The following is a 144,179-nucleotide window of genomic DNA, read 5'->3' as shown; positions in this document are numbered from 1 at the left end:
ACCTAAGTATTCTGTTGTCATGGAAATCTCTTCTCTGAAGCCCTTGAAGACCAGCTCTCTTGCTTCAATTCTGTTTCAGATTTTCTGCATCAACTAATTTTAATTCTTACTCCAAGTTTTTCATACATTCTCTTGCCACATCTAAATGACACAGTCTTACAATTTCTTGGGTCGAAATCTTACCCTGTCCATCTGTAAGAATACAAGCTTCACTTCAAATAAGTGTACTAAGTCTACTACAATGACATTTGCTGACTAAAATGAAACCAGATTTTTAAATCTTTCACTGAAGGAGCATCCGCGTTGATAGATGTTTAGCAGCTCAACAAACAAGCAAGAAATTATAGAAGAAGGATATAGCTATAATGAAATTCAAATAGACTTGTTTGAATAATCACAGTTTATGTCTTGGCTATGCCTTTCTTTTTGCATTGGTGGGGGGAGTTTCACATTCTGTCCTGAAAGCTGGAATACTTGATTAAGGACAAAAATTAATCACATCAGCTGTCCTTCCATGTGAAAACCAACCTACCAGTCTCTTGCTTCTCATCGGCTGCAGCCAAAGTGTGTTCAAGTGTCTTCAGTGATCACAGATAAAAATATTGAAGAGATTTGTCAAGGTCAGGTTATGACCTTCATGATTAGTAAGCACGTTATTCCATGGAATATTACTGAAAGCTTGGGAATAGTGTCTTTCACAGACAAAACATGTGCTTTATGTGCCTGTGAGAGAGACTGCTGAATGAAGAAGCAGGCCACCAAACTAACAAGCTTTTGTTTTTGGAAGGATTTTAGGAATTGATTCACACCAAGTTCATCATACGGTCAATGGAAGTTCTGCATCAAAAAGAAATAATCTTAGTCTCTAAGCACCAGAGAAAAGGTACTCCTGCAGGAAAAATGTTTAAGAAGCTGCTACGGTCAACCTTGTAGGCAATGACCTTAGTCAGCTAAGGGCAAATATACATCCTGGATGAAAGATGCAAAAATATATCTACCTTAATGTCCAGTTGCTTCAGCAGTTAGCTCACACAATGTCATCTTGATTTTGAGCCAAATTGTGTTTATTTGTGTTACAGCTCCTGCAGAAAGAGAACAATGTAATCTTCTTTCATCAGGATTTGGAAATGCAGATATAAAGCTGTGTATTATCTGCATGCTGAAGCAGGACCTGCCTGCTTATTTTTTTCCTACAACCTCCCATATGTGCATACTACTTGATTAATTAATGACCAAAGTATAAGGTAGTTTCACTCGCCATAGTTTTTTTTATTATAAAATCTATAAGGCAGGCTTTGGTCTCTTAACTGCTGTCATAGCTTTCCCATCCACCTGATCTGATCCACTAGATTAGGCTAAAAGTCAGAATTCTCTCTCTTAATTACTTTGTTCCTTTACTGTAGAATTCTAGCTGCTGCAGATGAAGTCAGTGCAATGGTAGTAGATACTTAATTTTGTTTCCGTAATTAAAAAAAAAATCGTCATAATGAAATTTGATTCAAGATTGTGAGTCTCTATATTCTAAATTTGAAGCTATTATCATACCAGAACACTAGCAAATCAGTCTAAATTATTGTATTTATGAAGTTGTACTTAGTTTTCCAGTTTTAAACACTGTACTCCTCTATTACATGTATTTTACAGGCTGCCATCAATTTGCTTACCCTATTGCATCAAATTCTTACTCATATTACCTTTTCTAGCTTTCAATGATTACATATGCATTTTAGTATTACTTCTTTTGGAAGAGTATTAGGACCTTAAGAATAAAAAGATAAATTCTCAAATATGCCATTCCTGACCTAATTTGGTCATTTATAATTAATGCTGAATGTCAAATAACTAATACTACACATTAAGAACTTAGTCCTAAATACTGCCATTCTGACTATCCAAAACCATGAAGTTATTTCCTCCTTTCTGTTATCAATGCATGGAATTGTCTGAAATACTATTAAGCCTGAAACTCATTTTTGTTCCCACTTGAACATCCTTATTGCATGAAGAAATCATGTGTTCATACTTCCATGTTCTTCTCAACAACTGTAACAGATAGAAACCTTCATTTTAAATAAGTTAAAGACAAAATTGATCTGAGTATAAAGATGTTGCTGGAAGAGTGTCATGACTTGTATGATACAGTTTAATGGGAAAACAAAATGTGCTTTCTACTTTTGAGATTTGAGAGATGCAGTTTGTTAGCACCTATGAATGTTTATATTACCACAAGATATGGAAAAGAGAAGCAATTGCCCAGTCACAGGCTATGTTATTGTGCATGGAAATCCTAGTTATTCTTCACACAGTGTTGAGGTCATTGAATTGCATGCGCAAGGTACAGTTAGAGGTGGTGCTGAAGAAAATCGATTTATTGCCAAGAGTTAGCTTGGGAGATCCAATAAAAGTAGACTTCCCTCACTGTTTCTTGTTTTGAGGGTCACTAAAAAGAAGCTTTGTAGGCACCATTCTCTATCAGTTACATGGTTTAGATCAGCTCCCCCAACTCCAGATTCACTTCTCTTTTGGTGTAAGAATCAAACTTGATCCCAAATTGCCAGTTTTAACTCTTAGGCCTCCTTTGCTCTTGGAAATACCAGGGCTTGATTATCTCAGATTCGCACCACTTCATATGAGGTATGTCTTTATAGCAGTCACACTGAAAAAGTCCATCTGCATTTTCCAGCATGAGAATATTGGGGTTGAGGGACCAGATTATACCTCAATGGGTTTGCTTTTCTTCAACCCAATTCCTTTTTAATTATTATAGAGGCAGATTTGTGCAGTAAATGATTTGTTGTGTCAATTGAGTGACCAACCTAGATTAGTTCCAGCAAAATAAGGGCGTATATAAACTCAAGAAATGCATAGGATCCATGACAATCATTTCCAGATGTGACACAGACCCTGGTAGGAGCAAGGATCAGGAAGCCAGGAAACCACAGGAAAACTTAGAAAACCAGAGCTAGGAAAGGACTACAGCAGTTTCCAATTCCTGAAATCATGTTTAAAGGTTATGTTAACAATCTAATTCCCCAATAAGAATTATTCAAGAAGAATTAATTCTTTACCACTTTGAACATGTAGCGCAAAAGCAGATAGCCTTAGCTACTGATAACTTTCCAACATTTCTATGCCATACTATTCCCAGCTTTAAAGGGAAGCTAATGTGGAAGGGGAATCCCTAATTTCAGGTTCAGTCTGGTTTTGAAGTACCTCAGCAACAGAGGCAGACCATGAAGACAGTTCACTTCTGTTGGACTTCCCTCCCACTAAAGTTAAAGTTACGGGTAACCTTTTCCCTGTTTGTAACAAGTAGTTCTTAGCAGGACTTGGTCCATGCAGCTAGGGCTACTGTAGGGTATAGTGAAAAATATTACCTGTTTTATTAGCATAAAAGTTAACATTTGTTAACTTTATGGTATTCCTTTTTCATTTGAGCCTGAGGGCACGATTAGTCATCACATCTCCTTGTCATATGAAGTTCTGTCACAAAGGTAACCACCAGTCTCTAGAAAAGCAAGTATATCTCCATAAAGCAAAGTTTGGGACTTGTTCTGAATACCACTCAACAAAGATTGTTTTAGGAATGATAATTATATAAAGAAAATACTGCCACTCACTTACTAGGGTTGACCAGATCTAAATTATCTACTGTATATGACTTTTTCTTTTAAATGGAGAGAGGTTACAACTGAACTTTTGAATCAGAAATTAAATTACAGGTTTGTGTTCTTTAAAATCTGTTAGAACATTTCATCTTCTCAATCCTGCTTTAACAGGAGAAACAGAAGGACAGGTTACAGAATAAATAACTTTTTAAATGGCATATATGCAAATTTAATACTGTTATGGCACAAACTGATAGACAAAATGGACACAAATTGACAGACAGAATGGAATCAGAAATGGAGATTGAAAGCTACTATTATGGCCATGGCAAGTAAGGTCAGGAAATGGGGAAGAAATTGATTCCACAAAGTCAAAGGTCTATGCAGCAAATATTGCCAGGAACTGTGCCAAAGTCTAGAAAAGCAAAGATTAGATGGGGAGATCAGGGCAAGCACCAGGCAACAGAATTGCACAAGACATAAATTTAGCTAGGGAACAAGTTTTATAAGCAGCAGAAACCTGTGTAATAGGCTTGAAAATCTGGCAAGTTTGTGGTAAACCAGCAATCAGGCTCTCATATCTATCTTCAGCTGCCAGGATTTATCGAGCCCTCATTCTCCTGTGGTACGGACTGACTGGCAAGAATAAAAAGGCTGTTGGCCACACAGATCCTGATGTATTGACAAAGATGATCAGCAAACCAGTAGAAGAAGAGACCATGAGCTCATATTGGCTATATAACACTATACCTTTTAAAATCACGAGAATGACTTCTAAGTATAACTCTACTACAGTGCCTACCCTGACACTCATACCTCAGTCGGCAATAGGGCTGGGGAATAGCTGGCACCATTCTGTACCATATAGAGCTCACAGTACCATTTCTTGTATTCTGATTATTAAACCATTAGAAAACAAGAGCTATAATGTTAAGAAGAAAGTTAGGAATCCATGGATAGGTGCAAACATCTAGTTAACTTAGACACCTAACACGAGAGAAAACAATTTTAGTAATTAATTCCTATATTAGGATTTATAAATCAAAACAGTGGCTTTATATAATATACATAATTGGCAGGCTATATTTTATAAGTTGGCATTATCAGAAGTTCCTGATGTTTTCTTCTTTGACCTCTTTTTTGTATTATAGTATTCTAAAATTCTTATGTTAGTGTTCTAACTATGTTCAATCTTCACTTGGAAGAAACACTATTGGTATTTTTATGACAGCTGACTGATAGGTATGGAACTTTGCCAATGACAGTAAAGCATGACAGAATATGCTGGAAGGGCTTTTTTTTTTTTTTGCTTGGCATTTTTTACTCACATTCAGGGAGACATGTTCTCAGTAGACTTTCATACTGTGATTACAACAGAGGAAACATGAAGCATCATCTGCCATAGTTCTCTCATTAGACTGAAATCACCAAACCAGAAAATCACAGGGAAAATAGTCTAGACTAGGCAACACCAAAAATGCAGTGGTTGAACAGAAGTGTGCTCGCCGATATCATTGCCTGAATATCAAACACTAGTAAAGTAGCCAGTATAAATTCTGAGATTTTTACATGAGTATCAAATAGTGCTTTCTATCTCAGAAAACTTCTAGCCCTTCAGCTACTTCCAACCAGTTGATGACATTCATCTACTAATTAGCCTTCTTCCAATGCACAGCTTTAACCACATATTTCACAATTCAATTGTATCTTAGGTGGCAGATTGTGGCTATATTTCACTAATAACTAAAATATATCAGGTACCTGGATTCGTGACCTTGAGAAACAGTTTTAAAAAATTAGAACTCTAGCTCAAAGTAATTCCATCTCAAAAAGACTGCAACATTTCAAAAATGTATGAGACAGACAACAGATCTTAAGAAATAGCATGAAATTTATTGTTTGTTGTTTAGCAAGATTGTCAAACATAAAAGCACAGGTGTCAGAATACTGCTTGAGGGGGAAGTTCTGATGCTATCTCCTGAAGGGAAGACCTAATAGTGTCCATCAATTACCAAGCCAGAGATCCATACCAGACTTTCCAGTCAGTTCAGTGAAGGCAATATGAACTCTTTGAAAACTTATTTGACACTAAGAACAGATTCACTATGTGTTTCTTTAAAATATACCTCTGTGCCACAGAAACATACAGCATAAGCTAAGTCCATGAATATAAATCACTATCCAGCAAGAAAAATCTTCATTACCATTATATCTAATTACCTCCTAAGAGTTAAAAAATAATAGGAAAAAACCTCAGAAGCTCCATATAAAAGGAGAGATTTCCTTTTAAACAGCATCTTTCTATGGGAATAAATTCTTTAACAGTTAATACAGCTAATAAAAATACAGGTGTTATTGGTTCTATATCATGAAAGACATTCAGTGAAATTTTTTATCTTCATATTAATCTTACAGTCCCCAAGATTAACTGCATCTGTGATTTTTAAAAAAAGATATGCATGCAGATTTTTATTTTTAGCCTTAAGTTGTATAGAGCTGTCACTGAAAAGGGAGCTGTAAAACCCCTTTGGTTTCAGTGCTCAAATGCTGTTTTAGGCATTTTACGTAGTACTAAGAAAAAGCAGCATAGATATTAATCTCAACTTAGCTTTGGTGACAGACAGTGTGTTGCCATAACTGCCTGCAACATGCTGAGTCAAATTCAGAACGTCATTATAACTGTGCTTTATCATGTAATTTTGAAGAAATTGAATTCTGGAATAAGTGTAAAAGTTTAACAACCCATGAAGTCACATATACTGTAATGCACAACAGAGAATGCAGTAAAACCTTCATTTATGTCAGATGTATCAGTAATAGGTATTGGAATTACAAGTCATTTTAGGTTTAATGCATTGGGAAATTACATCTTTGTAACAATAATACCAAATCACCAAAATCATTGCTTTTTTGCCCTCTGAATATTACTTTTCACCTGGATTACTCACTGTCAAGAACATTTTTATCTATATACTAGAAGTAAACAGATACCTTACTTATATTTGCATACCTTACTAATTAAGCCGCCAACGCACTTGCAACAAATGTGGGTAGAGCCCTTCCCAAATCTTTATTCACAAAGCCCAGCCATGAATGAATGAAAGTCCCCTGACTTACAGAATAATCATCTAACAGTGCTACAGGTTCAATTAGCAGATATTTCCAATTTCTTTAGTGAACACTTACAAGTCTTATCTACTGTGTTTGCTTGTCTGTAAAATGAAGCTAATTTGAGCGTAAGCAGAAAAAGACTTATAAATTCTTATTGGAACATTCCTGTTGGATGTTTTTGAATGTATAGAGAGCTACATAAGACAAAAAAAGGTTGTTAGGCTTCTGAAGCACAGCACAGAGGATATGTCACAAAATGACAGCAAAACAAAGTCAGTTATACTGTTTCAAAATAAATTTCTTTTAACACTGTTTTGTTATTCAAATCATGCAATAAAAAACAATTATTTGTTTCATATGAAAGCACAAGCCCTTCTGATTCAAGTAGATCAATGAGCTTGCCTAAACTCTGCGAGTTTTGACTCAGTGTTGAGAAAAAAATTAAACCAAAGTGAAGCCATCATTTTTACTTTTAGTACTCTGGCTCAGGCCAAACAAAAAGAAAATGAATGAAAGCAACTTGTCATATTGAAAATACATCTTGGATGGAAAACATGGTCCAGCTGCTTACTGCCATAGAGAAAATTTTAAGGCATTTCTATTAACTTGAATATTTTTGATGTATCCAGAAGATAGCACAAAGCCCATCATAATATCCATGCATTCATTTATTCTGTCTTTGGAGAAAGAATACTATTTTTTTTTTTTTGCCTCAAAGAAAAATAATTTTCCACAGGGACCCCGGGGTGTAAATGAAAAAATCCACCTGCAAGGAGCTTTGAACAGTGCCGAGGAGTGGAAATTCTGAATTGTGAAGTAGGATTGATTATGTTCCTGCATATCAGTACACAGGAGTGACATCAAATATAAACAGCACAAATGGATAAGTCTGTCACAGTATGGAATAGTGGTCAATAAAGGAAAATCAAAATAAAAGCAGAGACATCTGCACGCAAGGCAGCAATATCCAAATTCCTTCTCTGTCAATGAGCTGAAACTCTACCTAATTTCAGGTGTGACTATCTGCCAGAATGTATGCACATTTCAAATGCAAGTGCAGATACACCAGTTTCATTTGCAGCTCTGTTCATGGAATAGGTAATTTGATATGATGCCACTGCTTCAAGGACTTAAGCTATTTTTTTTTAGTGCAAGAAATACACTCTTTAAAGTTTATAGAATCATTAGTTTATAGAATATAGAATTATATTAATTAGTTTATAGAATAGTTTGAGTTGGAGGGGACTTTTTAAAGGTCATCTGGTCCACCCCTCCTGCACTGAGCAGGTGCATATCAACTAGATCAGGTTGCTCAGCATGCTGTCCAACCTAACCCTGGCTGTTTCCAGGCATGGGGAATCTACCACCTCTCTGGGCAACCTGTTCCTGTTTTTCACCACCCTCATTGTAAAAAAGATTTCTTTCTTATGTCTAATCTAAATCAACACTCATTCAGCTTAAAAACAAAACATCATGTCCTATCCCAAGAGGACCTGCTAAGAAGTTTGTCCCTATCTTTCTTGTAGGCACCCTTGAAGTACTGAAAGGCCGCTCTCCAGAGCCTTCTCTTCTCCAGGCTGAACAATCCCAATTCTTGCAGCCTTTGTAGGAGATATGTTCCATCCCTCTATCATCTTGGTGGCCTCCTCTGGACTTGCTCCAACAGGTTACAGTGTCCTTCCCGTGCTGGAGACCCCAAAGCTGGATGCAGTACTTCAGGTGGAGTTTCCCAAGAGTGAAGTAGAGGGGCAGAATCACCTCCCTTGACCTGCTGGCCACACTGCTTTTGATGCAGGCCAGGATATGATTGGCCATCTGGGCTTTGAGTGCACATTGCCAGCTTTTGTCCACCCTTTCATCCACTAGCATCCCCAAGTTCTTCTCTGCAGTGTTGCTCTCAAACCCGTTAATCCCCCAGCCTGTATCAATACTGGGGGTTGCTCCAACCTTGCACTTAGCTTTGTTAAACCTTGTGGGGCTCCCAAGGGCCCATTCCTCGAGCTTGTCGAGGTCCCTCTGGATCACATTCCATCCTTCAGATACGTCAACTGCACACTCAGCTTGGTGTCGTCAGCAAATTTGCTGAGGTCACAATAATCCCACTGTCTAAGTCATTGATGAAGACATCAGATACCAGTGGTCCCAAAGACCCCTGGGGAACACCATTTGTCACCAATGTCCATCAGGATACTATGCCGTTGGACATGACCATGACCCTGTGGATGTGACTGTCCCACCAACTCCTCATCCACCAAACAGTCTGACTCAACAAATCCATCTCTCTCTAATGTATAGAGAAGGATGGTGTGGGGGACCATGTCAAAGGCTTTACAGAAGTCCAGATAGATGGCATCTGTAGCTCTTCTTTTGTTCACTGATGTAGTTACGCCGTCATTGAAGACCTCTAGGTTGGTTGCACTGAATTTTCCCTTACACAATAATATTGAAGATGGAGTAAAATTAAGACGTCAAACAGTATGTTCTATTCTGTTAGCATATTTATATACACTATTATGCATTACTTAGTGCATTTTTATTAGATATATAAGGTATATGCTGCTAAATTCATAGTCCTAAATCAGATTAAATTACACATCTGCCTAGAAGTTTTGCTTGAGAAGGGACTTCCCCCTACTATGGCTTTGTAGAAGTGCCTTGGTGAGTAGTAGTTTTAAGGGTAGTTCATATGTTTCAGAGGCTGACTTGTATGATCACAACATCCTTAGCCAAAATCGAAGCTTTTTTAGTGTGAGTATAATATGGGAAAATAGATCAACTTTAAGCAAATATCATGTAAGAAGTCAACAATTTTCAACTGCTGTCCTTGTACAGTAGTTGTCTAGAAATTTGTCAAGAATTTTACCCAACCTGTCTATTAATATAGAATAGGAAATTCCTGGGAAATTCTGAAAATGGAGTACTGAACTTAATTACCTAAGGCACATGAAGAATTTTTAATAGTAACCTCTACAGCATAAACTATAGCCATAGGGAATATAATTTCTTAAGCATTTTGTTATTTATTTCTTCTCTGATATCAGGAAGGTTTCTGCGGGTAACTAACAGTGTTTATGTGACCTCAGAACTCAAATCACTCTTCTCTGTAAGAAAGACTCTTCAGATAAAATGAAAAAAAGGCTCGTTTCACATGGCAGTACAGCAGAGCTCAGCTGTTGACCAACTAGGCTTTAACGTCAAAGACATGTCTAGCAATCAGCACTTGAACTTACTGATATCAACTGTTAAGGTTGTATACTTCAGGCATTCACATCTGAAAGCTGGGATTTATGTCTAGAATCTATTAAGAACAGAAAAAAAATTTGTTCCAATTCTTCAGTCCCTCCCCAGTCCTTATTCCCATTCTGTCTCACTTGTCTCCATGTTGTCTGTGAAATTTGAAGTTTAATAGCCAATGTAGCAGAATTAAAAAACAAACCTGCCTGGGGACATAATTGTGGCACTCTTTGACAGCTCAAAGTTATAATTTTCTTGTTAATCTTGCACTTGATAATATTTTTTGCATGTTTTAAAGCAAAAAATACAGAAAATAAACATTTCTGTGCTACACATTTTTAAAAGAAAAAAAAACTTGAGATGAAGGTTATGTACTTCACCTTTGGCTGAGTCACAGAAGGTTAGGTAGCTGTGCTACACAGATGAAAAGCCCAGCGTGCATACACTGCCTTAGCTGAAAGCTGGGAGAGATGGGGAGGCACATTTGGATGATTGTGTCAGGCAGCTGGAAGGAAGAGTCTACAGGTGTGCTTCACAAAAAGAAATTAAATCTCAGTTTTTTGGTGGAACATGAGGTAGAGTGGTTTATGAAAGAAAAGCAGAGCTCTTATCCAAAGGGGAAAGGGTCACTGATGAAGTCATAGGCCTTTTTTATGTGTAAATACTCTTCAGTGGATTATAATTCTGTGGTTATGCCAACAGATACAAGTACTGTAATAAAGAAATAAAACTTACAACACAGTGAAAAATTAAGATATCATTTTATGGTTAAACTTCCATTCTACCCTGCTTACAACTTTGGTGATAAATTCCCCTCTGGAATTGTGTTAGAACCTTACTGTAAGCAGTTTTTAAATACTCATTTTTATTTTATTTAACAAATGAAGGCGTTAATGTCAAAATAAATTGTCCTTTACCATAAATATCAAGGATAATACAGGATTTTCTAAGAATGAGCATTGTGACACCACGCCACAATGAAAGGGTTCCACAACTGCAGACAGGGAATATTTTTGCAGCTTTAAGGATGTCACTGATGGTGTCCATCTCCATAATCTATAAGAAGCTCAAAATGAAAAATAGAGGGCTGGATTAGGTTATGTTTACCCTTTTCATTACATCATGAGGATTTTTTCCTTGAAAAGTTATGAACTTACAAAAATAAGAAATTAGCTATCAAGTTTTTTACAATGCCTGTTTCAGTTCTATATTGCTCTAGTTGTCATAACTGTAACATTTTGCAACCAAGTTATAATTCAGTGATTTTCAGTGGGTTGGAGTTGGGGGAAAGACTTCTTGGCCAGTGCTAACAAGTTTCCTTCAGATTGTAAGTTCATGTTAAGAGTTAACATAGTTTTGTAAAGCATAAATCCAAAAGATGAAAGTATATAGTATAATATCATTTAACCAAAATTCTCTTGTAGTAATATTTTAGGCCAGCTGTCAAAGTGAAGTTTTTTTCCTGAAACCTAGATGAATAATTATGACACACTGCTTCATCCCTAATGATTGTTATTATTAGAGCTATAGTGCAAAGAGTGTTTCTAAAAACTGTCATTAAAACCTTCTTTATTGTAAATATGTAGTAATACCGTATGCTTAAAATGTCTTTTTATCTTTTCACTTGGAGAGCATCTGGATATTTTTTGTTCATGCATTTGCTTTACATACCGTCTTCTTTTGCTTGTTTTTGCTCCTTAGAGCTGTGGCTTCCCTAAATTTATATCTTTCTTTTTTTTTTTTTCTCATTTTTGGAGGTTTATAAGACTGTAAATTGATTTTGGAAAGCTGTGTAGTTCTGATTCACGATTAATGTAAGGGTCTAAGAGTCTTCCTATTTAGAATGTGAGTAGTAGTCTTAGGTAGACACCTTTCACAAGACTCAGCTCAAACTCAAGGGAGCACATCAACTTAGTAAATCAGCACTCAAAGGCATCCAGCAGCTCTTGCTGAGGATTTCTATATATTTCAGAGTGTCTGAAGGGAACCATTTGGAATGGAATCATTCAGAATAAGAGTAAGGCGCTTTTTTTTCCCCATAATTAAGAAAGGGCCATCATGGGAATGGTCAAGAGTCCAGTGTTCCATTTAGTTGTCCTTTTTGCTGACATCCAAGAAGCTTAGAACAGAACAGTAAAAGTTAGGAACTTCCAAAGATAATCTTGTACGTTTAATTTAATGATTCTTATTAATCTGAAAAACATATTTCTATTGCTTTGCAACAGAAAAGTTGCATCATGACTACAGTGCACCACTTAATATCTTCCTCTTGAAGGACTCTGGTATTTTGTATAAAATTTTTTAATAGGAAATCTAATGCCAATCTGTATGTTAAAATAAATAGCAAACATTGCAATATGGATCGCAGTTATTGGTGGATGTGACATATGTATGCAGGGCAAATGTATAAACCAGCTATATACTAATGCTATATAATCATATAAAATAAATTGATATTTTGATAAAATAGTCTACAGAGAAATACAGAATCTAAATGACCTTGAAAAGATCAGACTAACTGGGACATCCTGTAGGACAAAGAGAACCATTTAACATGGATCCTGTACCTCACTGACAGTAAGAATTACTAAGATGGCTGTACATCTTCAGCTCCTTTGGAGACACAAAATATACCCCGAAATGGAATAAAACAGTAAACTATCAATAAAGCAATTAGTAGACAGTTAGAAACTCCCTAGCTATATTAGCAGTGTTAACTGAGTTGAAAGAACTTGATCTCTTGATATTGATAAATACAACAATGAAGTTAATGATAATTTAAAAAAATCTATTATGAAAAAGCAGGAAAATAAGAAAATAAATCCAAATAAATCCATGTACATTGAAATGCTAAAGTTGTTGTACTGTTAGGTAATTTTGTGTAATGGACTCACAGAAGAAAATTGATCATTGAATAAAGTTAGTTAATGAGTTAATAAAGAGTCAGCAGAGGGTTGCAGAAGCACAGTGTTGATACTGTCCTCTGTTAAACAACAGACTAGTTGACTGAATTGAATAGTTAATGAAGAGCTATAAAAATTAAGGGCAAAAAGACCATTTTGTTCATCTTAGCTTTTAAGACAGCGTACAGCAATGTCTGCCAGGCACACCCATTTCAAACTGATCCTGAAGTGTGCCAAAACACTAAGAACCTAAAAATCATACTGGGTGCACTCCCTATACATTATAATCTGCTATCTGATTAGTCAAGGGCTTCCCTCCTAGCCCAGGCAATTTAATACCAACCAAAAAAAGTCTGTCCTTCAACTCCAGCATCTTTTTTTTAAATTTCAATCTATATAGAGATGGAATCATCAGCCAACAAATAAACATTTGAATTACACTTATGATCTTTTATGTATTAGAATAGGAATTTATTTTTTATAGTACTTTTAAAGGCTCAAATTGCCTTCAAGTCACAGATCCAAGCCTACATCCTGATCAGGATAAAATTATGGTAATTTAAGACCTGTCCCTTCAGTTAGACGTAAATTAAAACCTTGGTTCAATGCAATCACCACGCTAGAAAAGTTGGTTTATGCTGTAAGGTTATAAGTTTCAGCCCTTTCTAAATTCAGGTGAGTGGATGAGATGAGAGGATGACCTACAGACCAACAATCAAAGATAACTAAAAGCAAAACTATACTATAGAAAGAATGCAGAAAACCATGTAAACAATAACTGAGTTAGAGTAGCTGTCTGGAAGTACAAAGCAGCCAAGATAGTTTAATATGCAAAAATTTCATTTGACTAAATGAAAGAGATGAGGAGAGACAAGTTGATTCATTCAGTAGAAAGCAAATAATCCTGAAAAAAAAGTTAATTTACAAATATTAAGAGGAAAAGAATAAAAGCTTTAGAACCCTAACATACCAAAAGAAATATTTATAGAAAAAAACAATCCCTGGGTTTAGCAACATGAAAGTGCACCTTGCAACAGCTGCTACTGAAGAATTTAATCATCCTGCAAAGATGAGCACCTCCTAAAACAGTGGAGTTGAGTTTTTATCCATGCAAGAGAGAGAAGGGAATGCTAAACTTTTGGCAGTTGCAGTACTCTACTCTCGCAAAAGGGGGCAAGCTATTATTACATGCCAACTTTCTAGCCCGTCTTCACACAACGCCATTATTGTACAAAACGTTGACTGAAAATATGGAATATTCGTTCCAACTTGCAGATATTCAAGCTGGTATATAACTAAGAGAATTGTCTGAATCACTGAAAATTCGTTACTTTTCTGTAATCAGTAATGAAAATGATGCACAGTTACAAAAGTGTCAAAAGTTATTGTTTTCTCCATGAATAGATTAGGAGTGTTTCTGTAGAACTTAACTGCAAATATAGCTTACCTTTATTCATCTGAGCTACCTTTCTAACCACATGTTGTATGTGCTTTAGATAACTCCTTTGGTAATTATGGTACAAAGTTTACTTCAACACTGTGGCTTTAGTAACTGGGCCAGTAATGTTTTGTACGTATTGAAATACTTCACGAAACATTCTTAGCAGTATTTGTGATAAAAGATAACTTCTGAACTGCTTCACACTGCTTGTAATGTTATAGGTTTTCCTATATTTAATGATCACAATAAATTCAATGCTCTTGAATATTCATCATTTTGTAATAGTTTACCAGTCTTGTGCAAGTGGAAATAGTGTTGTGGAGAAAAGAAAGTGTTCTAGAAGGGTTTCTACTGATTACAAGCTGTCCACCAAAATAAGTAGCTCCATTAACCTCCTAAAGAAAATTCAGTACTTTCAAAAATTGTTAGATCCGTGTAATACTGTTTCTGCTGAATGGTGTTATGCAAGTGGGTAAAGGTCCCAGTCGTCCTTAGTGGAGAGAAAAAGCACAGAGAATGGAGGTGCAAATTAATATCTTTGTTTTTTTCATATAGATAGCTCACAAGCTCTACCTCTTGAAGTCATAATACTTCTTAAAGCATGACAAAATTTATATCTAATGACTTTTCTTCATTAGATATATTTATATATTTATATATATATATATTTTAGATATATATATTTTCTTAGCAAGGTTAATCAGTGCAAGTTTAAAATCCCCTCTCCTTTTTCTCGTGAAAGATGTGGGTAAGTCCTTATTTATCAAATCTTCTTAGGAAAAAAATGCAGTTATGTCTAACTCTTTAACCCACTTGCCTGAGAAGGTATCTCATGTACATGGCCACCTCCATGACCCTGTACTGTAGCTGGAAGTGGTAAACCCTATTAAATCTACCAGTCCAGACCCTACAGACCACATTTGAATATCTTGGCTATAAAAATCGGCGTGAATAAGAACCAGGACATTCCTGTCGGAATAAACTTGTGCTAAAGCAGTAGAATTTGCTCATATGTGGAAATTCAAGATAAGTATTGTCTGCTTTCAAAGTACACAAACATATATTATTAACATTCACTCAAATAAAAAATGTTTTTCCTTAATAGAACAAAAATCTAAAAGAATCACAGCTGCTGCTGAAATGTTATTAGAAGAGGTTACTGTGCTAATATCATAAGTGTAGATCTTTCTGCCAGCTAAAAGCTTTGTTAAAGGAGGATAAGAATAAATGGATTAAAATGAAATCTCCAATCTTAAACACTTTCTTGTTCTAGTGAATTTTAAATCCTACTGCAGAACATAATAAATTACATTTTTCATTAATAATATCTATATTTAGTGTGTTGAAACAGTATCTGGCAAAATCTAATTAGAGTTAGGATCACAGTAATTTTAGTGCCCATTTTTCATTCTCCTCTTACATAGTCTATGCAATTTAATTTTTTTTAAATTTTGTTCCAATAAAATAGTGCTTCTGTAGTCTTGTGATCTACTTCTTTACCATAGAAAATTGTCCATTATCTTTAATTATGAATTACATTCTGAAAGCTGAAGTTCTTACCAGTGTCTAGAAAATCACTCATTTGAGCACAAATTAACAGACAAAATTTGAAATAGATTACAAGAACTATTAAATTAAAAGTATGTTAGAAAATGCTATGAACAGATTTCTTTGGATAACTGAGTAGCTTCCGTCTTGGGCAGGGTTCTGTTAACTACATTAAAACCACCTATTTTTCCCCTCAGTTTATCTAATAATCCAGTGGTCTAATTATTACTATTGCTTGTTTTAAACTGAACTCATAAATGCAACTGAAGATTATTAAGGTGAAGGACAAAATAAAAATGAATATTTGTTTGAAATGCTTGGACTGAAAGATCCAACCCTATTTTCCTGATGGTGACTCTACACGTGCATAATAAAGACAGTCTTTATGCAAAAATATTTCTACTCTTTAGTATCATGGCTGCTAATATAAATGTATATGCAATTCCTAGACCGTGGATTGAAATCCTGACCTCTGTTTTTGTAGGCAAATATTTAATAGCAGTTGTTTGCAGACACCATATCTTCAAACTTCATGTCTGTTGGCTTCTTGCAGCAGTGTGCCTTGACATCAGTGATAGAAGTGGAGAGTTACTCACTGTATTAGTTGTTTATTGCTTGAGCATACGTTATGATTTCTTTTGAATCCCCCCTGTTGATGATGGTCAGAACATTCACAGTAAACACATGGGTTTAAGTCCTCTCTGGGAAGGAGGAAAAGGAATTCAGTCCCTGCTTCCTGAGTACATGCTCTACCTAGTATGCAATTACTGAAAAGGTCATCTTCTCCCCTAACATTTTAAAATGAAAAGTTAACACTGATTAAGTGCTACAAAATACTTGTAGATACATATACTCATGACATATTGCAGATACTGCCCTTACTTGGCTGGAGTTATTTTTACAAGCAATATAGAAATCCAAGGCTCAAATTTTACTTCAGGCTCATTTATACACAGTTACTGTAGCTTAACTCACAGAAATCCTGAACCATTTTTTAGCTGGAGGACTTCCATGGCTACAGCAATCATTTATATTGACATATTTGAAAGAGTCAAGATGCATGATTTCAGAAGGGGGTCAACCCACTGAATCAATAGCAAAACAGTGAGCCACATCTTTATTTTGGGGCATGGCTTTCCCTGAAATAATTGGGAGAGAAGGGCAGGTGTCTTTTGTGAGTCTACAGTTTTAAAAAAAGAGAGCAATGACTAACATGTCAGTATCTGTATCATTATCAAATGTACCATGTTTTCACTTTTACCCTCATGTTCCTTCTTTCCAGCTCATTACAGCTTCTTTCCAGCTTGCCATCACTTCAGCTCTGATCGTGATGCTGTTTCTGCAGACACAGCACTTCTATATTAAGTTTTGTTGATTTCAACAGATTTCTCATTCAGAGCAAAATGTTCACTTTTGCCATTAAGACTCTAGTTTGTAGTCTTTTTCTCTCCTATTATGCAGTAAATAAATCCAATAAAACTATAATGTCTTATTCTAAGCTCTGATTTCTTGATAATATTTCAATGAATATAGACAGCACCATGAATTACAGATTAGTTTAGAAAAAACACGAAACAAATCTCAATTGATATGACATTTGAAATATTAGATGAAAAGGCATTGGTTCTTCCTCTGATGTTTTTTGACATTATTCATTCCTTCTTCTCTATACTCTTCTCAGAGACAAATCATAGAATCATAGAATGATAGAATGGTTTGGGTTGAAACGGACCTTAAATATCACCTAGTTCCCACCCCTTTGCTGTAGGCAGGGACATCTTTCACTACACCAGGTCACTCAGAGCCTGATCCAACGTGGGCTTGAACACTTCCAGAGATAGAGCATCTACAACTTCTCTGGGAAACCTGTTCCAGTGCCTCCCCACCCTCACAATAAAGAATTTCTTCCTAATATAATTTATATAAAGTTAGGGTGATGCTTAGATATGTAAGCAAGTTAAATTACTTGTTTGTTTATTTAGTTATCAAAAGGACTGTATTTGTATTAAACAAAAAAGAAATACCTACAGCCTACAACCAAAATCACATTAAAATGGATGGAGACAATGCTGGCAATACTAGCTTTTGCTGATCCAGGTTAAAGTTGTCAGAAACATCTTCTCAGCATGTGACACACTTCTGTGCCCTGTTACATCATGGAAGTAAGTACTGCAGAAAGATTTGCCTTCACCTGCTTTCTGTTCCATCAGGCCACCATGAACTGCAGCTTAGCAATGCCTGGCAATTTTCCCCAACAGAGAAGAAGACAAGTCCCAATACCAAGCTTCAAACCCACGAGATACAAACATTATTTGTGAGGAAATTAGTAGTGCAGCACTCGGTGCATGAGGTTTGAGAGCTCTATCATTAATCCTAGCTTCTGCTTGGTTCTGCAGCTCTTTTGTGTTGCATTTCTGATGAAAAAAAAAAAGAGCCACACTGAATATATTTGGGGAAAAACAATTTGTCTTCTTATGTAAAGAAAACATGCCTGGAAATATCTTCAATCCTTTTACTATGGCATAGCTAGTATCTATTTGGGGTGAGTCATAAATACATATTCTGTAATGTGTGTGCTCTTCATCATACAGAATATAATTTTTTGTCTCTTAGTCCCATGTAAGACACCTTCCATATCCCACTGATAAATATCAAGAGAAGTTTTTTAAGACTTCTAATTTATAGTTTAATGGCATTTAAAATTTTGTTGTTTACATACTTCATGCAGAAACGTATTTAATTTTATCTGCAACCTAAAGGAAAATTTTTAAATTATACGCTAGTCAGTTCTGATTTATAGTATATGCCACGCATCTCATCACTATCAATAAGAGATGGATTTCTAAAAATTAATAGAAATAATTCTCACCTGAGTGTCAGATGATAATAATCAGCAAAAACCATTTGGAGACCAACTAGCTGCACTAATACTAGTGCAGAATTTGATTGAAAAAACCTTTTTTACTTTTATTACTATGAGATTTATTTAATAAAAAACTCTGTTTGTTGAATTCAGCCTACTTGCTGCAGATACACTACTTTATTTTCTGGATTAATTTTATTTCTTATTTCTCAAGAAATACTTGGTGCTGAAGGTCAACATGCAAGTAAAACTAGTAAAACACTGTACTAATTCTTAATTTCCTGGGTTTTTTTCTTCTCCCCAATTGTTACTGTTTACAGCCACCTCATTGTCTAAAACAAGATAACATTAAACGTCATTCACACATGAAATTTCTAGTTTTAGCTAGAAGCTAAAGAAACTAGATAGCATGAAGAAATTGGCACAGTTTTGACCTAACATACCTGAAGGTAATATAACTTTACTGCTAATGCAATCTATAATAAATGTTCTATAATAAATGTTTTATAATAAATACTTATGAATAAATATCGCATCTCAGACATCAGTATTTTAGAGATAAATTCATTTTACAGATTTCTTTCAATTCAACTTGAGAAAACAAATAGTTATTTTGTTTTGAGAGCTGCAGGACTAGAAGAGTCTAGACTTCTATAGTGCCTCTCTCATAAGCTGTACGCACTTTGTGCTACATAAATATGTAGCATTTAATGGTATACAAGGAAAGCTGAAGTTATTCTGCTATGACAGAAGATTTAACTGCTGTTCGATATCCTATCTGGAATTCCCAAAGCCAAAAGACAGAAGAGACTCCTTTTCACACTTAGAAAGCCTACAGCTTTTGCTTTGCTCTGTTTCAGTTTCCCTCTTTTTGTCTTTTAGTTGCTTAGGGAGGTTAGCAAAACTAGCCCAGAGCCCATCCTGCAGTGCTTCAGAGTGCTCTCTGTTCTTAGCCATGTAGCCAAATTGACTTTAGCAATAATGTCTACTTTCTACATGTTCTGATCCTATATAGCCTCCAAATTTATGATTCAATTTGACTTTATTTGGCTCCAGTTCCTGAAAGGACCATAAATTTGCCATTAATCTTTGATTGTATTCCATCTGTTCTCAAGGTGACTTCTGTTGCATCAGTACATACTACGGAGCTACCTGCCAAACAATCTTTCTGCTGCTAGGCTACATGTTTTCCAGGAATAGTTGTATCTGTAGTTTCATCCTTGTTTCAAAAGCTGATTACCAATAGCAGTGGATCATAACATTCAATTAATTTGAAGCATTATATTTCTGCTTTGGCAATTACCTTCAACTTCCCCTTTCCTTTCAGACTGACTTGGCTCAGTATCCAATGTTACTATCACTGAAGAAAATTTAAGTATTCCCCAGTATAGTTGACTTCTGGTCTCTGGCATAGACATTTTCCTGAGTTTCTGTTAGCTACTGCACAGTAGCTTGCTCTGTGTATGCTCATTCATACACACCAGAAGGCACATTGAGGTGTGGGTGAAACTGCCTGCTGTTGTAATCCAAACCCCAACCTTGACAATTGCATTCCAAAACATTCCACTCAGGCAAGTGACACAGCACCAACTATGGGCGAAAAAAGCACTGACGCTGAGGGGTAACATTTTCTGCTTTGCTAATGGGGAATGAAGTAAAATTCAGTAGTTAGTAAACAGACTCTCTAAACCTAAACCCTTCACATCAAATTCTTTATCCTTCCATATTGGCTTCCATAGCTTGCCATTTAAGCAAAGTACTAATGGTTGTCTAAAAAGTGAAGATAATATATTTGAACGAATTGGCAGAAGTTTTTGTTTGTTTAATTTTTAAAGTATGAACTTATTTCAATACAATAATCTGGAACCCACTCCTAACACTATATACTTACTCTTTCAGGTAAGCAAGTACACTGAAAATTGAAAGGAAGCTTCTCCTGGACACAGTATTAAAGTCACCACTGAATTTACATGTAGAGGTAAGCCTAACTTTCTGAAATTTTAGGTGGAAAGAAACTTTGACTTCAGCCACAATGAGAGTTCCAGCTTTCTAGACAGGCAAGACTCTCAGGATTTGTGCATTAAGAAATGAAATGGCTCATATGAACCAGCTCTGGCCCACCATTTGCCTCTTTGAGCTTGACAGTTGCCAAAGAGAATTTCTACATGGACCACATTCTGTGTAAACAAAACACTTAAAGTATTACTGGACTCATTCATAGAAAGAGGTCTCTGAACACCTTGAAAGCTGAGAATAAGGATTTTTTTTATTACCGTCTTAACATTCGTATGCCTGGCCTACTTAAACTCCTATCGAAATCACAGCTCCTAGTCTCCAGGATTTTAACCCCAACTATAATCCTAAATAATAGCTTCCAGATGGGTAGAAAACCTATGACTAGGAGAAAATTAATGGGAAGTGAGTCACAGCTGCAGGTAACAACTCCCAAATTATATATTCCAACCCATCTGAATTTAATAAATTCGTTTTAGCAACTACATTAGCTCTGCAGAAGAAATTCTCTATAACTATACTCCAGCCATAATCTTATTCCTCAAAAAGAGAAGGCTGCCTTCAACTCCTTGAAATTTCAGATAAAGCTGTTCACAGTAATTGGGAATAACCTGTCTTTAAAATCTGTGTTGGCATGTGGCTTTGCAGACCCTTTCTGAAACTTCATTATACTTCAGCAAGATATCCAACATGTCACAGAGGTTGGGAAAGCGATCTTGTGTAACCTACTATTTGCTTCTGGCATTATCATTGTTTAACAATTGATGTGGCTCTCTGCTATAAACCTAGACATTCAGATAAGGATGTTAATCAGGAATGGATGAAAACATAGGAAAAATGAATTTCCAAAGACAGAGAGCAGCTATGGTTGGATCAGAGCTGGCGAGGAGAATGGGCGTCAGATACAGCCCTGGGCCTCGGGCACTGCCCTGGAGAGAGGAACAGGCCAGGCTGGGGGGCTGTGCAGGGCCTGGCTCAGTCGGGTTCCTGACTGTGGGGGGTGGAGACCAGCCCTGCTGCAAGCTCCACTGAGGACTGACAGACCCAGGAGAAGAGCTGAAATGGGGTCCTGGACAGTGTGGGGGAGATCCAGGGGGGCTGGCACAGTCAGGGTGGGCAGTGCCCTCAAGGTCTGGACACCCAGTTACCTAAACACCAAGATATATTCAGTCTTGTATTTGCCATCAGGCAGCAGGATGCTCATAAACATCACTGACATCGGCATTACAAAAATTCCTGACTGTGATAGTAATGATCTTGTCTTTATCCAGTGGATACTTGGAAGCCATTTGCAGACTGATAGGCTGTCCCTCCATTCCTTCTGTCTTCTATAGCTGATCTAAATTTATATAAATGTAAATTATATAACCTATCTAAATTCAGCCATCCTTAGGTCAAATTGCATCATTTGTTCAAGTGTCTAATCCAAGGCCCGTTTTATTTTGCGCATAGTTTTCCCAGGATAGGGTCCATCCGTAAAGAAAGAGTTAATCCAAGATATCGCTTGGCCATGCCCTCAAAGAGCTTGAAGTGTCACAGTCTTTGGTGGCTGTGAGTGTTCAGAACAACAGTTTTAATTCCCTCCCAAAGGGCAGTACCTCTTACCAAATGATGTTCTTGAACTTCAGCTTTGACCAGGCAGATCAAAGAGAAAAAATAACTATATTTGACCATATTCAAATCCAGAACCAGCTGGATGTTCCAGTGTAATTTCTCATCCACACCTCAACCCAGATTCATTTATTTAACTGTGTATTTAACTCTTACTGTAACATTATCTTTTTGTCCCTGAGAACACTAGTTATGTATAAATCCTCCTGGAAAGGTGTATGCAATGTAAATTTTTTGTTGAATTAAAATACAGAATCACTTGCTGATTAAAAGATAAGATTCTTTCTGAATAGAAGATAGTTGTAATTACATTTGTCTTTTTTTATATATATAGTTAAGGTCTATGCCATACCCACAGATATAACAGAAGTGGTTTCCTTAGCAACAATTAGATTCTGAAGAAAAAAAGGAAATTCAGTATTTCTGAGTAACAACAACAGAGAAAACCAATTAATTCCAGAATATTAATTTCCATCTATCTTAAAATTATTAGAAAACTATTCCAAACTGAATTTCAGTACACATTATTATCCTTCAGAGAATAAATCTCTCCAAATTAGTTTAGTACATTTTCCAAACTAGTTCATAAAATTAAATGACAATTATTGGCATATAGTTAGTAGTAAACAGCTTTCCACTTTCCATCTACTTGTTGCAACATTATAAATTTCAGTTAATATTTTAAACATAATTAAAATCAATTAATGATAACCAAATCATTTGTGTATTGTTAAAGCAGAATTTGCCAGTGTTTTGCTCACAAAGAACCAAAGCAGACAACAAGCTGGTTTATAACCTCAGTTTGCCTTTGTTGAATCCACTAACTTGAATTTTCAAAAATTCAAAATAACACTGCTGATTACCATCTAGCTTAAGATAAACTTTAAAATGGGAATTGAATGTGTCATTCATAATGAGATTTTCCTAAATGTGCAAACAGGATGAAACAATAACTGTTCTAAACTCTCTCAGTTCATTTTAACCCGCTTCTGACTTTGAAGTGACTAATAACAGATTTTGTTAACTCTTTGTTTACTGAAGACTTGTGTAATCTGAGGAGTTTACTACATTTAGTCAGCACTTATTCAGTTTCATATCAGGTAAAGGGAATTACAGAAATTTTTGTTTACTCTGAGAAGTGCAGGATGCAGACATTGATATTCTTTTCTCAGCATTTTGAGTTGCTTAATTTAGAAATAAAAAAAAAGTTGTTCTGCACCAAGCCTCCTGTGGAGACTAATCATGAACATCATGAAAGGCTTTGCTGATTTTTTATCATTCATAACCCTCATTTACCAAATCTCTTTTGTAATACCCTATAACTAATCCAACACATTTCCTCCACCCCTGCATTATAATCAAGTCATTATACCTCACTTTGTGATTCTCGGAAAAAACTTTCCAGTCCTCAGCATGGCCTGAGCTGGTGTCATGCTCAAGGTCTTGGCTTCTACTATCTTGGGCATACCTTCATGAAATCAGGCCAGTTTGCTGATGGGGCTTTGCTGACCAAGTGGGAAACAGTGTCCTGGGCAACAAGCTGGCTGGACTTAAGCAGACCTTTAAAACTAGATTTAGCAGGGGGAAGGAGATGGAGTTCTAAGCACTTGCGAAGAGCCAGGGGCTGCTAAAGCATTGGGAAGCAACAGGGAAAGACCTGTGAATTGCCTAAAAGGAATTAGGGCAAACTCCTAAAACTCTGAAAAGGAGATGTGGCCCATAGCCCAGCTGAAGTGCCTCCATACCAATCCACACAGCATGGAAAACAAAGAGGAGCTGCTAGGCACTGCCCAGATAGAAAAATATGACCTGATTGCTATCACAGAGACTTAGTGGGATGAATTATGAATGGAGTGATGTAATTAATGACTATAAAGTATTCAGTAGGGACAAGCAAGGAAGGAGAGTTGAGGGAGTTTCCCCCTATTGAAAAAATGGGATTGATATCATAAATCAGGTCAAATGTTTATGGGTGAAAATTGGAGATCAAACCAAGAAGGGAAGCTTTGTGGTCAGTGTGTACTACAGGCCACCTGATGAAGAAGAGGATGATGAATAGTTCTTTCTTCAACTTTAGGGAGCATCATGCTTACAGGCCCTGACTCTGATAGGGATCAACAACACAGATATCTGCTGGAAGAGCAGCATAGGGAAATGCAGGTAGTCCAGAAATCTACTGGATTGCTTTGAGGACAACTTCCTGGTACAGATGATGTAGAGACCAACCCAAAGAGAGTCATGGCTGGACCTGTTGATAACTAATGCAAGACTTCTCAGAGAGATCAAGAGTGGAGGTAACCTGGGCTACGGCAGTCATGCCCTGGTAGAATTCTCAATCTTGCAGGGTATAGTATGGATATAGAGTCAGAACCCTCAGTCTCAGAAAGGCAAATTTTTGGCTGTTTAGGATGCTAGTGTCTGTGATTATTTGTGAACCTGCCTTCAGAGATAAAGGACCAATTTTTTCAAACTTTTTTTAAGACTTCATTCGGACAATCACAGAACACAGAGTGGGCAAAATGTAATTTATATTAGTAAAAATTTCTAATCTCATAACGAAAAGAAGATACTGGAAAAAAAGACAGAACTAGGTCATTCTTCACAAGGGTGCAGTAAAATGTGATGATGTGTATGCTAACTGGTGTAGAACTGGGAAAATAAGGTTAGTGGCTATTTTTGCTGCACCTGGTTACATATATCATTTAATACATGTGTAGTTCACAAAAACTCATTATATTTCTGGCAGCAATAAAGTAGTATAACATTCTAAAATATTTTGTGTAAAATAATGGATTGAGCTGTTCCCACTCATAGGCGAGATATTTCAGCAGATCTGTACATTTTCCCCAAGGTACCAGGACTCCATGAAAGAACTAATGCAATAGCTGTAATTAATTTTCCTTTGTTCAAAACCAAATTAAATAGTGCTTAATCAGTGAATGCCAGAATATAAACCCTCAAAGAACTCTGATACCATACAAATACTTAAAAATTACATAGGAGCAGACAGAAACCTTTCTTTGTAGAATAAAATGAAGTAAAATGAATTATATGAGGACTGAAATGAAATTGACCCAAATGTTAATTTCTGCCCCCAGACAATTGCAATGAGGTATCAAGTCAGATCTCTGTTCATCCTTTCAATTGCAGAAAAATAGTTTTGGAATCTCTCCTTTCTTGTGCTTTGATATTACTGACTACAGTTTTTCAGAAAAAAAAAAAAAGTTATATTCAACAGAAATAATTCTACTTGTCATATTTTCTGCAGAAAATATCAACACTTTGCCTATTTTTTAATGAAAAAAGTGAGAGTTTTTATAGTTTTTGGTAAAATATAGCTGTTTTCTTGAGAAAGATGCACTTTCCAAAAAAATTGTTTCTTTAAAATCAGCTATGTTGTAATTGATTGTTAAAGAAGAAAAGAGTTAGAGAGAGGCATATCTCTATTGTTGTACAGGGTGGATGGCCCAGTTTTCAGACTATTAGAAAATCTAAATGCACTGCTAATTACTTTGGACACTTTATGTACAGAGTTTAATAGTCACAACACTCAAACTTTGTGTACCTTGTCATATTCCAAAATGTGCACCCACTGAATGAATTCAGTCTGTTGTTTATTGTGAGAACCAGCAGTAGGTATCTCCTAGAACTGAGTAATACCTGACAATCAGAAACAAACATCTGTCTTTTCAGAGTTACCTAATTGACAGAAATAGCACAGTGAAGTGAGAGAGGATACACAGGACCAAGTTAGAAACGTATGAGTTGGGAAGAGACTCTTGGCAACAACAGCAATGATATGTTCATTCACACACAGAAAAGCTAAATCATCTCAGTATCTCAGAAAGGGACAAGGATTCATCCTTTTTTGCAATTAAAATTTAACAGCTGGAAGTAGCAGTTGGAAGTAAAAGTCAACATTGGACATGACCCATAAACCAGAAGAACAAAACTCAACATTTTATATCAGCCGTAACCTTCACATTTGTGATTCTTTGCAGGCACACTGAAGTAGTCTCCTAACCACAGCTAATGGAATCTGTTTTCCCATAGATCATGCCTCCTGTTTGATTGTTTCTTTCATAGATGAGGTATGTATAATACTCATTTTCCCATGAAGACTCTCTTAGTGGCTGATGGGATTTTGTGGCTCATCTTTAGCTTTTCCCTCACTGAAAGCCATTTGTGCATCTCCTTTACAGTCCAGAAAACTCTTTTTATGAAATATGCGTGTTTTTAGAACTTTAGTCCTTTGCCATATTTGGTTGAAATTGGTAAGCAGATTGAAATTGGTCAGCAGATAGATATAGAACTAATGTGTAAGCTTTACTTCTTTGGGCATTACTACAAATATTTACACTGACAGTGGCTGTTTCTCAAGAACTCGAAAACACCCAGAACTTTCAACTCCTTTGTTATCATTATGATGCCTTCCAGAGCTGCCAAACATGCAGGGAAAAAAAGGAATTTTTTGTAAAACCCCTAAAAACCATTTCAGTAACAACCGGCTCTGAGTATTATTGATTATTTGAAGTAGCAAATCTACCCAAGTTTCCAGGTCTAGTTTTAGCATAAAGGATTGCATAAGCATTTTTGCTTTCAAAGATTTTGTTTCACTTTTAACTTAGAATAAATGGGAAATAAATGGAGGTTTTCAAAATTATCAGATTTTAAATCTATTTGTGTAAAATCCTAAGTAAATTTGTTAATTTTTCTGCAGTGTATGAGAATCTTAAGTATCAAGTGACAACAAAATATCAAGACTTAAGGACGCTAGTAAAGGAAAACAAAAGGATCAGTGAAAAACTGTTGTTTGTGCTGTGTTCACAGCCCATTCATCCACTAGAATAAGTGTGTCAATTTATCCACCTCAGTTAATGTTCCTGGATTACAAGCAGAAGAAAACTGATATAGCAGTATAAAATGTAAACTTCACATTCCAGAGCAGATATGGCCTCCCAGCCGAAAGCTATTCTTCAGGGTCATGACACCTTAAAATTTTTATATACTAATATGACAAATATAGGTCAGGAGGAGCTCAGAACTTGTCTATGAAAGAGAATTGTCATTAAGTGTACTTCTCAATACCTGAAATTGCAGCTATAGTAAATGAGTCTCTCAGGGACTTATTCTGATGCTGAGCAGAAAAGACTGACAGATTCCTTCACATATCTCCTATATCTCCTTTAATTAATATTTGATAACTGAAAGACATATCCGCATTCTCACAAGATCACTATCATTATTTTGTTTAGTGAATAATATTTCACTCTTTTAAAATTTTCTTTGTTTTTTTCCTTTATTTTGCCATATCAGATAAATTATTTCAGAAGCAGATGTTCTTTTACTCTAGAACAGGCATGGACCAAGAGAGGCCAGCTTATGGAAATGTAACATCTATTTTTCCTGCGTTTTGATCATGCATAAGTGAGCCCCATTAGGCTGCCGGGTTAAAATTACTTCCTGCAGTGCAGGGCAGAAGTTAATAATTTGCCTTAAGATGACTCACAAAGAAAAAAATAAAGGAATAAAAATATACAATGCAAAAAAAATTGTTTTGTTTGTCTGCTTACTGCAATAATGCAAAAGGGCAAGAATGCTATTTACTTTACAAGCCATTAATTCAGTACTGTTTGTCTACAATGGCACTTTGGGAAAGATTCATTTTATGATGCTGTTTAATTTTAGTGTTTAGTACTAGAAAAGAAATAATTAATCAGCAGTTAAAGAACAAAGAATAATATTTTTGAAAGTATACAGAAAATGAAAAGGAATTGTACAGAAGTTTGCTAGAGATTTAGGTAAGGTTGAAAAGAAATTGAGTATTTCTCTGCAGCAAGCAGTTTTGGCTAAAAGACTTGAACTAACGCAAGATTCTAGACCCTATTAAGCCATTACCTGAAACAGTGGGTATCACTCTAGTCACCTTCATACGGGAAAGATGAACAGGATGAAGGCTATCATTATATCTATTGTCTACAAACTGTTTGGGGGATAAAAATATGAAAGAAGGAGCTAAACTTGAGGTCAGGGATAAAGCTGGCACAGGAACACAAGAGTGTGAATTACACATTAGTAAATTGATGGTGAAATAAGAAGACACTGAAATTATCGAATTTGCTGAAGAAGAAATTTGCCAAAACAGAAATTTGCCTTTATATAGGCAAAGATTGTTAGCCTTTTGACAATAAACAGAATTATGGAATAAAGTTACATATGAGAGCCAATAGATGCGCAGAGCTAATTCCTTTACATGTTTCCTGTGATCTTCAGAGAATCACAGAATAACAGGATATGCTGAGTTGGAAGGGACTGACAAGGGTCATTGAGTCTAGCTCCTGGCCCTGCACAGGACCATCCCCCAACGTCAAACCATCTGCCAATACTCTCATATTGTCCAAACACTCTGTCAGGCTTGATGTTGTGACCACTTCTCTAAGGAGTCTGTTCCAGCACCCAACCACCCTCTGGGTGAAGAATCTTTTTCTAATATTCAACTTAAACCTCCCCTGACACAACTTCAGACCATTCCACAGGTCCTGTGTCTGGTGATCACAGAGAAGAGATCAGTGCCTGTCCCTCCTCTTCCCCTCACAAGGAAGTTGTAGCTGCAATGAGATGTCCCCTCAGTCTCCTCCAGGCTGAACAGACCAAGTGCCCTCAGCTGCTCCTCATATGGCTTCCCCTCAAGGCCCTTCACCATCTTTGTTGCCCTCCTTTGGACACTCTCTAATGGCTTAATATATTTCTTATTTTGCAGTGAACCAAAACTGCACTAAATATTTGTATAATAAGCAATTTCAGTTCAATGACATCCATACACAAATGCAACATTGTATATCACTGCTCCATACTCTATTTCCCAATGGATTCAGTTTATTAACTTGTACTTATAAATATTTATAAGACGTATGACATGACTGGCTTGACAAGAACAAAACCGATGGAGCATATCGAATTGTAAATATAAAGAGTGAGACAGTGAAATCATTAAACTCAACAGCACTTTGCCATTGAATTCAGGCTGAAGTGAGGGCAAGGATCAGACTTCAAAGCCTGGCAGCAGTAGAAGAGCTGCATTTGTCTTTGTAATAGTTCTCACCTATTTTAAAAGCCCTATCAAAATGCAGAAAAGCAACAGTATTGCAATGCTTTCAAAGGTCTGAGGTTCTGCCGGCAGTTGGCCAGCTATTATGGTGGTGACAGAGCTACACTAAGTGCCACCTTCTTGGTCTGATACATAATCTTTGCTATCTGGGAGCCCACATGTGTCTAGTTTATTGCCAAGATCTGAGAGGAATCACTCCCATCTTTTTACATAGATAGATATAGTGCATCTGAGATGGAGTTAATTTTCTTCACAGCAGTGGTGTGGTGCTCTGTTATGGATTTGCAGGTAAAACCGTTGAACATACAGCATTATCTCAGCTACTACTGAGCAGTGCTGAAGCAGGTAAGTATTTTTCTCCTCTTCGCATTCTGTCTCTGCTCCCAGCAACTGAACTGAGGTTGGGCAAGGAGCTGGGTGTGGACACAGCTAGGACAGCTGAGCTGGATTGAACAAAGGCGTATTCCATACCATATGATGTTGTGCTCTGCCATAAAAGCTGAGGAAAGAACAAGGAAGGAGGAATATTTGTGGTTATGGCATTTGTCTTTTTAAGTTATCATTACGCACAGTGAGGCTCTGCTTGCCAGGAAGTGTCTGGACATTTGCCTGCCCATGGGAAGTAGTGAATAAATTCCTTCATCTGCTTTGCTTGTGCATGCAGCTTTTGTTTCACTTATTAAACTGTCACATAAGTCTTCTTGCCTTCTTCCTACTTTCTCCGCAGGCCACAGGGGAGGGAGGGAGTGAGTGTCTGTGCAGGTGCTTGACTGCTGGCCAGTGTCAACCCATCACAGAAGAACACAGCTTATAAGGCTGTTCAAGCTAGAACAAAAGTAGTTGATGTCTGTGTCAGAGAATCCTCTATGAGGTTGAATTACTCTGCTAAATCTCACACTTTAAATACTTATTATACAGAAGTAAACTGAATTTTTTTTAAATTATTTTTATGCAGAATAATGTGATTGTTCCCTTCAGCCCTGTGGTCCAGTTCCACACTCACATACTTTCTACTAAACCTGCTTTATAACTCTACTGCAGGAAACAGAGGATACTGTTCAAAAGATTACAGAAAGGGTTGCAAAGTGTAACGCATGCCACGTGTCTGTTCAGGAGAGATGATTAAGTAATATTCTACACTTGATTATCCTTACTCTAATAGGCCTTTCAAGCACATTTGGTGGGCCACACACTTATAATTTTCTTCATTTTCTTATTAGATAACAAGAAAAGGCCAAAGGTCATAATAGCTGATGTTGCAGGCCACCACAGCTAAACTTAGATGTGCCCCATCCCTGTGCTCAGTATTTTCCCCTGATACTTACCATAGGTTTCTTGAGCCATGTGAGCACCAGATAGGATGGATATCAACTAATTGCAGAGGTATTAAAACAAGACTGTGATGGCTGTGTGATATAGGAGTCTTCTGTCTGGCATTAAAATCTGTGAGTTTGCGGCTACGTGGCAGAAAGTCAGCAAAAGCATCTGTACATTTACTTTGTAAAGTAAGGTCGGTATCTGTTTAGGAAAAATTTTTAGAATATCTTATAAGCATGCATCCTATTCACAACAACCTTTACAACCTTTTGATTTTAGCATCCTTATTGTCTACATTTTCTGATCTAACCTTACTAAACATATCTTTAATTCCGTTAAAAGCCTTAGCTTCAAGTTCTGCATGAAACATCAATATTATTGATTCATGCTTTTTGTCTCCTCAGGGCATGGTTTAATTTCACATCAATTTGTATAATGAAAAAATGAGTGAATCTGCCAGAAACGAATGCTAAGAGAAAATGCTAAAAATCAATTAAAATGCCTTATCAGCTACAAAGATAGTCATATCCTTTTACTAATGAAGGAAGATATATTGCAACAAAGGAAATCAGAGCTAATCTGATACCTGTTTCCACTAGCAGATTTTGTCCTTCAATTGGCTACAATGATTTTATGCTGATCTCTTAGAATTTAATTAGCCCAGTATTAACATTAAATTAATGGGAGATTAAGTAGACAACTAACTTCAATGGAATGAAAATTGAATTATAAAATTAAATAATAAAAAATATTTTTATTCTTTTATATTTTGTTAGATATTTATTTTTGTTTCATCAGCATAAACCATTTGTACCATATGACTTCTACTCACAGCCAGGAAAATCAAATATATACAAAAAATACATGTAGTTTAGATACTCCAGAATCCATTTTAAAAGTAGTATGTACTTTTTGTCTCAGAATGAAATCTTGCTCTTGAATAATCATTGAAAGATTTGCCATTGAATTCAGTAGTGACTGGAGCTTACCCCATGAAGTATGCATAAAATATATTCATCTTGTAGAACCATAGAGATGTTGGCTGGAAGAAATTTGTAGCCCAACTTTCCACCTGATGTAGTGCCACTTGTCTAGGCAAGTCTTGAACACTTCCGAGGTTGCCATTTTTGCAGTCTCCCAGGCTAACTGTTAAGAGTGCTGCTGGATCAAAGTGATGCAGTTTAAAGTCTGACATCCAAAACCCTTAGCACTGGGAATTTACATGAAGTTAAAAACACCTTCTCAAACCCACATCCTTCTTGTCCTCAGAGAGTTAAGTTTTGTGGTTTTCAGTTTCATTCTCTCTGTTTCTTTAACATGGGGTTTACTGCTATGATTGGAACATATTTTGTGATCATAAAGGATATGTCAACCTTTTGGTAACATGGCCCAGCACCAGGACCCACTGTATTGCCAAATATCAGCACCACAAATGGAAATTAGTATTTTTTTATGGTCTAGAAAGAGAATTTGTGTTGGCTATTACGCCTCCACCAACCTCTGTTACCTAGATGATGGATAGCTGGGATCTGAAATTATATTCTGTCAGCTGAGATCTTGACAGAATTTTGTTATTAAGAATGAGTTTCCATATGGAAAGCTTTCTGTATAATTCAAAAAGGTAATTTTCATCTCTTATATAATGCGATGTGTCTTAAGCTGTCATTGAATTTTACCCCAGTAGTAGTTAAAATATACTAAGTGGGATAGGATCCCTAAGTATATGTGAAGTTCTGATTGTTTGGCTATGTAAGGCCGTATTTCAGAATAAAATGTGATTTTATTAAGTCAATAACCAAAGCCTTTGAGAACTTGCTTTTGCTTGCTTTTAAAAATAAACGTTGAAGTTCTTATTCCATTGTACTGCAGTCATTATGAACACTAACTCTTGAAACCTTTATTCTTTTAAATATAAGCTGCTAGTGTATCACAGTGGAGGCCAACAGTGCACAAAAAGATAAGCCTTTATAGTGGCAATTCCAGAATTCTATTAAGTAAAATTATTAAGGATTTTAAAATAAATGGGCAATTTATCTTAGGCTAGGAGTGTTGTGCCAATCTCATTAAGCAAGAAATATACTTGGTAGTCCGTACTTAGAGTTGCCATAAAATGTTGCATTTTCAAATTTCTTTAAAACCTTTGAAGGTGCATTTGCCTGTGATATTTTCAAAATTACTGTAACAGATTTGACATATGGTGTTTTTGAAAATTACAGCAGAAACTGCCTACAACTGTTGAATATCTAATCTCAACAGCCTGTCTACCTAACATACTACAGCAGTGAACTGTCACTGAATAACAAAAGCATATGCATGCCTTTTGTCCCTTACTATGTCTTTGTACCTTCCATTCATTCCCCTAGGTGATCTACAAGCCAAACATCATCCTAAACCCAAAGTTTAGCAGTAAATCACGAATACAAATATCTTTCAGTGTAAGAAAGACAAACACAGAATTTAAAGCTAGACTTCTTTCTTTTTTCCTCCTTCCTTTTCCAAATGGTTTAGATTCTTAGAGTTTAAAATCAGAAGAAACTTTTACAAATATTTTTAGTGATTTTTGTATAACATAGTTCCTGTTTCTCCAATGGTATCTCAAAGGAAGATGGTAGTTTTCTGTCAAATGGTTTTGAGTTTGGTTTTCCTCTTTGTTATAAAGGAATCAGTTTGTTCAAATCTGTCCTGGAGATAATATTCAGAAATACAGTTAGTATAGAATACAGACATTAGTAAATTGGGTTTATGGCCCTAAGAAGTTGGCCGTGAAGGCATGTAAGTTGAAGTCTAGAATAAAAAAAATAAGAAATAGTAGAATTGGGTTTTATGATGTATCTTCCTGCTTCTTATGTCATGGATATTAATGTGATCCTTCTTCTCGAGGGCATTTATAATTAGATAATAAAATCATCATTGGTATCTGTATTCAGGATGTTCAGACTCGTAACCAGGACTCAAAACCCTATTTTGATTCCTGCATCTCTAGGTTTGATAGTGAGTTAGAAACTGTATGTGATTATATCTTCTTCTGTAATTTTTGTGCACAAAGTTGAAATTATTTTGATGATAATCTGAATGCATCTGGTATATCCTTGACAAAGCACTTCCAATGAGTTCACCAGGAAGTTTTTATGGGACAGACCATGACAATCCTTAAAAGACCGTATTTTTAAAAAGGGCTTGTTGAATAAGATCACAGTCTTTGATAGTTCTTTATGTTTCCCACTTTACAAACAAGAGAACCCAAGCAAGGGAACAGTATATTACAAAATACCATAGACTATACATTGCTCTTTTTTAGATGTTTTGACCTAAAGCCTAGATTTGAACCTCCAGATTTATTCGAGCTCTTTATCTCTATTTGCTTCCAAAGTTTCCACTGACTAGGAAGACCTGATTTGTAACTTATGAACCAGTATTTGTCAATTTGTCGATTTGACAGTTTGAGACTACTGAAAAGCAGAATGATTCAGTTTAATAATATATGGACAGAAGTCATTATGAAATAAGTCTCTAAAACGCTGAGAAAATATATTAGGGTACATATGTATGCAAGTATAGGTGCCATTTTTATATAAATTATATATGTTTTCAAACAGCTAGAAGTTGGAGGTTAATATAGAGGAAACTAAGCTCAGAGATTAGTTGTAAATTTACATGATTAAAACCAGCAACAAACAAGTAAGCTTGATAAGATGTTTCTACTAGAAGCAGTTGATTCAGTAAAGACTAAGTGTCTTTCACAAGCAGTCTAAATTCACTGAAGAAAAACACTAGGAATTTTCTGGATGAGATTTTGCTGATGTATCTGGTAACATCTCAGAAAAGAAAACCTTGCAGACAAAGGAGTTGCTCAGTTTGTAGGCTTCTTGGCATCATATTGACACCAAGACAGTTCCCCATGTGGGCATTACCAGAACCAGAGTGCCTCTTCCTTAGCATTTTCGCGTTTTCAATAAAACAGAGTAAGTTTTCCTGGTGTTCTTCTAAGTTACATGGTTAGCCAGAAGTTAGGCTCAGGGATTCAAGTGGCAAAATCCTCTTGCATATACTGTGTCTGAGTCCAAGTTGATGTAAGTATTGACTATTGCCTAAATAAATAAGAAAAACGGAAAATAATGGAAAAAAAGGTGAAAGCAATAAATACAATACTAGAGTTACAATGAAGCAAAGTCTTTGAATGTCTCCACATTTTAGGATTATATTCAGTATGTTCAATTTCAGGAATAGTTTTGACTATTTTCATATAAAAAACACTGCTGAGACCTAAAAGTATGCTGAAATTAAATTTATCCAGTGTTGACTTGGTTCTAATTTCCACCAAAATCCTTGAGAAATATAATACTAGTTTTAATGAGAGATAAACAGGAGTTACTCGTGTGATCCAAATAGCCTTAGTTTATGCTATTTGATTATTTACAAGTATTTAATCAACTGGTGCTTTCACATCTTTTTGTTAAAAACAATGTAACTAACAGAAGACACTATATTTACATTATAATATAACTAAAGTCTTATGTCATAAATATGTAGGTCTTAAAGTGGGAGGGTTTAACTTATGACAAAACCAAGAGAGAATGAAAAGGGCTACTCAGAGATACCTGTAGGATACCCACATGGCTTGGAGACAGAGACTCAGAAAGTGATATAAAATGGACTGCTATTCAGCATACAGTATTAAAAAATGATCAAATTCAGCTTACTTAGCAGGTACTTGCTTCCAATTAGCCAAAATCTCTCTAAAATTCCATCTTCTGCATAGTACATTCAGCACTGCAGAGAAATGTATCAATTTAGTCAAGGTCCACATACTGTAACCTGCAAGGTCAATAGCCTGCTTTCTTTGGAAAAGCCAGGAATGAGTTATTTTTCAAATGTAGGTTTGTACAGTGAACATGAACCATGTACTAAGGAAGTAGGAAGCTCATGTTTCCATCCTCTGCCTGAGGAGATTAAAACCCCTGTCTACTGTTTCCTGAAAGAATACTCAGACTCTCAAACCATAGAGCTTTTCTGTGCTTTTTACTGAGACTGTGCCAAAGGAAGGAAAACAAAAGATTCATTAAGCACAGATGAGAACCTTCTCGTACCATTAAGCTGCAGCATTTTTCACCTTGAAGAATAGATCCTCCTGTTCTGGTTTCTGAATGAAAAGCAGTTTGTGTAATTTAAAGAATCTCTAACCATTAACTATTAAATAAAGAAGGCTTTGGAAGATTAGATGGCAGGTCAGTGGTGTTTTTTAGCACTTCAGGATTGAATTAAGGCAAAGTACCAAGTCTCCCTCCTTGTGTCTTCTGACAGGTGATACCAGCATAATACAAGATGACTAATGATTCACATATGGTTCTTCTATTTTCTCATGCCACAACAATCTATTAGTGTATTAAAAAAGATCTATTGAGCTGGTTCCTTAGCAGGTATATATATTAATTTAAATATGAATTAATTGTTGCCTTATTTCATACTGTAATAATGTAAACTGAACTGGTTTCCCCATTTACTAGCAACTTAAATGGATGTACCTAATTAAATTACAATATGATTAATAGATACTTGAATATAGACATAAGAAGCTTACAAATATTGCCTGTTTTCTTCTTTATTAAAATATGGCATGTTTTTGGCATCACTTCATTTCAGTTTTAATGACCAAGGCTTAGGAAGTGTTCTGCTGAAAGTGATTAAGAATGGAGGCTTGAGGTTTCTTCCTGAATTAAATTAAGAGAGTTTCAGTGTCCTTTTCAGGGTCCAGAATTCACTTCAAGATCAACTGTTCTACAATAACATAACTTACAGACTTCTGCTCCTTGCAACTGTCCAAAGTTTCTCTCGGTTCTGTCTTTTAGTCTCAGAAACAAAAATGTCTTTCATTAATTTCAAGTCTTGCAAAACTCTTAATCAGCATTATAAATAAATAATTCATCCACACTTTAAAACAAAGGATATATTAATGCTTTAAAAGAAAGAAAAACAAAACAGCAAAAAACAGACACACTTCCCTCAAGAGCAGACAAATCCTAACTGCTGAAAACTCAGTTTTAGCAGCAGCTGGTTTTTGGGTGTCTGACAGTGCAAGTTATAAGGTAGATATCTAGAGACAGAAAAAGACTAAATTAAATATGTCCTCTTCCAGCAGTTGTGGGATTTAAAGTGTCAGGCATTACATTTGTTTTTTACCAAAATTTCCATGCTGCAGCAAATTCTCTTTATCAGTCATTTAGGTGCTATGGGAATTAACTTCATGGAAGTGTAAGAGTCAAGAGACTGTAGATATCAATATACTGTCATTTCACAGTATGTATGCATTACACACTGATATTTGGCTGTGTCTCCAGAGTACTTCCCAATGAACATTGAAATGCTGTGTTAATAACAGATGTGACATTATTCAAAAGATAAAAAATGCATATAAGTATGACACCAATGATATACTGATAGAAAACAGTGAGGAAACTGATATCTGGGGTCTTAAGCATATCCTGCTCCTAATGGAACAGCTAGAGCATCTGTATAGTTCAGTGCAGGTCTGATATCCCAGAAAACTCACAGAACATTTAATAGATAATTAAATTTCATGCTTTACCACTTGCATTCTCTTTGTGTAGTCCCAGCTACAGAAAAAAACAGTTACAGGGGAAATTACCATTTATTTTGAGATATCATAGAAGCATAAGTATTTTCTTCAACATCCTAACATTTTCATTCCATTTGTAGGACTGATAGTTATGAAACAGTTTGCGTAGGATTTAATAGACACATACTAAAAATGCAAAAAATAGTTAGTAAAGATTTTACCCTAATCAAAATAAGAAAATAAGATTACAGTAGCTTTCATATGTTCATTAATCTTATTCAAGAAAAACATGCCAGTATAGTTTGTTTACCTCTTATTGTTTTACACAACTATAAAATATTCTGCAAGAGGCTAGATGATAGTCTAGTTGCTACAAATCAACCACACACCATTGAATAATTTAATTCAAATTCGTGGTGGTATGTGCCTACTGAGGTTCTCGCTCTCTAATAGTGGTTTTTTCATATACAAGGTTCCCAGTTTTGCAGTAAGAGGGATCCAAAGGGCAGCACAAATTAACATCTCACTGGGGACTGTGGGGATTTGTAGTGTGTGAGCTATTTCTAATTTGAGCTCTCTAAGAAATTTTCCTTTTTGGTTTATGTCACTAATGATAAATGAGTCAGTTGGCTGTTGAGCATTGCCAATCCATTACAAACAGATAAAATTATGGCTTTGTAATAGTGAAAATTGATTGCAAATTTTAGCTTGGTAAAGTTAATACCTCAGACAGAAAGAATCACTATCAGTCATTCTACTCTATTCTAAAATGAAAGCTCTTATTCCTGTTGATATAAAATGTTGTCCAGGTCAACAAGATTCCCAGCAGAAGGTCCAACAAACAGTTCACTCACTCTGCTATATGGCAGATTTCCAGCATATATGCATTGTCTGATATGTGTGACAAAAGCAGATATTTCTGGTACCATTTCTTACAGATCAGGACAGAAGAGGTCTTTGAGTGGTCCCATCCTAGAACTCCCCATCTTTCTCTACTAATGGAGCCTTTTCTACTTTGTCTCTGTTTCAAGTGATGATTTATTGTAACAAGCAAAACTGAGAGTGTTTATGAGGCCTCTTAACTCTCATACTGCCTCTCAGTGTGAGACTTGAACATCTTCTTTCCCCTACCTCTTTCCCTCCACTCCAGCTGTACAGCACAGTCACTGTGAAGCAAAGGGGATTGCCTCCCAGCATGAGCTGCACCCAGTGCATAAAGCCTGAGAGCACGGACAGTGGGTAATGCTAAGCTGAAGGCAGCACTGTACCTCCCCCTGGGTCCACGCGTTCCCATGGGATAGTGGAAAAAATACTCCTCCAGTCGTTGCAATCCTGCTGCTACCTGTTGGCAAGGACACTCATGACCAACATTGGAAACCCAGGAAACCTGCCTCTTGCATAATATAGCTCCGTGTCTGAATGCAGTGAAATACCTGTTGACAGTCCCCTGTGCATGAGGGATGACTTCTTCAATGAGGAATGACTTCTTCAATGAGGAATGACTTCTTCAATGAGGAATGCACCTGCAGAGTGACTTCTGGACAAGTATGCTCTGGGAGGAACATTTTATCCTCCTATGCAGATATATCCTGGCTTCCCCTTTAGCAACTAAACACAGATAAACCTATTATTCCTCACATCATTTCCAATGACTAAGAAGAGTATCTTTACTCCTGTCAGATTTCGTTAGGCTAGGTGCTCCTGCAAAACATGCCAATGATTTCTAATTAAACTAGCAGGGGAAAAAAATGCTTGATGTGGTAGCTAGTGCAGAAACTGTCCTATCACCTCGCTACTCAAATTTCGCATTTTAAAAATCTTGACATGTCTGTAAATCAATGAGCTATTTTTATTTGTTTACCTGATCGTAAGCTGGTCAAACTTCAAATATATTTATAAATGCTGATATATCCTGTATTAAGAACTGCAAGTTCAATATAAAGCACACCTGAGCCCACTGAATTTTGTCAGATATTTATGTCATCTCATTATCTATTTTTTCAGACTACTTCACCTCCGTTTCAGTTTCTTAATGAAAAACAGTCATTTCTCCTGCTGTTTTGATTTAGTATTTTTCCGAATTTCATACTTACTTGTGTAAGATAAATTCCCTATTCTGTTACATCTCCTGTCTATTCTTTAGAGTATTATTGTCAAAAGGTTATGCCAATTCTGCTGTCTATATAGCTGAATAATTTAACAATTGGTGGACCTGAACTAGGACATCAAGTTGATGCTTCCTTATATTTTGAACATATGAAGATGCAGTGGAAATTTTGATCCAAACTATCCAAAACAAAACATAGATTTGTGTAATAATTATTTCATTTTATGTTATTGTTTCTCTTAGATATGTGTAAGCAAAGTCACAACAATGCATAGTCAGAAAAGTTATTACTGAGAAATCATCACAATTCCTATATTCTAATTTTATTTTCAAGAAATAAACGAGTGTTTAGGCATGATTTTATACAGCAGCCAGTTGTTCATTCTGGTGAAGACTTAAGCCTGGGAGAATGACTAAAACTAGACAACAGCTTTCCCTTGGCATTGCCAAATTATTTGAGTTACTCAGCAGAGCAGGAAAGTGCTGAATTGCTTCAGTTGCTTGTTGCTGGTGGAAGATCACTTGGATGCAAGACAGGGTGTGTAGTTGGTTCAGAGGCTCCATGTCAATTTAGAGTAAAATTCCAGTCTGGTTTGTGTTCTTTCAGGAAAGCGTGGCAAAGGTAAAGACAGTTTGCAAGTAGGGCTGTGCACTCCTTTTAAAGATCTGTTTTTCGGGATCAGCTTTTTCGTCTCTTTGATGGCACATGCACACATAGTCCCCTCAAACACTGACAGACACACATGTAAACATGCACATGTGTTCATGTGGCAGAACTTCCTAAAGACAATGTTGAACTGCCGCATATCTAAATATGAAGATACGGAGGAGAGCAATTTCATTTCTTGATCTGGGTTAAGTCACTGCTCAAAGCATTATTTTTATTAATTCTTTAAAAGCCTGGAATAACTCCAAGCCCTGTGTCCCACAAGCTTTGAGGCTTTCTCTACCTTACATTAGTTTCCTTCTATAAAAATGGAATCTGCCAGCGTCCAACTACAGCATGTTGTAAGTAGTTCTCAGTTCTTCCTTCTGCAAGATTCCCGCAGCTGTCAGCTTCTCTGCATCCTGTTTTGAACTATATTCCAGCCAGCCCACGCTGCACCCAGCATGTCATAAGCTATTGCAGCAGTCCTCTTGTTTTTCTCCTGTAAAAATTCTTCACCTTTTCTGCTTTCTGACAATTTGCCCTTGTTCTGACTCCTACCTTCTCATAGTATGGTGTCACAGTCTGCCAAAGATGGTGTGCCAAGAAAGAGGAACACATCTGCTTATACATCTTGGCTAGGTCAGCAGAAAGAGAACTGATTTAATAACTTTTATTTTTGGAGATTCTACCTTTCCAGCATCCAATATAACCAAATCAACCAGTGAAATAATCCCTAAACTGCCTATTTTGCCTTCTGTGTTGTAACCATAGCACAACATCTCGGTTCTTCCAGGCGTGTTAAAATAACATTAACTAAAAAAATCTAAGGCATTTTGGAATTGAATTAATTTTATCTCAACCAATTAAAAACCTACATTTGGATTCTGAGAAGGTAAGTTGGATCTTTAGTTAGGAATAAGACCTAACTAATGTACCTACAGTCATGAGTGTTTGAAAGGGAAGATTTCACCAAAGTAGTCTTTTAATTCCACCAGCAGAGTTAGACTAGCTCCTAATACTCTAGAAAATGCCATCCTTTGCCTTTGTAAAGTAACAAAGACTTCATGGTTTCTTTATATGGAGTTTGTATCAACTGAGTAAGAGGCAGATAAGGTTTGTATGGTAATAAGAGTTCGAATTCATTGCCGGGGTAGGCAAATGAACACAATAAATTATAAAACCAAATAAAATTGTCAAGATGCATTTTTGAAAACTCAGTGATTTTTCAAAAAGATTTTCTGTGCCTTTCACAGTGATTAGATGTGACTAAACAACTGGCAGAAAATGAAAGTGTTAATTGTGAGTGTCTGGGCAGCTACAAAAATTAACAATAAATTTGTGTTCACTGAATATGAGATAAATACAGACTGTCCTGATGGGAGAATGAAGTCTCACTGCACAGTACAAAACTACAGGTTAGGGACAGTGTTCCAAGAGTTAGAGGAAAAAGCTTGTTTAAGCACCAGCAGAGACAAACGCTGAAAAACCATCGCCAAACTTTATATTTGACCCTCATATTTTAGCTAGTTTTTATTCTGATTACTTATGAGTTTTTTAAGCACTATCAGTACTTATATTAAAGTAATCACCATGGTAACAGAACTTTTACAGCCTGTCATATCTCCATTTTTTTTGGAGTGATCCCATTGAGTAGGAAGACTCACAGTACTACTGTTAATTTATTTCTCCTGCACCTGTGCTCTTACACTGTCTCAGAAAGTCTGATAACCCTAATCTGAGTCATGTTCGTCCTCAAAGGCCTCTAAGATGAGGTAAGCAGGGAATGTTCAAGAAACTGGTGCCCAAATATGAGGAAACTGATTCAAAGGATGCATTCCCTGCTACCTGCATCATGGGATTGGGTTGCATCTGCTGAAGCACATGGTTGGCTTCACATGCAGCAGCCAGCCATTCGACTTGAAATGACTGCACACCGTTTTATAGCACAGAATTTAATCCGATATAGCACAAAGATTTTTGCCTTTACTATATTTTAAGTTGATGACTACTGTGCCTTAATCCACCCGATACCCAATATCTTGACTATTGATAGCAACGAGATCAGTGGCATCTCTTGAGATAGGGCTCCAGGATAGTGAAGAATCATGTAAAATTTCTTAGGAATTATTTTCCGCTGAGCTCTCACAGAGAGAGTATATAAGCCAGTCTCTAACTAATGAGGATTTTGACACTGTTCTTCTTGCAGGTATTCTAAACACATACCAAACATTTTTTTTATTCCATTGACTGAAGCAGTTGCTGATTTCTGGGATACTCAGTCATGTGGTTTTGCTGCACCTAGACCCATTGGCTATGTGACCGATCCCTCACCAAACAATTTTCAGGGGCAGAAACAAATTGACAGCGGAACTACTTAAGTAGAGTAAAATTGCTTTGGGTACATTTTTGAGGATGAATTTTGGAGTGGATCCACTCCTTCACATAAAAGATTTCTGCCACTAAGGTTTAAGATGGCTTTAAGGTGGCCTTAAAGCAAGCATATAGACAGTTGAAATGGGTAGGATATACTATGTATGGAAATGCAAAGTACATAACAAAAGGACCTGGGCTTAAGGTGTTTATTCTAGAGTCCATAGAGACATGCTCTTAGAGCTCATGGGTTGATACCCACATGTAAGAAGCATTAAATAGCCCTTTGTGACTAATACAGGGATGAGGATCATAGGTAAATTCATAAAACACAGACCACAGTTTTCCTAGTTATTTCTAGGAATTTAAATATGCTTCTTAAATTCAGATCCTCATTGACAGAGTCTCTTTTTCTAACCAGTGGAAACCAACTGAGAAAGATCTGGCCATAGAAGGGTCAAATCATCTTCTGGAGATACTTGATTCGCTTTTCACTGGAGATGTCTTATTTTGTCAATTATATAAGAAGTCTAGAGCAACTAGGGTCCTGGAAACCTCAATTAAATACCTAAAATTTTTCAAAGTAAAATGGCCCCAGGAAAATGGTTCCAAAAACTTCAAATGCACCAGGCTCTGATGTAATTCAGTTAACGGACTTTCAAATTAGTCAGAAAATGTGATCAAAGCATCACATTAAGGCACTATTAAGAGGAATACACTTTGATCATGACTAATGAGGTGCAAAAGCAGAAAAAAAAGACAAAACTTTTGTGGAATAAAAAGATAATTAAATGTAAGAACTAATCTGCCTTATTGACAGGGCAGAGGTTAATATCAGTGCATAGTTAGGTATACGTTATTATCTAATTCTCTAACCATTTTTTTTCGTGAAAGCTGAGACTACTTGTCCTGACAGTAAAAAAGATCTTATATAAAACTACGATGTTATAAATGGGTGGCTCTAATTTATTTTTTCCGTACAATTTCAGGACTCAAGTGTCAAGTCTAAATTTTAGGGTTTGGAAAAACTGATGAGGCTTTACTAATTCACCACAGAACTAGAACTAACCAAATAATGAATACATTGATTAGTTTTGTATCTCTCTGTGAGATTAAATGACAGAAAACCAGAAAAACCTGAGTTATTCTTTTTTCTAGTAAGAAAAGAATACTTAATTTTTTTAGATTTATCATTTATTTGCCAGATAATACAGGGCCTCTGTTTTATGGATAAGAAATCTGATATTGATGTAGTTTGTACTGCAAAAGAGTATAGCCATGCTACTGGACAGGAAGGAGGACCCTGTGCTCTATGCTCTGCTGATCTAGCACAATATATATGTGATAATAAAGTTAGATTTAAAGGAATTTAAAAGCTGTTAATTTATCACAGTTTATCTTCAGCTCTTATTGATCAGAAAAAGGCTGCGCTACCAAAAAAAGAAAAAAAAAGCCTTATAAATTACATGAGTCAGCAGTTCTGATGTATTGTCACAACAGTTGCTAGTACGAAAAATAATAAATATAACACAAACAATACTCAAGATCTTAGGTGAAATTTCAACCCAGCAGCAGCTGGTCGTGATACACATTTTTAAGCAGTGCAACAAACTTTATACTCCATTTCCCTACCATCAATTACATCTAGCAGCAACAATGATGTATAAATATTATCCAGTAAATAGCATATAATTATGATGTATAAGTATGCTATGCTATCTTGAGTAGGTGTGGTATAGTATACCTAAATATAGTGGGATATAGTATGAATATTATATTATCCTATAATTATACTACATATTGATATGGCATATATGTTATTAATAAAATTTTATTATAACATGCATTATAAAAAGCAGAGTCACTAACATTTATGTCACCTTCTAGTAATATGCATATGATAATCAAAAAAATTATGTGGAGTCTATAGCTTGACTATGATACAGGATTTTACTGACCACTTTTTTATTGAATTAGTGCATTTATATTTTTAATTTAATTAATTTACTTACAGATCTGGCTAAGAATCTCTTTCATATTGTGACCACTAAAGCTAGGAAAAAAATATTTAAATTTGTCAAGTTTGTTGCATAGTTAGAATTCAATTTATACAGCCTGAGAATGTCATCCATGGCATTATGTCTTTTCTGTCTTTTCTCGTTGATGAATGACAGGCCTTACACTGAAATAAGAGATAACAAACCTAAACATGTTTTTGAGCTTGAAAAATGGAAATGCTTTTAAAGGATGAATTAGAATTACCCTGTGGAACTTATTAATATAATATCACTGATCCTAAAAGTTTATCTAGGATTATTTGGACAGGATGACCTCCAGAGGTCTCTTCCAGCTCCAACATTCTGTGGTTACAATGATTAAGAGTTTAAATAGCAAGAGAAGTAATACAGTAATAAATTTAGAGGATTTTGAAAAAAATACATAGTAGGGGAAAGAAATCTCACCTGCATTATGCAAATTTCCACAGAAAAAGTAGAAAGAAATATCCCCCAGAAAAGTATTATTTTATTATTCTTGCACTTTAAGTCATTGTTCAAAAACACCAAATCCTTTCTTTAATATATACTGTAACAGTCAGTTCTGATAGGAATTTGCAGGACATAAACTCCAGCTACAGTGGAGAATTGACTTATGAAGTGTTACTGGTTATGTATTAGACTATTTTAGCTATGAATTTCCTTTCTTATCTAGTTTTAATTTCCTATTTTTCAGCCATCAAATTTTTGAAATACTAGATAAGAGAGTGTGTTACTCTGCCTCTTCTTGATATTAAATGAAGTTGGTGGAATTTTTGACCCTGAAGTTTAATTTTAGTGTAGTAAAAACTCGAGGTCTATGCTATGTACTCATTCATTAAACCTATGTGTTACTACAATCAGAGAAACATCTTATTGTTAGAAACTCTATGCCATCAAATATAAAAAGATCAGTGCATTATGACAAAAGTTTCAAGCCATTGAAAAACATCATTTTCCTTTATGTCTTCAAGTAAGCATGCAAATTATGCAAATACCAAAGAATATGAGGGGAAACATTTGTAAGAAGTGAGCAATGGGTCAGATCTCACTCGGCTATCCAAAGTTGTTGCTTGGTGCTCATGCGAATGTATTTACAAGCATATCAGTGCATTTTTAATTCTCCACCATCAGGGAAACATTACAGAAAGAAATACAGGGACAAGAGTCCGAACATTTTCTTCTCCTTAACATTCTGATTGGAGAGAAAAACATCTCTTCCCAAGTATAACTGCTATTACACTTCAGAAGATCTGAGCATTATTGCACTGAATATTTTAAAACTATAATGTACAAAAGACAATTCAATTAGTAGTAGGCATATTTCTATATCAATTTATATCTGTATTCCTTTAGCATGTAATCTGTTCTGGACATCAGAAAAATAAGAATTTCCTTCAGAGGTAGCAAGTGCTAGGAAAGCAGAAGTGACGTTCATGGACAAATAAATGAGTCATGGAATGCTACTTGTTCTGTGAACCTAAGCATTGTGTTAGTCTGATATAAACAGTTAAAACTAATATCTTGAAAAATTAAGAATGTTATGTTGTAAGCTACTCCAAGCTGTGATTAAATATTGATGTGGTGGATATACATGGGTCTTATGGAGTAAATTGCAGAGGTCAGTGTTATTCTTTTTACCAAGTCAATGGTAGTTCTCAAGCCAAGAAAGCTCTGTCCGGGAGATGCTTTATTAAGTTCCATTTCATTGCCATATTTTAAGCAGAAAAGAAAGTAGCAGCAATCCAACTATGAGAAGATGATAATGGGAGATTTGACAGGTAGATACTCCTGTAGGTACCTATGGAATCATTAGTGAACTTCCTGGTATTAAGAATTAAGAGAGGCTCATCACATCTTCTGCTTCCTTCCTTCATCTTCTACACGTGTTATAGGTTATAAATCTGAGAGAGGAATTTTTATTTCCCTGCTTCCCTGTAAGAGAAACAGAGTTTCGAATAGGGAAGGGGGAAGGGAGGTAATTAGCCTTACAAAGGAATTAGCTCGCCAGACTGCATTCCTCGCTGATGGCCCATCAGAGAGGCTGGGGAGAGAGGGGGGGCTGGGTCTGTTCTGAGGGGAGGGGGCAGACAGTGGAGTTGGCTCTTGGAGAGAGACGGGGGGTCTGTGTGCAGGCATTTGGGGAGAGGGACTGGGATCTGGGGTTTTTTTGGTCATCCTGGTCAGCTTGGACTGCTGACTTCGACTTACCTGGCTGTCCCGCTCCCCGGATCTGCTGTGTTTCATCGGAGAGTTGCGTGCCCGCGGGAGAGAAGGGAGGAGTTTTGAGACACCATCACCTGGGACAGCAGTGAGTCCCATGGGAGTGAACTGCTTCCCTTCCCTTTTTCCTCCCACTGAGGGAAGGGTCCCCCATTTCCTTCTCAGCTTCTCCCGCGGTCTGGGACCGCCCTCCCTTCCCCCCCAGACCCCTCTCCCTCTGGAGCCCAACAGCGCCCCCTGCAGGCCACGATTAGGGCTGCGCTAAAGGACAGAGAAGTATTCATCCAGACTTTTTTTTTTTCTAGGATTACTGTCTAGTTTTTTTGTGTTCTGTTACTATTTTTGCCAACATACATATATCTTTTAATAAAGGGTTGTTATTTCTTCTGTTTTTTCCACGCTTCCTCGATTAAAGCCCCCTTAATTATGAATTTACAATTGCTGAGAGAGAGGAGTTTGGTCTATCTTATAACTCATCCTCTTTAGCAAACATTCCAGCCTCCTCAGACTGAGACAACATCTCATGAAGAATGGGTGATAAAACAAGTCTTGTGATACTTCTTGGCTTTTGTTAACAGAGGTTCTTCAGGTTGGAGGCATTCTTTAATTTGTATTCACTCTCTTTTGAGAGTCTATGTATGTACAGTTACTCTCACTTTTAACCTGAGATTGAAATCTGTCTGAAATCTAATTTGGACTAAAAAGTCTATCTTCTATGGATTTACTTCTTAATTACATCTATATTATAAGAGTTATATTAGCTTCTATTCATTGCTCAATGTTCCCTTTGGTTCCTGTAGGTACTACACTGTTCTCATCCTTTTACATGGGCTCCAGCAGCTTTTATTAGTCCTTGAAACTGTCTGGTTTAGGCTGCTTTAATTATCAAATAGAAAAGAAAGATTATTTATTGACAAACTTAGCTTTTTGGTAAGGCAAGAAATAATATAAAAATTACTGAATTAGTTAACTAGAGCAGCAGTTTTTTCCTATATCAAATTATCAATGAATTCCTCACTTATTAAAATGTGTGGGGAGCAGATTTTTTTAAAAAAGCAAACAAGTAAAAGCTGATGAATATTTGTTTATAATGCTGATCAATATGTCTAATAACCTTTGCTATCATTTCCATGAGCAAGAGTGTTTTTCAGTATTTCTAAATTAATAAATTTTTCTTTGGCCACAGCGCTTATGATTGACAGATGGTGGCTGTGCAGTATATTTTGGAACAAATGCAGCTAACAGACTGTAGGTGGGTAGTACATAGAGCTGGCCAGTCTCAGCATTCTGTCCATGTATGAATAGCACAGTGTATACAGTAATTTTTTTGTTTGTTTCCTATTATTGAAAATACAATTAAATACTCTGAGTGTGAGTACAGGAATTTTTTGTTAGAAAGGACCAGTTCTTCAGATGGTGGGAACTCTGTTCACTTGACTGATCAAGCATGGAGCTAATAGAAACATGCTGATTTAGGTGATTGAGGGTGTGGCCACTGGTGCATATATCAGGAGTCACAGAGAGATATAAAGAAACTCTACTGCATTTTGTCTTATCCATACAGAATGAAAAAAGTGTGGCTTGTTCTATTGGTTTTATCCATCAGCTAGAAAAATGGTATCTCAGTCTCTGACTAGACTTTGCAAGATGCTCTCATAACATGAATAAATAATCTGGATTGTATTGCAAGAACACCAGCAGGCCATCAAAAAGCTAAACATGTGCTGTAGAGCATTTAAAGGTTGGGGAAAAAATGGTATATTCAGTTCTGCTTCTGCTCAGGAGACAAAACCAAAACATTTTTTCACATATCCCAACAGAAGGCTTCATTGTACTGAAAGATGAGTACAGTTTTAGAGAAAATGGGGGCAAAATTTAAAGGGATTCTAATTTATAAAAATTTGATTTCTTAGATACAAACAACTGAAATGTGCTTATTCTCTGATAATTCTCATCCTAACCAAACTATAGATATAAAAGCTCTATCATTCCTGTTCAGCTGCCCTATTTAACCAACATGCTTGAACAGGAAGAAGGTAGCTTCTGTAGGAAACTGGGTGAAACAAGGTCTGGCAGACTGTGACTTGAAGGTGGAGCTGAGCCAGTTGTGTTGAATGCAATGATCAAATGAATGGTAAGTTGCTGAAGGTGGTTTTGATCTTGACTTCTTACAGTGGGCTTGGCTTTTTGTATGCTGAGGGATCAGGAAAAGGTGGCAGTATGAATAGAATCTTTGTGAAAAGAAGAAGAAGCAGCAGAAAGAAAAGTGCTGTTGGAAAGCTGGAAGCAGGAAATGGCTGTGAAAAGGAATTTGGTCACCAAGATACCCTGCAAGAAAATGCAGCAGATTGGTAAGAATAATGTCCAGGCAGGAACTTTGCAGAATGTAGAAGACAGTGTACATCAGTGTCTTCCATGTTGGGAAAGTGTTAAAATCTGCTGACAGAAGGGCTAAAGGCAGGAAAAACACACCTTTTCTGTCACTCAGAGCAATCAAAACTGGGAATATGTCTCAATACTTCTAAATCAGCATGAGGAGAAAATGAAGTAAGCATCAAAGAGAAGGGTAAAAAACTTTCCCTGCATTTAAGAAGTTAATTTTGAAAGCAGACTATTGTGCAGGGTGATAGAAAATACTCAACAGCAAAGGGAGAAATATAAAAAATTTTAAGTCAGGAACTCTCAGGAAAAATGGACCCTGAATTTCTAAAGACACCTGTCATAGATGCCAACTCATTTAACTACAAAAAGAACTAGAGAGGTGTGTTTTGTAATTAACAGGCGTGAGGTGAATATGGCTGCTGTAGATGAGAATAGAAGGGAGACCCAAAACCAAGGTTCTACCAGGAACTGGTTTTACTGTGCCAGATGGGTACATTGACAGATGACTGTTATTAAACTCTGCCTCTGGTTAACTGATGTGTGAGATAAAATCTGAGAGACAGAGGCCAAATAAGGGAACAACTGAGGGTCTGAAAACCTTCTGGCAAAGAATGAGGTAAGAAACATGTTTTGTATTGCAAGTCTTGGCCTGTGTTTGAAAAAGACTTTAAGAGGAATGTGTACAATAGCTAGCTGGATTCTCTGTGGGTTGTGAGGTCTCGAGACTAGCTGTTAAGGTTTTGTGCTACTTCACTACTGATCTTGAGAGAGGAAACCAGGCTTGTGGGTGGTTGGAGGAGGAGGATGAAAATCACTAGGCATTTTTCATACAATCTGTCTGAAACTCATGATATGCTACAAGATACTGAGGTATACTACTGTCATATGGTGTTCTAAGAGACGTGGCTGTCATACACAATGAAAAAATTGAAAAATGTCTGCATTTGAAGTTGTTTGCAGAGAACAATGTCTCATCATGCACCTGTGTAACTGGAGCACAATGTAACAGCAGTAAGCAATGGCCACAATATTTACAATGATGACCATTAATGTCAACATTCTGTGTTTTTTTTCTTTTCATTACAGATAAAAACTTGTGATTTACTTCTCGTCTTGTACAAATAGATCAAAGATATCATGTACCTGACTGAGTTCATCAAGTTCACCACTTACATAAAAAATTGAGCATGATCTTCCTTCTTTCTGTAAAATACAAAATGGCTGAAAGTAATTACATTACCATCAAAATATGTTTCATAATTGCTTATTTGTTCTGATTTTGCAGGTAATTAACCTTTTTTAAAAAGCACAGAAGCTTTAAAAGATTAAATAATCCTTGGCAAATACCTCTTGACTTTTGACTTAACCACCTGCAATGACCACAGCATTTGAAAGAATTTTTGTGAGGCAGCTGAAAAGTACCATGATTGATCCTTTTCTTTGAAGATGTATTGAATAGAAACTTAGGCCTGGTGAACAAGTGAGGCACAGCTTATTTTTGTATTGAGCTTAACACTGAAATTACCATGGTGATTCTCTGAGATTTGATGTAGATAGGTAGGTGTGACTTGCTATGTTTACAGATATGTAAGCTAAGTTAGTTCTTGAGGTGTCTCTGTAGAGAAAATCATGGATGTATCTGTCTCAGCGAATTGGTGCTATGCAAATTTTAAGTAATTACAGTAACGCCTTATTTTGTCTCTAAATATCATGTTGTTAGGAAAAGAAAAAATTTTGAGTGGGGCATTGAATAAGAAGACTGTTATTCAAAAAATGTTTGCCTGAAATTAGATAAAGCTATGAAGGGGAGAAAAAAATATCTCTGTATTACTGTCACATACATAGACAATGAGAGGGAATGAAAACCACAAGTGAGAGAAGCTACCTGCAAAAGGATGGGCGAGTAGAAACCAGAAGGGTGAGGCTGGGAAGTAATTACGAGCTCAATGATTAAATCCTTTAAGCACAAATGGGGAAGGAACACACACTTTCAGAACAGTGAACTTCAATGTTGTAACTGGTGGGAAGGAGACTGTGTCTGGTCAGGAGAACTCAGGTGGCTTTTTCCTTAAAGGAAAGTCATAGTATTTTTGGACAGTTATGCAAAGAAAGCCAACAATCATATTTGTTGAACAATGTGTTTCTAAAAATGTAGGTGTTTGGGAAGAGCTTAATAGATGGCAATAGGTGAAATTAATTGGTTTTGAGATTTTATTAATAACATCCTTCATGTTGAGAAGAGGAGAAGAAACACAAAGGTTTTGGAGCATGTGAGGAAGTTATTGAAGAAAAAAGATATTAAAATCTGTATCAAAAGTTTTCTTCTTTTCAGTGTCTCTAGAAGAGATCTAGTGGTATACATACAGCTAGACATTAAAAGAAAGAGCTAGCATTTCACTGAAGTATAGAGGATGACCATTGGCATTTCAGGAGCAGTCATTATCTTGAGTTCTGCTTGATAAAGTAGCTGTGAAATGAACTTCTGCTAATGAGTTGAAGTTTCCCATTTTACCTGAATACTTCTTTTATCCACTTTTATACCTTGTTTAGAAGGCTGCCACTTTCCTATTATACCTCAGTTTAGCTAATGCTTGATTTGTACTGCCGTACCTTGGAGTCATCAATGCTGTGAGTGAATAAACAGCTGGCATTTGGAGTAAGGTCACTCATTTATTTTGACCAAATGACTTATGTGCTCCCCATGGGCATCACTGCTCTATGAATCCCAGCCCACACGTAGAAGTAAGCTCTTCTGTAACTACCACTCTGCAGACCCAGCCTGGCTTAATGACAGTCAGACAGTGATTTTCTTTTCCTTCCTTTCTTCTTTGTCATTTAGCACAGAGTCTGCAAGGCAAACTTATGATCTGTGCTTGAGGATAACTAGAAAAATATCTCTTAAATGTGTTTCAAGAAAATTGATCATTACGAGAGAACTTGCCCTCAACTTGCACTTTTTGACTGTAATGGCTTCAATGGGAAAAATGGTTGTTTAAAATGTCAAAGAAAAATACTGACTACACAAAATAAAGGTTTGTTGGGTACAAAAGTGCTACTTTACAAAGTCCCAGTCAAATTCAAGTTGAATACTAAGGAATTCAAGGAAGATTATATAGAACCGAAGGATTTGACAGTTCAAACTGAGTACTCACGAGACAATTTCTATAGTAAAGTGACTTGACAGACAATTTAAAAACAAACATAAACCACTATTGCTTGCATATTAATAAACAGCATATTGGAATATTTTCTTTCTGCTAGAAAACAAGTAGCTGTGAGAGAGATAACAGCTGGTATGGGAATCAGTAAGATTTTTGTCTCAACTTACAGATACTGGTTAATGGCTCCTTGTATAACATGTGAATGAGTATAACTAAAGTGTCATAAACCTCAGGAAATTCCCCAAATGTTCAATAGTAAGAGGGAAAAATCATGTATGATTTTCAAGAAAACTTGTTTTGCTGTTTCTTAATGTTAGGAAAGGTTCTATCGTGGGCTGAACAGCTTGGGTATGCTATTCCTGCTTCTAGTCCTGCCAATTGATTGAAGTTCATCAAAGTCTTTCAAAAAGACCTTGAGATCAGGTCACTTAAATTTTTATATATGAATGTCACTGTTGGATTCAATAAACAAATTGTATGGATAAGATGATGATGATCATCAGAACAAGCAACAGTGCAAATCATTACTAGTGCAACTTCACCACTTCTTTATCTAAGTACAAGAAATGGTTGCTTGTTACTCATCTACAGTAATTAAATTAATATGACCCACGTGGTATTTTTATAGTTACTAAATGTGTCCCGATGTGGAAACCTCCACTGTCTTGACAGTCTGGGAAGTATTACTTCAATAAAAGATATTGAGAAGGACTTAATGCTCTTGACAGTTAAGTTACTGATCAAATATTGACTGAAATCTGTGGAAAGATTTCATTAATTTTATGATATTTTCAACCAGCCCTGAGACTATTGTTTTGTGTATTAGAGACTTCCCAAACCAGTAACCAAACAAGGCATTTGTACTGCAGGTACCAACATATCATAAATGGGCATATCTAAAGTAAATTCCTCTGGCATCACACAACTAAATACTTGGCTTTGATGATCATCTTCTGCTTTTCTTGCAGCTCAGCTACCTTTTATAGGTGACAAAGAAGACACTCTATTTGCGTACCTAGAAAGTGCCCAAGTCTCTTCTGTGCTGTACTCCTCCCACATCATGAATATCCTTTCCTTAGACATCTTACTCAGGTTGTGGATTAAACACGAAATAGTAGTTCTAAACTTGACACTGATGCATGACCCTAGACACTGCAAAGGCTAATTACTTCTGAGAATTATCTCAAGTGCCTTCTACAGTAATCAAACGGGAATACTGTGCTAATACTGTAAATGGAGCAAAGGTCTCCTGAGTCCGAATCTTAACTGCAAGGATTTTTCTGTTGATGGGGGAACTTTCTGCCCTTGAACATACAACTGATGGCTTTATGATGATTTTCACTTAATCAAAACCTATCTGTCACTGGAGTTTTTTAATCATAAAGGTCAAAAGCTTTTCATATGCTTGCTATCATTATTTCAGTCTCTAACAGAATTTATTATTGAATATGTGTAGCTTGCAGAATGAAATATGCACCACAAATTATTTTTGGCAATTCTTTGTGTATTTCTGAATAAAGCAACAAATCTTAGATCTGATATAGGAGGAGTACAGAGGAGACCTAAACATAAAAGCTCCTTGAGAGAGACGAATTAGCCAGACAAAGAGAAAGGGTAGACAGACAAATGCCCTGAAAATATGCTCTGGCTCCATTATTTAAATGTTTGCATGTAATTACAGAATGTACTGTACATGAATTTTTAGACCTCATCAGCCAAAGTGGATGGCAGGTACTTAAAATATTTCAAATTAGATGTGAGGCCCTGTTCTCCCTTCCTTTTGATGTCTGAATGCATTGACATTAGGTCTAAATTACAGTCTCTGTTTTGGGATGACTACATTTGAAACATCATAAATCTCAAAGTTTATAAATCTCAAAGTGCAGTGACTTAATTCATCAATACCTGTCTTTGCTTCTTACTCTTTTTCATCTTCTTTTCCTTCTATAACATATTTATATCCATTTTATGTAGTTGTTCTGGTGTTTGTGGTGTTTGTGAAAACAAGGAAGTGCCTTTTAGAGAATATGCTGAAGATGGGATATAATAGATCTCATACCTGAAATGTTATTTTTTGTTACTTTGTGCACCAATGTTTAATTTTTTAAGCCAGAAAATCACTGGTCAAACTTTCATACAGTGATTAAAAACCTGAAGTAGACTTGAAGGACAGTAAATCAATGGTTTCCATGTTGAAGCACAGGCTCTGTAACATATCAGGAATGATGAAGACTCATACCTCTTAGTTGTACACTTCTTCAACAGGGCTGGGGGCTTGGCTACCTTGATTCAGTGGGAGATATTTCTCTTCTCTCTGCACCTGGAGACACATCACAAAGCAAGCTAATTGCCCAGGGTTTCAGAAAAGCTTGATTAGCTTTGGGAACACTGAGGAATGCCTCCCCGTGCCACCCACTCTGGCTCTGCTCACTGCTGCAGATTTCTCTTCACATACTCACAGTTTAGTTATTCACAGCAGTGTCTGTTCACTTCACAAGAGAATAGCTGCACCCCCATTTTCAATGGATTCACCAAGGAATGAAAGACACAGATCACTCCAAAGTGATCCAAAGACACCAGTTGTTTACCAACAGGATGGGAATGCTGGATAACTAGAGCCAGGAATACTTTGGGTGCTGGAGCTGCAAAATGGAACTTGGGTGAGAAAATACAGTTTGGAAGAGGCACCAGCATGCCTTCAAAATGTCTCCAGTGCTAGTTGCAGTTTCTCTGCTAAGAGTCTTTTCAATGAAGAGCAGCATGTACAGCCTCCATTCATGTAATAACCTAACAGATGGAGAATCAAAGACCTATATAAAGGGGCAGATGGAGTTCTAAAGGGAAAAGGAGCATCACACAGCACAAGAGGTGAGGGAATGAACTGCGAGGAACCAGGCAATCAGGCAAGTGTCCCTTCTGTTAACAGAAATCCAGATTACAAGGTGTAGTGGAATAGCCAATTTGGTATAATCAACTGATTTTATGTGCTGGGAGATGTGATTTTTTACAGGCGTGACTGGGAAGCTGCTTTGGCAGATCCTGTTGGTTACTGAGAACCCTTTAATTCCCTTTGTGAGAACTGTATGCTCTGGGTTGTGTTTCCAAACATTGTTTTTACATCTTTGACTATCTTTATGTAGTATGTTACCATAGATGTCTAATTGAGTGAGGGTTGGGGTAGGGAAGGATGTAAAAGTTTGCTGGCATGTTATGTGCTTTAGATCAAGCAGAACATAACTTGCTCCTTTGGCAAGTGGTTCTTCTGCAGAATTGCAGATAAATACCAGATGGGTACTTACTTTTTTGGCTCACATTTTTTGTTTTGAAATGTGTTGAAACATTTTTCTGAGAAGGACATGGTACCATCCAGAATCTCTGTCAGCCTTGCCTCATTGATTTGACTGGATATGTGCCTTAGCTGTAGACTAACCCAGGAAAATTTGTGGATTGCACACCTATTTCTCAGCTCGAGGATATAAACTGGAGGATAGAGTGCTGCTTCTTGTTCTTGATGTCATCACTTTTCTGAAGGGTGATAAATATGTACAAATAGAAAATCATAGATGAGACTGTCATCTAAATCTGAAAACATCCCTTAGTGCTGAGGACACCTGCATTAACTTAGGAAATTCTGGGCTTTCTGCTACTTTGTTACTGTAAAATATTGTCTGAACCATTTCTGTGGTAGCTTGTTACAGAAAGTTTGATCAGGTATATAGTATTCTTCCTACATATTATCACAGATACTTAATTTATGCTTCCCTCTGACTATCCCAATCCTAAATTAACACATAAAAAACCATGGGTAAAGGCACCCAAATTAAGCCCTTGAATTTCTGAGGTAAAGTGTTTTCCAAGCAAATTTGATGGTGCAGTAGGGATGACTTTTGAGGTAATGAAACTCTCATGGGAATAGACAATTGAAATGCCAAGTCCTTAGCAGAGGGTCTTTCTTAAAGCTGCAATTCCTCTTTCATACCAGGCTCATTACATATAATTTAGAGCACCTCTTGAAGTAACAGTGAGTGACATCTAATACCACTATGAAGCAAGAGTCTGAAGGAGTTTCCCAATTTGGACAAAACAGTGCATTCAGTTTTCCTTCTGATATTCCACACAATGCGTTAAACAGGAAAGACACATTTCCTGACCAGACTAGGACTGATTGGGAACGACACAGACCCTAAAGCTGTCATTGCTTAAATACACCAGCTGAAACATCTGTAGGACCTGCCTGAGGCTATTTCCTTGTACCCACCCCTCAAAATCCTACGCCAGCATTCTGTCAGTTTTGTGCACTAATTGTTTCATATATCCAGCTAGAGTAGTAGTAACTAAGAATAATTGGGAAAATGCTGTTTTTAATCTTTAAATGAAACAACCAATAGAATTTAAACTGTAACAGCAGTAACAATTACTTAATAAAAGTTGTCTAATATTTCTCTTACTAGACTGGATTATCAATAACAGTGGCTCATTCCTCTTGTAGGAAAATATAACAGCGGCAGAAAATCAATGCTTTGAGATAAACATGAAGTCCCACTCCTGTCTGACATCAAAAAAAATTGTGCTCATCTTCAGTACAGATGATCTTGAATTTATAAATTATATTGATGCTCCACCCTTACCATATTAGTATATCACCTAGCTATAAACTCCACACACATAAATACTTGATACATTTTAGCCCATAGGAATAGACCTCCAAATTTCAAAAGCAAACCTTAAGTCATGTTGTATTTTCATGGAGCTGGGATAATAATAGGAGGTGTCAGCCAGCAGGAAAGAAAGATTTAATAAATTTTGGAATTAAAACCGAATCATACAATATAAATTCAGCATACTATTCAAGAAAACATTAACATTTTATAGGTCTTTGGTCTTGTTCTCCATTTTCTCAATTTAGGCTCCAGGCAGTTCAGGATGCTCGATTTATACCAATTACATCTGATTGCCTTGTGTACTCTGTAATGCTTGGAACAATCAGGGGAGGTAAGTATCTCTGTTTCTGAAGCAATAAGAGGTTTCATTTCAAATATGTTCATTATATAGCACACACTTTGAAAGATAGATAAATCTGATTACTTTTTTGTTTACATCCAACTACATGGTAGGATATTGCTTGCCTCAACACTCTCCTTGTGGATTCTTGGCAGGGTAAAAATCAAAGAAAAATAAAGCTCTGAAAGATTTTTCTTTTTTTTAAACCATCCGGGATATAACCCAGTCAGTAAAAATACTTCATTTATCTGGGAGCAAACTGTGTTCATTTAACAAAAATCCAACATTAACAATATTGTGGGAATGAACTACACACCAGGCTAATGTTGCTTCAATGCCTTTCCTTTGGTTCAATTAGTTCCTGTGTTAACTAATAAAGAGGACAATATTACTTAGATAAAATCTACCTTTATTTTTAATCTTCTTATTATAAGTTAAGGATTTGTATTTTGTTTCTTTAACACCAACATGGCTCTTGACTGGAGTCTCCTGAAACTGTTTAATTTTCCAGGTCTGCCAGGGGGAAGCAGACTCTTGCCCTTCTCCTTGAACAGTGCTGGAAATGCCAGGCTTTGAGTGTGATCCATTATCAACCCCTGTTACGTCACTGTGGATCCCACACTGCAGGGTGTGTCAGAATGTGCAAGATGAAGCACGGAGACACTCTTCTTGCTGCTCAGAGCATGCTCATGGAGTAGAGATGAAGACACCAGAGAGGACTACATATCACCTGAGGTGAGCAGAGGTTGTGGAAGCAATGTTCATAGCAGAACCCTCGATGTCTCCTCTCCTAACCAGACCTGCAATTACAAATGCTTGCTATCATATTGCTCTCCTCTGTGTATGTGTTCCACTGCTCTGTTGTGCTTGGTTGATCTTGGGATTCCTTTTTTCAACCACAGAGAGGGAGAGCTCCCTTGCTGAAGTTTTCTCCTGCCAAGTGGTGTGGATTTGAGGGACGGGGCTGAACATAGCATTTCTGCTTCCTTACAGTCTGATGTTGCACAGAACATTACAGCTTCTATCCTAAATATGACCACATACTGTTTTATGTGTATAACCTGTCTTACACATGGCACGAAAACACCTACTATTTGGATCTTAATGAGTCTTGAGTATGGAGTAGAACAACAGCAAGGCTCTTCAGGAACTTTTAAGTATGCAATTTATCATTGAAGCAGTAGCTGGAAGGAAGAGGATCAGAGAAACAGAAGGAGTGAGACCTTATGTGTGCCAAACACCTTGGACATTACAAAGGTGGGCCAAGGATTGCAGGGGTGCAGGGGCTGGTGAATTTAAGCGAGCAGATCAGGCACATGGCAACCTCCTGACTCCTTAATAACTTAAGGACTTGCTTTTGTACGAGTCCTCTCAATTAGCAAAATCCCCTTTATAATGCATAACTGTAGTTAACATACTTTATTTTAACCTGGATTTTTTTTCTGTACCACAGGTGTCGGCCCTTTGGGACACATCCTCTTGTATATGACTACCAAGTTTACTCTTCGTAGGAACAAAGATGTTCTGAACAGAATTAACTTTAGAAATTATTAATAGTGACTCATACTCTCTCATAGTCTCAAAGAAAATGAAATTGGTTGAGTAAATGAATACTCAGCATAAGGGTTTGTAAGAGCAGGGTCCAGGACAGGAGCCTTTGTCAGTTCACTTCCTTTCAGACACTTACTTAGCAAAAAGTGCATTGGGACTGTGGCTTGTTTTTCAGAGATTAAGTTAAAATACCTTTATGCAATTCATCACGAGGAATTTTCAATGGTCAGATGGGAGGCTGGAAAAAAAATAGATCTTTTTTCTGAGCAGAAAAACAGTCCTGTCTAGCTAATCCATTAGGGATTTAAATTCTTCCTTTTGTGGTCCGCAGCACTTAATCTGATTTTATTCAACCTGTGTTGCTCTTCTGGCCCTCTAAATCTCTACAAATATGAAAACAAATGATTTTTTTTTATAAAGGACAACTTATTAATATAACCATCCATATTTACCAAAGTTTATAGGTTAATGGTTCATGATGTTGCCCTTTCCCTTCTCATTCCTCTCTGTTTTCACAAACATACTTAATTATTTGATTTTAAAACCCACTAGTTCCATCTCAGCAAAACTAGCTTCCCAAAACCTAAATTATCCTTGTTTTAAATATTATAAGCAGGTGAACATCAAAATTTTGAATTCTTAAAAATCAAGTGCCCCAAGTATTGCCTCAGCTATTGGTGACTCTCACCAACTTTCTCACAGCGCAGATTGAAATCACCTGCTACTTCTTCTCTCTCTTTTTACTTGGTATCATCTTCAGGTTATGGGCACTGAAAAGAAATGGAGCTGCACACCACACACAGTTCATTTTGGGATTTGTCTGCCGACCTTTTTCGGTGTTCCCCTTTTATTAGGGTTCCTTTGTAAATAGCACCTGGTGTTGTCATTCAGTAACCAGAATTCCCAGGATCATCCTAATCTAGTGCTTTGATCCCACACATTCACCTTGCATCATGTGGCGCTGTGTTCAGCCATGAGAGAAAAACAGATGCTGCTATGCAGACCATTAAGTGGTTTTCCACTTTGAGAAACACAACATTCTCTTTATCAAAAACACTAGTCAAGGTCAAAACACTTCTTTTAGATCCTAATTAACTAAATGCAGGTGCTGCTGGTTTAACTTGTTCCCACACGAATTTGCTTGCATTTTTTGTAATTGATTTCCTTTGGCCATTCTCTGTACTGACTACACTGCAGGGATTGGCAGTGAAAGGGTATCTTCATACCTCCTGTGGTATTCATGTGTGGTGAGATCAAGAGTGCTCTGTTGCTGCTCTGTTACTGTTCCTCAATAATTAATTGTGGCTAGTGAGCCTGGTCTGGTCCTGTCTGATTCCTTTGGACATGGTAATTTCTGTTAATCCCACCATAAATCAGGCTGTTAGACAGTTGCTGTGCTAAAATAGATGGCATTAGCTTTCAATTTCTGCAGTTACTGATTATGAGGCAGCTCTTAAAGGCTACTGAATGACATATGCTAAAGATGACTTCTTCACACATACCAAGATTTTATTGCGTAGGAGTCTTGTGAAAGTAAAGAACAGAACAAGTACTCATTCCAGATTTTTTTTCTGTATTTTTGACATTATATTTTCTGCCTTTTTTTCCCCCCTGAAATTAACAGCTGGAGACTGCAGATTTAACTGTTACTCAGTGGTTCATCACCATGACAAGTGTCTGAATTCAACAAAATTGACTTAAGGAGAAGCGCTGAAGTGAGTTGCATGACAGAATTTGATTTAGAAACCTGACTACCAAATGCCTAAATTATGCAAATGAGATTTCGATACCAAAAATGCTTTTTGTCTAGAAGTGCATCTTGAAAGTTTAAACTTGGAGAACTCTGCATACTGAAATGAAGAGCAAGAAAAGATAGAGGAAAAAATGCACTGAATATGGGAGAAGAGTATTTTAGTTTACTATGTCTATGAAAATGAAATTGAAAACATTGCAGGAAATTATTTAAAGCCAAATTCCACTAAGGCAAACTGGGAAAGTGCTTGTGACCTGTTTTAGAGGCTCAGTGGAGGAGCGAGAGCAGTCACATAGTTCTGTAACTGCTCTCTCCCGTTCTGCAGTTTCACATCTGACAGCCCGGTGGCACATCTGCTTCAGCGTGTCTCAGCCCAGCTGCTTTGACCAAAGTAATAGTGCTTGTCAGGCACCTTTAGCAGGAAAGAGAGAAAGACAGACACATTTTGCCATATCCACAATTGATGTTCCGTGGTTCCACTGGTTGCAAATATACTTTCTGTGCCTGCTGGGACCTGGTAACCTCTCTGAATATACTACAGCTGATCCTTTGTCATGCACATTTTGAAGTGCTGCATTAATTTGAGATAGCTTGTTAAATCATCTAGAAACCTTAAAGTTGCTTTCAAAAGTTGTCAGCTCACTCATTAATAAGAATTAGCCTTGTAAGTGCATGCCTAACTTGTGTCATTGAAGTGGAGGGTGAGGCACTGAATGTGATATTGATGCAGGGCAGAACTTTGGCAATCACAGTAAAGCAGCACTGTGCTGGTGCTGCTCGGCCTTGATCAGAGTCAGGACTTGCCAGCTCAAGCCCGGCCCCATGCTGATGTATCCTACTGTGTTGTTGTCTCAGATAGCATCACTGTACAGTACTGTACAGTACTGCCCACGTGTTTATACAACTGTGGCTGGAATACCTCGGAAGTCTTACCCTTATATCCCATATATCCCATATTGTGATATGATGTGCACTATAAGTTAACTCCTCGTACTCCTTTTTTAAAATGCTACTCCTTGAAGCAGCTGTCTTCTTAGTCCAATTTAGTTGGAAGAAGCTCCTTTTAAATATTTACTGGGAACTTATGATCTACTTTTCTCCTTCATAACTTCCCATTTACAGTTTGTCCCAATCTCAAAAATATGTTTTCATTTTGCAACATTGAATAAAAGTCTATAAAACTATTTGGTATTGCCGTTTTTATTACCCTGTCCAGTTTTACCAGAACAGTTTCCATTTGTCTTCCAGACTTCTTCATGTTTCAGTAACTAAATGAAGAGATTATAGATCCAGATGGCTTTACAAGACAAAGCCAAGACTTTTGTAGCAAAATAGTTAAAATCATGCTTAGACATGAGATTGACCTGAAAATATCCTGTTTAAAGTATTAATAAGTGATAGTTCTGTGCATTTAGCCATGATTCATCATTAGCCTTACAGTGTTCTGAAGGGATCATGAAGATGACTTTCAGCAATACAAATCACATACCACACTTTATATCTTCTACCTTAATATGCAATTTACACAAAGTATTGTTGACTTTCTGTAGGAAACAGTGGTAGTCAGTCTATTCCATCAAGCAGGTCCCAGTCTCAATCTGATAAGGTGTCACTACTTTCTAATGGGACAGTATTATCCCAAATCAGTCATGATCTGCCTAGGGAAAGGCACCTCTGTAACATGCCGATTGGAATGACAATAGGAAAAATCTCTGAAGGCATATCTGGTTCTATGTCAGTCTGTTGAACCTTCTCAGGCAACCAATAGGCCATTGTCATGTGATTTACAGGGGGGGTTAGACTTATAACTTGTTGGTCAACTTGTCTATGATGAGTTCTAAGAGCTCCTTTCTCAGACAAAATGAGCATGATATAAATTGGCTTGGAGAATAGCCTCATCATTTGCCTAGATGCAAAATGACCATTAATTTCATTATTATTATTATTATTATTATTATTATTATTGCAGTGTAATGAGGTACAAATTCATATTCAAGGAATTTCATGCTACTTTATACATCTGTAATGCAAACCATTTCCACCCTGACTTCCACAACACAAAGTAAAGCTGCAGAACTTCTAATGAATGAATTAATCATACAGTTTCTTTCAAAAACATTTTTGTAATGGTAATACATCCCAGAATTGCCATTTTTGTTCCTAGGAAAATGAAAGTGAAAATCCCAGACCCATTAAGAAACCAAAAAATCTGAGGCAAGCTTTTGGAAATAGTCAGTTAACTGTTGCTGTTTTAATTCATGCATTCTCTGACCTAGTATTGTGGTTCAGCTTGCTCAGTGCCAGTTCTTTTCTTGGGGCAATTCAATTTCAGAAAATCGCAGCATGAGATCATATTTTTTGTCTTCTTAGGTATGGGCTAGAGGTGGAGAAAATTCAGTTTTGCCAAGGTAAATTAAGTTCCTCTCCTCATTGCCACTTTTGCTTAGGCAGGTAATAGGATTTGCATTTTGTTAATTGCTTACGGGTGAGAGGTATAAAAAGATTTTAATTTAACAAAGAATCTAATTTTGGATGGCACCCCTTCTCTCATCAATATTAATCTGAGGCTTTACAGTATTTTCAAGGATTAGTACTGACTTGGGAGAGAGAACTCCTCTTTATACCACGTTGCAGTGGTGGGAAGACAAGCTCAGTCAGTGATTCTGGGGAAAACAGATCTGCCCTTGCCAGGAGATACCCACATGTTCTGCAATGATTCACTGACTGTGGTTTTTGCAGTAAGGCTACTGGGGCAAAACAAAGAACTATGATCTAGGAAATATTTGCATATTTGCTGCATATTCCTCTAGCTCAGCTGCCTGCAATAAATCACACATGAAAGGATTTTACACTGCAGTATAGAAAAATGTGCACCTTGCAATATAGCCTTCAGAGCCATTTTCTGGGGAAAAATGTAGTAAATTGTATTTTATAAACAAAGAAAAAAGCAGCAGCAGCAGCAGCAAATAAAACCTTGATGACTTAAAAAAATCAAACCACAAGAATGTGAAATGGGATTTTATAGTGTGCATTTTGAGTCAGAAGAAAAGATGTCTGTGATCTCTGTGAAAGTAATTTATCAGCTCCTAAATCACCTGGGATCTTCTGGAAATATCCACAGGCAATTTTACATTCTTTAATTAACTACCAGGGGATATTTGGAAGAGGGTGAAGCTGATGCATTTTATACACACACCCACACATGCATGCACATAACCCCTCTTTTAACTTGTAACAAATTCAAAGAAATTAGCAAAAAATATAGAATGAGTAGAATTACACAGAGAATTTGTGTTCAGTTCTGACATCAGAAAACACAGGCTTCTGTTAGCCTGGACCCAAAGTTCTGTTCTTTATTCTTAGCCCAAATAAAGTTTCTGTTTGGCTAACAATAACACCAGCAACATTTCCTTGATATAAGTGGCTGGTTTATTTTTTGGTCATAGCTTTGTGCTTCCTTGCTTACCTTGTATCTTAAGTTTCAGAGGCTTTTAAGGATAGCTGAATATGGGGAAACACTGGAGTCCATCAAATTTACAAGTCTGTCAAGACTCACCTGAGGTGTGTATGGTAAACATATACATAATTTGAGCATTCAAGAGCTATTGTTGAAAAGATGTTGTTAGTTGTTGCTCATGCAATGAGTACTTGAAACTCCTAAATTAATTTCATGCTTTAAGCAACTTAATATCACTTGATAATACATTTCTTGTATCTTGAAGGAAGTTTGTGTGATAAAAATTGAAGTTATTATCTGACTGCATAGGTTTACAGACGGCATTACTTGTTTTAACTAGTGTATTTGTTAGCAAACAATCCCATGAAAATTATCATGACAACTCAAGACCTAGTAGACTCCTAAACAGAATTTAAAATTGACTCTTCTAGCTCATACAAGATGCATGTGTATAATTTGAATTCTATTGTTTTCCTGGGATTGTCTAAGGAAAGTTTTGATTTCCTGGTGTTTCTTGATAGCTTTATGATCATTTTGCTGCCATTTTAGATAGAATCTTAATGAATGCTACACTTATGTGTAGCATCACTTATGTAAAAATGACCAGGAAAAATCCAGAAGATCAAATTTGTTATGGCATGGATTTGTTATGACAAGGGTTTTGTTATTGTTACATTCACATATCTGTTTCTCTTCTGAGACTGAAAGGTGAATATTTCAGCACTGTACTCTTTCAGGAGTGCTGGGTTGCACTGAGACAAGCATATTCCTGTCCCTAGCTTTGAAATTATTTCAGAATCAGTGTCATTATGTTACAGTTAATAACAGAGAAGAATGTCTTTCATCTCCAGAAGCAATTTACAGCTTACAATAAACTGGCACATAAACTCTTCAGAAGGATCACTTTGTGCATTAACTTCTACTGCACCTTACAAATCTATTTAACCGTGAGAGACAAAATGTTTTGCTGAGCGGACATTAGAACCTGCCATTCTTTGATTAAACTTCTCACATGGTACAGTGAATGTTAAAATACCTCCTTAATACAGGTGCAGAATACAAAAAATACAAGTTATGCATGCTGGGATTTTGAGCAAAAGCTTTGATTTTTGTTAATCTGCTAATACAAGAATAGCATATGAGGGGCTATTCTTCATTTTGCTGGTATTAACATTGGAACCAAACTTAAGCTTTAATACCAAGGCCAGCTGTTATCTGTTTCCCTACAGCTTTAACTTCAGTGTTTTGATACATTTTAAGGAGTGCTGATTTTTATTGATTATGAATCACCTCAATCTGTCTGACTCAATTCGTAACACATAAGTGGCACACACAAGACAGAGATGTCACCATAAATCAGGTTGCTTAATGCAACAAATATATTGGGCAGGGCTGGACAAGCAAGTCTGTATTCTGTGTCTGGGATTCATAGCTAGACTTTTTAAGTATTTGGAGTTAATTGTTCACTCATTTCATAGGTGATCAATGAAAGCATCAAAGTAATTGAATAGATTATCTACAAAATAATGCAATTATTGGTTGGGAATACGTGTATGTTGTTGTTCTAATACGATTTCTGTAAGAACCCAAATACAAAGACTTTGGCAGTTTGGGAGGGGGATGTTGGGGGTTTTTTGAGCTTCTTTTTCTTCTATTGCACCAAATTCAGAATAGGAGTTCAAGGGTTGGTAGTGCAGGATTTTGCAGAGCTAATAACAATACAAGGACCAGAAAACAATTTTATGTGTTGAATGCATATTAGTAAAAGGAAAAATAATGTAAGGATTTATTTATGGATGCAGTAATACTTGCCAGTTTTCTGCCAGAACTGCACGCCTCTCTGTTTTCTCTGCCACCTCTATAACTGAAGTAGACTTTCATTTCTGGAGATGATCTTGACTGTGTTCTCATTTGGGAACTTTTTCCATTTTAATGTGACTGCAGGCAACTTTGAAAGTCTGCTCTCTATTGAAATCCATGGCAACGCTCTCTCTGTGACTGAAACTGTCTATTATGACAGGCTTGCACTGCCTCCTCACCCTTCTGTTATTACTCACATTGTTACTTCAGATTATTATTGTTATTATTATGTTCCACCTGTATGTTTGTGATGAGTTTCCAATCCTTTATTTTGCCCACAACTGGTACAAGTGCCATGTCACTAGTAACATAACAATCTATTTACAACTTTGTCTTAATAAATTTTCTCCTCTATTCTTCCTTCTCAAATCTTCCTGGGATCTTTCAGGCCCTTGAAGTTATTTCTGCAGTCATAGCCCTTAGGAGGCATGGGAGGACTGGGAGGCAGGAGCAGCAGCAGACAGTGGAATCTGGTCCTATTGGCCTCAGAGCCCTGTCATAAATGTAAAATCTTTCTATGAATCCCCTTTTCTTTCCCATTTTCTTCTTCCATTCCCTCTTCATCCGTACTTTTATGCTTCTTTGCTTCCTGCTCACTTTTCCGTGAATAAATGGAGCACAGTTCTAGGGAATTTTTGTCTCCCCACTATCAAATAGATTTGGTTGTAATGCTACTGAAAGCATAAGCATTATTTAAGTCTGAACAAAGGAAATGTCACACAACTTGCAACTTGAAACACACCAACTTTAATTTTGTCCTTGAAATGAAGAAGGGAATCTTTACATTATTAATAGCTGGATTTTTTTTTTTTAATTGCAACTTTCCTTAAAAAAAAGGCTTGACATACAGATCTGAACATTTTCCCAGTACTCTTGGTTCAATTCTTTGCTTTGTACTATGTGTAGAATATTGTCTCTCCTGACTTTGTATGTTTTTAGTTGTCCTTCTAGGTCAGAGGCTAGCTGTTGTCATTCAAAGCCCACAGAAAATTTGTGGGAAAAATCAGCTTTGCTGGCTTCTTCCTCACTGGGCTGTAGGCAGCTGTCTTTCTTTGTATGAAGCTTATACTTCTGGAGGAAAATAGGAGAGCTGAGATGGATGGTGTACAGCATTCTGCATCTTAGGCTTGTTGCATAAAACCACAAATCAACAGTTTCGTTATTAACCTAAGATTTCAACTTTCTGTAGGTCATTTGGTTGATACATGCACTATTTCTTTTTCCTTATACTTATTGCCCACAAGTCAAATAATTTCAAATGAGTCTTTTTGTAATTCCTCCATGGGCTGAGAGCTGCCAGGTGATGTGCTATGGTGACAGCTCTCCAAGGGACAGCTTTTCCAGACTGAAAACCAGGTTTGTTACTTGCAGCTGTTATATGCGAGGTCAAGGCAGATCAGTTGTGCAGGTTAGGTTTTGGAAAGGAGCATGAATTTTCTTCCTGCAACATTTTTAGTATGTTATTCTGGGTGAGCAATACCTTACAGTTAGCAGGTAACTCTGACTGCCAAGGCTGGATTTGATCATGGCTAGCGTGAGAGCATCAAATCACTGAGACTCCACATCTGTGAAACAAGGAGTTGGGGCCTCATTATCACAAAGGTGCACGGTACCAGCAGCTCCCCTTCAAAACACCTGCCTGACAGCACCCTGACTTTGATTTCATCTGTGCAGAACATGCAATTGAAATGGCAGAGCACAGGGAATGAGGTGTGAGCATAAAAAGGCACTCACTATAGCTCTGTAGTTCTGGACACCTATTCTGTAATAAATTGAAAAACTTGTCCTAACGTAAAAATACACCCTAACAGTAATTTGCATCTTTTCAGCATGCACAGTTTGAAAAGAAAAATCAACTTCCTTAAGGAAATTTGCATATGTCTTTTTTTAATAGAGATATATAAACAGCCTTTTTTGAGTAGGCATATATTTAGAATTTCTGTCATGTGCTTTCAGAAATAAAAGGCTTTTTATTTTCTCAGGTATTCTTCTGTGCATTAAGAATGATGATTTAGTATTCTCTCGAGAAGACAAGGCTAAGGTGATACTTGGGGAAAAGCAGAAACACGTAAGAAAATTAACAGGAATAATATAACAGCTCTTAGAGACACCTCCAGACAAGCTTTCGCCTTTCTGTTGCAGACGCAAAATGACATCATGCTACCAGAGAGCCCATCATCTTTACATAGGTAAACAGTTGTTGTCTCCCAGAAGAAATCCCGTGACCTTGCAGAAATTTATCTTCTCTGCTTTCATTTCAATAATGTTGAACAAAGCTTTAAAAAACACTTCACAGTTAAATAGAGCCATCCTGCAGCAGAACCACTACTCCTGGGGAAAGGGGAAGGTTGTCCAGGGGACTTAGGGTGGGCTTTTTGGGTTTTGCTCATTAGATCACACAACTTTAGGGGAAAAAAAGTATTTTAGGAAAACAGAAAATTATATGGATCCTATTAGGAAAGATACTTGACATATGTGTTAAACAAGCTGAGCTACCAACTTGCTGAGTTAGCAGCTGTTACCTGTTAACTTCATGGAGGTGGGGAAGGGAAAAAAACTCCAAAAGGGCCTGTTTAGGTTTAGCACAAGCTGTTTGACAGCAGGGAAGAAATAATTTTACCCTAGTCCTAGGACTGTGGTAATTACACTGTCCTAAAACAAGGTGTTTTGGGAACACAGATCACCCCGCAAATCACTTTGGCCATTAATTGCTGCGGTATTTCTGGCACGAAATCTCACTCCAAATCATTTTTTTGTGACACTCCTGGGTCTGCCTGCCTGTTTGCAGACAAAAGATTCAAAAACAGCCTGGTAGGGGCTGAATTAGAACCATGAGATGTCAGCAATTAAACTCCAGCATTATCACCATGTCTAGACACGAGGGACTCTTAGGGCACCTCAGTGCAAGGAGCAGCTTCATCTCTGTGTCTTTACCACAACAAATACACTTTTACCTATTAAGCAGTATTTAAATTTTGCTCATTCCTTTTGGGATCTGCATCAGAAATCTGTTTGGTTTCATTGCCTGGGAAGGCTTTTTGGTTGTTTGCCAGCTTGGGGTTAGATTGTGTTGTTTATTTGTGGTAAGCATTGGACTAAAACTCTTCCCATCTCCTTTATCAGAAATACTGGGCAAGATTAGAAAATTCTCCTCACAATTCCCCAAGATTTCCTTTATACATGAGGTTAATTGGGAGTTCTTTACAAAACTAATGAGCAAGACATAAGCTGTCTTTCCTAGTCTTGAATCTAGTAACACTAAATATAAGGTGGCAAATATAACAGGCAAGAGGAAATCACACTGGTTGAGCTGATATATTTAATTAATTAAACTTGCCAGGTAGCTCGCTTACATAAAAGAAAGGCAAGAAAAATCTCACACTATAAACCAGTTTTGTCAAAAAGATGGAGACAACAGCATTCTTCTTGATGGCTGTTGAAGGTGACAGGAAAGGTATTGAGCCATGGACTGGAGGGAACAGTTGACACTACTCTGCCTGGTGTTATCATTGTGCAGGGGCCTTCATTTTAGATGGAAAGATGCATTTCTTGGAAACCAATAACATGAAACTGTCCTAACTCTAAATGAGGCATCTTTTTAAAGCTCATTTGTGCTATGCATGAGGTTCAGAGAAAGCTTCAGCTATGGGATAACCAGTGACCTTACTTTACAGGATATGATAACGTAAGTCACCACTAGGGACGTGTTGATGTACTGGTGGTGGCTCCCACATCCAGATCATGTTTCAGCTGAGAGGTACTGGCCAACTGGGTATGTCACTCCATCATGGTATTTTAGAGCAATCTGATGGGTTGTTCATTATCCACATGTGGAAGGAACAAGGTACTGGCGAGTGCACCCATTTTTTTAATCAAATCTTGAGACTGTAATGGCCTGAGAATAGGCATTTTTACATCTGCAACTGTATTTAATAAAAATGGCCTTTCAACTATCCTTTTCTGTTTCACATCAAAATCTTCTTCCCTGCAAACACTCTCTGCCTTGTAGTTATAAATCCGTGATTAAACTCAAGTACAGTTTTACTTGAAAATTTGTAATAGTAGTACATCTTCAGCCTATAAAAGCTGAAGATTTACTGCAGCCTGATCCGGTTAAGTGCTGTGTGTCAACAGAATCGACAAGTTCATGTATTACAGCTCCTGTAAGAGCCTGTTGAAGTTGCATGTCTGGCACCTTTAGAGATAAGCCTGTTAACAAGTCGATGCACACTACGTCCGAGTATTTATTCTATTTTTAAATATCTTGCTCAGCAGCTCCAGATGTTACCAGGGATGTCTCTTCCACTGGGAAGAAAACTGTCTTTCCTACGTGTTTCTACTTCACCAGTTGCATCCAATAGAAACATCGTCACCTAATAGATGAAATTAAGTCTCTGCATACTGCAGATTTTTGCTGCTCAGATTTGGACTCTGCTTGATAGGAACAACTTACTCATTATGATTTAAAGGGAAATCACTGCAAACAATTCAGAAAGCTGCTCCACAGTGTCACAATGTAGAAACATGCTGGGGATTGCAGCAGACACTCTGTGTTAATGTGTAGCTGGTAATAGATGAGGAACAAGGCTGCAGGAGAAACATTTGATGCTGACAGAAACAGAATGATCATAGTCATCAAATAGAACTTTAAGTGAATAAAGTGAAAATGTCAGGTATGTATTATATGAAACAGTTCATCCTATCAAGAATCCCATAGTGACTACACAGCAGGCCCCTTTTAGCCTTTGCAAGTGGGCTGAAGTTTTTTCCTCCTCGAGGTGAAAGCTGAAATTTACTTAGAACACAAAACCTTTATACAAAAGAAAAAAACAAGACTCATTTTATGAAAACTATGTCTCTGAAACAATCTCTAGATGCTTAAAGATTAACCTATGTTATTTTAACATTTAGTATTCTTTCATTCATGTAACTTGGATTTGAGGCTTTCCAGTGATGTGCCATTTGAAGAGGTATATTAACATTTTACTATATTCAGCATTTAAGTATCAAGTGCAAAATTTCAAGCATCTTCATCAAATAGAAACTAAAAATTTCTCCTCAATTTTAATTCCCTAGTATCTTAAGTCTTGCCTGATCTATTTCACCACAAAGCTCAAAGAACATAAGATTTATAAGTATTATTGTAGAGTAAATGCTGACTTCAGAAAATGCCATGTTCAGCTAAGCACTTAATTTGTATAGTCAAATTGTATATTTTGGGATTTAACTGTGATTAATTTTCAAGAACTTCCATCCTCATTAGCAATTGCTGATTAAAGGCTGTTTGGATTTTTTAAACTAAAGTCACATTAGATATGTAATCAGCTGGCTGTGAGGCACGCTTTGAGAAGGTCAGTAAGCTCCATCTCAGCTTCTATCTTGCAACTTTGTAGAGTCATCCTTCTTTTGACTCAAGATTTGGTCTATGATATATGAGTGAGCCACAACTGCAGGCAGCAGAGAGGCCTGATCAGCAGCACCAGCTCTGCAAGGGCTTTTTAAGAAGTGGCTGATCAGTGGACATCAGGCAGAGGCCGCTTTCCTCATCACCTGTAGCCAAGGACGGCTATTTCCTACCTGCTTGTATGGAGGCAAGTTTCAGCGGTGAGGTGGTATTGGTGGGCTAGTATTACAGAGGAAAAACTTCGTCATACTTACAATCTGACTAATCTAACAGTTTTCAAAATTTAAGTCTTCCATATAAAATAAATTGTACATCTGTATTCATAGATCCCACCACTCAATTTCCTCCTCCATCTCCCCAAATGTGCATATTCAACCAATCTTGGAACCAGAGAAGGTATATAAACCTAATTTAAACTAAAACCAAACTCCTACAACACAATAGACCCCATTTTTGAAGACAAGGATTAAAAAATCACATTTAAATTATTTTATGTTAATTTTGAACTACAAGAACCATATTTCTCACAGATATCTATGCCATTAATCTCTAAGATCTAGAAATTGTGACCCAACAAAACCAATGCAAACTGATCCTTCACTTTGCTCAGGGATGTGAAAAAGCAGCAATACTACACATCAACAGCTTCAGCAAGCAGCAGTGTTAACAGAGAACTGCTAAAAAATGGAATTAAGTAAAAACGAAAACTTAGCAAAAAGTAATTGTTTCTTCCAACACCTGAAATATTCCTTAACCTACACAAAGTTAAAATAATTAGCATCAAAGGTGTTCTGATAACACGTTATGTCTGAGCAAACAGTGATACAGAGAGCTCTTCATTCAGTAAAAGGCAAAATATCTGCACCTTCATGTCTTAATCATACATTTAAGCAACGACTGTTGCATGTGCTAATTGTCTTTGCAGATGTTCATCAAGCAAGTGAAAAGTCCTTTTCGAAAACATCTCTTTGCTCATGATAGTTTTTTCAAAGGTGTCTCTCTAATCCAAAAGTGAGTTTTATTTCCTACATGTATTTCCTACATTTCCACATGTCTTAAATAACAAAAATACTTATGTATAATATAGTATGGCTACCACAACTCAATTTTTAAGCAACAAATGGAATAAGATTTTAAGTACTTGGCTACTTGGTTACCCAATTCAGACTTGTCACTGTTGGGTGTTCTAGTTAAGTGTATCTGAGCACAGCTACAGGTATGACATTCTCTGTACTCAAAAACTGTGTTAAACAATTTGCAATGTATGGACCCATTCAGGTAATTACTGCAGCCTCTAATAGTTGGTTTGATAGTCTGAATTGATCTTGGATGCACTGTACAAAGCTCTGTGACAGGACAGTGTTGTTAGGATTTGGGTTCTATTTTTCCTTCTTGTGAGTAGTTACCATTTAAGAATTCTTTAAGGAACATTTTGACAAGCGTATGACTCAGTTTTGATTGCTATTCTACTTTCCTGATTTCAAGAGAGTCGCTTTTAGCTTGTATCTGGCCTTACAGCTACCATACAGATAGGCACTCAACAAAAGAAACTTAAAGATATTACCAAAGAAAATAATTTAAACAAATACCCAAATATATATAAAATATCTACATTTTAAAGCTATTTGGCAGCGTATCTAATGCATCTTAGACAACTGAATGCTTTGTAATTGCTGTTTGTGGGTTGTTATTTGGTGTAGAGGCGTTCCTCTTGGTGGCAAAAATACATTTTTGGATCTAGAAGTCAAACCCGGCAACTTGATCCTATCCCATTCCAAGTGCAGCAGGTCATGAAAACTGAATTGCAGACAGTGAGTGTAAGGGCATGTGCTAAGAGCAGCAATCATCTCTGAGACGAATTTGTATGTTGCACAACTGGCAGCAATTTAATCATTGAGGGCTCTTCAGATATAGTCTGTAGCCCAAACTCAGATACTTTTAGATTATATTTAATCAGCTGTCTACACTAATACAAATAATTTAAGCCTACTTTATATTATCTTTAAAATTATAGTGCTAGAAAAATATAATCCATATATAATGTGGAAAAATGTCAAAAGAGCCATAGATTGATTATTATCTGAACAAGGTATGACAGGGACTTAGAGTAAGATCAGTTATCCTTTAGAATCCACTTGCCCATTGCCTATAGTACTTGCCACCTTTTGTACAGGTTTTGTTGGAATTGAACACTAGTTTAGTCTTTCTTAAAACTGATCCTGAAAATGCCTTTAAAATTAATTCTATGTGTAATACTTCTGCATAGCTTGATGGTTTGCCCTGTTTTGATGAGATGATGAAGAATAAGCTCTTCTCTAAGTACCTAATAACTATCACTAGCCTTGGTACATATAGGGTCATTAATGTAAAAATATTTTTTAAATCATTCCACTAATAAACATGCTCAGTTCAGTCACCACTATATACATAGCTACATTTGCTTTTAATATAAGAAGTGCTTTGGCTCAGATGATAACAAATTAAGACATTATTCTCTGATACAGGCAGACAAACACTGCACAATACACTTATCTGCTGTGTTTCTCATGAAGAATCTTAAATTGAAAGAACCTATGTAACAGAAAGATGGAAGGCAGGTTATAAGACTCTAAAAAAAAAAAAAAGTGGAGTTATTCAGTATAGTATCTTATTAAGGAAACTGGAAACATAAAATCTTCAGGATTTTTCATATTTGCTTTCCGAATAGTGTAAAGCAAGCTTCTTTTCAGAGCTGTAATTAAACTTTGAATGAAAAACCACCTACATCATTCCAATGGAAAAAAACCCCACCACACAAGAAACCCAGTTTTGCCCTTCTGTGGAACGAGAAAATAACTACAATCATTAATCAGATACCTAAAGGAGAGCAGATAACACAAAGTGGGGCAGTTTGTATTATCTACAAAAAAAAAAAAAAGGGAGAGACTAGAAACAGCAGTAGTTAAAGCTGGTTGTCACCCCGATAACAGTGAGTGTATTTGCCCATTTATAGTAGTGGTAGAACAGACTTTGAAAAGCAAGTGTCACCAGGTTTAGAAGAAGAAGGGTATAAGCACACCCTGGTTTATGGCTAAGAAACTTTTGATGGTTTTACCAAGGATAGGGATTGAGGAGAGGGAAAAAAGTGTCAGTAGGAAAAAGGAGTTGATTGCAAGGAGGCATACGTGAAAAAATCATTAGAGTTTGCAGCCAGATGGACAATTCTCAAGTTCAGAGCTAAACCAGGCATTTAAAAAGCAACAGATGAGCCAAGGATCTCCAGCAACTGTGATGGTCTCACGGTGTGCAATACAAGTGACATGTATAGGGGAGCAGAGAGGCAGCATGTCAGAGTGCTGTTAACTGTAATCTCAGGGGATGCATTAACAAACATATTTTTATTTAATACATGTGGTTTTAGAAAAATGGGTATCAGTACCAGAAACAGGTAAAACCCCAAGCATTACTCTGCAACTGCAACATCAAATTTGTCACAGCAGCAGGATGACACAAAATATGATCTTGTTTACACTGAGGTGTCAGCAAGTATAGAAAACTATAAGTATAAAAAACCTCATAATTGACAAATAAGCTATTCTAGATTTCATTTTATATAAAGTATTTTTAGCTTGACTCTTATTTTTAATTACACTGTAATTAAATTTAAATTAGCTTAACTAGAACTTTTATTTTTCAAAATTTGCATTATTGTAACAAATTGCATTATTGTACATTATTGTAAAATATTAGCTATTTGTTCTGCAGGAATTTACATGCTTTTTAAACTGATAACCTGATTTACATAGTTCTGCTACTGAAACTTTCTTGTGTTTTTTTTAAACACAGACACTGTAGGATTAGAGATTATTCTGCAAGGGAGTGAAAACTGAACTCGGAACTCAAAATGCTCTCTCACAAGTCAGCTTGTACCGTGACACTGAACTCGAAGACTCTGATTTTGCATACTTATCATATTCTTACCAGGTTATCCCATGCCTACCTAACAAAACACCTGCACTATTATTCTCCCACACTATTGCAACAGAATGTGTTTTCACTGGTATTTACTGATGACCTTTGCAAATAAGCATCTGTTGTCTGTGACTGTTCATAACCTTCTCAAATACAAATGATTAAAAAAAATTTAAAAAACTCCATATGAGTCAGGTAATTATGAGGGCAAAACATTATTATTCAAAAACATTATTGAGTAAGCTAAAATTCTGTACAATTGCAATAAAGTAAGTCACAACTATCTAAAAATATAACTAACTTATGCAGCAAGTACAAGACAATGATTTGGAGAAAACAAGTTGCCTGTATACTAAAAAATCCCTTTAAAACACAGCTTCTTCATTTCAACCAAATTCTAGGCCTTATGAAAGTGATTGAGCTATTTGTATTGTCTGTTTGAGACACCAAGCATTTTCTTTAGTAACTGAAGCTCCTAATTTTCAGATACTGAACTAGTAAAATCAAGATGGCATTCAGTGCAAAAATATTTAAAAAAAAACCAAACAAAAAATAAGTCCAACTTTTGGCTGCTTGGGAAAGTACTATTTATTATACATTTAAATACAAATTTGAAATGTGTTGTGGACATATCTGCAGGGTTACAGGTAAAAAATAAAAATGTACAAAGTTGTGTTCTGCATCTCTCAAGACTGATATTTCAAAAAAATTTTCACAAAATACCAAGAGTTCATCTCTGTAGGAACAGGAAGGATAATAACACATACAATCTTTTGCTCAGCAGATTATCTTTGTTCCCTCCCTGCATAAAGTACCTAGAGTTTGTAAACAGTCCTTAAAAGTGTTAATAGCTTTCAGGAATGTGTAATCACAGTTTATATGGACTTGTCCCATAATGAATTACAATGCTACACAGTAGTTTCGTGTTTCCATAACCCAGTTCTAATATTACCAGTACTGTCTGCAGTGAGCAAGGGTCCGTCCTGTCCACTGCTTTTAAGTGGTCCATTCTGAATGGCTAAATTTAAGCCATAAGATTTTTGTTGGTTTTCCAGTTCAGCCACTATTGGTTTCCTTGGAATATCTTTTTTGTTGTTGGTAGCTATTGTTTTTTCAGTATTCCTACTACTTTTTGGAAGTGTACTGCAAGCATCACTGCTGTCTTGTTGGGACTGGTTATACTGGCGTTCTCTATATGCCAAATAGGCTCTTCGGCTCCTTGAGTGCCCTTCACTGTTGCTTTGTCGAGTTTTGGGTAAGCCATTTTGCACACTTCCTTCCACACTTGTGGGAACATCATATGCATATTCCCTCAATACTGCAAGCCTGCTGGCACGATGTCCCTTGCTTCTGTTCTTGTGATGCCGACTCGGGTGCCCGTTTGTCCGAAACTGTACCTCTAAGGGAGCTACGTGCATTTTGATATCATTATCTACTGAATGTTCAGTCAGACTGTTATCAAGCTGAGGACCTGTGTTCAACGGCAGAGAAGTAGGGTGGCACTGAGCTGCTGCAGCTTGTAAGTTAGTTAGTTTACAACCTTGAGACGAGTTTTTTAGGCTTGAGGCACTTTTATTTGTGCATGAGGATTCTGCGCTACTGTTGGTGCATTTTGGGGCCTCTCCGTTAGTTCCGCTGGAACTGGAGGGCTGCACATTTACTTGCACTGAATACGTACTCCTTCCCGGGCAGCAAGTTGTTATCCAAGCATGCCTGACATCTTCCCTGTTAATGCAATGGTGCACCATAAGAAAGGCACTGAGGCATAAACATGTTGCCCCAAAAAAACAGCTGAAGATCAGATCCATGGGATAATACAGGGAAACGGACAGAGCTCCAAAGATCCACAGTGTGACATACAAAACCAAAGTAAGGCCGACTCCCAGAAGCTGTGCTTGAAAACTGTGCTCGTTCTCCAAAGCAGATGTGGAAACCAGTGACACTGACAACGAATCCTGATGAGCCAGTTCCCCGTGTTCGTTGGTGGCCAGACGCTGCTGTTCCTCGATGGGTTCCTTAAGTTCATATTTGCGTTCAGGGTGACGTTTTAGCTGTATAAATATGCTGAGAAAATACATACAGTTTATGAAAATTATAAAGCTAGCTGGTCCATAAAATGCTCCTAAGCTAGGTTCCCAAGTCATCCAGCAACTGTAAAAGAAACAAAACAAAGAACTAAAATTAACATCTTCTCACACATCACTTATCTTTTATCAGTTCATTGAAATGATCTTGGCTGTGCTACATTTTCTGGAGGAATCAGAATTAATTGCAACAAGTATTGAGAGAAAAGTAAACCTATGAAATCTTTTCAGAATTCTCAGTTATATGGTACTTACTAAGGAGCATTAGGTCTGCTGCCGTAATTTCGGATGTTTGCTGCAGCTGTTATTCCACAAACTATGATAGGGATCCCTCCACCGATAAGGTAGAACCTAAAAAGGAAATCCAGTATATCAATGTCTGCTTCATGGCAACGGATTTTATTCAGTCACTATGAAAGAAATAAGAGATTTCCAGGATTTGAGAAATACGCAAGTTCTTTATGAAAATAAGGTGAATAAGCTTTGGGCTTTGGCAATATCAATTCTTCTCTAAGTCTTCCTCACAATAATTTTTCTCCTCCTGTTGTAAGCTGCCTCTCTCACAGCTGCTCACTCCCACCTCCCACTTGCAGACACTGAACAGAAGTATACAGCATTGGAAGGAAGAAGCAAAAGCTGACAGTCAGAAGTTGTAAACTGCTAGAAGAGAATATGAAAACTTAAAAGGAAAATAGTAAGTGGTATGACTCGTGTTCCAGAGATGAACTTGCCTAATATATACTGTTAGGAAAATCAGCCATAAGAACTCATGCTACTTGGAAATTTTTTGGGGTGGATGGCTTTGGTGGATGGCAGGTTGGGGTTTTTTTAATTTTAACGGACTCTGTAATTTTATAGTATACATTTCCTGCTTCCCTGTGGGGGTATTAATGAAAACTATACACCTTCACAAGGACAAAGGGCATATGTTGTTGGAGTATCTTTTCATTCCAATTTCTATGAATTCACACTGAATTCATTAGTGGTAGGTCAGTTATTACTGACATTCATTCCAATTAACGGCACTCAGTCCTGTAGCTTACATCAAACCAGTCCAAATTCAGATCAGAACACACAAGTGAAAACTACTACTGTGACATATGGGTGAGCAGTTGTTTTATCAACAAGAGACACCTATTCTGATGGTCCTGGACATTTCACTAGAAATTGCTCCTGTATCACTTGAGACACACAACAGTCTGAAATAAATTAAGACTTTCTTGTAAATTGAGATACACTGAGTGTATTATTTAGTTGCTGAATCCTACAAAGATCAAATTCTGACATTGGTTTATTCTGTATCTCGATGCAGTAATCAGAAGCTGGCCAGACGGAGCAGATTTTTGTGGCAGTATGGGTACTACACAACAGGTAATTTTATTTTGAACATATGCCTAGAAGACAGCTGAAAAAAAAATAACTTTCTGTGGCTCTTCCATGCAAAAACATCACACATCTATCTAACTGAGGAAATTCCCAATCTGCAAGAAGTTGCACACTGAGGAAGTCTGAAAAATCTAAAGCATGTTTGTTCTGTTCTGATACTTGTCTCCAGAGTTGCCACCATTGTCACTCATGAGGTGTTCAGATCTGAAATTGCATGTTCGTGTTTATGGCTATGCAAAGCTGAGCCTGTGAGAATGGTAATTTTATTGCAACATTTTCCAAAGCAAGAACTTCTAAACAAATAATAAGGGATGAGGGGGAAAACAAGTCATAACAGATGTTAAAAAGGCTATTCAGTATCCTGCTGGAAGGCACAGCTGGTGGTGAGCGTACAGTGAATACAACAGATTTACTTCTTCTTAAAAGAAAAATAATAAAAGTTAAGGAAGGCAAATACAGTAATGAAGTGGTATAAATAGTTACCTTCTAACTTACAAATTAAATACTTCTATATGCTGTATATAGTACTGCAAATTTTACTTGAAGATAATCAGAAAAGCATTTCTGTTTTTCTTCAGTCTCTGTACTTCAAAAATCAAGCTCTTTAAATATTTGCCTATAACCAATCAAAGGTAATCAACTTCTGCCACCTTGTGGAGAATTTCAGCGTAGCAGTTTTTAATTAATATCCCCGGGCCCAGGAGGCAACATGAACAAAGTAGGATAGTATTTTCTATGAAGAACATGTCACACAAGGTAAATTTCATAATTAGTTTGTCCCATCTCCGGGATTTCAGAAGTAAAAATTCTACAAGGAATGCTTCACAAAGAACACTATTTTCATTTGATAATAAGTGACACCCCTATTTTTCAAATTATTTGGAAACAATCTTTGGAAAACATATTAAACTTTATTTACTGAAATTGCAGCGTTTTTAACTGTGTGATAATACAGTTCTGCACATTCTTTCTTCTGTGATAATTTAATGGGTTGTGTTGCTATCTAAAGTCTCTATCGGACCCTCAGTGTGATGCTGAAACACTACCAATTTCTTAACTGACATATCATCAACACAGCTTTGCATCTGTAATACACAAAGACCAACAATCCTTCAGCTCACCCTCCTTAATATAATGCTGAGGAATAGAAAAATATGGAAGGAACCTTATTGACCTGGAAAGAACAAAACAGTAGTGACCTGTTACATTTTCTGCTCAGAATATAAACATAGCAACCTGGGAAATAATGACTCACAAAAACAAACAACAGGCTCACCTCAGCATTGGTCTGGGTGGAGGAGGTGGCTCATCAGGATCTTCACACCTTTTTGCCTTTTTGGTTACCTGCTTGTAAATATTACGAGATGTCACTCCCAACCACAGTACTGTTGCAAGAGTGGAATAATGGAGAATTATCCCAACCTTAAAACAAAACCAAGCAACAAAAAAAGAATTAACTCCCAAACACTTCCTTTCTACTGAGTTAATACACTAACCATTAAACACACAACTCGCCATAACAGCAAAAAACCACATCTCTTATTTTATGACTGTTCTAAGTGTCAAATCATTGTAGTTTTCAAAAAAAAGTAAAATACGATGTGCAAACCCATTTTTGCATCAGCTCAATCTGGAATGGCTACATAGCTGCTGTTGCCTCTAATGGAAGGATAACTTACTAACAGGGGAAGAGCTTTACTAACAAAAATTTTTCAGATTACATATCAATCATACACTTTAGGAAACTGTATTTTACAAAAGACAACTTTAAACTGTCTTGTGTTACAGGTATTATTCAAATTGAAACAAGTAAGGGAAGAGCAAACTAATAATACTGGGATAAGTATGCAGCAGGTAGCAAAATACAGACAGGGATTTTAATATAATGCAAAAATAGAGGAAGTGTATTAGATATTTAACCAGCCCAAACATTAATAAAAAGTCTGCTTCACAGCAGAATCTGTTTGTCCTTACTTATACGGCAACACTGTCATGACAGCACAAAAACAGAATGGAAGAGGTAACACTTTAGTTCCTGATGACTGCAATTTTCAATCACCAGTAAAAGCACAACTTTCCAACAGCCCATCTGTAACACAGGATTTCTCCTGAAGGATTACTGTCTCCAACGTAAGAAAAAAAAACAAGTGTGTATGTGTGTGTGCATACACATGTACGTGCACATAGGAGAAAGATCAGGCATATTTTTCATTGCAACATTTTGACCTGTCAACCCTAGTGTAAATTCAAACGAACAAAAAGCACTATGGAATATTACAATAAGCAACTAGAAACTTTTTTTGAATCACTGGACGCAAAGAGAAAACATGAAAAAAAATCCACTGACATTTTTCCAAAGCAGCAACTGCTATTATACTAAAATACTGCAACTGAATTGGAGACAGCCAAGTCTCAGAAGAGCAAATCATTAAAAAAGAGAAGTCTCAATAAAGCTAGTGATGTTTGTTTAGAGAAAGCACGCAGGCTTGAAACACTTCTCTCTCCCTCCCCTTCAGTTATACTGAGCAAGTGGAAATAAGTAGTTTAATACCAGATTTCACATAATCTGTAAAGGCCACATACAGGCCTATAAAGTAGTTTTACAATAGGTAAGTCTCAAAAATAAAAATAACAGACAAAGCTTATTTTTTGTGACAGCATTTTGGGGAAAAAATTTCTGCTGCACTTCTGAAATACTTTTCTGGTTTTCCAGTACTGAACTAGTTTTATCTTCACGACTTCTTGAAAATAAAAGAGAATCTCTAACTCTGTTATGAAGACAGAAAGAGTTGGGGTTGTTCAGCCTGGAGAAGAGAAGGCTCTAGGAAGACCTTATAGCACCTTTCAGTGCCTAAACTGGGCTACAAGAGAGATGGAGAGGGACTTTTTACAAGGGCATGTAGTGACAGGACAATGGGTAATGGCTTTAAACTGAAAGATTAGATTAGATAGAAGTAATGTGGGTGGTAAAATACAAGCACAGGTTGCCCAAAGAAGTGGCAGATAAAGTCAGGTTGGATTGGGTCTCTGAGCAACCTGATCAAGTTGAAGTTGTCCCTCCTTATTGCAGAGGCATTAGACTAGATAACTTTAAGGTCCCTTCCAACCCAAACCATTCTATGATTCTAAAACCAAAACAAAACATTAGTTTTTTGTCTAAATTTTACATTCTGATGAATGCCTATACAGCACTAAAGTTCTGTAGAAGGCAAGGGGTGAAAATACATACATAGAAGTATGAAACTGATTTTTTCGAGTGTTTGTATGTTTACTTACTGCTTGGCAAATGCTGGCATTCCTGGTCTGAGTTATGCCTCCAATAAACATCACACATGTCAGGAAAATATGAAAGCTTAGGTTAACTAGCATATGCCAGCTTTTTACACTGATCCTGATCACACTGTTAAAAGAAAAAAATTAGACAATATAAAACACAGCTGACATTCCTGGTTTTCAGAAACTAGCAAGATACACATGATAAATGACATATAATTACTGTTAATGATTGTTTGACTACCATATACTTTGTAAATAAATATGGTCTCTGGCCTTTATCACAGGAAATTAAAACATCCTCCTATTAACCAGCTTTACACATCTATTTGGGGCTTGATTTAAAAATTTTAGGCTTTCAAGCTTTCACATTAACAGAAATGTAAAAGGCTGAACAGTTTGTTAAATTCTACCATCATTCTTGAGTGGTCTCTACTTTCATCATGAAGCAAAAGTCAAAAATCAAAGGAAAGACATGGTTATGAGAGCTAAATTATCATACTCAAGAAAGATGAAATAGCTATTTGCTTTACTGTTAGTCTTCATCAACAATTTTTATAGGGAAAAAACACCAAATGCATATTACTATATCATGCTCCAATCAAAAAGAAAAGTTAGTTAGTCCTAAGCACGTTAAAACTAATTGTTTTAGTCTAGTAATTTTGATTCATACCTGTGATGGTATATGTAACTGACCATGATCATCAACAGACACATTAGCAAAACCATGGCAGTGGCATAAGTTACTGGATGCAAAAGATCAGCTGGCTGTGTATACAATTCAGCTTCTGTCAAGTCCTGACAACAAAACCAAAAATAACATTAGTCCACTGTATCTTACTATTTTTTGAGGGTGGAGAAATGACAAAGCAAACACAAATTAAGAAGTAACAGGAACCTTCCAGATGAAATGTCTTCCTTCCCTCCCCGCTCCTCCCAAATTGACTCTCCAATTATTTATTTGATGTTCCTGGGTTTCTTCTACAATTACCTGCTATTCTGGCTGGATTCTAATCTTACAGAAGTAAACTTCATATCTGCTTGAAGTTACATAGACGTAAGCAGCTTATAGACACATACCATTTTCTTCATCTTAAAATACTTGTGCGTACAGCATGTAAACAACTGTGTGTTTAAGTTATGGTTATCTTCTTCAACAACCCGAAGAACACTACAGAAAGTGACCTCAGCAATTCTGTGAATGATGCTATAGACTGAGGGGACTGATCAACAGAGTGGAGGACACTCAGAGGGATGTCAGTGAGCCAGAGAAATGGGTTGATAAAACATCATGACATTTAGCAAAGGAAAACATTAAAAGATCTGCATCTGGGATGAAATAACCCCATGCACACAAAAATATTGGCTAGGCACTGTACTGATTAGAAAACAACCAAAGAACCACCCGAGGTACTGGTAGACAAAAGCTGACCCCAAGTCAGGCTATAGGTGACACTGCTAAGGCCACACTTGCGTGAGCACAAAGACAGCACATGGGTGAGCTGATAATTCCCTTCTGTTCAGCACTGTGCAGCACTCTCCTCAGTTTGAGGCTCCCCAGCACAAAAAAGGCACTGACATACTGGATGGAGCAAGTCTAACAGATCACCAGGATGATCAGCAGGCTGAAGCACACAATGTCTGAGGCTGAAGATGTCTTCAGTCTTTAAGAAGGAATGGAAGAGGGTAGAAATCTCATTATTATATTGAACTACCTACTGGGGTGATATAACAAAAATGGAGTCAAACTCTTCTTGGAGCTGAACCATGAAATGATGAAAGGCAACAGACATTATTACCAGCAACATGGAAAATTATGATTAGATACAAGAAAAAAATTCTGAAGTGGTCACATACTGCCCAGAAAGACTGTGCTCTTGGAGATACTGAAAGCTTGAATGAATATGACCTAGAGCAGTATGATTTGACTTTGAAGGTAGTCAAACTTTGAGCTGGACCAAATGGCATCAGATGTTCCTACCAGACTGTTATTCTATGATTACTGTTTGACCAGAATAGATAGTTGACTACTCAAAGAATTCAACGGCTCCATAGCATCAATTAAGTTTTCTGAATTCAGTCTGAAGTGACATTTTCATTTTCTGAAGAAACAGTTCTGTTTGGAAGCAGTTACAATTTACGAAACTTCCAGGGGTGGACATACACAGACACAACAGGATGACTCAAAAAACCCTTTCAGTCCCTTCCATCAGAAAATAAAGTAATTCTTCTTAGCTATGATTAGTGGAAAAATCTATTTTAAATAATTTTTCAGAATGGGTGGATACATAAAATTCTCTCACCTATAATTCTGAGTTAGTCACTCAAAGTTCTAAAGCTGGCAAAGTTCAAAAGTGTGCTAGGGAAAAGGAGAACAAACTTGGCATTCAGAAAGAACAGTAAAACATTACGAAAAAGTTTCAGTTTGTTTTGAGAAAAATCAGTGATATACAATCCGGTTTTAAGCTTAAGACAGGTAATCTGATTTCATAGACAGGAAAAGAGTTTTTGAATTGAGGCTTACAATTAAATTAGAGTCAGCGGTCTTTCACCATTCCTTGAATTGTTTTTTGATCAGAATATAAATGTATTATTCCTAACTAACTCAACAACCTCATTTCAAACTAATTTCATCGGATTGTCAGTTTGATTCTTATGTGTTTCGTTTTCTTTGGCACTTGGAAAAAGATCATAAGATATTATGCCTCAGGCAGCCAGTGTCATCTGATTTCAACACAACCCATGGCCTGGATGATATCCAGCTGGAGATCCCTGGGAACTCACTGCTCTTACAAGCACGAGCTAATATTTTGTCACACCTGGACCGTGATTATCGGGGAACTGAAAGTGCAGGACAATTCTGGTTACTGCTTCCAGACTGGCATCAGGTAGCATGATGTCATGCACATACTGGTGCAAATTTCAAGAATAAGAGCTAAAAATCACAAGATCTACAATAATCTAAAACATCTGAGAAAAACTCAATATGCTTCACCGAGCTAGCAAAGGCCTTGACCCAATATACACTAACTCAGTGGAATATTTATCAATTACTGACATTCTTTATCAGACCTACTAAATGGAGTGAGGGGAGCTAACAATGCTATTTCTGAGCTAAACTGATTCTAAGTTCAGTAAAAAAGAATGACAGTAAAATAAAAGTAGAGATGACATTAAGAACATTAGGGAGTTCATATTCAACTAGCAGAACTCTTGTTTCTTCTCAACCACCACTGCTGCTTTTTTAACTTTGTTGGAAGCCTATAATAATGAGTTTCCAGGTGAATCTCCTGCTTACCACTTCTATTATTAAACAGTAGTAAAGATAATTTCCAAATAAATACAAAGTTTTACAACTGTATCTGTCTAAATCACTAGATCAGACAACTAGACACTCAGTAATGTTTCCTTATCAGAGGACTTTACATGATGTTCTGAAATGTATGAAGACAGGTCAGTATGTTACAATGTGCTTTCTTCTGCACACATACATACTAAAGTAAAGTAGCCTAAAAGAGAGTGAAATAACTCTGGTTAAGTTATTCACCATCCAGCCAGGATGATGGACTACCATGTTCAGGTTCCTTCTACCACTGTTGTCCATGTATTTGACATTAATGAGAACTGCTGAATTAAAAAGCAAACTTCTGAAAATGAACTCAAAAGAACTTCCCCTGAGCCTGGGATCAGAACCCAGACTTTCACAACATGATGAGAGTTTACAAAATGAAAAAGGTTATTATGGCTTTTTGGTTAATATATAGATAGGCAGTATGAAAATATTTTTCAGCAGCCACTTAAGACATCCAGAGCTTCTGCAGTCTATTAACTGTGTCCAAGGAACATATATCAGCTAAGTATTATTATTCTGTGCCCCTCCACCTACCCCCATCCCTCCATTCTCTACATTTTGGTAAACAGTAAATATTAAAGGAATACCACTTTCAACCAAGTATACAATGGGAGTTACCAGCAGAAAGAAGAAAACTGCCCCTTTCTCTAACTTTTTTGATTTCTGATTGTCAACAGTTCTCACTATAATTCACAAAAAGATATTCATACAATCTTACCATGTATTAATTTAGAAATAGTCTTTACAGAAGCAGATTGAACATCCTTTTCATTTTTGTTTCTTCAGGTAACAGAAATGTGACCAGTTCAAAGCATAACCTCCCTTTACATGCATTCTACACATACAAGTGAAGTTTATTCCATTTTAAAGAATGCTGTTACATTTTAGGAAAGGATTATATATTTTAAAAATACAAAAAAAAGGAACTCTAGGATTGTAACAGTTTAAAGTAATTTACAAGAGTACTCTCAGAGGTAAAATGAAGAGTTGCTCTCTTCGAGCATTTTTTAAAACCTTGGCATTTAAATCAATTTTATTTATGTTTAGCTTTTTGGTATTCTACCATTTAATTCTCTTTTAAGGCAGATTTTTGAAACTTTGAGTTGCTAAAGAAAAATAGCAACTTCTCATCCACTGATCATCATAGAGGAATCCTCTTTCTTCCACACGATTACATAAAAATATATATGTAATTCCACACAGAGCACATTAATTACAACAAAACCCATCAGAAATTTAAAAGTTAACAGTTTCCTAAACCTCTTGCTATTTCATTCAGCTTCCTACCAGCCTACCATTTTTATGTATCATGTTTTATCATTTAGTATCTGTGGTGATTACTGCTGAGCAGAGTAGCAGTCATCATCTGTAAAAAGGGAAACTGCTTAGGCCAGATTCTGAAATTAAGAGCTCTGGGAACAGACAGAGAAGTCAGTCTTCACAACTGAAGAGCAATAAAGAAGGTGTCTTGCTCCTTTTTCTTTTTCTATGACCATATTTTAGAAGTGGTTAAACATTTTACTGATATCAATATGCTAAGACTAGAGTTTAGATACTTCTTTTAAGCAATATTTCAAAGATATTTTTGATAGTTACTAAGTGTTTTGATTTTTTTTCTATTTCAATTGATGTCTTCTGGTAATAGACCTACATACTAGCAAATGAACAGTTAATTTGCAATGAAATAGCTGTCTTTGGTTATGGATCACAGGAAAAAAAATACATGGGAAAACACTCCTGTCCTGCCAACACAAAGTCAACAAATTTAATCTAACAGAGAGAATACAGTTTAAAATAAAGGTAACAGTAGAAGAAAACCTGTCATTACTAGACTAAAGTTCATAAAAGCCTATTTGATTAAGGAGCTCATTAAAATGTCTTCCTATAATGTATTACTTCACATATGAAAATAGTTTTGTGTCTAGCATATTCAGTAATTAATTCCACTTGGACAGATTTTCATTTAAGCCTCACCTTACCTCAACATTTACATCAACACGAGCGAAAACCAAAGATTTATTTGTTACGTCTAGTTTTATATGACGTAGAATGTGAGAATGCTTGTTCTCTTTAACACAAGAAAAACTCAAACAGAATTGCATCTTGAAGCATTTTTAAGTTCCAGAAAGAAATGCAATTCTAAGTGTCATACCATTAAGACGGCATAGTTGCTGAGGGAGTAGCACTGAATGGTAGTGATATTTTCGTCAGACAGAAGGATGTGACAACCATCAGATTTCCATCCCCCTTGTCCATTCAGTAGATCGAAGTCCCACTGAGCTGCAACAGCATCTGCTCCATGCGCAATGCGCCGCAGTGTCACATTTATAGGGACATGGTGACTCGCCAGGTTTAAACCATCTGTTGCAAAGGAAATGTATGTGCACATAAATTTCTCAACATGTAAGGCATTAGATGCTAAAACCTTTTATTAGATACCCACTAGTCAAAACAAGGGAGTCAAAAATGTTTCTTAAAGATCATAAAAAAGTAATAATAAAAACAAACCTATCTTGGTGAGAATAACTGGAGTTACAACTGTGCGACGTTTCCCATCATCAGCCAGATTTGTTGAATTTCCTGTTGCTGGAAAAAGCTTTCCATTGCGAAATGCAATAAGCTGAAGCTTGTAGACAGATTCATCTGCTGGTCTGATTTCTCTTTTTTGTTTTTGGGTGAAAAGGGAGGCTGGCAACTGGATAGAAGCCTCTACAATTGTGTTCTAGAAATAAACAGATTTTTAAAGTTCTAAAGAGAAAGTGAAACTCTTTATAAAGACTAAATTAGCAACTCCTCTAACTGAACCGTGTCAGAGATGAATGCATTTAGCAGACTGTGTATTGTGACAAACCTATTACACGGTGTTTCCAAGTAATCTAGGATAAAATAGCTTAATCAATTATTAAAGTCTTAAAAAATTTTAAAAAGAAAAAAAAAGTTAAGATTCTGCAATTGCCTTACTTTTTAGAGAGAGTAAAGTTGAAGTCGGTTTCAGTAAAGTATTACAAGATTTGACTATCGGCAACTAGAAGCAGCAACCAAGGCAAGCATACAGACAGAAATGTTGTAATTGAGCACTAGTACTATTCAAAACAGAATATACAGGAATGCTGTATACAAACAGCATTTAACTTGTATATAAATTATACTTGGGTAGAGAAGAATGCACATCATTTCATACAATTACATAAGTATAATTGCTAATATACACCCTGCAGTGACATTAAAGCAAATTAAGTGATAAAAGCAAACTGCTAAGTTGGTGAATGTAACTGAAAAAATACTTTTTTGGAATATGAGGAAGTTTTTCCATTTTATACACACCCACATATAGAGATATATATACGTGTGTGTGTGTGTATACACTATATGCACAGACAAACACAAAATTAACCTTTCAGGTCTGTTTTCTGTTTCACGCTTATTACAGTATCACTCTGAGCAGAGTATTTCAGATATTTAAGGAGACTGGTAATATCTGTTTAATATGTAATGAAGGTGAAAACACAGGAAAATAAAGACATATTATTATGAACTAGAGAGTGTTTCAGTTTCCATCCTTATGAAAAGGTCTGAAAGGATCCTTCAGCTTAAGAACTTTGAATACTTTTCAATAGAAACCCACACCTATTTATTAAAAGCTGTGTCCATTAAAAAACCTACTTTATAATCAAACTCTAATATCCCTTGGCCCTTTAATTCCTGTCACAGTCATTCTGGATTACATAAAAATGCAAATTTAACATTAAAATTAATAATTATAAACTTGCTTTCCAAATATTTATACATAAGGTATTATTACAAAGTCTGTAGGGAAACAAAGAGTATCTGACCTTTAACGCCAGACTTGACAGTGTATTTGAAACGTTGCACTTGAAGCTTAATTGTTTATCTAGATTTCCATCGGGATCTCTTCTCCCATAATCACTGAGTCCTGTACGGTCTGATGTAGCCACTTTCTGAAATACGGTGCACGTCATCCCAGTGAAGCCAGCAGCCTTTATTACATAGGCCTCAAGAGCAATATTTGGAGAATACTGTGACGACAAAAATCAAACACAAAATAATTTCACACACCACAGAAAGGATAATAAATAAAGGAATTCTCTGCCTTCACAAAAAAAACTGTCATGAAGACCTTTCCTGCTTATCTGGCAAGGATAAATCTGTTCAGAGTATTGCTCTTCTCCCTACAGGAGTAGTAGACATTTCAGAAAATGCCCACATTAAGAAAAATAAAAAACTATTTAAACTCAAGAGCAAAAAAACTGTCTTCTAAATAAATAAATTCATACTTACAGTAGAATAAACTTGAGCTCCGTTTGCAAGCCGATACATAGCAATTTTCTGTAAACACTGTACAATTCTGGTACAAGCTTTGGCTTCCCTTTGTGCCATCCACAGAACACGTTCGTCAGCTAACATAATGTTACTTGCTATGTCCACCATCACATCACCAAGCTAATACAGAAGAGAAATAAGACTCTTTTATAGCTTTGAAAGTGTTCATCTAGTAGGATCACTATCAGAAAATACAAAGCGACTTGACAGCACAAAAAGCAAAAGGAAACTGGTTGTTCCTGTTTCAGTCACCTCTTGTCATCTTGAGATACTGAAATACTTTGACTCAGACATTTACCTCCAGCAAAGAAAAATGTTATGCCAATGTAATTTGTCTGTATTTTACTTAGAAAAAAATCCATGATAAATACAGATATTTCATTAAAAGCAAAGAGAGGAATACTCCATGTTTGACTGTACTAATTGTTTAAAGGTCTATTTACAACCAACTTTAAAACCTAAAATAAACTTCAAATTAACAATAATACAGTTTGCACGTATGATTGAAGAGAGTAAGAGTAATACAGGCAAAAATTAGCACGGAACGCTCCTGTTTCACTTCCTTTCAGCAGGTCTAACTTTTTTGGATTGCTTTCTTGTTTGTCTTTTATTTTGCATGACCTGTTTTAGGTCACAGGTATACACGAGACAGACAGTAAATACCTCTAAATAGCAGTACTGCTTTCAAACCATGAATTACATACTTTTAAGTTGATGTTCACAGCCCTCGCCCTGCCTTCTGTATGACAAACAAATACAAACTATAAAGGGAACTCATTTATTGATGCCACAACTCTGCCAAAATTAATGAGCACCTACATTGACAACATTGAGCTACACTGGATTTTCAAAACATGTAAGGAGCAGTGATAAATACTGGACTACAAAGCAAAGGTGAGTGTATTTTCTAGTTAAATTGATTGAAACGCAATTTATAGTTGCTAAATTTAGGGACTGGAATTTTCTGCTTGAAGAGAGACAGGGTAGGGTGAGGAAGACATATCCTTTACCATCCAGGCTTCCCAATTTCTTTTCAGAGTATTACTAAAAAGGAGAGAACACAGTAGTTTGGGGTATTTTTTTTTTAATCTTTAAAAATAAAGGCCAGAATTGGAATATAAAAGTATTTACTACTTTTAGAACTGTCTCTCCGAGGGACAGAAATTATAATTATAACTAACACAGAGTCTTAAGTAAAATTTGCAGGCTGTAGCTGTTTTCATTATATTCTCAAGAACAAATCAAAGTTAAATTAATTGAAGGTCCTTATTTTAACTTATTACTACTTGAAAAGAGGTAGCAAGTTTTACACATCAACAAATGGTGATTTTCCAATAAATTATCAGTATAAGGATCCTGAACTTGAAGAAATGAAGTTGTTTCATACTTTTAAAGTATATTACACACTATTCTTTCTCCTGTTTATCAAGGTATGCACAATTTTTTCCAACTGTATTCTAACAAGACACTTTGATAAGAACTTTCTGAACATTTGTCTTGTTTCTTCTGATATTAAAGAGCTATTAAATGAACCTTTCTATAGTTCATAGTACTAATCTTTCAGAATAGCCACTGTAACACAAACTAAGGAACTAACAATAAGATGGTGTAAGTAAATAGATATGAATAACAGTGTCAAGAACTAGTTTGTGGAGCAATACCCTCATAAGAAATTAGTCTCATTAATAGCTACTACAATTATTACATGAAACTGCACTCATGTTCCTTTAATATACGAGCAAATCAAAGGCTGGCTTCAAATCCAACCAACTGAGATAAAAAGAAACACTAAGACCAAAACTACCTATGAATTTGACCTATTTCTTCATATTATCCATTACCTTCAGGTATGGCCGAGTAATGCCAGATTATGTCACTCTACAGACAATAAATCACAGCTGAGAAACAAATATCCTTTTAATGTAGTAAATCATGCAGTAACCTAAAACATGTTTCTATTTTAGACTAGGTAAAAAAAGCAGCCATTTAATGAACTGTGTGTGTAATTCCAAAATATGCAAAAAAAATCCAAGCTCTGATTGTAAAAAAGGAGATTTAGCTTGAAAATTCTCCAAGGAGTTCTGCAAAGGATGTAGAAATAGCATTTATGGTTTGCTGAGGGGTGGATGGGTAAAATTTGCCTTTTATTTTTTTGAACAAGTTTAATATTGAGGCATTGTAGTCTCCAACTTCCCAACATGCACTGTACAGTGAGATCAATAAAACCTCTGTTCAGCAGTGAAACAGAGAGTTCCTACCCATTGGTGGGATTATTCCACTACTTATATTTTTCTCCCCAGCAATGAGCATTCTCTAAGATTTTATTTTAATGTCTTATTTTATATCCTGCAAGATAGAAGAATACTGAAAACCTTAGAGATAAAGCTCAATATTGAATAAAGACAGCCTACCATGGTGGAAGGGGAGAATATAAGTCTTGTTTTATTCATTATTGAGAGGATCTCTGAGGCTTTCATTATTTGTATTTTTAAATAAGAGGATACCAATGAAAACCTGTGTGACCCACTCCATATTAAATAAAAACAGACTTACTGTACCTATCTCCCTGCTCCAGTGCTGACCAGAGGTGTTACTCACATTACAGGTCCAGTGAATGCTGGATCATCTCAGCGCGAATGCAAAGTCTGTGACCATGGGTCAGCAACTTCAGGGACCTACTAAACAAACAAAAACATGCAATAGAATCTGATAATCCACTAACTCAGTGCCTGTATCTAGTGTTGGGAAGGTTTCACTGCTCAGAACACTTAAGGACAAACACTATGATTATCTTTAAAGTGATGGCAAATTATCCAGTTACCTCTTTGTATTTCTCAGCAAATCTTCCAAATTTCTCTATCATTTCAGCCACAAAAATAACATCCATCTTATCAGAAAAATTTGCTGCTTCAACAGTGTAAGCCAAGAGCTGTCTTGCCGTTGCCACTGCATTAGTAAGGTTGAGAGGCATCTACATAGAGAACAAAACATGAACATTTTGAAGTGAAAAGTACAAGGTAGAGACAACATTTCATCAATTAATAAATAAGCATTCTCTCAAAGAGGAGAGCAATTTCCACAGGAATGGCAGTGTTTTAAGTAACCAAGGACTACCATCCTAAGATTTTAAGCAAAACATTTCCTACAAGACAGAGAACCTGCAGATTTGTACCTGCAACCAGAAACTGGGTTTTGTGCTGTTGTCCTAGAAAGGAGAGAGGTACTGCACCAAAAAAAAGAGCAAAAAACCACAAAACAGTACTGTCAAATGTTTATTTTAATTTTCACCAAAGCCTAGGCATGACAACAGAAAGCTCCTAAAATACAGCATTTTATAGCAAGAGAAGCTAAAACAAATTCAAACACACCACTGCTGTAGCATTCATTCTCAATTCTGTAATTATAGAAACGTTTGGAAAGGAATACAAACATAAAAACCAAGACAGATCTCCTGTGACAAAGCTCATGATTTCATTCCTGAAGCAAGCCACATGCTGGAAAATTCTTCACTAAATAATACACAACATAAACATGCCTGAGCTAGCAGGGACTGAAAATGGGAAATTTTATATAGCACAGTGGAAAGCTGTGTAAAAATGTTATCAGCTCATGTTCAGATGCTGTTTATCCATGATAATCCAAACTAGAGAGGTTCTGTCTCTCTGGTTTGTGGTGTACAGATATCTAGTCTGCCCTACTAAATTTGCAACGTGCTACATAAGCACAACTCTGTCTTTGTCCCTGCTGTCTTAGCACTTGCACATAGATTTGAATGCAACTAACAGAAGATAATTTTTGCCAATATGTCAGAACTCATGTATTTAAAGTGCAAATAAAGTTCGAAGTCATAACACACGCTGAATAAAGTCAACTTTCAAATTCAGATACTCCGTATAATTTCTTTGAATTTTTTCTTTAATCATCAATTACTTTTCAGCTAAAACTATACCTGTTCAATATACACAAACAAGAACAGTGAAATATACATGTTCTTATACAAATGTTACAAGGGCATCATTCTATTTTAAACTTAGACCCTTATTCAATTTAAAATGCTTGGCAAAATTCTAATGTTCAAAACAGCTCAACTACCTTTTTGTTCAAAGGCTCTAAAGATGCTTATGATTACATTTAAGATTAATCTCAGACAATAAATTTCTGCGCAGAATACTGCTAAAAATTCCAGACCTACTACATGTAAAAAGAAGGTGGCTCTAAGGAGTAAAAACAACGCTAAACCAAAACATGCGACTTCTTCCCTTAAAAAAAAATAAATCTGAAACCTCTACTTCAGTGTACCATACCTGTGTACATGTATTTTTAAGCAGATAAGAGGAAGTTATCTACTTCACACATGAAAATTACACTTCTGCTTTTTTGAAGATACCAATCTAACCCTCACATTTTAAACTTCCTACCACAAAACTGGCATTAGTCCACAACCGGATAAATGTTGGCTAACCAAAAACAGTTATAACAGGCTTAAGTAATCTAGGCTCTTAAGCAGCTGGACTACAGCACGTGGGCAGGAGTAGCATTGAACTGTCACAGGTCTTGCAGGAAAATTTGAATTCCTAGGTGAGAAAAAAAGCAAATCAGCAGCATCAAAGCTCTAAATAAGCAAACACTCAACCTTGCTGTGTGTCCCACAAAAGGACAAACTGATTCCCAACATTATCTTTCACCTGCTAACCAGCCATTAAGAAACATCACCCTAAACATGTTTCTTGTGACCAAGTCATGGCATGCACCTCTAAGGCTAGGAATATAAAGCAGTAAAATAAAAATAATTATGTCAACCCTTAAGTTTATCTTGGGCCAAAAGAGGCATTTCCTTTCTTTCCCTCCCTCCCTCGCCACCTTTCTTACACCAGTGCTCATGGGTTCCCAGGGAACTAGAGCTATAAAAAACTATGTATGCAATAGTAAGCAACTGAACACAGAGGAAACAAGTCAACAACAACCCACATACACAAAATGCAGTTCAATGCTTTTGCCTCCAACTGGATTTAGCCCCAGCAAGCAGACATCAAGACTTCACTATGTGTACAAATCTAAGACATCCAAAAGGGATGTTTAAATCCCAGTTGTGTCAGTTAGGGGCTGTGGTGCTTCTGATATGCAGTGTGAAGTTTACTCTAAGAGAATGTCACCTCACAAACTAAAACACTCCAAACTCACCCAACACAAAGAAATTCTACCCTGGGGTCAGGCAACCACCACAGTCCCATGTTAAACATGGATGGTGCTACCAACATCATCAACTCAAGTGACCAAGCTGTATTATTAAAAACAAACAAAAAAAAACCAACCACCATATAAACTCCAAAACACCACACTGAAGACAATGTCATCTCCATAGTTTCACCAGTTGCAATGATACTAGGGATCTGACAGCATGCACTGGACTGGAAAACAAGCTTAGACCAGAGGTTCAAAGCTTTATGGACTAATTTACAACATAGGACCCCCACATACAAGGTTGGGTACATCACTGCAGAACAGTGCTTCTGAAAGTGTGCATTAACTAGATAAGCCTCAAATAGAGCCTGAAGCTGAAAAATTTTGTTTCATAGCTACATTTAAATTCTACAACACTCTCATATCCTGGTAAGTGCTAAAAGACTAAAGAAGCCTATTTAATACTCCTTTTTTTCACTAGTCAACTCTCATTGGTCACAGAGGTTTACAGCAACAAAAGTAGAGCAGAATTTGACTACTCAATTATTAGAATGAAAAGAGCTGTTCTCCATTACAGCTTGAGCCTGCCTTGCTTCTTTATAGCACGTGGACAGGACAGAGCATCAGGTTGACAAAAATAATCACAACAAGCACCACTCTCTTATGCTTTATATGAGTACAAAGAATAAAATTTCCCTTGCACTTTCAATCTGGGGGCACTCAAGAGAGATACCAAACCAAGCTCTTAACCTAAACCTGTAAGTTCCACTACAGTACTCAGAGGCATGTGTTTATCGTAACTGATCTAGACCACCACTATTACCAGCTTAAAAAAGATGAAGAGTTCTTTGAGGTTTTATTTTCATTAATCTGATTTTCATAATTTGATTTTAAAGAAATGCACAAATTACCTGATTGAACATATAAAGAACTCGAGTCACATCATTTGCATACTGGCACCTGGAGTAGTCCTCCTCTGCCCAGTACCCTCCCCTGTCGCATCTGCGCCAGGCTCTTCTCTCATCTTGTGAGTTGCCAGGATATATCCCACTGCCAGCAGAATAACGTGTACACAGCAGGTATGCTGTGATGCCTGCCAATGTTCTAGGCCACCTGGGGAGTCAAAAGGAAAAAAATCCCCACATTTAGACAAATTTACATGACAAGTAAATAAAAGGATTAAACACTACAACATGAAATAAAGAGACACTCAAAACTAAGCATCTCTAAACTATTGAAAAGGCCACCTTGGCTCATCTTCACTATTTTCAAGCTGTTCATATTTGTTCCATTAACAAAATGAGTTCTAATGCTAACATGCTTTTTCAAAATTCTTTCATGAGGTTTCAGGTGGAGAGAAGAAGGTGCTTATAAAATAATTAAAAATAGTCTATTTCTTTTATAAAAACCCTTCCCTACTTCATGAAAAAAATCCCTGTTAACACTATAAAAACAAGCTGAATACTAGTTTTCTACTTGTCCTGTTTATATGCATTAATGTAACTTTCAAACAACTGCATTCATATCAGTACCAAACTGCAGATATGAACAGAAGACTACATTTACAGTACTTAAGAAATAGTAGCAGTAGTACAATCACTTTGACCGCTCCTGCAAACAAACAAAATACCAAACAGAATTTAATGGGAAAAAAATTTGTTAAAAATGTTAAGAAAGTAGAAAATAATTCCTTTCACTCAAGGTATATGAAACTAAGCACGTCTTAAGAAAACTTCTAACATTCTCTCCACTTTCTCCTCTAATTTTACTGTGAATTTTTATCTGTATAAACATATACATTGATAAAAAAGAAATAAAGAATAAATACGAAATTAGATTGCAATACACCTTTAGTGCACTGATCACTCATGAGAGCAGAATTGATTCAAGGAAAACTAAGAATAGAAAGAAATCATGCAATGCTGAGAGGAGAGAAGGACAGGGGCAAAGAATGCCCTGATTCTGGCACTCTCTCCTGTTCATATATGCATACGCAGTATTTTATCAATCATATTATTTTATCAATAATATTTTACCATAAATAAGTCAAGATCCTTGAACAGCCCTACGAGCTAACACAGTTTTTCTCAGTTTTAAGTATTTCAAAGGGCCTTGTCCAAAGCAGCTGAATCCAAAAACTGAACTAGGCAAACAAAAAGTTCCGGTGCATTACATTGTGATTCAAAGTTTGCTTTTATATCTGGACTGCCTGTTAGTAAATGGCCATATATTCACTGCTATGGGCCAAATTATGAAATTCTGAGAATATATCTATCTGGGAAAAAAAATAATCCTGTGTTTGCAGGAGGATGAAGTAAACACCTTGAAGGGTGTTTCATTTCCAGGAAATTAAAAATTTAAATACTATTGCCAAAACAGACAAACTGAAAAAGTCAGGACCATTTTCACTCCTTATTCATCAGTTAAGTAACTCCTCTTACTGAAGATGCTAGGATTAATCACAGTTCTTCGTCAGAGAAGAGAATTAACTCCAGGGATGGACAAAGGCAAAAGGCTACACTTCTCAATTATATTAAATAATAGAAGAGATTAACCTTTTGAGGTATACTGAAAGTCTTTATCTCAAATTCCTATTTATTAATCAGTTCCAACAGAACAATTTTAGCATGTTCAGTAATGGTAGAAAGACTCTTACTGTAGGTCATTTTGACCATTACTTAGGTTTGGGCAACAAGCAACAAAAAGATGGCTGCTGATGGCATCCCTATATTGCACAGGTCACTGTAACAACTATAAAAGAATTTAAAGTCAGTAAGAAATCTAATGAAAAAACTAGATGATAAATACAAACTAAACTAGAAAACAGGGACAAATTTAACTAAATTTTATCACAGCTTTGGCATTACACGTAACTTCTCTATATTGTAGTAATATAATTTTGTTAAGACACAGAGACTTGTTCCTACAACCATCACCAGAGTATTTGAATACTAGAAGAGACAGCAGATTATTTGGGTATCATAGCAGAGCTTCACCCAGCCTAGCAAATATGCATTCCCTTACATTCAGAGCCTCAGCAACCACTATCAGAAAGGAAAACTTATACTAGACTTGGTGGTAATGGAGGTAGTTAAAAGAAAAAAGAAAAATTTAAGAATAATTAGCACAGATTTTTAAATGTCTGGAATTAGAGGTATTTTAGAGAATGGAAATTAATTAAAAGAACAGGTATGGATTCTGCAATGGTAACATAAGTTTTTTACCATCTTTTTGCCCATAAAGAAGAAAAGGCAGCAGTAAGGAAAAAAAATCTTCCTTACTAAAAATAACAACAGCCTTGTTGTGAATTGCCACAATCCCAGCAGTAACTTTAGTGCAACATTACATGCACTCTAGCAAGTTAATAAAAACTTCACACTGTATCATGTCTGGCCAACTCTGATCATGGAGAGAGCAAGTTATGGATGTGCTGGGGGGTGGGAAGGAGGGATAGGGGGATACAATACATGTAAACTTATCTAAATCACTGAAATTCAGTAGGGACTGATTCAACACAGAAATAAATTCTGTTTCAACACAGACTGGAAAAACAAGTACAGAGATGAAATACTTCTATGTTCCCAATTCTTATGTTTCCATAATAAGCCTTCAGTGAATGAAGCCAAAGAGAACACAGGCGGACGAGGACAAGTAATAAATCAGCTGGCACAGCTGTTAGAAGACATGCAGGCCCACAAATACCTTGCATAATACACCCAAATCTCCACTTCCAGAATGCAGAGTCAGGTCTCCAGAAACACGCTACTGGAGTGCCAAAACATAAATTCCAAAACCATTTATCAATGCTGAAATTTTTATATTAAGTTTCCACATCAAAGATGTCACTTTGAAAGCGGTATTTGTCTCTGTCTTTACAGACAGTTTTCTAAAAGTTGTATTTTTCCAAAGCATTTTCAGTTAAAGTGTGGTCGGCTTAGTTTTGACTGAATGTATTGCCTTACAGACTGAGTGCCACATGGCCTTAGGATAATTTAAATTCTGTGGTCCTGACAGATGTTTATGACAGAACCGCCAAGACAAATATTTTCACTGAAAAATGGCACATGCTGTTCTTTTTCTCACTATTCACATCTAGTGGTACAGAATTAGAAAAAGAGGAAACAGTTTCTCTCTGGTTTCTCAGATTAGGACTCAAATGAAAAAACAAGTTTTTCAGGAGAGCTTTAACTACTATGTTCTTAAACAAGTATGATTTCTAAGCTATATATATATATATATATCTTCTGGAATTTCTGTAGCCATCAAACAAAAAAGTGAGAGTTTGAGTGCTTAACATTACTTCAAAGGCTATTAGATTTTTATAAGATTATTTATTTGCCTTTTCTCCCTGTTTTTATCGCCACCTTCCTATTTTTGTTACCCCTCTCTTTCTCTTTTGTTACTGCTCTTTTATTCCTGCTGAGTTTCCTTTGTGTTCATCTCCCTACATGGCATTTTATCATCTTTTGCCATGACCTTCTCAAATGAATACAAGCAATGCCAGACAGTCTTATAGTGTGTGCTACTTTACAATACACCTTCTATGGGTACGAGTTGCTTTGCAACCCAGGATAGGGGAACTGATTCCAGCTTCAACTACATTCTCCTTATTCCCTATTTTTGCTAAATGAATGTTAAGCTGTACTATTCTCAGTCATGAACTGTTTCCTCCCAATACCTGTATGAGATGAGCTGAGGAGGCATTCTCTTTCAAAGGAGTTGGAGAGTACATCCCTCCAGCAGGGCTCAAAAGGTGAAAAATGACATGAAATTCTCACCATCCAAACAAACGCTATGTAAGTCTGTATTCTTAATTTCTTGTGAGTCTAATCTTCAATATCTTTCACAGTTTACCTATCTGCTAGCAGAAGTGCAAATGTGGATTGTATTAACACTCTTATTTCACTACTCTTTATAATTAGGTGCTCAAAATTTATCACATATACATAAGAGTAGACAGCTGTGGGGGAAAAGATGGCTCATTTATGTTTAAGTACTGTAATTTCATTTCAGGGAGAAAAAAAAAAGCCAGTCCATGAGATTATAAAAGAATTCTTTCCTTCATATATATTAATTCTGTTTTGAAAGCATTCATTTCTTAAAATGAACAATAACTTTCAGTTACAATGAGCTTTTATATCATAATTTAATTAGCTTACATAGTCCAGTATTTTTTAATTATTACATCCTAGTAATTCTCTAAATTTAGCATGATAATTACAATTTTAAAATATATTATGCCCAGGGAGTAACAGCTCTCAAAAAGTTAATTCTTATATTTAAGAAAGAATGCTATCAACTACCATCATAAAATTATGTTAAATACAACAGTTAAAGGATTTACTGAAGTGGAAGCACTTTAACATACAAACTGTATTTTCAATTTTATCATTGATTGTAACACATTCAGGGATATTAGCTGAGTAAGACTTAAAAGAATATTTAAATTAAAGCAAATAGATTCTATGATGAAGCTTTTGCCTAACCTTTATAAACTATGCTAAACTATTACTGAGCCAAAGACACTGAAGACAAACGTTTTTTGCTACTTTGCTATCCCATCTCTGCAGGGATAAAAGTCTAGATGCCAGTTTTGAAACACCTACCAAGCTAAAATGACTAACCAGTTCCAACTAAAAAACTATAAAATCAAATTCACCTAGGATCATTTACAGCCATCTGCTCTGAAGCATTTCTCACTAGTCAAAGCCTTATTTCCATATGCTCTCACAGGTGAAAAATTACTCTTTCTTATTACTCTACCTAAGTTATGAGTGGAAGTCTGTTATAGTAAACCCAGATATCGTGAACTTTTTGATAAGCTGAACATTTCCTGAAATCTTATTTCTTTCTACTGAATTCCAGAGGGGGTAAATCCTATTCCACTGAACAGTCACTGAACAGCACAGGTTAATTTAATGGAAAACACTTTGAAATAAGCCTTTACCATCTGTTTTCACCTTTAATGGCTAATCAAAGAAGAACAATTCACATTTGTATCATAAAAAAAAAAGCATAAGTGATTTAAATAGATGTGTTCTTTGATGAATACAGCATGCATCTGTTTGACTTTCTTCGCCTTTTACCTTAAGCAGGAAGTTCTCATTTTCTAATGTAATGCTTATCCCTGCAGTTGAAACCAACACAGTGTAAAAAGAAGATATGCACAAAGTTTCTTATATAAATAACTCCTTACAATGTGAAAGTGTAGTTCTTCAGTAGTTCCAAATTGCCTCTGTGCAGCAAGTGATCTTCACACTACTTTCTTTACTAATAGCTGCTCATACTCAGCCAGCAATTGTCCAACTAATGAACATAAAGAAGATGAACTTGGAACTAATGCTCTCAGCCAGGACTTTACTTAAATTTTAGCTACAACTGGAGGAGGCCTTTTGTACTTGAAAGCTTGTCTTCCCTCCCCCCACAAATTATGTCCCAACAACATGCTTTAACTTACTTTTCATTTCTTAATATAAAAGATTTATGGTCTTAGATCGACTGTATACAAAGATGATGACTTCAAAAAACTCTAATGTACACAGGGAAAGATTATAATTGTAAACAAAAGACCAAGCAGAAGATCAACATAGCCAAGCAGCATAACAAAAGTGAAATGAGCAGATAAAAGCAGTTTTTACAGCATTAAGAAACCCTATGCACCATAGGGAACACAATGCTATTACATACACTAATTCTCAGTAGGAGCTACTGCAGGGAGGTATAACACAGAGTAGTTATAAAGGGAATTACCTTACATATAGAGAATCTATACAGAAGCTATCTGTTACAGCTGGCACCTCCAGGAGTAACGTGTTGTTAGAGTAACCAGCAGCAGAAAGATCAGAAAAGGGAAAACAGGTGAAGAGATAAGAACAAAAGATAAAATACTCCGCAACACCCGACACAGTGGAACATCAGAGCTGCCACTACAGTCCCAACAATCATTAAAAGGAAGCAGCACCATTCATACTACTTACTCTAATACAATGGGGGAAAAACCCCAAACTATGTTGTGTACTTCTCATATAGTGATTCTGTTGTATGTGAGCAGAAAGATTTTAAATAGAGAATTATAACCTGGTGGAAATCACCCTATCACAGTATGTAGTCCAACTCTAACTTACAGGTAATCTAAAAAAGTTTAATTCTATTCCAATAATTTCATTTATATATTTCAAATATAATAGCTTACTTTCCATATCTTTCAAGGATGTGTTAACTGGCTGAAAGTTTAACATTTCATGGTATAGTTTCATGCACTTCTGTCAGCATATAATACTTTTAAACAGGTAATCTATTAAACACAGTTTACAAGAAAACATCCACATAGGTGCCTTTAAAGCATAAAATCTTAGAAACAAGATTAAATGGACTTTCTTCTGAAAAAACCCCTGAGGTTACTCACCTGAAATCCCCTTTATTGTTCACAACCCTCTCTGGAGGGCAGTACTGTGCAGAACTTTCTAAGACCACAATGTCTACTGTCCTTGTGTTATTCCCACGTCTGGTTTGCACATGACAACCCCAGTTTCCTGTGGAGCCAGCCTGAATGTTTGAGATTGTCAGTGCACTGGGAAGATAAAACAAACAAATAAAACTCAGTCTTGCAATAAAATTTACATAAGCTTTACCAAAAGATGATATACAGAAAGACAATGGAGAAACAAATTACATACAACCATGAGTGATCTTACAAAACCAGAGCTATCTACAACTCAATGTACTGTAATTAATAGAGAATTATTTACTATTCTTCAAACTCTCAATTTTGCCAAGGTAGGGAAGAAAAAGAACAGCCATGGGAAAAAGTCCCTTGACTTCAGAAAGAAGAAATGAGAAGTCCAAATTCCTTATGTGTTATCATTGCTCTTCAACACAAACCATTCAGTTGTTCCAGAAAGGCCAAATTAAAATAAATTTCCAAATGCACGATTTGTTATAAGGATCAAAGTACTAATTTACTAGTAGAACTACAGGATATATAACCACTCTGTAGATGCTGAATAAGTCTAGAGTGAGGAATCCAAAAGTAGTTCAGTTAAATGCCTTGTTTTCAATATTTTCATCATTTTAATATTCTGAGAGAACAAATGTGGCCTACCACAAACATATTTTACATGAACTGCATTGAGTAAAACTTGAAGAAAATTAAAACCCTACTGTAACAGTCCTGGGCAACCTGCTCTATTTTAAGCATGTAGGCTTGACTAATCAAATCTCTAGACTTCCTTCCTCAAAATTTATAGTTAGGAGGAGATATGTGAAGTTACAGACTACTTCCCTACTTGGGATGTTTCTGCCTACATACGTTCATTCAGTGAGGATATGAGGGGACCTTACTGGTTATGGAAACAGTCACCAAATCAGAGCAGAAAACAGGGAGTGGGAAATACGTTTTCTCCCTATGGATTCACCTTGCAATCAGTGAGCAGTTATGAATCATGTTTTTTTCAACGAAAATACCCTGGGACTCATCTGTTTCCACTATCTTCCCATCCTGATACCACAGGACTTTCATGTCTTGATCAATATACGAAGCCATACACTGGAAGGGTAGACTATCTCCTTCAAAGACAACCTGACGATGAGATGGAGTCATATAGAAAGATGGTAATTCAAGCGGTGGTTCTAGAATTTAAGAAATAAACCCACAATTAATAGTAAGAATCTGTTATAGACATAATTTTCAAAAAAGGAGAAAAATACACTCAGTATCAATTATTGATATAACTTTGTAAATTGCATCTTGCAAGATTTATATAAACATTTAGTGCATCAGATATTGAAAAATACAAATTATCATCATATTCTTTTTCAAAATGTGTACTCCTTTAATACATTTCAGGAATCTTTTGCTAGCCCACATACGAAAGAGTGAAAAACAAATTTGAAGGAAAAAATATATTTATGCATTTTAGTTCTTCACAGCTTCTCACTACTAAGACTCAAAAATCACAAATACATATAGTTTTTAATTTTTACAGATGGAATAATTGTAATAAAAGAAGAAGTTAAGCAAGTTGATAATGGTTTTGTCATGAGAAGTCTAATCAAGAACAGAATCATCATGTAGGAAAGTAATTGAAGATCTTTTTAACTTCAGAAATTTGGGATTAGAATAATTCACACATCTAAAGCCAAAAAGCTAGACTCTGGAAAGAAATTATCAGTTTCCAATTCCTCTTGTGAAGTTTAGGTAAAGATCTCTGAAAAACACAGGTCAGCAGAAAAAAGGAGTTTATCTCTTGAGAATGCTAGTCATCCTTTGCTTCTACAGACTAACATCCACAATCATCAATTTACTTATTTCCAAAAGCAAGCAACACTGAATCACAACTAAAATTCAGCCTCTGAAAAGGATTCACTATTACCACTGTCATACAAGTGCTGAATTTTAGGAAAACAAAACAAAGCAGAGAAAGTTTTTTCCCTAATATTAACAGAACATAAAATGCTTTAGAAAACAAGTATCAGTTGCCAGGAGTGCTTACCACAGGTCAGAAGCTCCTGCTTAACACCAGTCACCGTCTGTGACTGAAGTGACTTGGGATAGGCACATTTTGTCTCGCGTACAGTTATATTTCTTTCTTTTAACCACTGATGCATCCACAGTATGTTGCAATCACAAAGAAGATAATCAGTCTGAAATTCTCTGCAACAAAAAATGGGTATTTACAGTGATAAACCACAAAACTCCAAGGTCTGAAAGCTTGACATCAACAGCTGTGCAATGCCTTTCATTGACACAGACACACAGACAATAAGCAGTGAAACTCCAGAATACAGTGGAGTTGCCTGCCTCTACCCACTAGAATATACTCTAATCCTCTGCAAACTGTGATATGAGAACAAAAGAACATACTCCCTGAAAAAAAGGAATTCTCTCCATAAATGAGGAACATCTAATACTAGCACATGAAAAAATTTCTAGCAGTTTTGTTCATGGAGGGTGTTCATGCATATGCATCATAACTTAAGAACACACTTCATTGCTTAATTTTATCAAATGCTTTAACAGTAAAATTAAAAGAAACAGCTTCTCACCCATTTCTCTTTCCAGAACCACTATTCACACAATTTTAGTCTGCTTTATATAAAAATCATAAGGTTTTTAACTGATTCATAGAGTCTTCTCTGTTAAGTTAGTACTTTCTACTAAAAAGTTATACCAAACCTCCCCACAGATGTCTGTTGAAGTCAGCTAAATTAAAAGACATTAATATGAACTGATTGTAGAAATTAGTATTTTATCTGTTTAGAAACAGTTAAAAATATACCAAAACATATGGCTATGTCTACACCATTTCTTACGTCTAGTGAAAACTTCTTTTTCATTTACAAACGTCTAGAGGACAACACAACATCACAGGCAGAACATTTCAAACCCGAAATCAACATTCCTGTGAAACTTCATTTGGTGTTTGTTCACAGGAATTCCTCCAGATACACGCATTTTTAATGTCAAGGATTATATCCAGGTTCTCCTGTCTGATCTGTGGTGTTCTTGGACAGTATTCTTTACATACACAATTAAAATACCAGGAATAAAAACTTACGATTAAAAGCTGGAGGAGGAAAATAAACATTTGCTTTTATAAAAAAGAAATTAACTCAAGTGTCAAAGCCAGAAATCAAAGCTTCTGAGAAAGTCAGTACAGGAAGCCAATTGTCATGACTACCAGGAAAAAATGGAAGCTAATCATCAGCACTGAATTTTCTTCATTTACTTTCTTCCTTACAACTCATGACTCTAAGAGAGCAAAATAACATGAGGTGGAGATGTACCCACTGTTACATGTTACAAAACTATACTGTTATTCAGAGACTAAGATCTTTCTTAAAAGTATTTGTTCCCCTTGTTATAGAGGCATAAAATGCTATTTATTTACTATAAATGATAAATTCAGAATAAAACTTTTGGAAGCCCAGATGCCAATAGAGCTTTGTTCTTTCAGAACTATGTAACAAATAGAGAGCAGCTTTTGAAGGGGGTTGTACAAAGACCCAAATATCTGTACATACATACACCTGCCAAGTGCTTATTCAGATAAGAAAAAACAGTTAAGAGGATTAAAAGTAAAAATGCAAAACAAAGCAAGTGTATATAATATGTTTTTTTGTTAAGAACACAAGGGATCATGCAAATTAAGATTAGATGCAGTAAGTACTTACAGAGACCTCAGTGAACCAAGATGATCGAACGTTCCCTGCGTAACTGTAGAAAACAGGTTTCCAGAAAGATTCCTGAGAAATAAAAGTATCATGATTTTAACTTATGATCAAACAACCAACACAGGAAATAAAAAATGCCCACTCTCTTCAAGATAACACTATCATTAAAAACTACAATATACTATTATGACACTCTCTCATAGTTCACAAGACTGTATGAATGATAATCAGGTGTCAATAGCTTAGTAAAATATCCCAAAATAAACTGTTCCCCAATACTTCTGTTTTAGCTGAAGAATTTTAAGATTGTGAAAAAAAGTGAATGCAAATACTTTATTTTTATTTAAAGCAACAACCAGCACATGTTGAGCACAGCTTTCAAGAAGTTTGAAAACTTCTCTGTTCACAGTGAACTGATGTATTCCTATTAACACGCCATAAGAAGCATGTTTGATCAATTAGAATATTTTTTAAAAATATTATACATACCACTTCCTATATATATATATATATATATATGTATGTATATATATGTATATACATATATAAATAAAATATATCAGTGAAAGCACTGTGTGAAAGAAGCCAAAAACCAGGGCAAGGAAACATTTCATAATCATACGTGTTATCCTCTAAAGTAAATGAAGAACTACAAAACATGCAAGAAAGCCAGCAAAACATACGCACACTGATGCCATGTTACAAGGCATGGATATTAAAAGATTCTAAAACTCTGAAATATTTTTCTAAGGAAAATATTTTGTACAGTCTGCTAGTCACTTCCACCTCCCCTGCTATACTTTCTGAGAAACTGGAAAACTGTTGCCAAAGCCAACAGAGCACGGAATAGTATGGTTTGGGTTGGCCCCACTGCTCTTTAAGCTTGCTACTGAGTAACAAAGCTGTCTGTCTTTCAACCCACACTTAAACAAAGTACTCCACTTGAAAAAAAGAATGTTAACTTACATAAAGCTAAAACTTAGGTGTATTTATATAAAACAAATTATACTTACAATCTAATAAGGTTTACAAGTCCTCTAAATATATCTGCATTCAGGCAGCCTATTCTGTTATTAGTTAAGTCTCTATAAATAGGAAAAAGGAAAAATTAGAATGAACTGGTTTATTTTCAAATGACATACAGTCTGCTAACAGAAGTATATGAACTAAGATTCATGAGTAACAGATTGCACCACATATATATTTGGTCTTTTTCAGCAAAACCCCCAAGGTACTGTATATATAGCTGTATACACATGCATATAGACTCCTTAATCCATTTCTTAAGTAATTATAATTGCCCACATACAGTTCAACGGGCCGAGCCTTATCAGGAAATTCTCTTAGAAAAGGATAGGCTTACATCCCTACCAAGTAAACTTTCATATTAATATAGCATATTCATCACATGTGCCACATCATTTAATTTTTTAACATCAGAGACCTATACTAGTGCATTTATTATACATAAATAAGACTACTTCTATATTTATATCTAGATAAATATTTAAGTGTTATATATTTTTCAATATAGGTCTTAAATCATATTGCCAAACACTCTTAAAGGAATAAAAATTAAGCTTGCAAGTAGTAATGATCTAGAACTAGTCCTTCAATTTTATTTTTAAGGTATTCAAAAGTGCAATTACCAGCATTATTTCCTTTTAAGTGAACCAGATCATCTGATCAGTGACAAATCAACATATATACCATAAAAAATTAAGAAAAGCGGGGGTGGGAAGGAGGTAGTGGCAAAATCACCAAGACTTAAAAGTTGTTACAGACATTCCAAAAACCTGGAGTGTTTAAAAAAAAAAAAAAAAAAAAAAAAAAAAAAAAGGAAAAAAGAAAAGAAAAACCAACATGCTAAAATCTTGTTTTTCTAGTTTCATCTGGTACAGAACTTTTACAGCCAAGGCATAAATCCCCCAAAAATGTGTTAATGGGAATTTTGGCATAACCTTCAATAAAGCAGCATTAACAGCGCAGTAACTTCAGCATAATATTAATAGCAAGGGACTCTATGTTCCACTCTGCCCTATGGAAAAAAAAATCATAAGGAGTTTAGCATTTAACAAAACAAGACTTGATGGCATCAAAGCTCTGAATAAACATTCACCCAGTGATGTTTCAAGCCACTGAAATACAAGAAGAAGGGAATAGTACAAGAGACTGTCAGTGAGAACAGTGCGACTGCCAAGCCACAAGCAGCGGATGTTCTTCAGTCATAAGACTGAAAGCAGGCTTTGTTTTACACATGTGTGCATGAGTGTGTGTATAAATTTAGACAGCATATATATATATTCAACTTTTAATATATAATAGCTTTGCTGTCTAAATTTCCAGGACCTAAGACTTACTCTCTCTGAGGGTTGTTGTGTTTGTTTTGTTTAAATTGACTAGCTAGATATACTACTTACAGTCTTTTCAGAGATGAAAGCCCCAGAAAAGCTCCTGGATCTATAGTACTAATAAGGTTGTTCTTAAGATCCCTGTGGGGAAGAATTAAGACATTACATGTACCATAAATTACACTTTAAAACAGATATACATGCATGAAGATACACCAAACTTGCCTTAATTTATTTGAGAATCTCCAAGAAAAAAAAAAAAAATAACCCACATTTTTACTTTCTTTGATGTAGCATCTTTCAAAATTTGAAAATCTGTATTTTAACTACAAGGAGGAATAGAAACAGCGTGTATTCCCTTAAATATACTATCAGTTCATATCACATGAAAGAGTATAGAGTCAAAGATACTTTTCCACTGTGTCTGAATAGCTTACAGTTACACAGGGTGAGACATTTGCTTATTACACAGTACGATACTGTTTAGCACAATGTTGTCTTCTTTAGTCTATCCAATTTTCAATACTTCAGTAGTGCCCAACATCTACCAAAAGGAGCAAAACATGATCCTAAAAATACACTGATGACACAACATTGCAAATTTCCACCTACATTACTGGCACAAAAGCAAAGCCCTGGCTGAAGGTCCCAAATAAAGCTGGTGAAATAACTCCAGAGCAGATTATTAAACCTTAAATTCCCAGGGACTGTAAGGAGAAATGTAAAGTAACCATGGCATTAAATTGCTTTACAAGTGATACAGGATTTTTAACTCCCAACTTGAGATATTCTGAAGATACAGCTTAATTTGAAAGGTCACAGAAAGCAGCTGACAGCATTATATGGTTTTGAACAAACTTTATCACTGCATGAATGCTAAAATTATTTCTACCTCCTTATTCACCCAAGATTTTTATTAGACTACTCTCTGAAACTTCACAGACACTTATTAGTACAAGTAACATTTCTCATTCCTTGGTAATATCCGAACATTCTGCATTCAAAAAGAAAATTAGTGGCTTCATTTAAAAGCTGTTTTAATATGCAAGAGTAGAAAAAACATCTCCTAAATCTACTACAACATTAATTCTTCCTGAAAGAGAACAGTACAAGAGGATAACATCTACCATCACAGAGACATGCATGACTGAAAATATAATTCATCCCAAGATTTCACAACAGCATTTCCTGCACACAGATTAACTAATCATAGTACAACAATGTCATGGCATGTGGATCAAACTTGAAGCTGTAAATAAAAATTTTAAATACTTGAAATACTTTAAATTTACCTTGCAATACATTAAATTAATTTTCATATACACACTTCTCTTATCCCAACTTTATTTTCTTGCCCTGTATAATGGAAGTAACAGGAGCCTGAAGAACTGGCTCTTTCAGCAGACTTTTAAACACAGTACCACTCCATGACAAATCTGACAATATTAAATGTTATTAATTGTTTATTTACCAACAGTCTTTGGAGCAGAGAAGAAAAATTATACTTACTGTTCATATTTTAAAATTTCAGATTAAAATCATGTAACTCCCACTTAAAATCTCACTGTTGAAAACACTGAGGGAGAAAAACCTTGACAACATGCCTTGGAAATCCACTAGTCTAGGTTATCAGTGATCTTTAATTTCACTCCACAAAGTCAAAGAGTACTCCCTGATAAAGCTCTTTCTGAAATCCATTGCAATGGATTCATATAGATGAATGTCCAAAGTGTTGGAATTTTCTCAACCTGCAACTACAACAGTCGGGGAGTCTCTGTTTTGTTTTTTTTATCCCTCCCAGTGGCAGTCCTCTGTAGGCACTAGCTATGCATCCATCTACCAAAAAGTATTAGGAAAGGAAAACTGTGAAATAAGAGATACCTAAAGATGTCAAAATTAACAGTGACAACATGTCTAGCAGCCCTTCAGAAACAGTAAAATATATTCACACACAGGCTGGTACAACTACCAGGGCTCCAGCATCTAGAGCAGTTTTGACATGAAGAAATTACAGTAATGGTTAAATCAAACACACTTATATGATTCTCACATAAAAGGGTGGGAGAGAGACAATCTCATTAGAAAGCTGCATTTGGATTTGAAGTTTTCATTGTTTTTATGCTTATAAATACTTATAAATAGTTTTAGCAACAGAAAATTAATCATCTCAGACTTTGATTTTAAATTTCTTTGGCAAAGTTCAACAGACAAGATATACTTATTTGCCCAAATAGAAGAAAACCTGTCCAAAAAAACCCAAAAGAAGAGGATTTGAGTTAGGGTAACATCTTTTATCTTACAGTAACTACATCTTTTGTCTAGCAATTAAAAATACTGCTAAAAAAAAAAAAAGGGTAGTAAGCAATCTGACACTGAGAACCTATTGAAAGATTCTAAATTTTCTCCTAGATCTAAATAACAATGCAAGTAAGGATGCCCCAAATTTATCAGTGAAGGTGACTAACTGATGTTACAACAGTAGAAAAACTTAGGTTTTAAGGAATGTGTTGAGGGTAGTCATGTAGTTCAAACTGTGGCACAAAGTACAACTAAATCAGATGAACTGCCCCACTGTTACGTACAGTAAAGCCCTGAAAACCTCAAAGGATGCTGATTTTACCATCACACAACTCTCTGTTTAACCGTTTCCATTATAAAAGATATTGTTGTGTCCAAATGGAACAGTCCTTTATCAAATCCATGATTAAGTGGGCAAACAGCAACTTCCTAACAAGCAAAAACATTTTTAAGAGCCTCAATGCCACATCCAATGTTCTTGTTAAGATGTGAAAAATATCCTAATGAAAGATTACTTAAATTTAACTATGGTTGAAAAAAAAATCCTTTTGTTTCATTAGACTTTAAAATGAAATGTTTTAGTAGCTAGTTGTCTATGATTTAAAAGTTAGCATCACAGAATCTTCTGAGTTGGAAGGGACCCACAAGGATCTCTGAGTCGAGCTCTTAAGTGAATGGCCCATATGGGGATCAAACCCACAACCTTCGTGTAATCAGCACCACGCTCTAACCAACTGAGTGCACGTATACATGCTTAAAAATTTACTGCTTTCTGTCTCAGCACAATGAATACTGTCTTAATTATTAATAAAGCATCCTGCAGGCACAAACTATGCATATATACACACACCAACATGTATACATTATTTAGCTTTCTCAACTACCATTGTATATATTATCTTTTCTTCCTTAACATAATTTGAAAATCAATGTCAAACAGGAAATGTATGAGCTACCATGGACTCTTCCTATAATGGAATGCCTTTTCAAAAGGGAAGTGAGGCAAGAAGACAAAGTAAGAAGTTGCAGAAATAGATTTTACATTACACAAAAATCAGCCAATCCTTCCCACACCTCTATAGGGTGTAGATTTTACGCAGGCAAATACAACAGAGGTTCATGACTCAATTTTTTTGTTTCACAGAACCACAGAATGGGTAAGGTTGGAAGGCACCACAGTGGGTCATCTGGTCTAACCTCCCTGCAGGGTCATCCCAGAGCACATTGCCCAGGATTGCATCAAGATGGTTCTTGAATATCTCCACTGAGAGAGACTCTGGGCAGTCTGTTCCAGTGCATGGTCACCCGCACAGTAAAGAAACCCCTTTTCATATTCAGGTGGAACTTCCTGTGCATCAGTTTCTGCCCACTGCCTCTTGTCCCATTGCTTGGCACCACCAAGAAGAGCCTGGCTCCATCCTCTTGGCACCCTCTCTTCAGATATTGATAGACATTGATGAGATTCCCTCTCAGTTGTCTCTTCATGAGACTGAACAGGTCCAGCTTCTTCAGCCTTTCCTTGTACCAAAGATGCTCCAGTCTCTTAATCAAGTTCATACCCCTCCAGTGAACCTTCTCCAGGAGCTCCATGTCTTTCTTGTACTGAGGAGCTCAGAACTGGACACAGCACTCCAGGTGCACCTCACTAGGGCTGAGCAGGGGGGCAGGACCACCTCTCTCAACCTGCTGCCAATGCTCTTCCTAATGCACCCCAGGATACCACTGGCCCTCTTGGTCACAAGGACACACTGCTGGCTCATGAACACCTTGTTGTCCAGCAGGATCCCCAGGTCCTTCTCTGCAGAGCTGCTTTACAGCAGGTTGGCCTCATGCCTGTACTCGTGAATGCGTGCAGGACCCTGCATCTGCCTTTGTTGAATTTTGAACTAATATCAAAATATAGCATAACAATGTCACTGGACATTAAATATTTAGCATATTTTTGTACAGACACTTTTATTACCACTTAGCACAGTTAAAGTCTTTGATCTGATTATTATTTGCATGCTTTCTTTCCTGCAAAAGTAGATATTGACATAGCATAGTCATTTCCTACTGTAATTAATGAACATTTCTGTAATTAAGGAACATTTCTGTCTTAGTTAGAACAGCTGGGACCAGTTCATCACTGTATGGGTGTAACCCAAAACTGTGTGTTCTATAGCCTTCCATGCCATTTCCCAGAAACTGGTATCAACAGACTATTTACACCCTCTACCCAGAGCAGCCTGACTCCTCCTCCTCCTATAGGTGTTAGGCCTCTAACAGGCCTCTGCCTGCGAGATAGGAGGGTGCTCCTGTCCTTACACCCATTGTGGAACTCCCCGCCCTGAGGGAAGTACTGGGCATTCCTGCCTGAACTGGAGAATATATAATCTTGGAGTCTTGGGACTTTTTTAACCACTTGTGGGATCCAGAGGAAGACTGCAGACCACCACTCTTCAACCGGACTGCAACCACCACTCTTCAACCGGACTGCAACCACCACTCTTCAACCGGACTGCAACCACCACTCTTCAACCGGACTGCAACCACCACTCTTCAACCGGACTGCAACCACCACTCTTCAACCGGACTGCAACCACCACTCTTCAACCGGACTGCAACCACCACTCTTCAACCGGACTGCAACCACCACTCTTCACCGGACTGCAACCACCACTCTTCACCGGACTGCAACCACCACTCTTGACCGGACTGCAACCACCACTCTTGACCGGACTGCAACCACCACTCTTGACCGGACTGCAACCACCATTCTTGACCGGACTGCAACCACCACTCTTGACCGGACTGCAACCACCACTCTTGACCGGACTGCAACCACCACTCTTGACCGGACTGCAACCACCACTCTTGACCGAACTGCAACCACCACTCTTGACCGGACTGCAACCACCACTCTTGACCGGACTGCAACCACCACTCTTGACCGGACTGCAACCACCACTCTTGACCGGACTGCAACCACCACTCTTGACCGGACTGCAACCACCACTCTTGACCGGACTGCAACCACCACTCTTGACCGGACTGCAACCACCACTCTTGACCGGACTGCAACCACCACTCTTGACCAGACTGCAACCACCACTCTTGACCAGACTGCAACCACCACTCTTGACCAGACTGCAACCACCACTCTTGACCAGACTGCAACCACCACTCTTGACCAGACTGCAACCACCACTCTTGACCAGACTGCAACCACCACTCTTGACCAGACTGCAACCACCACTCTTGACCAGACTGCAACCACCACTCTCACCAACAGGTTTTCCCCTCTCCTTTTGCTTTGGACTCAGGGGGCCCAAAGAACACCACTCTGTTCATGCCCCAGGGTGCTGGGTTATACATTTGGGTTTTGTGGGTTAAAACCAATTGTTCGTCTGTATAATCGTACTTATTGTATTATTTTATTAAATTGTTATTCTGACTTATAATCTCTCTTTTGAGTTGGGTTCATTTCCCCTGCCGGTTTACCTTTAAACCAGCACATTTTCACCCTCCAGTAAAATAAAACTCTTATTTTGGTAGGCTTATCCACCTCTTCACAAAATAATGGATTAACAAATTCACACTTTCATAAGTTAACATATACGAACAAAATTATTAACAAATAGATTTGAAATTGCTACTTGGGGCCACCATTTTTAATGTACTTCCTCACAGTTTTGGTGCATACAAGCAACAAATAAAACAATCTCTCCCTTTCAATAGTAACAGTGAAGAATTGTCAGACGGGGATAAAGTCAAGAGATATCACATTTGAGTAAAACGATAACCTAAAGTGCAAGAACTTGCCAGTTGTAGATACCATATACCCAAGTTTACCTGAAAAATTGATAAAGTAACAGAAACCATTTTTAAAAATGCAAATTTTTATTAAAATATCCAAGAACTAAACAACTTTAGTACATTACCAGATGAATTATGAAGTTGTGATTATTAAAATTCAATCAATTATTACGCAGATACATGTTCCTGACATTAATTTAATTTACTTTTTCAGAGGCCTTAGTTAAATATATCAATACATCTAAAGTCTACCTGAAAACCACTAAAGAGAAATGGCAAATATTTTTGCTGTCAAGTACAACATCACAAAAAAGGAACAAACATAAATGAAATGCATATAAAATTGCTCCCCTAGTAAACAGTAACGTTAAATGACAATGACACTGTCTGAATTAACTATTTAAGTGCTGACTGAATTTATTTCTGTTATCTCCATTTCATCTCATAAATTAAACATGGGGAAAAGAACTTATCTACAAAGAAAGAAAACACTCATAAGGAAACAATGCAAAGTATGAATAGCAAGAAAAAAATAAAAATAAGCAAGAAACTGTCAAAAAAGTGCAATTTTCAAGGCTTGTTAGTTATCACAATGAAAATTAAGGAAAACCATTTGAAATTTGAGTTATGTTCAACATAATGTGAATGTTTAAAATAGTTTCTGTGGCTTTCAACTAATTTTCCTTTTACTCTTGATTATCCATTTAAGTTTGAAAAATTATTTTAGGTAAAATAGTAGTTTCTGTCCAAGAGCACTTAAGGCAGAAAAGTTTACTTTTACTACAGCTAAATATCTATTGCTTTTAAATAAGTCTTACACATACAAAAAAAAATAATCATTAATAACTAGTGTATCACACAGTCCCTCCTTTTATGATGAAGAGACCTGGCCATTATTAATCCTTTGTTGACGCACTAACTCCTACAGCAGTGCATATAAAAAGAGTTCTCATTCAGATGAGACCACCATACCTTCTAAATTACTACTATCCCAGCTCACTTTAAATGCTCCAAAAATGATGCCTTCCTGATGTCTTTCCCTTTTCATGAAAGAAGATACTAAAATAACCTAAAAAAAAACCCCTTACAAAATATATTAAAAAAACCTTACACATTACAGGAGTTAAATGGAAGAAAGCTACATTTCTATGATTTTAAAGAAAATTAGGATTTGGACTCATGGAGAAAATGTAAATTATCATCTCAATCTAACTAGAGTTTCAAGTATTTCCTGTCTGAAAATTGTAATGAGTTTCAACAAATAACAACTGTCAGCAGATGCCTTTATTACCTAAGCAAATGCCATCACTGCTGATAGCCTGGCTTCTTTGGCACAACAGCTTACTTCTCCAATAAAGCTCATCTGCCAGTGCAAAGACAAATCTTTCTTCTGGTACGTGGGAGAGGAAGTGGTGGAAGTGTTTGAATTTATTTAGGTCAGGTGACTGGGATTGGAGCCCTGAAGTTTTAGAGGAAGAATAAAATACTTTTAATCCCCTGAAGTCAAAAGTCGTTTGGAACTCTTCCTAGATGCTGTGAGATGATTATGAAACTGGCTACTTTCCCAGTCAAATGGCCTAGAAAAACCCTTATCTCTAAAGTTTATGCCTGCTCCAAGGTAGATCAACCTGCCAATCCTGACCTTCTACCAGCTGGAAAAAAGCTGACTGTAACAGAAGCTACAATGCTGCTTCTTATCCCATAGCCAATATATCTCTGAAAGGGAAAGTGAAAACAGGAAGCAAAAGATATCCAAGAAGCTACTCCCATCAGACTCACTCCTGCCCCCCACACATTTGGTATATACCAAAGTTGTGAAGTAAGCACTAAAACTTTTAAAATATATGTCAACAACAAACAACATAAATCTAGCCTCTTTTAGAGGCTCTAATACATCCGCTTCCCCTACAAATATACTTTGCAACTGTTCGACAAAGGGTTTGACACTTCATAAGAAAAGAAATTAAAGAAGTAATTTTTTTAATAACATAAGCTTTTGTATTACAAAACCACCACCACCAAAGCAAATCCATTCATCATAGCATTCCAGTGAACTTCCCACCGAAGCTGCCCTCTCACCTGCAGGTGAGATAATCCCTTTTTGCTGTTACATGCCATTCATAAAGAGAACGCTTAACTATGTTAACTCTTCAATCACAAAGAAATATATGTTCTTTATCTTGATGTCCCTTAAGATATTTTGTTCTCAGAATTATTAATGAAACCTAAACAGTATATCACTTAATTTTTAAAGTGAAAATAGCTTTTTAAGAAGTACTTACAATCTTTCAAGAAGGTGTAATCCAGAGAAGGAGCCATTCTTCAACTCTGTTATTTTATTGTTACTCAAAATCCTGTAAACAAAAAGAGACAAGAACAATATATTATAAGTATGGTAACAAAATTATTTGCTGCAGCTAACACTTCCGGCACAAATATTTTTGTTTAGCAGTCTGTATATCAAACTACAATGCCTAGCTCATTGCCTTGAGGTGTATACAACAGCACTGCTTAAACATTACCAATGAGAAAAAGAGGATTTTCTATGTTATATGTCCTAAGTACCATGCAAGCTTACATATTTAATATCTGAAATAAATATACCAGTCTAGGATTATTCTAATGGAAAAACCCAATTGGTGTAGTAGAAAATGAAGTATTAAAGAACAAATCTGTACATTCAACATTCTTCTTTTCTGTACCCATTTTGGTTTTCCGAACCAGGCAGCACATGCCTGTTTCCAATTTCCTCCGCTGCCACTTCCAGCCACACACACACACTCACTTCTCCCAGGTTGTGCCACCTTTCCCAGCCATTCTTCACACTTTCATCCTACTCCTCAATGTAATCTTTTTAAAACATCTGCAAATAAGCTCAGCAAGCATTCCTATCTATCCTTTCTTCTCTCTAAGGACCACATAACTGTGAATTTCCTCTTTCATTGAAATAACTGGATCAGGCCCATCTAGCCAAGCACCCTATCCTCCAAGCACAGCCAGTCAGCAGATGCAAATTATCCTCAAGGTAGGAAATCCTTTGCATAGCTTGATGTTTCCTTACTTAGAAGGACCTGCTTTCTATAGAGCTACATAGTTCTCTGTTGGTATTTGCAAAATTTACAAAAGGCTTCGCAGTACAATGCTCCATTCCATAAAGAATGCCTCATCTCACTCATTTTGAAAACGCCTTCTGACAGCTTTATTTGATGTTCCTCAATTCTTACAGTGAAACACGCAGTAATCAATCCCTACCTACCCTCTCTACCACGTGTAATCAATCCCTTCCTAACCTTCTCTTTAGCATTATTATGTAGAAAACTAAATGTCTCCTTACAGATGTAAACCCCATGCTTTACTTAATTATTCTTCACACAAAAGTCATTTGTGCCACCTTAAGCATTTCTGAGCTCTTTCCAGCTTTATTACACTCAAAACTGTGAGGTAAGACCACCAGAATTGAAACAGTATTCAACACACAGACAAGTCACAAATCTACATAGTGGAATAATGATGTCTGTTTCCTACAATTTCCCTGATCTGCCTTTATCACTTGTGCCAAGAATCTAAGATTCCTGGTCAGCTCAGTGCTGATCATCCTATATATTAAGACAGAATTGTTTTCACCCTGATACATTTTTCATTTTTTTCTACAATGTGCTGCTGCTGCCATTTTATTGCCCAATTAGTTTCATAAACTTCTTCCAAAATTCTTTGTTTTACCCTCATCCTTATTACATCAATCAACTCGCCCAACTATATCAACCCCTTACTCACAGTTTTACAGGTCATTAAGAAATAAGTTGTGCATTACAGGTCTCAGTGACTCCCCTTCACTGAGAAGGAGAACCATTTACTTCCACACTCTCTTATATCCTTTAGCAAGCTAACTACTGATACAATGATCCTCCATTGAAGACTGACAGGGTATTTTCATCAAATGCCTTTGGCAAGGGACTGAGACACACCTTCTAGAAAAGCATCTGTCTCATTATACTGGCTCATTCTTGTAAATATTTTGCTGATTCTGAAGAACTCCAAAGAGTCGTGGGGAAGAGCTTCCCATTAGAGATGATGTAAATTTTACATGGTACCTGTATCTTTATCCAGGTAGCCAATATATTTATTATAGATTCTACTGATTTGTTCAACACAAACATCAGACTTGGAAACATGTAGGTGGTGATGCACTTACAAAAATGAGCATTTGTCATCCCTCCAGTCCTCAAAAATCAAGTTCATTCTAAGAAAGACTTCAGACATTCATCATATGACTTCTTCATCCCTGAGTTCTTCTAAAAGCTCTCCAGTTGCACCATCTTGTCCTGGAAATTTATTCACTCTGTCAGACTGTGCCACAGCTTCTGCTACAATCACTTCGATTTCAGACAGGTCCTCTATCAAGTGCATCCAGCAAATGCAACATGTCCCTGCACTTCTTCACTTACACCAATTACATCTTCAGGCTGGATAACTATTTCTGCACCTAAAACTGACACTATGAGATTTCTTTCTGGTCTACAACATCTTTCAAACATCCTTTACAACAGCCATAAACCAAACACACCCCCACCTCTCTTTCCTCCAATGCCTATAATTTACCATCATCTAATGACAAGTATTAATACTTCAAAACACATTATGAATAAGAAAAACTAAAATACAGAAGTAATTCAAGAAAAGTGCATCATTTTGACACAACTATATATTACTCTAAGCAGTTTTCTTCTTCAGGTTTCTCAAAGATTGTCTCGAGCCTCTGTGGTTTAGACAAACAATGTGCAGGCACGTTTATTTCTAAGAGCTCTGGCTTTGAGTCACTCTATCATCTCACATACAGAGTCACGACAGCTGAACAAACCACTTGAAAATCTTTCCATTTCCAGTTTGATGGAGGGAATTTGAAGCCAATCTTAAATTATTAACAAAGGTAACAAGTTCTGATGCCAAAAGGAGGAGATCCCATTCCTTCTCCTCCCATTATTTCTGCGGGTCATCTTAAGTCATCTCTGGTGCCCACTGCTCCACAAGCAACAGACGTTAAACTACACATTTACCCAAGGAATCTTCCAAGATATAAATTTATATGTCAACTGCAAAGTGTGATCAACACAGTAGGTATGCTACACAATCCCAGGTGAAGACTGATCACTAGAATGGTGAAAACTATGAGGGGAAAGAAATACTTAAAAGTATATTGAGAATTTGCTATTTTATGTGCCAATAACGCCTGTGACACGCACTAGAGTGTCAGCTAAGAGCAATTGCTCTTGTGAAAATATAGTTCTATAGTCAACTACATTAAGCTATCTTACAGGAAGAAAATAAGAAAATTGCCCCTTGGCTGCAGCTGTGATAACTTAGATGACTGAACAAACGAGTGGGTTTTTTTTTAAACACACATACAAACCAAGGAAGCCTGGGTACTCTTAAAAAATGTATATGTATTTCAAGGAATCTTTCCATCAAGGAAGGCACAACATGTAACAGAAAACCATGAGACACATTTGCAAGACTGCAAGTGTGGTGGTAATAATAATAATTATCATCTACTAATGGGAATGCCTGCAAAGCTAGTAAAATTTAGCTGAAACATTAAAATCAGATTGAAACTACTCTCACTTCTACTCAAAGACGAAAAGGTTTCCACCTAAATAGTAAGTATTATCTATAAAAATAGTAGGTAGAGGATTAATTCAGTAAACCCAATCAAGTACACCTTTATTTCAACATCCTTCCTGGTTTCAGAAATGTATGCAGGAAGAAAAATAGTAATAATATATAAAGAAATAAATGAAGGAGCTTATAAAAAAATCATTAATAGTTAATGTAAAGTGAACATAAGGCATAACATCAGCAGCAAGAAAAGACAGACCAATTTCAGACTTATGGAGAAATTAAAAAAACAAACCATGAGGTTCACAAAACATCTAAATCAACACAAGCAACCAAATTATAAGCCTTGGTAGCACTGAAGTAACTTGTATCTTAGTTATAATTTACTTCATCTTAAGATTTATTAATTTATCTGTACTTTTGACAGAAAAAGAAGCTATTCAAAATGCAGCCAGAACCACTTCAAAAATAGATATAACTAACTGAACTTAATTTAAACTAAATAAAAGTTACAGTTCTGTAAAAAAAAATTAGTTTTCTGACATTGCCATTAAAATAATAGGCCTAAAGTAGAAGCCTTTGAATATCTGTGCACAAGGTAAATTTCTCTCTTGAGTATGATGTACAAATTACAGTCAGGCTGATTTAGTATTTTCTCTGCAGAGGCTGTTAGTTGCTCAACCATAAAGGTTTAGTACAATAAATGATGGATTTTACAACACACCATATAACCAAAAACACTTCATCACACTTAAAAATGTTGTAAGTATAATCTTAAAAAAAAATGCAGTTTAGAACTTGCTATTAATATATTTAGTCTATACATTATTTGAAGCATTAAGAGATGTGGCATAAGAAGACAAAACACGATAAAGCATTCACCTCAAAGTAGATGTTTTATAGTCACTTTCACAGTTTCTGTGCATTAATGTACAGTGAAATACGGACTATTATGTACTACTTAGACACAGGATATTATTTGTGATCAATAATAATTCTAAGTTACTAGTTTAAGACTATAATTTTTCCTATGAGGTAAGTAATTCTGAAAATATGCTAACTTTTCCATCTTTAGGAAGTTTAAAAAGAAAACAGTTGCAAGCTACCACTGAGATGAGAGCTCCACTCATTCCTGTCTTGTTCAACTCTTCTGTAACAAATGACTTTGCAATATAAATGATGTATCTGAAGATTTCATGAAGGTGTTTCCACAGCCCAAAGGCATTGTTGCTCCATATCACATTTTTCTTTCCTTTTAAATGATCAACAATGTCTCCTTAGAACATATGCATTTTGCTTGTCCAACCCTTACATATCAGAAAACTAAAATTTGGAATTAACACAGGCAATGTTAGTCCCTGTGTTAAAAAACACAGCCATGGGAATTAACACAAAAAACTTGGAAGAACAAGCAGCTGAAAAGTAGGTTCTAGAAAGAATCATGGACATCTCAAATCACCTCACACAACACATCTCCCTCTTCCTTTGATTGAGCAGGAGAGTTGTAGAGACAGAGGTGATCTGAAATAATGCACCTCAAGAAAAAATATAACACCCCCCTCAAAAAACACCCCAAACTCCCCCCAGCTTTTCACCTATTCCAGAAACATTGCTGAAATGTTTCTTTGTTGAATATAGCTTGGATCAGAAAGCCCTTTTTCCATTTTGCTCCGTAAAGTAGCAGAAGACTTTGGCAAACCTCTGCAAAGAAACAACTCTGACTCTTAACTTATTGGTGAGACCTTTAGCAGTAGATGCACAGTTGGTAGCCTGCAAAACATAAATGCAGTCGAACCCAAAGTCTGTCTTTTGTACTACAAAGAATTTTAGCAATAGATACTAAAGTTGATGTACTAACTTCTTTATATAGAAGGAAAAAAAAAATCACAGCTGTTTTTACCATTAAAATAAGAAAGTGAGCACTAAGTGGAAAAAGTTTTGTCCTGTGAAATGATTTTGGCTAGTCAGCTATAAAACAACCATCACTAAGACAGCAGTCAACGAGGCAGGAATTCAGAATGCATCTCCAAACTTCACATATGAATCCTTTCAGTGGATATTATTAAAACACATATATCCATTAACACTCCTAACCTGTAGTCAAAATGGCCATCAAGATGCCTGTATGAAGACTGGGAGACCGTAACTTTTAGCTGAATGCTGAAGTAGCTTCCAGAACACATTTTAAGAGATTCAAATAGAGAGCCAGGAAATAGAAAATAAATCAGATCATTTCACAACGCCTGTATAATCTAAGGACTGGGAAAGCGGCCACCAGCACAAACCAGACTAAAATAACCATCTGTGCAATGAAGAAAAATGCTTTCTGCTGAAAGTTGTGAACATGCAAAAAGGAATACATTTTTCAAAGTTTATCTTGTAGAAGCTGATTTAACACAGATATAAACCCAATATTTTTCAAGTTAGTATTTTGCCTTCTAGTGAGTTACAGGTGTCAAAAGCAACATAGTAATGGATTGAACTGAACATGAACAGTACTTGCTTAAAAGTAACTCTGAAATGAAAACACTTCACCAAACTTCACACAGTGAAAGAACTATGAATCTTTCCAAAGCCCCTAATGAAAGGAGACAGTATTTTCCAATTCAACAAAAGCATTACAACTGAGAAAGCTTCGCAATGAGATATTTGCAAAACAGAAGTTTGGAAGAGATAAAAGATTTCATATGCTATTCCATTATAATGCATATTAAACAATATTAAAATTGTAAACTAAACCACTCACAAGTAATGAAATTACAGATTTAAAGCTCTATTTATATTGCTCAATTTTTAACTGGTAATGTGCTAACTTTATATAGTCTAATGAGGAACCTTTGGTTTTCCTACACAATCCCTACATTACTCTAGCATCAATGATCACTATGCACTGCCATTAGAGAAGTTTTTTCTTGATATTCAGTGGCCATATGCTTTATTTATTGCTTTTCATTAAAAACAAACTGTTCTTAAGGAGAGAAATTTATTTCTAGTGAAATACAGTGTCAATCACTGGAACAATTCAGCAAGTTTTTCTATGTAAAAGTACTAAATAATAATCATCTTAGAAAAAGCACAGAACTGAGGGGCAAAATAGAATGCAAGAATAAGTAGCAATGTTGCTGCAAATTAAATTACTTTCAAAATAAATTATTGTGAAATTGCAACCTTACCAACCAAACCTCTCTTTCTCATACTTATCCCACGTTCAAAAGCCTACCTAAGAAAAAATTCAGAGGACACAGCAACATCCAATTTCTTCCAACACTAACTCTGAGTTGCCGTTTCTAAAAGCTAACAAAAAGCACAGGTATTCTAACCCTTGTGACCATTGCATTTTAGGAAGCTTCCTCCAAGTTCTCTCTCCCCTGCTTTTATCTGTAGCATCTGCATTATTTTAAGAGATGATGATCAACTTTTTCTGTAGTAACCATCCTGTCTTACTACCTTCTGCTCCCTCCTGAGTTTCCCACTTAGCCACCACTTGTATACTTTTCAGGATTCCCACTGACTTGCAGTTCAGTGCATGTTTGCCCAACCCAGAAAACCTCCATACACACATGCCAAGAGTGTAACTCACTTCACAAGAAATACTGCACATGGATGCCTAGCCAAACACTCCTAACTTTAGCTGTTATGGCAAATAAATTCAATGTGTCATATCACAGAAGTATTAATTATAGCATACACTGTCACACCCAGTCTCACATGAATTTACACCTCCTATCAGGTGTACCAGCTCTCTAGAAAGTGCTTTGTCTAGACACATTAACAAGCACTTCCTGTCAGATGCTGGCACACAAAGATACATTTACAAAAATTTATATCCTAATCCTACAGAAGTAAACAGTTTTTGGATAGTTTAACTCCCTGAACTGACTAGGCATGGAGCTAGTACTGAGCCAGGGAGGGGAGGAAAAAACCCTCAAACATCCACACAGTGAGAGACTGGGAAGTGAAGGTACAAACATCAGCTCCAGTTTAGGCTACAGTTTTACTGACAGCTGGATGCAGATGTAACATTACTCAATCAGAGGGAGCGATCTCCTCTATCGTGTCCTTGCTTCTCATCCCTGTGCCAGAAGCTGGAAGAGAGGGTTGAAGGGAACCTCCTTTCTCCAGCACAGAGCTGTAAGGTCAGCTCACTACAACCCACAGAAAGTTTAATGAGCCCATCAACACACAGTTTTGAGAATTGCTTTTAACTCGTTTTAACACCAGAGGTTGTTATCCTAAAACAAAAGTTCGAGAATCAGTTGTCTGGGATGTTTGACAGGATCTTTTTAAAAATCTGAGTTTCAAGGTAAAACGTACTCTATAAAAACACAGGTTAGCCAAAAACGAGTTCTTGTATCTGACAGAAATAAGCCTTTGTGTTCAGATGGAAATAGTGGAATTAAGCTGCCTATTTCTTAAATGTCTTTAATCCATCTGCATTTATTATGTTTGGGCTTTTTCCCCGCAAAGAGCTCTTAGTTGGCCTATCTTACCAAAAATGTCAAGTTCCTACTCCAGAAGTGATGACTCTGCAGCCCTGCCAAAACTGGCTGCCCAGCTTGGATCACACACACCACCAAAGCAGCTTGGCTCCTTTGGGACCTAGAACCTTTGCACTGCAGTGCACTGGACCCCACTCACTCTAAGGCAGCCTGGAGATCTGAAAGACAGTAGTGTACTGCACCACTGGACATGCCCTGTGGCATTACAGCAGGTGGAGCCACAAAGCAGTAATCCATATAAACACTCTAAAGGCAACAAGACATGGCAGTTTTCACTGCTAAGCACACAAACAGTGAAATATGAAGGTGAAAATAAAATTCTCACCTATTTACTGTGTAAGGACTAAAGATATTCAGTAAATTATTTATTATAATTAATATTTAAAATGTATCATTTATCTCACAAAAACATACCTTATCTGAAATTCTCACATTTAAAACAATTTATTATCACTGATGAAAAGGAGTGCTCAACTGTTTTTAATCTTCATGGATTAATTACTAGTACAAAGAAAGCATTTAAACTGAAGAGATTAAATTATAGACTATTATGGTGATGATACAGACTAAATAAGGCAGTAATGACAAATCCATGAACCTGCACATATAAACCATTAAATTATGAAAAATCTAAACTTGCAGCTCCACAGTTGTTTTAAATTACAAAAATGACCTCTGAAATGAGACACAAGTAGTGATTTGTTCTTCATCCCTCCAGCACAAATTCTAGTTTGAATTCTTTTACCCTTGGCATTAAATAAAAGTTTTAGTATTTTGCAGTTCTGCCAAACTGAAACAAAAACAAGAGTACTACTGATCAATAAAAGACAACAATAAAGAAAAAAAGTATTAGTTGTGAAGATAAAATCTGTCTTCCTGAGGCTAAATACAGCATAACACATTGAACATTAAATACTCACTGAAGGGTTTATGAACACTTAAAGAACATTGCTTATATAGGTAGCTTCATAGGAATAAAGGTATTGGGCAATTTTACATTAATAGTGTAGCTCAGAGAATTTAAAAAAAATAATTTTTTCCATTACAAAAATTTAAATTTGCTCTCCAGAATTTTGCAGAACTTATCTCTCTCCACCTCCCTTATTTCCAACTCACCAGGAAACAATACGTAGCTCTGATGCAAAATCTGAACCCCAAGCTTGTTGCATCTATGGTACAGAAGCCATATTTCTAATTACCTCATGTATTTAATCAAAAGTATGATAATCTCATTGTAAAAGGCACCTAAGACAATTTAAAAATGCTTATATAGAATAGTTTTTTGGAAAAAAAAACAGTATGAATTGATACAATCATTATTGCATGAAGACTATTACCAATTACAACCCAACATGTGTATTAAAGCCATTATTGCAACACTACATGAAATAAGAGAACACTATTCAAACTTGACTGTGTATCCCAGTGGATACATATAAACAACATAACATGCTGTCTTCCAAAGCTGAATAGTTATTCAGATGGAACTAAATATTGCAATTTAGAAGAAAACGCTGTTCAAATTGTGACTTCAGAATTTTCTTGCAATGTTCAAATAGACACAAAAGTGTACACCATAAGAGAATACTGTATGTACCCAATATCCTGTAATAACAGCAATGAATCAGCGTTGGAAAAGTACATACAGAAAAGCACAAATGTGATTTTTAATATGGTTATCTTCTCAACAAGGGAAGCCATACAAGTTCTGACAGATATATACTGAATAGTTCTACTACAACACAAGCCTACAAGAAAATGAAACATTCTAATGACTTTGAAGAGTCGGATGTCACCAGTAAAAAGGCATGTACATGTACTGTGAATTACTACATTGTGGCTACAATAATTCTCCAGTACTGCTTCTGTACTGCCACGTGTTCACAAGTACAACACATTTTGCATAGCCTACATGTCCACTAGTCAAAGAAAATTTTCAGCTTTAATGGGAGTTATTAGCACTTTGTACCTTCAAAAAATGTTACCACTGCCCAAGTTATTAGTACTGACCACTTAAACAGCCTAAAATTGACTATTCTAAAAAAAAACAAAACAAAACAAACAAATCAAACCAAAACAAAAAAAAACCAAAAATCAAAAAAGAAAGCCAATAGCTGTCAAGAGTACCACTGAGTTAGTAACACAAATGTACTTTAAAAGAAGAATGAAACTTCCACAGAAGACATTTACATTATGTGACTCAGGTAGTTACAGTGTAGTCCCAAATTGTGATACAAGCGGCTTCCTACAATGATAGTGACATTTTCCTTTGAAACTTCTTGAAATTTTGAATTTGTGTTACAAATGGAAAAGCTGCAAAGATATTTGGAAAGCCAAGTTAAGTATGCATTTGAGCTGCTTAATGAATGCAGTTTTATGTGATTTTATTTAGGAGCCGAATGCAAACTGTAACATTTTAAGATGTTTCCCAACAGCAACTCAGTTAAGTGTGTCTTTGAACAGCTCTGAACACAAATCCAAGTCAGTGCTCTGGCTTGTAAATCCTAACACTTTTGTAAGTGCAAACACTGATACTCCTATGTTCCTATAGCGATATGTGGTTAAGCAAAGTTGTTTGTAGATCATTAAGTCTCCTGATTCAGAAACACAATTCTTTACTAAATATATGTTTTTTCTGTGTTTATTTAGACTCCTATTCCAATAGCATATACATAATGGGTAACTAAAACTTCTCAACGAATAACAAGTATCACAACTTCAAAGGCTTGTCTTCAGTGGAATTACACATTCTTTTCCAAAGAACAAAGTAATGGCTAATATCCAAAAAGTTATGGCATCATCATTTGAGCTTCCATCAAGAAACAGGACAGCAATGGATGTCTTATCTCAGCTTCTATCTCAAGAGTACAAGGCATTCCTTACCTAAATGTGCATCATGGCAATGGCTTCAGCATCTACTGAAACTCAGAGCGTGTCAGACAAAGTACAGAGTTAACACTGGGTGAACGTATCTTCACACCAAAAGCATCTCATCTGGCTGGTTAAACTACAAAGGTCAAAGTCATCTATGGTGTTCATGTAGATACACCCTTCATTTGCATCCCCATCAGTTGTTATTATATAAGGCTAGGAAAAAGTCCCTTCCCTAGCTATAACTAAACTTGAATTCACCTTGGAATTTGACCTACTCTGCCTAGTAAGGCAACAGCTAGTTCTACCTGGATTCTAAAGGAATTTCAATTTACCATACTGCCAGAAATCATAAACATTACTTAATCTCCCATAAATATCTCTCCGTACTTGAATACTCCTCTTCTAGTGTTTCCTTTATTTTGTCTCTTATCAACTGAAATCAAGTTAAGCTCTTTTTTCTGAATTGTAATTCTAATAACTGTATTCTATAATATTGGCCCAAATTTCTAGTACAATAACATGTTTTGTGGCAAACACAGGCCAGGGCATTTCCTAAGTTAAGTGACCTTGCCCAACTTCTCAATATCATTGCTGACCACTAACTACAATGGTGTGCAAGAAGGAAAGAAGCTGGCCAGCATCCTCAGATGCTACTCATTTATCCTAATTTCTAGCAGTTCTCTCATTTCCTCACTTTTTAGAGACCTGTCCTCAAAACATATCTCTGGGGAAAAAGAAATTGTAAATGCTAAATGCACAGTAGTTGATCTGCTGGAAGTCTAAGAGTCTAACCAATGATAAGGATTAAATCACAATTTCTAAAATGCATATAATCACTTCATTTGCATCATTCCAAGCTCACTCAAAAAATAAGAAATTATATAAAACTATACAGATCCTTCTATTTAAAATTGGTTTGTGCAAAATAAACAGTCAACATAAAAGAAAACTGAATTAAAATGCAGCTGACCTACACGGTGATCTATTTTCAGCTATTTATCTCTGAAGTGATCAACTAACACAAAAAGATATAATAGAACTAGTAGTTATCTTAATAGAAGAATCCCACAAGAATCAAGATTCAAGATAACTCAAGGCAGTTTGACTCTAATCAGACAACCTTCCACTATCCATCAAGTGCTGCAATTCTAAGTACCAGCTAGGAAGAAAAAAGTAATTTTTGACAAAAGATTAAATAACGATTAACCAAGCCACTACTAATCATGATGTTAGTGAAGTGGCACTTGGCAACAAACCCCATAAATCACCAACACTTTCTATCCAGGTTAAGATGGATTTGGTAATAATAAAAAAAATTAAAATTAAAAATTAAAATTAAAAAAAAAAACAAACAACAACCAAAAACCAAAACCCACCAAAAACTAACCAAACCACAACAAAACACTCAGATATGGAAAGTCATGCCTCAAGAGTCAACAAACTCAAAAGATTCTAAACATGAACACAACAGTTAGTGTCCACTCTCTTAAAAAGCAGGACCATTGATTTAACACTCCCTGCCTTATATTTAAGCAAAATTTCAAAGTGTTCATTACATTATATCAACAGTTATAATATTTACTACAAATGACAATGAAAAAATATAGTTTCTTGCTACATCTACTAAAAAGTTCAAAACGGAAAACTAAATGTTTCAGAAGTTACTATGAACTTCAAAGGCCAGTTTATCGAAAGCAACTAATCAGCATATGTAGATATGCTCTATATACACACTACATATTGAAGGAGTATGAAAACAAGATGAAAGATCTTCCAAATTCTTCTGTCACTGTAATTATGAACAAATATCCACTCACAGCAAGGTTGCTGTGTTTTATATCTGCTTGTCTTTCACAGCAATCAGAGCTTCAAGTTTTTTAAATCAGCAATTCAGTTTTTTGAACCAAATGATCCCCACAGTCAACTTCAGCATATCAACAATATTATCATCTACTTTACCAAAGTTTTTATAGATAATACCATATTTTTAACATTTAATCAGCCACAAAGCACTTGAAGCTAACAAAGACTAAAATATATTTGTTGTTCAAACAGCCATTACTTTCTACTTTTTACTTGGTTTTCTACTTTAGAAACTTGATATAGGAACATTTATGGTCACTTCTCACAAGTAATTTACCAATATTCTCTGAACCCTTGCAGATTGCCAAGACTACTACTTTAACTTTTTTTTGGCTTTCCCTTTTCTTATAGGTCCAGGTCCAAGCATCTGCTGGGTCCTCACCTCAGTAAGGCTTCCTGAAGGAAGCCCTTCCTTGGTGTTTTGGTGCTGTCAAAGTTCACAAAAGGGGCAGACAGATTGTTGTTCTCATGACAGAACTACATACATTCTGTACTTTTTAAATGTTGGATTACTAATAGATCTTTCAAGCCTGTTTTCCACTTAAGCAGATAAATATGTTGAGCTAGACCCCATAATTCAGTTTCTTTTCATCGATTCTTTGGCTACTACTTGACGGCACTTGCCGCTGGGTTCCACTTCTAGGATCAATGTGATCCAGTGCCGATGATGATCCTTGCCCCCGTCAGGGGTGTTGGACCATATGATCGTTAAAGCTCCCTCCCAACACAAACCACTTTATGAACTTCATTGCTAGAGTGACCGGTTAATCTCTCACGAAGGAAAACGACTTGCAAATCCATTCCTTACTTCGGAGTAAATCGCGCATGGTGTTTGAAACTTATTATTCAAATGGGTAGGCCAGGTTTGCCTCAACACAAAACCAGCACGCCTACTCAGAGATGCGGGGGAGCGTGGGGATGCTGTTCTATGGGGCGTTAGCGCCTCTGCGGGACGGTCCCGCCCCTCCGGTGAGTTACGGGACGCTTCACCCCCTCTTAAATCACCATCCTGGGAAGCTAAGGGAACACATGAAAAGCACATCCGCTCCAGGGCCTTTCTCCAGCGGCAGAGGGGGGTGACCCGCGCCTCCAGTCCCGCCCCACCTCACCCCGCAGTACCTCAGCCCGCATCCCCGCCCCGTCCACGTCGCCCCGAGGCCGCCCCCACCCCCACGCGGGGCCGGTACTCACAGGGTGACCGTGCGGTTGGGCAGCGCCTCGGGAGGCAGGACCTGGGCGAGCTCCAGGTTGCTGCAAACCACCTTCACCTCCACGGGGCCGCCGGCCGCCGCTTTGCCGGCGCTCTTGGGGCGCCCGTCGTACTTGCAGCCCGGGGGCAGCGCGGCCTCGCCACCGCCCAGGGCCGCCAGCAGCAGCAGCGCGGGCAGGAGGAGCCGCGCCGGGCGGCGGCGGCGGCAGTGGCAGCGCGGTGGGCGGCACGGAACGCGACGGCCCGCGGGCGGCATGGCGGGGCTGCGCTGGGGCCCGCGCCGCTCCTCCCGGCCACGGGCGGGAGAGGCCGGCAGAGGGGAGGGAGAGAGGGAGGGGGCCGGGCCCGCCCTGGCCTAGCCCCGCGGGGGCGGCACCGCCGCCACGCGGTGTGGGCGGGAGCCGCGTCCCTTTGTGTGGGGCCGGGCGGGCCGAGCGCGGCGGCAGCGCCGCCTCCCGCCGGGGCCCGACCCCGCGGCACCGAGCGCGCCCGCCGGGCCGCGGCACCACCGCGCAAGCGCCGCGGCGGCGGCCGTGCCCCTGCGCCTGCGCGGCGTGGGGCTGGGGGAGAGGGAGGTGTCGGGGTGTCGTGTTTGTGGCGGCCGGTGCCTGCGGGACCCCGCTCTGCACAGCCCGGCGCCTCTTTGGCGCTTCGTGCGCCCTGTCCCCCTCGAGGGGTCGAAGTAGAGCGCTTTGGTTTCCCTCTCTGCTTCCATAATTTGCCTCGTGCCCCTCAGCTCCACTCTAGCGGGAGCGTTGCCGTTCGTGCTCCGTGGAGAAAGGACAATCCCCTGCCTAAGTTCTGAATGGCTTTCCAAATTCTTAACTCGAAGTAAGCAGCACTTGTGAGACCTTTGTCCTCAAATCATCCCTGTAAAACGAGAAAAGCAGTTATTCTCGCTTGACAGCCAGAGAGCCACATTCTCTAAGTATGAACCTCAAATGTAAAAAAAAAACCAAACCAAACATAAAACCCCACCACCACCGCCCTCCCCCGTCTACACATACACACAAAAAGACCCCAAAACCAAAAACCCGAAAAAACCCCTACCTACAACGTGTGTTTTCATTGCGCACTTGGGCTACTTTTCTGTGTGTAATTAGGTTGTGTTCTCATATTTCCTTGCAGCCAGGCCAGCCAGGCGCAAACGCTTCTGTGCCAGCGACAACTGAAATTCTCAATACATTCTTTGCCTGTGGTAGGTGTGAGGAGAATAAAATAACTGTTACTTAACTCACAATCAAATTACAAGAATGAGCAGCACCTACTTTAAAAATTTTAAGATAGATTTTGCAGAACTTGTGGGAAGTTCTGGTCCCTCACTCAGAACTTAAGGGTGCTCCATCCTTGCAGAAGAGCACTGGTAAATAGCACCCTCCAAAATACCTGATATTACACAGAAATGCCATTTTAGATATTGACAGTAACAGCTGCCAAAATGAGTTTTACAAAATCTTTAACTTAAGATATCCTTGAATAATGTCGAACACTCAGATTGTGACTCAGTTTTAAACATAACCTAATGAAAGGTACTGACAAACCATCAGAACTGTGGATTGGAGCAAGAAGAACAAGGTTACAGTAAAAACATCATAATCACCCTTTACTGTGGCCTCTTACAAATGAAAATGGAACCTGTCCCCATGTACTGAGATTGTTGACCAGAGTGCAAAGAGGACACAGGTCTCCGAACTTTAATATTATGTTTGTGCGCCACTGAGTCACTCAACAGGACCAACCTGATCTGGGTGAGATGCAAGGCCACTGTTACGCTGGAACTAAATTAGGTCAGGGCACAAAATGCAAAATTGACAATGGTTTTCTACTCTTATGCTGCAGTTATACCAACTGTAAGAGAAGAGAGGTCTAATTAGCATAAAATTCACCAGCGTAGAGTTAATTCTTCCATTTTGGGCTTTGTTTTAAACAAATTCAGGCTGCAGAGTGAGTTTATATTGGAACGGTGCTTTGTATCATAGAACCTTATCATTTTTGATCTGCCACCAGGAGTTTTAAAGCTGGATTGACTGTATCAAACCATGGCCCAAGGTACCTTTTCCCTCAGAAGTAGTGCTGGGTTAAACACTTCTTCCCTTTTGCTGCCTTCTTCCCATAACTTTTGGCTGCATCAGTAACATGTCCTGATTCACTGCACAACTACATAAAAGGTTTGTGCTGGGTGAAGGATCAACATGGAGAAAGGGCTTAAAATTGCCTCTTCTGGCAGCACAGGGCAGTTTGTACCAGTTTAGACCATTGATCCCACCAGAATTTTGGCTTTGCATCACCCCAATTTCAGCATAGCTAATCAAGATTGTAGTACTGAAGGGAACATTCTCATGGTTTCCCTCAAGCTACTTGCTTCTCTACCTGGTCTTGCATTTGTGGCAATGCATGTGTTTTGACCAGTTGTATCAGTGAGATGATCCATATGGTCACATAATCTAAAGGTGATGATGGGAATGGGCTTCTGGTGTCTGTGATCACAGCCCATCTTAATTCTCCATTTTCCCATAATCCTGGAGAGTCAAATTTGTTGTTATGGCTTTTCATCTTAATGTCATGTCTAATTGTGTGTTACTTGCCCTTTATATTTATGAACTATCTGCTCTATTCTTTTCCTCTCCACTGAAACCACCCCTACTAAGATCTCTAACCATGGATCTCAGTTGCAAAACTACAGTTTTAAATTATGCCTCTGTTTAAACTGCAGCTGTTGAAACCTACAAGTGTTGTTCTCTGATTTTTATTCTGACTGCTTCTGCAGTGAATCTAATTCCATGGTCTATTGTTCCTTACCTGTCTTCAAAAAGCTTGAAGGCTTCAAGGAAAAGTCCCTTCTTGAAGGCTTATGCTTTTCCGATTATCTTTCCTCTTTCGTGCAAATTACTGCAACTTCCATTCTGCACCAAATATTTGAAAACGTATTTTCTTACATTGACTCAGGAAAGCTCATAATCCGAAACATATGTCTCACAGGAGTCACCTAACAAATTTCACGTGTGGGGGTTTTTTTAACTGTGATATACCTTTGTCAAGTTTATTAGGTCACTACTTTTATTGTAATTGTAGTGGTCTAAGGATATAAAAACAAAGTTACATCATATGTCTGCTTCAAAAACCAGAAAGTCCTGTTGCTCCTAGCTTCCCAACAGCCCCTTTACCTGTAGGTTATATGCCCTCACTCTTGCTCCATCTGCTTTAGTTATCTGATTGTTCAATAAACCGATTCAACTCAACAACTAAGCTAGCCTTTTTTTGTGTTTAGTTTTCTGCCAGGTTATTGAGTTGAATCAGCTTAGAGAAAGGTTAAAAGAGTGTCAGAGGTGGAGAAAGAGGAGGGCACGAGGGAAGAGAGTGAAACCTCCCATCTAGGCAGCAAAGTAAGCCATCCTCAGCAACTTCAGGAAAGACGAGGTTTGTATGGGGAGACAGTATCTTTTATTATAATAGCTAATACAGCTGTGAAAAAAGGAAGCAAGCTGTTCCCAATACTTACTGGCTGTAGCCGGGGTAGCAGCTACTCTAAAATATTACCTCTTTCTGACATTGTTTGCTTCTTTTTCTGTACTGAAAATACTCAGACTTTCTTTGCCTCAATCCCTTCATTCTCCATCAGTGTTGGTAATTTTGTTGGTGCTTCCTTGCAGTGAGACATTAACTTGAAATTTTTTGAATGCACTTTACTTTCAGATTCCTAATAAGCATACTTTGTCCTTTTCTGTGGTTTCTCTTCCCTTTATAAAATTTGCCACTAGTACATTCAGTTTTGAAAAGTAATTTAAAGTGAATGTACTAGTGGCAACTAGGGAAACCACAGAAAAGGACAGTTTTTCCTCTCTTCTTTCTAGTCTCCTAATTACTAACTTTTTGTATCCAGTATATTAAAAAGAAGGGTGTGGGAAAGAGTGGAACGCAACTAAATTCTTATCAGTGTTTATGTGTAAACAAAGGTAGCTTTGGCAGCACTTCAAATTCTTTATTTGTCCTCAGATCACAGAGATAAATAGGAGCTTTTATGTGATTTGTGTCTGTCTTGCATTCCGATTCTTTTGTTACTCCTGTCCTTTTCTTTTATCATCCCTTATTTTATATCCTTGCACATTTTTCTGGGCTATCATCACCTTCACTGAAATGAGTGCTTTCTAATTCTCCTCTCAAGGGACTCCCATGTTGCTTCATATCTTACAGGTTTTTTTCTTGCTGCCACAGAGTCTTCTACCTACCACATTTCATGGACTGGGACATCATCAGCTATGTTTTGTTTGCTACAGCAATTATCAGGGAAGAGGAAGCATTTGGTTGCCCTCAGCCATGTCTGCAATACTGTGGTTATTTGATATTCCAAGTACAGGGAGGTGATGATAACTGCTGACACATGCTGGCTTGCTGTTGGTAACCACTAAATCCAGGCGGGTGCAGAGTCACCTTTGTACAACTACTTCTTACACAGCTGCAGATTGTAGTATATCCTTGCCTCTGTCAGCCAGTTCACTGAGTTACCCCAAGCTCTGCTGTGTGGAATACACAGATATTTCCAGATGCTTGGCTAGTGTTTGTCATGTTGGATATTCTCCATTTGTTCTCAGACACAGAGATATTCTCTGCAAGCCCCTCTCCCAGTTTACTGCAGTCAAAGGTCAGAGATCCTCAGTGTCAGTAGTATAATGGGAAAAATAGAGCTTTTAGCCTCAGCTGGGAGTCTGAGGAGAAACACTATTTCCCTTTACCTGATTGTTCCTTTAAGTAGACATATTTCAAGAATAGCAGACATTCATTGACTTAGTTTGTCTTATAGAAAATGTATAAAACATTTTGGAAACGTATAAAACATTTATACAACAGCCCATGCTGTTTATTTAGAGGTGTTTGGGTTTGGTTACCAATAAATCCCAAATTAAGTGAGAATTAGACACTGAAATCTTTTATATTAAAACTTGAAATACCACCAGATTTCTGCAGAAAGAATAGTCAGGACCTGAACATTCTCATGCTTGATTTTCACTTTCTTTGCTGTGCATGAAGGAAAAAAAAATATTTTATGTGGATTCAGCAGACTCATATGGGAATCTCACTCCTCTTCTGCTGTTCTAGTCTATAACTGTAGATGGAACACTGACTTTGAAATACAGTTCCATTGCTAAATTTTAGAAAGCAATGTGTACAGCTTGAAAATATGTAAAATATTTTGGGAAAGATTTCTTTTTAACATACAGTTCCATCATCACTGTTTCAGTGTTTGGCTTCCAAATAATTGTTTCATATAATTTTGAAACATCTTAGCTTTCTGTGTATCTTATATGAATTTTCATAAAAATAAAAATAAAGCTATAGAAATATATATTTGCATGGAAGAGGAAGAGAGAAATATAGTTTTCATACAACCTAGAATTAAAAATTTTCTAAAATGTGTGACCATCATTCCAACCCCTTTTGAAAATATTTACATCTGTTAGGCATATTACTCAGCATTAATGTACTTATAGGCTCCCAAGCAATAATCTGCTAATAAAAATGGAAATAAAATAGTTTTCCTTCTACTCCTTATCATACTTTGTTAAATACTTCAATAGATGTTATAATGTAAGTAGGTTTCAAACACTCATAGTTGTTGGGAAAAACAAGTATGAAAACAAAAATTGGACTACTTCATTACTAACACAGTTGCTCTTATGGCTTAAAAGAAGGCAATGGCATTCCAAGATGGTGGTGATTGTGTCTGGATAGATAGATGTGGATTTGCACTGTTGTGTGAACAATGCATATGAAAGAAAAGCTGTCTGATGCTTAAGCAATTCAAATGGTTCGGAAGTTAAACTTCCTTAACAGGAACACTTTGAAGTATTTCCTTCATTCCCAAATCTTATCACCTTAGATTTTACAGAACATTAACCCTAGAAAAGTCCCAATTTTATTGGCTGCGTAATGTCGCCTGAAGCAAGAGATTCTCTTTTTCTTCCCTGCATGACATCTCAAACTCAGGCGGAGAATTTAGATGGAAAAACAGAAGGGAAAAGGCTAATATAATAACGAAAATAAAATAGACTACACTGGCCAGAGGCAAGCAGCTGAGTCTCACACTGACATGGGACTGTAGCTCAGACAATATCCCGCAGGACTGAGCTAGGCCTGGGCAATAGTAAAAATGAAAAGGGGGGATGATAAAAAGCTCACCTGGACTCAGAGGTGTACCCACAGCCCATGGAGCAGGAGTTATGAACACATGAATGACAATAAATAACAGATTGCCTTTGAAACAGAGGTTGGTGTCCTTACTGTCAAGAAATCAAAATGCATCTATGCTCTATATGGCATATGGACACCTGGCACAGTCAGTACCATGCAGAGAGGAAGAGGGGGCAGGCACTGATCTCTTCTCTGTGGTGACCAGTGACAGGACCCAAGGGAATAGCCTGAAGTTGTGTCAGGGGAGGTTTAGGTTAGATGTTAAAAAAAGTTTCTTCACCCAGAGGGTGGTTGGGCACTGGAACAGGCTCCCCAGGGAAGTGGTCATAGCACGAAACCCGACAGAGTTCAAGAAGCATTTGAACAATACTCTCGGACACATGGGACTCTTGGGGATGGTCCTGTGCAGATCTAAGGGTTGGACTCGATGATCCTTGTGGGCCCCTTCCAACTTGGCATATTCTATGAATCTGTGAGATGGAAAAAAAGCAGTCAGTGGATGGGAGAAGCAATGAGTCTTACCGTGGCACTCCCTCAGAACTCAAACCCATACCTTTCAGCAGGTGGAGCCACAGCAGTAGGTTATAGCATGGCTGTCTAGTTGCAGAGCTATGTCATTAGAGAAGTGATCTCTGTGGCACCCTCAATTTCTAAATAAAGCCACAGTCTAAACAATCTGCAGTGAGACTTGTACTGATCTTTTCTCCCAGTACATTTTATCCATAGGATTACTTATAGTTCTGGTAAGAAATCACAAGGCATAAAAAATGAAGCAACAGGAAGCATAGTAATAAATAGCAATTAATACATCATTATAGGTTTGCTTCTCAAGACAGAAGGCGATGGGGAAAACAATGCATTTTGATGTCAACATCAGCAAAATTTCTGGATCTTGATCTCTGGGTACTTAATCATTCTGACATCTAGGCACTTTCACAGAAGTTTTGGCAGTGAAGCTATCCAGGGAAAACTTTTTGTTCAAGCAGGCCCCGCAGACTGCTTTTGTTTGTTTGTTTGTTTTTCAAAACTGTGATTTTATCTTGATAAACACAGCAGAGTAGACATATTTCAAATTGTCTTTTGTACTTCTCAGGCCATTGAGATTCACGTATTTAATTTAGACTTCATTAAACAGTTATTATATATTAAACAAATAGCAGCTACATGCTAAAACATATTTGCAGAGTATTATGGCAATGCAATAGGTCCATATCAATTTCACTGTTATGAATCTATTACATAACTTTTAATCCTTGGTGAGTGTTTAATAATCAGTATTCACATAACATACACTAACTGTCCTATTAAATCTGAATTAATTGTGGCTCAGGGAACATTAATTTAAAAGGTTACCTATTTTCCCAGCAGATCTGATCTTTGTTTCATATTTTTCCATTAAAATTAGTGTTAAAGACAGAGTAAATTTGTTTCATTTAGAATATAGTTATTAAGTGCTCTGAATAGCTGTGAATCATGTTCTGCTAAGCTTCTCTGCTAACAGCAATGCTAAAGATTCTCTTCCATTTTCTTCTAGTGTAATTAGCATTACCTGGAGATAATAAAATATCACATATTTGTTTAGGAAAAGTAATCCCTGTTGACTGAAGGAACTGACATTCAGCAGTTCATTAAAATTAGTGAGTCAAAATTTGTGTCTGGGATTTGCATATTTCTAGTTTGCAAAATGACCAACTCTCAGGAAGGGATGTAAGACTGAAAATTTTTGAAATACTTACTTCTTTAAATGAATCATGATCACCACAGTGATGATATAAAAGTGCCTCTATCACTGCAGTCCTCTGCACAATGAATATGAGAAGCTGGAATAATGCTGCATGTAGACCTTGATGAAGACTGTACAGACGAGCAATAATTGGCATCAGAGTGTTTTGGTATGAGAACTGAGATAATTCATTGCAGAAAGGGTCAAGGTTCCTTGAAATTAATACCAGGAGAAACGAATCATATAGTCTAACATATACTATAAGAATCCATCACAAGTCCATGTTGACCGCAGGAGATTGTATCTTATTCAAGCTCTCTAGAAAGATATTTCTGAGAACACCCAGAGGTAGAGAATTCATTGCTTCTCTTAGTAATCTATTTCCAGTGACTGTTCACCTTCAGTTTTAAAAACAATTTTTGCTATTTTTAGAAACTAGTGTAAAGGCATTATTCAGCACTGTGTATCTAATTCACAGGATTGTATCTGTCCATAATCGTATCACCTCTCAGTCTTTTTACAGCCAAGCAATGTCTATCATACAAAAGTATTCCCAGCCCTTCTGTGGATCTTGTCTTTACCCTCCCAAGTTCTTCAACATGTCTAAAAAAAGTCACCAACACTGTATACAGTATACCATTACTAGTCTCATCAATGCCATATAACTTTTTTCGTATTTACCAGTATTTTCTATGACTGTGTTTTGTTTTTCTACTGGCTGCACATTGAGAATTAGTGTTTGGGAGCCCACTGAACTGTCTGTCTGTTGTTTTATAGATCTACCTTGAGTTCTTTGTCTTACCTAGACACTATGCCCAGACATACCTTTATCTGTGACAATATGAAGATGCATGTACATTTTTAAATACAAACAGTACAACGGGCTGCTCCACATACTGCATGTTAGTTTTCCATGAAAGACTCCATGTTTCTGAAATCAAACTTTTGATGATGTTCTGCTGATAGACCTCATACCTTGATGCTATAATAACATCTGACATCCAACCCACAAGCACAGCTGAACAGGGTTCTGTCTCCTTTTTCCAGAACTGTTCCCACCAAAACCTGCGATTTTCCAATTAGAATCATAGTGTAATTTAGATTAGAAGGGACCTCTTTACATCATCTGCTTCAGATCCAGCTCTGAGCAGGGCCAATTTCTCTGTTAGATTGGGTTGCTCTGGGCCTTACTTAGTTCTGTACAAGGTCGTATCGAAGTTTAGTGGGTGGTTGGGCATTGGAATGGGCTATGTAGGAAAGTGATTGGATCACAGCCCCTGGAAGTGTTCGAAAAACGTGTAGATGCAGTACTTAGGGACATGATTTAGTGGTGGATCTGGCACTGTTAGGTTAATGGGTTGGACTCGATGATCTTAGAGATCTTTTCCAACCTAGATGATTCTAAGATTCTATCACTTATTGAAGGTTTTACCTGAGGAACGTGTATCCTGTTGTTAACATATAGCGCTGATTTCTTTTAAACCAGAATGCAATTTTTTCTGGTGCTATAGCACTCAGAGAAATGATATCTGAAAAGTTACCTCAGTCATTTAAACTTTATGTCAAGAAATAATAAGCTCAAATATGTACTTTTAAACCCATCAGCTATTAATTTAAATTTTTTTCCTGTTGATCAGTTCAATCCTGTGTTGAACTTGTATTATACTTTTTCAGATTAAAAGTTCATGCAGGTCATTATGCTTTGAATAGTGGCACAACAGTAAGATTGCTTCTGTTCTCTGAATTTTATTCAGCTTTACAAGACATTAAATGGAACACCTCTGAGTAAGAGAAGTGCTTACCAGACTCTCTTTGTAGTCCAATGCTCAAGCTAAATGAGCACTGAAAAAAAGTATCCTTTATAGAAGCTTTATGGCATTCTCCATGCCCACAACAGAGACAAAATCAAATATGTTATTTTTACAAGACTTCCGAATATCTAGTTCTCTACTGTATTTTCTCTGCTGCTTTGCAGACCTGTTAAGTTTGTCCAGTGGTTCATATTTTGCGGCATCTTGCAGCTGGGCTGTGTTCTCATAAGTTTGCAATGCCATGTTGTACTTTTTCTTCCACTCTATACCACTGGATACCAGATTGTATTGCCACTGGCAGGCTGAGTCACAGAACAGGATGGAGTCTGGCCTGATATGTCACATCAGGTGAGCAAAGGATTGATGTTCAGAAGCACATTCCTAAAGTGTAGATAAGCACTGGCTGGCTTCACATTTGTTGTATAGAATCTTATTAGATTTTGAGTCTGTATTTGATGCAGAGATAAAAGAGTGTTATGTGAGGACTCTTCCACAACTCCTTCTAGGGTCTTGATTATCTGATGCTCTCTCTCTCATGAAAGTTGTATATTGATGGAGCTGATGGCAGTCATTGCCGTGAAAGAGTACAAGCCTCATAATCTTGTCCAGTCTGAGAAAACAGGGAACGTTATAAAATGTTAAATTGTGCTAGTTAAAAAATTCATATAAATAGATTTTCTATCCTTTACTTTGTTTAGCTGTTCTTGGTTGACCATTGAGTTTAAGGCCAAGATCCAAAACAGTGATGAGATTTAAGTAATAAAATATTCTTGTGAGTTAGGTATCAGCTGCTTAAGAACCAGATATTTTATATTTCCCTGCAATTTTCAAATAATGCCCTGTTTCTTTGCCTTATTAAAACTCCATTTTTTTGCATCTCATTGTGCTGGTTTTAGCTGGTGTAGAATTAATTTTCTTCACAGTAGCTAGTGTGGGGCTATGTTTTGGATTTGTGTTGGAAATGGTATTCATAACACAGCGTTGTTTTAGCAACGCTGAGCAGTGCTTACACGGAGTCAAAACCTTTTTTTCTTCTCACCCCACCCCAGCATCTAGGAGCCTGAGGGTACACAAGGAGTTGGGAGGGAACACAACCAGGACAGCTGACCACAAGTGACCCAAGCGATGTTCTATACTGTATAGCATCGTGTTCAGCATATAAAGCTGGGGGAAGAAGGAGAAAGGGAGGCACAGTTGGGGTGATAGCACCTGTCTTCACAAGTAACCATTATGTTTGATGGAGCCCTACTCTCCTGGAGATGTCTGAACATCTGCTTGCCCGTGGGAAAGGGTAAATAAATTCCTTGCTTTGCTTGATTGTGCAGCATTTCCTTTGCCTGTTAAACTGCCTTTATCTCAACCTACGAGTTTTCCTACTTTTACCCTTCCAGTTCTCTCCCCTGTCTTCCACTGTGGAGGCGAGCAAGCAGCTGTGTAGGGCTTAGGTGCTGGCTGGGGTTAAACCAGAGATTACATAATTTCTGGCCCTTGCCATCTATTTCTTGCACTGATGTTGTAGCTCTAGCTCTAGTTTGACTGGAGCAGTGATCTTTAATCTCAGCTGATTCACAATCCAAAAATACTAAACAAACAACAGTGCCAACATGTTACTTTACTATCCCTCTCACCCTGAAGAAATACACACTTACAGAAAACAAGAAGTACAGGCGTCAAGAGAGGGTATGATCTTGTAAGACAAAGGTGGCAAGCACTTCTCTAATCCTGTTTAAGCAGAACTTTCTCCTTTGCCCACTAAATCATTTGTTAATCAAACTAGATTTTATTAGTCAAGTGCTACTGTTTACTGCTCAGTTTAATATCCATCTCCATTTCTTTGCCTCTGGAAACCAAGTGGAGGCTAAAATTATATTATAATTTAAAAGAAGAGAATAAGTGAGGGTTGAAGAAAGATGAAGAATTATAGGCCCCTAAATTTAACTTCAGTACCTGACAAATAACTAGAACAATTAGTAAAGCAAGAGCAATCAGTATGTAAACAGATTGGAGAAAATACAGTGATAAATCGGTAACACATTTGTAAAAAGCACAAATGAAGTGAAACCAAACTAATTGGTTTCTTCGATGAAATAATGAATGCGTAAAGAAAAAGTGGAAGACATAATTTCTTAATATTATTAAAACACTGATACTGGTTGCACATGGCATTCTCAAAAAGAAGCTAAATAAATTTGGATTATATAGAACGAGCATAAAATGAACACACAGGTAAATAAATACTGAAAAAACTTTTCCAGTTGAGCTGATAGCTGAGAGGAGATCAAAACCACCTTGCATGATCAAACGTCTTACATAGCTCAATTTAGACATGAAGAGGATTTTTTTTGCTTTTTTTAAAGTTAAACCCCCCCCCCCATAAAACAGCATCTCATGTAAGAAACACCTAAATAAAGAAACTGAGCAGACCAGCAAAAATGACAGCCATTTTGGTTCTATGCCAGCACCAGAACAGCTTACATCAGCATAATTTTTCTGCTACACAGCCGAGTTTCTTTATTTAGATATATTAAATACTCCAATGCATATCTAAATAGAGCTTTGATTACTGTAGGATTATCTCAAATTTTATTGATGTTTCTTCTGTTGACTGATATTTTTGTCCATTCATCTAAAAATCGTAGGATTCATGAAATGTTTATGCCTTTTTGTTTTGACTGAGTGAGAAAAGATGTCTAGTGGCATCACGTCTCTGGGATCTTTTGCTCTGTCTTCTTTATAAAAGTTAATATTCTTATGATTATCTATTTGTTTTTATGACAGCGAATAGGCGTGCTGTTGGCAGGTATGGCCACCTATGTGTTTTGGCACATAAGAGATTATTTTGGCTTTTAAGAATACAGAACAAGAACTTGTTCTTGTCTCTACAGCTGATGTGCTAAGAGACAATTGGTGATAGAGACATGAGAGCCCAAGATATCAATGAAAGGGTCTTTGTAAGACTTATAGACAGCAATTGTAGCAGGAACATCAGAGCCTGCATCATTATCAAGACTTTTCATTGCAAATTAGAGAAAAGGAACATTTTTAGAAGTCTTAAAGGAGGATTATAAAGTTAGTTTTGCAGATTCTTTCGAGACAACCTTCCCAAGTGGAGGAGCACAGCACACATCTCAACAGGAAGTGAGCTACTCAAATCTGACAAGAAAACATATGTATTTTAGATGTTAGAATAAAAATATAGTATTGCAAGGGCAATTAAAAAAAGAAAGAAATGCAGAGCACAGAGAATAGGCAGATGCAATTAACAAAGTGTTTTACACAAGAAAAAGCAAATACCATTATACCATTAATTGTTAAAAAGTTGATTTTGTCTGCGCATAGAGATTTCAGTAGTGTTTATTTTAAAGTATAATGAGTAAATATCCAACAAATAAACCCCTGGTCAGAAAAACTTTTGCCACAGTCATTTCTACACTCTTAATATAGTCCAGATAGCATTAAAGTTGAAGTAAATGCAAAATTGCTTCTGACTTCCCCAGAAATGGCTTTGCACTCATAAGCAGTGTGCCTTCTAATTTCAGTACCACATGACTTGAATAGTTAATTTTTAAAAGGGCAAGGATAAAATATCATTAGATAGATTGGGGTTACAAAGTTAGCAGCTTATATTTAAAATACTAGAAATATACTGCATTGAGTTCTTTCAGGGGAAGTATTGCATGTAAAGATGCAAAGAATAAGGTAACTGTTCTCCACCATAATGAATGCTACCTCAAATGTGCATTCGTTCCAGTACAATCACAATATTAGCTTAGGATAAATTTAGAAGTTCAAAACATATAATAAAAATGAATGGATTTAGGTTTTTTTCCCCCTTATAACTCAGTTTCTAGGTAGGCACGTTCATATGCATATTAGATTGCAAGTGCTGCTTGCTGAGAACAAAATAAAGGATACGTGCAATTTACAAAGG

General features: G+C 36.7%; 1 protein-coding gene and 1 long non-coding RNA gene across 2 annotated transcripts; one reads left to right on the top strand and one right to left on the bottom strand.

Annotated features, from left to right (window-relative positions):
- Nucleotides 1–74,640: 74,640 nt before the first annotated feature.
- On the bottom strand, nucleotides 74,641–130,952 carry ADGRA3 (adhesion G protein-coupled receptor A3). The gene is made up of 19 exons (XM_064653107.1): nucleotides 130,510–130,952; nucleotides 116,752–116,823; nucleotides 108,443–108,514; nucleotides 107,036–107,107; nucleotides 106,023–106,094; nucleotides 104,342–104,502; nucleotides 103,265–103,478; nucleotides 102,256–102,420; nucleotides 95,762–95,963; nucleotides 92,491–92,640; nucleotides 89,628–89,789; nucleotides 89,162–89,365; nucleotides 87,837–88,050; nucleotides 87,481–87,689; nucleotides 82,650–82,774; nucleotides 81,980–82,103; nucleotides 79,980–80,125; nucleotides 77,573–77,668; nucleotides 74,641–77,384 (listed from the first exon to the last, which is right to left on the bottom strand). Exons 1-19 carry the CDS (start codon nucleotides 130,782–130,784, stop codon nucleotides 76,142–76,144), a joined length of 3,978 nt encoding a protein of 1,325 aa, XP_064509177.1. The 5' UTR covers nucleotides 130,785–130,952; the 3' UTR covers nucleotides 74,641–76,141.
- Nucleotides 130,953–131,097: 145 nt separating this feature from the next.
- Nucleotides 131,098–135,869, top strand: LOC135413423 (uncharacterized). The gene is made up of 3 exons (XR_010430226.1): nucleotides 131,098–131,359; nucleotides 133,797–133,945; nucleotides 134,720–135,869. It is a non-coding gene; the product is annotated as an uncharacterized LOC135413423 (long non-coding RNA).
- The last annotated feature ends 8,310 nt before the right edge of the window (nucleotides 135,870–144,179 follow it).

Source organism: Pseudopipra pipra, chromosome 4, assembly GCF_036250125.1.
Source record: "Pseudopipra pipra isolate bDixPip1 chromosome 4, bDixPip1.hap1, whole genome shotgun sequence".
Classification (NCBI taxonomy): Eukaryota; Metazoa; Chordata; class Aves; order Passeriformes; family Pipridae; genus Pseudopipra; species Pseudopipra pipra.
The sequence above is the reverse complement of the archived record's forward strand: the minus strand, read 5'-3'. Positions and strand labels throughout refer to the sequence as shown.

What these genes read in the sequence shown, in the direction of transcription:
- ADGRA3 (XM_064653107.1), bottom strand. Translation starts at nt 130,784, where the DNA reads ATGCCGCCCGCGGGCCGTCGCGTTCCGTGCCGCCCACCGCGCTGCCAC. An exon ending in CTTTCATCTCTGAAAAGACT is followed by an intron (nt 107,108 to 108,442) that starts GTAAGTAGTATA and finishes TCCTATTTATAG; the next exon opens with AGACTTAACTAATAACAGAA. An exon ending in GAGCTCAAGTTTATTCTACT is followed by an intron (nt 89,366 to 89,627) that starts GTAAGTATGAAT and finishes TTGTCGTCACAG; the next exon opens with TATTCTCCAAATATTGCTCT.